Source organism: Selaginella moellendorffii, unplaced genomic scaffold (genome assembly GCF_000143415.4).
Source record: "Selaginella moellendorffii unplaced genomic scaffold, v1.0 SELMOscaffold_72, whole genome shotgun sequence".
NCBI lineage: Eukaryota > Viridiplantae > Streptophyta > Lycopodiopsida > Selaginellales > Selaginellaceae > Selaginella > Selaginella moellendorffii.
The window spans coordinates 432,588-567,041 of NW_003314333.1; the positions used below are offsets into that span (position 1 = coordinate 432,588).

The 134,454-nt window shown below is 47.3% G+C and overlaps 22 protein-coding genes and 1 non-coding gene across 28 annotated transcripts; 12 read left to right on the forward strand and 11 right to left on the reverse strand.

Annotated features, from left to right (window-relative positions):
• Positions 1–51,392: 51,392 nt before the first annotated feature.
• On the reverse strand, positions 51,393–53,646 carry LOC9639910. Its single transcript, XM_024660159.1, has 4 exons — positions 52,562–53,646; positions 52,275–52,515; positions 51,935–52,231; positions 51,393–51,878 (listed from the first exon to the last, which is right to left on the reverse strand). Exons 1-4 carry the CDS (start codon positions 53,621–53,623, stop codon positions 51,469–51,471), a joined length of 2,010 nt encoding a protein of 669 aa, XP_024515927.1. The 5' UTR covers positions 53,624–53,646; the 3' UTR covers positions 51,393–51,468.
• An 84-nt stretch (positions 53,647–53,730) lies between these two features.
• LOC112340902 (pentatricopeptide repeat-containing protein At4g02750-like) lies at positions 53,731–55,028 on the forward strand. The gene is made up of 2 exons (XM_024660079.1): positions 53,731–53,987; positions 54,095–55,028. The coding sequence occupies exons 1-2, from the start codon at positions 53,731–53,733 to the stop codon at positions 55,026–55,028; spliced, it is 1,191 nt and encodes a 396-aa protein (XP_024515847.1).
• A 145-nt stretch (positions 55,029–55,173) lies between these two features.
• On the forward strand, positions 55,174–55,246 carry TRNAA-CGC. The gene has a single exon. It is a non-coding gene; the product is annotated as a tRNA-Ala (tRNA).
• Positions 55,247–56,942: 1,696 nt separating this feature from the next.
• Positions 56,943–60,324, forward strand: LOC9639911. The gene is made up of 3 exons (XM_002986106.2): positions 56,943–58,962; positions 59,061–59,414; positions 59,530–60,324. Exons 1-3 carry the CDS (start codon positions 58,423–58,425, stop codon positions 60,259–60,261), a joined length of 1,626 nt encoding a protein of 541 aa, XP_002986152.2. The 5' UTR covers positions 56,943–58,422; the 3' UTR covers positions 60,262–60,324.
• Positions 60,325–60,446: 122 nt separating this feature from the next.
• LOC9639827 (pyrophosphate--fructose 6-phosphate 1-phosphotransferase subunit beta) lies at positions 60,447–63,075 on the forward strand. The gene is made up of 16 exons (XM_002986107.2): positions 60,447–60,656; positions 60,709–60,870; positions 60,935–61,056; positions 61,118–61,171; positions 61,239–61,345; positions 61,413–61,518; positions 61,563–61,626; positions 61,689–61,777; positions 61,828–61,959; positions 62,008–62,178; positions 62,242–62,357; positions 62,410–62,521; positions 62,577–62,661; positions 62,713–62,757; positions 62,817–62,885; positions 62,937–63,075. The coding sequence occupies exons 1-16, from the start codon at positions 60,485–60,487 to the stop codon at positions 63,011–63,013; spliced, it is 1,683 nt and encodes a 560-aa protein (XP_002986153.1). The 5' UTR covers positions 60,447–60,484; the 3' UTR covers positions 63,014–63,075.
• LOC9639828 (protein FATTY ACID EXPORT 5) lies at positions 63,003–63,677 on the reverse strand. Its single transcript, XM_002986192.2, has 3 exons — positions 63,375–63,677; positions 63,230–63,317; positions 63,003–63,174 (listed from the first exon to the last, which is right to left on the reverse strand). The coding sequence occupies exons 1-3, from the start codon at positions 63,571–63,573 to the stop codon at positions 63,096–63,098; spliced, it is 366 nt and encodes a 121-aa protein (XP_002986238.1). The 5' UTR covers positions 63,574–63,677; the 3' UTR covers positions 63,003–63,095.
• Positions 63,622–66,397, reverse strand: LOC9639912 (glucose-6-phosphate 1-dehydrogenase, chloroplastic). Its single transcript, XM_024660160.1, has 13 exons — positions 66,286–66,397; positions 66,081–66,214; positions 65,822–65,990; positions 65,565–65,761; positions 65,422–65,516; positions 65,255–65,369; positions 64,990–65,195; positions 64,817–64,925; positions 64,725–64,765; positions 64,549–64,669; positions 64,260–64,495; positions 64,003–64,203; positions 63,622–63,934 (listed from the first exon to the last, which is right to left on the reverse strand). The coding sequence occupies exons 1-13, from the start codon at positions 66,341–66,343 to the stop codon at positions 63,697–63,699; spliced, it is 1,920 nt and encodes a 639-aa protein (XP_024515928.1). The 5' UTR covers positions 66,344–66,397; the 3' UTR covers positions 63,622–63,696.
• A 647-nt stretch (positions 66,398–67,044) lies between these two features.
• On the reverse strand, positions 67,045–71,605 carry LOC9639913 (branched-chain-amino-acid aminotransferase). Of its 3 annotated transcripts, XM_024660164.1 has the most exons (12): positions 71,084–71,605; positions 70,789–70,977; positions 70,365–70,720; positions 69,915–70,286; positions 69,650–69,868; positions 69,555–69,603; positions 68,854–69,487; positions 68,537–68,794; positions 68,342–68,482; positions 68,130–68,273; positions 67,507–68,067; positions 67,045–67,461 (listed from the first exon to the last, which is right to left on the reverse strand). In XM_024660164.1, the coding sequence occupies exons 8-12, from the start codon at positions 68,624–68,626 to the stop codon at positions 67,171–67,173; spliced, it is 1,227 nt and encodes a 408-aa protein (XP_024515932.1). In that variant the 5' UTR covers positions 68,627–68,794; positions 68,854–69,487; positions 69,555–69,603; positions 69,650–69,868; positions 69,915–70,286; positions 70,365–70,720; positions 70,789–70,977; positions 71,084–71,605; the 3' UTR covers positions 67,045–67,170. The 3 variants fall into 3 exon arrangements, with proteins under 3 accessions (XP_024515932.1, XP_024515931.1, XP_024515933.1); XM_024660163.1 differs by having other exon boundaries at positions 69,555–69,868; XM_024660165.1 differs by lacking the exons at positions 69,555–69,603; positions 69,650–69,868; positions 69,915–70,286; ... (1 more) ...; positions 70,789–70,977; positions 71,084–71,605 and having other exon boundaries at positions 68,537–68,799; positions 68,854–68,869.
• A 4,452-nt stretch (positions 71,606–76,057) lies between these two features.
• LOC9639914 (glutamate-rich WD repeat-containing protein 1) lies at positions 76,058–78,003 on the reverse strand. Its single transcript, XM_024660080.1, has 11 exons — positions 77,828–78,003; positions 77,696–77,774; positions 77,464–77,628; positions 77,307–77,405; positions 77,093–77,252; positions 76,917–77,020; positions 76,730–76,866; positions 76,607–76,676; positions 76,449–76,558; positions 76,282–76,387; positions 76,058–76,230 (listed from the first exon to the last, which is right to left on the reverse strand). The coding sequence occupies exons 1-11, from the start codon at positions 78,001–78,003 to the stop codon at positions 76,126–76,128; spliced, it is 1,311 nt and encodes a 436-aa protein (XP_024515848.1). The 3' UTR covers positions 76,058–76,125.
• Positions 78,004–78,842: 839 nt separating this feature from the next.
• LOC9639915 (beta-carotene hydroxylase 2, chloroplastic) lies at positions 78,843–80,371 on the reverse strand. The gene is made up of 7 exons (XM_024660049.1): positions 79,931–80,371; positions 79,802–79,864; positions 79,662–79,733; positions 79,455–79,589; positions 79,260–79,385; positions 79,142–79,198; positions 78,843–79,082 (listed from the first exon to the last, which is right to left on the reverse strand). The coding sequence occupies exons 1-7, from the start codon at positions 80,312–80,314 to the stop codon at positions 79,011–79,013; spliced, it is 909 nt and encodes a 302-aa protein (XP_024515817.1). The 5' UTR covers positions 80,315–80,371; the 3' UTR covers positions 78,843–79,010.
• Positions 80,372–80,551: 180 nt separating this feature from the next.
• Positions 80,552–83,247, reverse strand: LOC9639916 (tonoplast dicarboxylate transporter). The gene is made up of 6 exons (XM_024660046.1): positions 81,883–83,247; positions 81,772–81,815; positions 81,592–81,684; positions 81,395–81,512; positions 80,952–81,344; positions 80,552–80,891 (listed from the first exon to the last, which is right to left on the reverse strand). Exons 1-6 carry the CDS (start codon positions 83,162–83,164, stop codon positions 80,839–80,841), a joined length of 1,983 nt encoding a protein of 660 aa, XP_024515814.1. The 5' UTR covers positions 83,165–83,247; the 3' UTR covers positions 80,552–80,838.
• LOC112340903 (pentatricopeptide repeat-containing protein At4g02750-like) lies at positions 83,244–85,391 on the forward strand. The gene has a single exon (XM_024660081.1). The coding sequence runs from the start codon at positions 83,244–83,246 to the stop codon at positions 85,389–85,391; it is 2,148 nt and encodes a 715-aa protein (XP_024515849.1).
• A 1,413-nt stretch (positions 85,392–86,804) lies between these two features.
• LOC9639829 (trafficking protein particle complex subunit 4) lies at positions 86,805–87,536 on the forward strand. The gene is made up of 3 exons (XM_002986109.2): positions 86,805–86,917; positions 86,984–87,152; positions 87,213–87,536. The coding sequence occupies exons 1-3, from the start codon at positions 86,828–86,830 to the stop codon at positions 87,401–87,403; spliced, it is 450 nt and encodes a 149-aa protein (XP_002986155.2). The 5' UTR covers positions 86,805–86,827; the 3' UTR covers positions 87,404–87,536.
• On the reverse strand, positions 87,145–89,772 carry LOC112340885 (kinesin-like protein KIF16B). 2 transcript variants are annotated; one of them, XM_024660047.1, is made up of 11 exons: positions 89,448–89,772; positions 89,314–89,376; positions 89,005–89,258; positions 88,846–88,923; positions 88,707–88,778; positions 88,156–88,647; positions 88,027–88,096; positions 87,889–87,971; positions 87,710–87,838; positions 87,486–87,644; positions 87,145–87,429 (listed from the first exon to the last, which is right to left on the reverse strand). In XM_024660047.1, exons 3-11 carry the CDS (start codon positions 89,005–89,007, stop codon positions 87,412–87,414), a joined length of 1,104 nt encoding a protein of 367 aa, XP_024515815.1. In that variant the 5' UTR covers positions 89,008–89,258; positions 89,314–89,376; positions 89,448–89,772; the 3' UTR covers positions 87,145–87,411. The 2 variants fall into 2 exon arrangements, with proteins under 2 accessions (XP_024515815.1, XP_024515816.1); XM_024660048.1 differs by lacking the exons at positions 87,145–87,429; positions 89,005–89,258; positions 89,314–89,376; positions 89,448–89,772 and having other exon boundaries at positions 87,454–87,644; positions 88,857–88,916.
• A 124-nt stretch (positions 89,773–89,896) lies between these two features.
• LOC112340924 (exocyst complex component EXO70A1-like) lies at positions 89,897–92,007 on the reverse strand. Its single transcript, XM_024660138.1, has one exon. The coding sequence runs from the start codon at positions 91,943–91,945 to the stop codon at positions 89,915–89,917; it is 2,031 nt and encodes a 676-aa protein (XP_024515906.1). The 5' UTR covers positions 91,946–92,007; the 3' UTR covers positions 89,897–89,914.
• A 1,597-nt stretch (positions 92,008–93,604) lies between these two features.
• On the forward strand, positions 93,605–94,145 carry LOC9639918. Of its 3 annotated transcripts, XM_002986110.2 has the most exons (3): positions 93,605–93,701; positions 93,754–93,864; positions 93,919–94,145. In XM_002986110.2, the coding sequence occupies exons 1-3, from the start codon at positions 93,611–93,613 to the stop codon at positions 94,071–94,073; spliced, it is 357 nt and encodes a 118-aa protein (XP_002986156.2). In that variant the 5' UTR covers positions 93,605–93,610; the 3' UTR covers positions 94,074–94,145. The 3 variants fall into 3 exon arrangements, with proteins under 3 accessions (XP_002986156.2, XP_024515908.1, XP_024515909.1); XM_024660140.1 differs by having other exon boundaries at positions 93,754–94,145; XM_024660141.1 differs by having other exon boundaries at positions 93,757–94,145.
• Positions 94,109–95,866, forward strand: LOC112340904 (pentatricopeptide repeat-containing protein At4g02750-like). Its single transcript, XM_024660082.1, has one exon. The coding sequence runs from the start codon at positions 94,109–94,111 to the stop codon at positions 95,864–95,866; it is 1,758 nt and encodes a 585-aa protein (XP_024515850.1).
• Positions 95,867–96,044: 178 nt separating this feature from the next.
• Positions 96,045–97,822, forward strand: LOC9639831 (3-oxoacyl-[acyl-carrier-protein] synthase III, chloroplastic). The gene is made up of 8 exons (XM_002986111.2): positions 96,045–96,239; positions 96,307–96,455; positions 96,555–96,691; positions 96,753–96,855; positions 96,939–97,057; positions 97,123–97,187; positions 97,249–97,477; positions 97,536–97,822. The coding sequence occupies exons 1-8, from the start codon at positions 96,064–96,066 to the stop codon at positions 97,755–97,757; spliced, it is 1,200 nt and encodes a 399-aa protein (XP_002986157.1). The 5' UTR covers positions 96,045–96,063; the 3' UTR covers positions 97,758–97,822.
• Positions 97,823–97,835: 13 nt separating this feature from the next.
• On the forward strand, positions 97,836–99,353 carry LOC112340905 (pentatricopeptide repeat-containing protein At4g02750-like). The gene is made up of 2 exons (XM_024660083.1): positions 97,836–98,252; positions 98,421–99,353. The coding sequence occupies exons 1-2, from the start codon at positions 97,836–97,838 to the stop codon at positions 99,351–99,353; spliced, it is 1,350 nt and encodes a 449-aa protein (XP_024515851.1).
• A 111-nt stretch (positions 99,354–99,464) lies between these two features.
• LOC9639832 (serine/threonine-protein kinase ATG1a) lies at positions 99,465–100,106 on the forward strand. Its single transcript, XM_024660084.1, has 2 exons — positions 99,465–99,870; positions 100,015–100,106. The coding sequence occupies exons 1-2, from the start codon at positions 99,465–99,467 to the stop codon at positions 100,104–100,106; spliced, it is 498 nt and encodes a 165-aa protein (XP_024515852.1).
• Positions 100,107–100,128: 22 nt separating this feature from the next.
• LOC112340906 (pentatricopeptide repeat-containing protein At4g02750-like) lies at positions 100,129–102,975 on the reverse strand. The gene is made up of 2 exons (XM_024660085.1): positions 100,772–102,975; positions 100,129–100,249 (listed from the first exon to the last, which is right to left on the reverse strand). The coding sequence occupies exons 1-2, from the start codon at positions 102,973–102,975 to the stop codon at positions 100,129–100,131; spliced, it is 2,325 nt and encodes a 774-aa protein (XP_024515853.1).
• Positions 102,976–102,984: 9 nt separating this feature from the next.
• LOC9639919 (pentatricopeptide repeat-containing protein At3g06920) lies at positions 102,985–107,985 on the reverse strand. Its single transcript, XM_024660086.1, has 4 exons — positions 107,871–107,985; positions 105,609–107,807; positions 105,328–105,511; positions 102,985–105,162 (listed from the first exon to the last, which is right to left on the reverse strand). Exons 2-4 carry the CDS (start codon positions 107,766–107,768, stop codon positions 102,998–103,000), a joined length of 4,509 nt encoding a protein of 1,502 aa, XP_024515854.1. The 5' UTR covers positions 107,769–107,807; positions 107,871–107,985; the 3' UTR covers positions 102,985–102,997.
• A 46-nt stretch (positions 107,986–108,031) lies between these two features.
• Positions 108,032–110,152, forward strand: LOC9639920 (pentatricopeptide repeat-containing protein At1g32415, mitochondrial). The gene has a single exon (XM_024660087.1). It carries the CDS (start codon positions 108,032–108,034, stop codon positions 110,150–110,152), a length of 2,121 nt encoding a protein of 706 aa, XP_024515855.1.
• The last annotated feature ends 24,302 nt before the right edge of the window (positions 110,153–134,454 follow it).

The window sequence follows — 134,454 nt, forward strand, 5'->3', positions numbered from 1 at the left end:
TTGCAGTATGGAAACTAGGGAGAAGAAACCGTATGTTCTGGGGGACCTTGCAAAACGGCTTGGAGCGATGGTGATAGAGAACCGGCCAGTCCAGAAGGTGGCTGTAGAAATCAACCAAATGGCAGATGGAACGGTATATCAGAAGCCATTTGATCAGATAGACACCAGTCACCATTTATGGCATGTATATTGTCTAGCTAAGCACTATCCGCATCTCCATAATCTGGTCAACCGGATGGGTTCTTCGACCACTGAACATGAGCGTGGACGTATTAGAGAAGAGATGGCATTACTATTGGGTTTAAATTCTGATAGTGTGGAGAGTGATGAAATTCCAAGATTATTGTATAGGTGTTGGAGGCAAAAAATAACAATCTAAGATGGCATGTATTTATTTCAAAATGTAACTTATTATGGCATGGGGTTCCATGCCATTGTATTAATATTAAAAGACAATTCTTTGAGAGGATTTGCATTATACTAGAAGTGTTACAGCATGTTATTGGAAGTCTACGAAGTTGTATTATTAATAAGGGGAAAGTAAAGATTAAATGGGGACTTGGGCTCCACCTAGACTCGGAGCAACTAAGCCAATATTAAAAGGATGGAAAGAAATTGGACGACAATGACAAGGAGAAGAGAGAGGTGAAGCAGTGGCAGGGGGAGGAGAAGTGATTGAGTAGACATTTCCTTGTTTAAAATAAAATGGCATGTGCCTCAATGCAGTTGAATTTTGTTATATTTATATACTATATAAAGGTTTGGAAACCTTATTTTACAAGTGGGATAATGACAATTCCCACTTTAAGGAAATAGAGCTTTCTACCAAAGTTGCTCGTGTAATGAGTAACTTTGAGTTAGGGATTGGATCACATACCTCAGTTTGGACTTTACCCGACTTGATGGCCATATTGGCTTTGGCCTTCTTTGGGTAGGGACATTCCCTCGAAAAGTGTCCCGCTTCACCGCAGTTGTAGCATACGTTATTTCCCATGCTGCTATACAACTTGACCTTTTTATCCATGGGTTTGTCTCTTTTTGCTTGATTCCCCCACCTACTCACTCGCTAGCCACCGGATTTGCCTTTTCGGAACCCCAAGGACTCATTCTTAGAGAAACTCTTCTTGAATTTCCCTCTGCTAAACGTTCCCCTTAGTTTGGCCCCTTTGCTAAAAGTGAATCCCAACCCCGTCGTGTTCCCTTTTCACAGGTTATCGTTGAAATGCACCTTGATGGCCGCATCCAACGCTTCCTTGTAGTTAGTCGGGTTCCACCGCATCACTTCACTGCGAGCCTAGGTTTGCAAACCTGATATGAAGGCATGGAACGCATCCATATCCCCCATGTCCGTGACAAGTATCCTCTTTGCCATAAACCCATTCACATACTCCTGAATGGTTCCGGTCTACTTCAGCCTACTTAGCTCGTCCCTTAGATTCAGAGTAGCATTCAGAGGAACGTAAGTTGCACGGATCCTCGCCTTCATCATTTCCCAAGTGGCCACCGGTCCTTCGTTGGCCTCTGTCATTCTCCACCAAGACTTGGCATTATCTGCCAAGTATGGTTTTGCACATGGGACCTTCTCCGAGCTCGGTAATCGCAATGCTCGGAAGTAGTCCTCCATATCATAAAACCAATCTTCCACCACCTTATAGTCGTTCACTCCCTTGAAGACCAGTGGGGGCTTTGGTTTGTACTTGGGAACTGCCTGAGGGACTGATTCCACTTCGGTCTGTTCGACCTTGTCTAGTTTTGCCTCAGTCCCTGCCGAAGGGTCCGCACCTTCTGCGCTGCCAGCATCCATTGTCTTTGGCTTTTTCTTCCGCTTCTCATCACGCTTTAGCTTGTGTACTAGAGTCTCCAGCAGGGCATTGGTCTGTGCCAATTGTCCTTCTAGAACGTCCAATCGAGCCTTGGACGACCGAACCTCACCACCAGACTCCTGTTTGGAAGTTGCCTCACTGGAGTCCTCCTCATGCAAGGATTCCTCATCCATAGCCTCCTGTTCGACCGAAGGCTCCAGCTCTGGAGGAGGTTCCGTCTCTGCCTGGGTTCGCTTACGTCCTACCCTTGCCATCTCCCAGCAATCCGCCTCTATCCTTTGCTAGAACTGAGGAAGAGGCTCCGATACCAAATTGTAAGCCACAAATTTTTCCTTTCCAATTTGCTAGCTTACCTCGTCTATCCGACCAACTCTGCCTTGGCTTGTGCTAAGTTCCCTCGCCAAGGTTCCCGCTTATGGTACTAGCTCCTACTTGGTCCTACTTGGTTTCAACTACTCACTGCACGAGCAACGGAGGGTTAGCCATCCATCTACGGATTCCCAAATCTCTCCCAATCCCCCTCCCCGGGTTAGACTGGACTTAAGGTTTTGCTACACTCCCCGCAGGCACAAGCAGCCAAGCACACCAAGCCTCCAAATTCCTAACACCCCTTGGTACCACGAGACTTGATCATGGGACCCTCTAAATCCCAAGTCTTGGGTGCAGCACTTGCTTCGGGATGTCAGGGCAAAACACGCGTGGCCTAACGCCCTGGTATGGGTACTTTTACCCCCCCATTTCCTTCCGGAAGGGAAGGCCCAAGCCCCTAGGAAGGGGGGGGCCCAATGACCCCCAAGGTTTTCAAGGGGGGCCCCCCTCCCCATGACCCGGGAGCCCCCCATTGGTTTTCCTTTTGGGGAGGGGGAGCTGTTTTTGAGCCTTTCCCGGGGGGGCCCCTCGGGCCCCCTTAAAGCCCATGTTCATTTCCCCCCAAGGCCCTTGGGCCCCGTTTTAAACCTAAAGTCATTTTGGAACCCCCCCTGGAGAGTTCCTTAAAGACGGGTTCCGGGCCCCCACTATCCCTAATATATTTTGGGAACCCCCTGCAGCCCCCCCCCCCCCCTGGGAGACGCATGCTTTGGGCTTTCACCCCTTGACCCGTATTAGTATTTGGACTTAGTCTCTGGCTCGATCTCGGACCTGATTTCGGATCTGACTTCGGATTCGGTCTCGGACTCGATCTCGGACTCGATCTCAGACCCGATCTCGGACCCGACCTCGGACTCGACTTCGGACTCGGTCTCGGACCCGATTTCGGATCTCGGACTCCGTCTCGAACTTGGTCTCGAACTCGGACTCGAACTCGGTCCCCGAGTCGGTCTCAGACTCAATTCTGGACTCTATCTCGAACTCGGTCCTAGAGTCGGTCTTGGACTCGATCTTCGACTTGGTCCCATCCGATGAACTCTTTGTCATTTTGGTCATGCTTTTGGGGTTCCTTTAGCCTACGACACCTCGACGAGTTGGTTCCTTACAGCTGTATGTTTTGGTGTAGTCTAGCCCATGAACTTCAGAGAAACCATGAGCTACAAAATGTGCTTTATAACATTCCACTGTGCCATTAGCTCTGTACTTGCATTTAAATTGCCACTTGGCTGCAATGAGTTTATGACCTGGAGGAAGAAGGATCAATATCCAGGTCTAATTCTTCTATAGTGAATCATACTCCTCTTTCATTGCTAGACTGTTGAGCACCAAAAGTTATTTCATCTGGCTGGACACCATTGAGTAGCATCCAACAAAAACACTCAAGAGCAGAGATGAAGGAGAAGAACTTGCCTGGCCGATTTTGAGGAAGAGATTTACATCAAAGGAGGTTGTGGTGAGAATCTATCAGGTTCAAACACAACATGTATGCCCCAGTAGAAATTACCATGATGAGTAGTGCAAGTTGGAGTTGTAGCTATGCTTCTTGAGCTTTGGTAGAAAGCTTGATTTTTTGTCTAGAGTATGTTGCAGTCCACTAGTTTTTACTAGAGGAGATGGAGTGGTCATCACCACGTGTGATGGAAGAAGAACCTCATCACCATCCATAATGTTCTCCACAAGAGTATAGATGGTCTGATCTTCGGGCTAATGAGCAGCAAAAGGGCCAAAAGGAGCAAGAGATGAAGAAGCACCATCAAAGTTGTTACCAGGATTGGGAAGTGTTACTCCTCCTGGAGGTATAGTGGCTTCTCTTGGATTGATAGGGACTCCTCCTTGATTACTAAGGTGGTGGATCTTTCACTTATCCTAGACAACATTCCTAAGCCCTTGGCACTGCTCATTTCTCTAGCTCAAGGAGGAGTGTCTACTTTATTTATGGCGATAGAGACGAGTCTCATTAAAGACTACATCACGACTTATCATGAGCTTTTAGTAATCAAAGTTGTAAAGGCTGTAGGCCTTCATCTAATCATGGTACCCCAAGAAGAAACATTTCTTGCTGTTAGGATTGAGTTTCTTTTGATGCACATCATGAATGTGGGCATATGCCATACACCCAAAAATGCATATTTGACCTAATTTTGTTAGGGCGTGCCATTGAGTAAGAGAGGGAATATTCTGATCCTCAGAATATTCCTTATCTTCCTTGTATAAAACCCTTGCTCTTGTGGGGCAAGGGGGGGGGGGGGGGGGAAGGCATTTTTTGGAAAACATTCAAGCATTTCTCGTGTTTGAGCGAGCGTTGGGGGAGGCGCCCCTCCTTCCCCCAACAAATGGTGAACCTGGCATGATGCATAGCACTCTCTGGGCATCATTTCTCTCTTTTTCTTTTGGGCTGCAAACTTTGGGAAGGAATTCCTTGTCCGTCTTGTGGTGGTTTTGTTTAATCTTGGGCGTGTTGGATAGGTCTGAAGCTCTTCTTTCCAACAAGGTATGGCACTCATCAAGTTGTGCAATATTTGAAGAGATAAAACGTTTCTTGGCTCGGTTTAAGGAACAATTTGAGGTTTTCACTTTCTCGCCTGGATCCTCGGCCCAATTTCTCAAGGTAGTGCATTTGGGCTTGTAGATCTAGCCTAGATCTATGAGTAGTGGTGATTCTTGGCACTAGATTTAGGCAAATTGGCTACATGCAAAAGGATTTTCTTCTCTAGCTAGATTAGGTCATCTTTGTAGCAGGAATTCGTACTCCTCTAGGCTTTGTTTTAGACGCCATTTGTTTCTAGAGGTGCTCCTGGTCTTAGGCTTTCCAGAAATACTAACGACGCCTCAATATCAAATTACATCAGTGACATGCACACGTTTTTCCACAATATTAGCATTTTGGGCTACCTCTTTGTGGATTTCAGGGAATATTGAGGTAGCTTCTTCCCAAATTCTTGTGATAAAGGGTAGACGGAGCTAAGTCCTTTCCAATGAGCCCACCAACAGTCAAAATGGGGAAGGATCGAGACTAAAGGACTCATCTTTCTCTTTTGGGCTAAACTTTGTTGGAGGTTCTTTGGGAATGAAGCAATCTTCAAGGAACAGGTAGGCGTAGGGACAGGAACAAGGGTAGCAAGAACAAGGGTTGGTGTAGGAACAAGGATAGGAGTTGGTGTTGAAGTAGGCGCAAAAGTAGGAGTGAGAGCAGGTGGTTACTGGTTACAGGTCCCTAGTTACCGGTTGCCAGTTACCAGCTACTCCAGTGGCTACTTCAGTGGCTACCCTACGGGTCAATGGCTACGTGTGTTTAAGGCCTACATCTCGTTCCATTTCGACCCTTATTTCTCTTCGTCATAGGCATGATGGGCAACATTGAGCAACTTGAGCACTATCCTACAGTCTTCTTGCTCCTATCAACCCTGTTGCCTTGACTGGGCATTTGCAGTGTTTGGGGTATTTGATGCCGGTACAAACTAGACTTACTGGAAGCTTACTGGAAGTAGTGTTGGGATTGCAGAGTAGTCCAAGATGAGCAACAGGGGATCACGGCATTCACAGCAGGTCTACATGGGAACTTGCAACGGAAACTTCTTAAGAAGATATTCAGGTCTTGTTGTGAGGCATTTTTGTTTGCCACGAAGTTGGAAAGAGAGCTTCTTGTCGACCTAAGGATTGCTAGAGTTGATTTTGACCAAGCCATCACCTCGTTAGACTCACCTTGTGCAGCTGTTTGCCTGTCCACAATAAAGCCCGTCGCTATTGAGCATACACCTCCAGCTATTGAGAACATTGCCAATGAGATGAGGCAGCTGAAGGAGATCATTCTTCAGCAACAATCACACCATGACAAATTGCTCCAGAAGCTAGTGGAGTCTAGGAAAGAGGCCGCTACTGCTCGGAAATGTAGATTTAGGTCCCATTGGTGCACTCACTGCGAGACGAACACACACAACACACAGCGCTGCTTCAAGCTTCACCCAGAGCTTCGGCCTCCACCTTCCCAACATGTCCAACAACATCCCTTTGCTGATAATTCCACATCATCTCGGGGTCCAAAGACATACCAGGAGTAGTTGGAGCGACAAGCAATTGAGACAGCCCCTTTGTCAAGCAAAGGCAAGGCACCCGCTTCATTGGTCAACATGATTTTGGTAGCCGAGGAACTCTATAGGCAATAGCAGCAAACCATAGCCACTCAAGCCCAAGTGAAGAAGAAGGTAGCTGCTCAGCCTACCACAGATCCCCCAGCGCCGGTTGAGAGCGAATCTCCGTTAGCATCAGGCCTAGTGACACAGAGGGTGGCTTGTAAGCTCCCTTTCAAGTTACTACTCTCTTCTCCTTCTGAGCCCTCACCAACAGCTAGTCCTATTCTGGAGCCGGTGCTTCAACAGCTGGTCGACACTCCTGTCACCTTTTCGCTCTGAGACATGTTGTGTCTTGTCCCGGGATTCAGCCAGTGTTTAGAGGAGTTTGCATGGTCAAGAACACCAGAGAGCACTCTCAAGAGGATTCCTCAAGAGGTGCACATTGTCAACATGACAAGATATGGTGGAGATCCTGGTCCATTCTTTGTCACGGTGCAAATTGGTACTTCCTCTTGTAGGATGGATGCTTTGGTTGACTCCAGTTCTGGATGAAACATTATCTCTCTCAAAGCTGCCCTTTCAACACAGCTACAGATCACTGAGAGCTCCTCCATCGTGCTCAAGACCTTCACTAACCACATTGTTCCTCGAACGGGCATTTGCTGTGGTGTCAAGGTCTCAGTGTAGGGTGTTATTTCTGAGATAGAATTCCTCGTGGTTGACTACCAACGTCTTGGAACATCCTCTTTGAAGGACCCTATCATCCTTGGCCACTCATGGCAAGTCATAGCCCATTGCACCATTGACAGCACACAGGGCAAGATAGAAATTAGCGATGGAACCCATAGCACCACCTTTCTCAACAACCACGGTAGAGCTCTTTCTCAGCAAGCCTAGCAGGCTCAGACTAAGATGGCCTCCACACCACACTTCCCTCCCGAGCTCACAAAGGTTTTTCCTAAGTTGGTGGTGGAGTCGACCATCTAGATGACGGATGCTTTCTCCTGCAATGCGATTGACATGGTTGGAGGTGAGTCAGATAGCCTGAGACATCTCTCAACTTCACTCTCTTTATTTGAGAGTAAGGCCGAGCCTCTAGCCACACCCTCTTTATTTGATGGCAGGGTTTATAGAGTACGGGCTCCCATATCCAGCTTTTCGGAGTGTTTCTTGATAGAGGAAGGGCTCCTTGATTCGTTTCTTGCATGGGACCAACTCCCTCTTATGGAGCTTGATGACACGGTCACTCCAGACCAGGTCCATCTTTCGCAAGACACAGCCGAACTCAATCCTCCTCAGCAACTATCTGAGGTGTCACACAGCCAGCATCTTCCTACAAAAATCACGGTAGCTGATGACTTCGAGCGTATTTTGTCATGCCATTTGTTGGAGATGGAAGAAGACATCCAGACACACAACTAGCAGAAAGAATCAAACCAATCTGACATGCTACATGCGAGTTATAGCTCTTTGAGTTCAAAATTTCCTACCGTGGAGCCCCCGGTACTCCAACCACCAGAACGACAACTCCCTTTCAAAATTTACATCACAATGGGTACAGAGGCTTTTGGAGTATGCCTTTGCAAATGTTCACAGCCTGGCAAGCCACCACATGCAACATATTATGCCTCACATTCGTTCAAGGAGACCGAGAAGAATTTACGTGGATGCGGAAAAAGAGGCAATGGCTGTTGTTTACACCTTGGAGCGATTTTGTCACTTTCTTGCTGGAGCCTGTATCCATTTCCACGTCTATTTTAAAGTGCTAACCTTTCTTTTACAGCGACCGGTTCACAATCCTTGTACTTTATCTTGGATTGTGACCATCCAAGAGTTCCAACCAACTTTTCATATGCGGTGGAAGCGTGTGATGGATCCGAGCGAGTTCCTAGTTGCTGAAGTTACTTCCTTTGTGGTCCCAGCAGCATTACAAGACATTGCAGTGTACCTGGATTCAAGTCAGTTCCCAGCAGATTCCTCACCAGTACAACAAAAGGCATTGCAGATCCGAGCATGGGGGTTTTGCCTTCTCGACGGACACCTTTACAGGAGGACTTCTCAGGAAGTTCTGTTGCAGTGTGTGGGTGAACACGAAGTCCCTGAGCTCCTTCGCGCTTTCCACTCTTGTGCGGGGCATTTCTCGGGACGGGTCATAGCACAGCTCCTCTTGCACCATGGCTACTTTTGGCCTCGAATTCACCAAGACAGCTTGGCGTATGCAAAGGCATGTGAGCAGTGCCAACGGTTCAACCCCTGTAGCCATGTTCCATGTTTTCCTTTCCAGCTCATCACTTCTCCAGGTCCCTTTTTCCAGTGGGGACTTGACTTCGTCGGCCCGATCAACCCACCGAGCTCAGAAGGGCAGCGATACATCATCGTGGAGATGGACTATTTCACAAAATGGGTTGAGGTCACCCCTCTATGACAAGCAGATCAATAGTCTACAGGAAAGTTTATCTACGAGTACATCATTTGCCAATTCGGAGTTCCCGTTGTTTTGATTTCTGATCAAGGTAGCATTGGACAAGTGATGTAGCATCTTCTCTAGCAGCTGCAGGTCAAGCACGTGAAGAGTAGGAGCTATTATCCTGAGTGCAATGGCCAGGCAGAGTCCAGCAACAAGATATTGAAGACAGTCATCTCAAAGCTTGTGGAGGATCACTTGAGGCGTTGGCACGAGCACTTGGTTACATCATTCTGGGCCTTTCGGACGTCCTTCAAGACATCCATTTCCACAACCCCATTCTGCCTTGTCTATGGGACAAAGGTTGTGCTTCCAGTGGAGATCTAGGTGCTATCACTCTCACTTTCACTTCGATACGTAGCAGCGATGTAGCTTAGCGATGAGGACAAGCTTCATGCACGTGACTTGGAGGTTCTTGCCTTGGAAGAACAGCGACGATCCATGACTGAACATCTCCTTCGAGGCAAGTAGAAGATCAAGTCAGTCATTGATCACTAGTGGTCTGCCGAACCATTCAAGGATGGCGATCTTGTTCTACTCAAGGAGTTCACACCATCTTCGAAGTTTTGCCCTTGCTGGACTGGTCCTTACTTTGTCCAGTGACACATCGGAGGTGGAGCATATGTGCTAGTTGATGCTAATGATGTGAGTTCCCACACGCTCACAACCACTCTCATCTCAAATGCTTCATCCGGTGAGGCGTTCCTCTTCTCTTCTTTTTCTTTTTCTTTTTCTTCCTTTCTTTCACTTTACTTTCATGGCTACTTTTCTTACTTTTAGGGGGTGTTTCTCCATTGGGGGTTGGGTAATTTTTGAGCTGAGCTCAAGTCAAGAAAGTCAATGAAAGTCAAAGGAAGTCAATACAATCCCCTAACTAGCGAAAGTTTAATGGCAATACCTTAGTTCGTCCCGAACCAAGAATTTTTAACATAAAATCTAGGTGTTTAAGGTATTCCATAAGCTCATGTAGATTATTGGTTCGACATGAACTAATCTTTTAGTCTACAAAAAAAGAAAATAATATATTAAACAATATAATTTATATTAAAATCAGAATATATTCAATCTTCTTCTGCTTCCATATCCAGAAAAGTAGAAATGGGTATAGTGGAATGCTCCTTCACTATAGGCTCGTGTTGTATGTAATGTTGTGCCATACGTTCAGCATAAATAGGTAAGTGGAATTGACTTCGGTCCATATGATCATCCATATCATCAAGATCAAGCGTGTGGACTGAAACACTGTGTGTGATAAGTGTAGACCTAATAAAATAGAAACATTTGAGAATAAATATTATAGATTATTTCAAGCACTAACATCACCTGTCGCAAAATCTCCTAAGAATGTCCTCAAAGGCACCCTCCTTCTCAAGTGCAAAAATCGCTCGACCTGTCTCTTTTGCTGCCTGCACCATTGATCCAAATCCTGCTGTAGCATCAAGCACAATCCCCTTTAGCGGACAGAATAACTCCAACAAGATTTGCATGGCCATGACCGAATGATGTCGATAACCAGGGAACGTTGGGTGAAGAACGTCCGAGTCAATCACATTTGGGATGATGTCTGTAGAGCTGTCATATCCTGGTAAAGCAAGAGCAACACGCTCGTCAGCTCATATGGCATTATGCTAGTTCCCAATGTGGCATAAAACATGGTAGTTCCAGGAATAAATCTGGAAAAAAAAATAGAATAGAGTTAATTTATAAATAAAGAAGTCACACACCTTTCGCGTCTGCCTGCTAGTGCCTTTTGTGTCCACCGCCATACTCAAAAGAAGGCAGCCAGATGAAAACTCAACAAATCCATCATTGTTGTCAGCCAAGTGTGCGAGAAGGCCTTCCCACATTAGAGAGCGAGGAAGGATCATGACAACCACACCCTCGTATGTCATGAAGCTACTCGCAACCTTTAAGGCTTGGGAAATGTGTTGCGCCTGCAACACATTCCATGACGGAGTATCCCCCTGCAGTGGTGGCATCCCATCGGGAAGATCAAAAAAGATGAAATCGATCTTCCCATAAGGTGTGAGCTGACCCAAACCATGGATCCACCGATCAAGCATGTAGAGCTCCCGACTAGTAGCATCTAAAAGCTGTGTGTAATCCCCAATGAGAACAGCAACTTCCCCAACACTGGCCGTTGGGGATAGAGGGCAAACCTGAAAATCAACTATTAGAACTTGAAGATAAAATTCATGCTTACTAACCTGTTTATGCATCACTGCAGAAGAGAGCTCTTCTAGGTCGTCATCTGTAGCCGTAGGGAGGGATGGGAAGAATGTCTTAGTCTGCCGAAAAGACTGATGGCTGCTCTCTGCAACATCTATAAAAAAAAAAGTGAAGTCAAGAATGAATAAAAGAATATTCCAAATCAAAGTCCTTACTCTCATGAAAGGCTTCATGACAGCCCCTTCGGGGGTTGCGAGGAGTAGGTACTGGAATCTCTTGTGCTGGAATTTCCTGTACAATTTCCTCTGGTTCAACGGTATTTGAATTTGGCATCTCATAAATGGTTTCCTGAGTGCTGACTCCTAGGTTTAGTTGTTGAACTTCAACAACATCGTTATCACAGTCAGAAAGAGCCTCTGGAAAATAAGAATATAACTCAAGGTTAATATTTCCTAGCTAAGTGCTGAGTTTCAAGTGAACCTGGATGACATTCAAGGTAGAGATCTAGCTCGAAGTCCGATGTTGGCATCTGCTCCACGAGTTCAAGGTACCACGGGCATAGCTCCCTCTCATGTGTACAAGGACAGTAGAACTCTGGCTCATACATCCCAAGCTTCCTGCTTCTAGTCAGGAGTTTCTGCAAAACACCGGTTGTGTATAACGGTGGGCCGGGGCAATATTTTAAATATCTACAAAGTAAAACAAAAATATAAATACCAATATATAAATGAGAATTGAAAAAATACCTGTAAACCATGTGCCTCACAAGAAATGGTTGTCCTGGTTGGTTCTTGAACTCAGCCGAACTCGTCCCACCACGTGGAAGCCAACCATTCCCTAGCTCCGCAAGACAAGCACAAATATATTCTTCGAGAGTGATACCTGTGTAGGTGCTGGAAAGAAACTTCTCATCCCAGACTTGTAGCATCTCCTCACCAGTGGCAATACTCTGAGAAATGTATGCCTTCTCCTTCATCACCTTCTCCATCCTTATCTTGCAGCGTTTTTCGTTGTTTTGCAGCCAAGTGTTGAGAAGTTCCAAGCAGACACTTTGTTCAGCAAAGGACATTTTACACTTCGAGATGTTGTAAATGAGTTCCTCCGGTGCTTTACCAGTTCCTACACACACAATGAGTTATGAAATATTTCACAAATTTTATAAGAACTTACGAACGCGAGAACAAATCTTGGCAATGCTATCAAGCCATTCCTGCCTGCGTCGTATGTCTACAATCAAGAGCAACTTTTTCACCTTTGTTCTCTTCGTATTCAAAATTCGCTGCTCAATCGCATGCCACTCCATCTCCTTCTGCTGCTCGTCTCCTCGGGCATTTTTAAAGAATGACGCTCTTTCTCCTTTGATTATGGGCTGCAAGAAACATTATGTAAGTCGATACATACTTCAATACTAATTTACCTTCACCCAGACAGAAACTAGAAAATCAAGTGGCAGTTGGTACCAAGTCTGCAATTCTTGGCCTTTCCTAGCTGCTAGCTTCACTCGAATTGCTTCAAATACCTCACGATTGTACAACGTTTGGACCTCCTCTAGTGAGAGCATGCCAATAAACTGAAGGTGCTCAATGTCATGTACCAATATATGAGCTTGAAACGCAAATTGGTTTAGCCTGCAAAAACACGATATTAGCTAAGTTTACAAAAAAAAAATTCTTACATATTGATCTTATGGCATGCCATGTTGAGCTTCACAGTGTGCTCTCGAGTCATTGGTTCGACAAGTGTGACTGAAACACTAATGTGTCGTTCTTCGTCATCTCAAAACTTCTCTTGAATGCACTTCCAAAATGCTAGCCACCTATGGTTTCCATCGATCACCCAAAAGAGCTTTCCAATGAACCCTGCTGTCTCCACATGTTGTCCTAAGAATCCATCAAACTCACGAGACTTTCGCAGCCATATAGGATCCCATTTTTCCTCAAGTTCAGTAGTCACTGACTCTGTCTGGCCGGTTCCAGGGAAAGTTGGTGAAACGATGAAGGTACCAGCTGTGCTCCCAAACCCGACCTCGGCAAAGGAGCTGTAGATAGCCATGTTGAGGTCATAAGCTGAGTGCACCCAATGGCTTTGAACCAATCGGCACAAAGGAACTAGAAATCGATGAGGGCCATTCCACGCCATTTCCTGTAACACTTTACTGACTGTCCATTCTTGAGCTTGGATAATCGTGTCCCGAACACGATCATTCAAGATGGTGTCAGAATCATGCATGCATAATCCCTCACCACCACTAGCTCCCCCTGCACCACCAGCCTGAGGAGCAGTAGGAGCAGCTACCATACCCCCAGTAGCCTCTGTAGTAGATCCACCTACAACGCTACCAATAACGTCCTCAGCTGGTTCATCGACCTGGCCGCGAACAGCCTCAGCAACCAAAGGCACAGCACCCCCACCACCGCTAACATCAGATGCAAGTACCCCACCACCAGTACCTACAGCCTCAGGAGCACCAATACCAACAGCCTCAATAACACCAACATCGATTTGAGTGTTCATCTCAACATCCACATCATTGTTATGCTCATCGTTGCCTCCAGCATGACTAGCCAAAACTTCATTAGATACTTGAGATGAATTTCCACTCAATCGGCCAAGCCCACAGTGATCAAGGCGGCTGCCTTTTCCTGGAGATCGAGACCATTGAGGCTGGCCTTGGCGCTTCCTCTAAAATAAAAAGCAAAACTATTATAACATCTAACTTGTAATGTAAAGAAAACCTGTGGCATTTTAAGTTCAAGTCCCTTGTTGGAAGTTTTAGGCAGTCAAGCTTGATTTATATCTGCTCTCACAAGAAAAGTTTATAAGTAAAAGATGTGAAAAATAAATTGTAAACTACAAGAAATGCAAAGGAAAAAAACATAAGTCACTGGGAGAGGTTGGTTCGCGCGAGAACTGACCTCACCCTATCTCTCGAGAAAAAGGAAAAACACAACAAGAATACGGGAGAGGTCGGTTCGCGCAAGAACCGACATCTTCCACCCTCTACTTTTCACATGAAATGCCCCATTAAGTCAATGAAATAAAAAAAAAACGTTGAAGATGTTGGTTCGCACAAGAACCAACATTTCAATCTCTCTCTGTTTTCTGAAATATAGAAATCTCACTACTAGAAACATGAAAAAAATCAAGAAAGCTCGCTTCTAGAAAAAATGAAGGTGGGGAGACATCGGTTCACGCGCGAACCAATCTTTCCCACCCCTTCAACAAGGAAAAAAAATAAAAAAACGAGGTAGAGATGGGCAAAAAGCTAAACAGAAAATGAAATAGAATGCTAGGAGATGTCGGTTCGCACAAGAACCAACATCTCTATCCCTCAAGAGAAAACAAAAGTTGAGAAAATAGAAACTTCTAATGGAAGAAAGAAAGTGAGGAGACGTCGGTTCGCGCGCGAACCGACCTTCTCAAGGAAGCATACCTTGTTTGAGGAGCGTCTTGAAGCACATTGCTTGATTGAAGCACCTTTCTCTCGCCCTTCCCTGCTCAAGCGCGCCTTTCTTTCGCCCTTTGCTGCTCAAACCCTAGGCGTAAAACCCTAAAAATCAACGGACGCGATCAACAGTCACGATCAATGGCCATGATTTTCATTCTCTTTGATGGTGATCAATGGACACAATCATTCAATGCTTTAGATATTAAGATATGTATAATTGATTGTGAGAGGAATAATAATGTTGAAATGAATGTGGTTATGAGTGAGAAGCGCCAATCAATCACAAAAGTTGTAGCATTGATTTTTTGTTCTCCCTCTTATCTCCATGCTCTCTTCCCTTCAAGAGAGTTTCATTCTTTTGTGACGAGTGAGAGAGACTCAAGCTCGAAAAGGTTGGTTCGTGCGCGGTTTGTGATTTCGGGTTTGAGTGTCGCTCACTTGTCATAAAAGAATGAAACTCTCTTGAAGGGAAGAGAGCATGGAGATGAGAGGGAGAACAAATAATCAATGCTACAACTTTTGTGATTGACTGGCACTTCTCACTCATAACCACATTCATTTCAACAATATTATTCCTCTCACAATTAATTATACAATTAATATGGGTGGCTCTTTAAGATTCTCATATCTCTCTAGATTCTAAAAGGTTGTATATTTTGTTAAAATAATTAACTTGTCCTATGCAAGGACATAGCTAATTAATGCTCACAATACAGAATAATATCTTTGTTCTTTCTTGTCAGTTTCTCCCCAAATTTTTTTCTAAGTGCTCGAGCAAGGAGAAGATATGAGAGAATTCTATTTGAAGTTTGATCAAGAGCCTCCAATTGTTTTCTCTAAGAGTGTTATAAGAGAGAGCTTCCTCTACAGAAGATTCAAGTTGAAGCCAGGATCAATTAGTTTGGAGAATGTATGTCGTGATAAGGGTAATCAGATAGAAAAATCCATTCTTCTCAACAGTAGTGTGGGAGAGAATGGGATTCAATGGGATCTTGATAGATGTACAGGTCAAGAGATTCTAATTACAAGATCTCCGAAGCGAAGAGAGGAGGGCACATCAGTTTCACAGCCAACTGTGCAAGGAGTGAAGGATGAAGTTGTTATTCTCTCCAGTGACAAAAATGAAGAAAATGAGCTTCCCGACATAGCTTCCCAGACAAGTAGGTGTGTTCCTTCTGGACCAGTTTTTGAAGTGGTGGATAAGGCATTTCGGCAATCTCGATCATTACGGTTGGAATTGAAGGAGTTCCAATACATGAGAGGTGAGGAGCTTCCTTCTTCCTATAATGGGAATATATTCTTCGAGTTTCCACCAGCAAGTTCGTCAAGTAGGAAAAGGGGTATGGAGATGCGTCTTGATCCACATAATTGGTGCAGAGTAAAGACGACCTACTTCTCTCATTTCGATGGATCTGTATCCATAGTCCATTGTGGTGGATGTAAGTGACTAAATTTTTCCATTCTACTTTAGTCACTTAACCATACCTCCGACCACTTGGAGGAGTCTCATTCACAACCTCCATAAGTCCCATTCAGGACTTGGGGCTTGCTAGCCCCGAGAATGGCATCCATGCCACTCAACCTTTGCACTTGGTCCAAGTGCTCCACGTGTCCGATCCCATGACCGACACCCAAAGGTACCACTGACATCTCGGCCCGTTACGCTAAGGCCATGCCCATTCACCTTTGCTGCGCAAATGGTCCAATACCACTTGCATCGCCATCCCGTCTCTCCAAGACTGGGCCATCTGTCTACGAGGGGTCACCCTGGATCCACTCCTTAGCATCCTTAGGATGCCCACAGACTTGGGGAATCGCCTTCCCCAAAGTCCCTTTGTCAGTTCCTACCAAGTCCCTTTCTGCCCCTGGCCGTGTTTGCCAACACTGCCACTGGATCGAGGCCCACAGGCCCGACCACTAAGTCCCACGGTCCTCTAGGACTTCCTCACCACACGACTGTGTCCTTGGTCACTACCCCAGAGGACTACTCCTCTTCCTTTCCACAGTCTGGGCCTTTGGGACGACATTTCGGAACACCGTGGCCTTACGCGAGCCACCTGGGTACTCTCCCCACCTATCGCCTTTAGGTGCTCTAGCCATGGGCTTAGAGCGAGGTTCCGTTGAGCCACGCCTGGTATCCAAGTAGGTAGTGCCACCCACACTTGGACTGGGAGCATCGGCCAGTCGATCTCCCGGGGGAACTAGAGCCGGCTCTTGAACACTTCACCAAGCTACCCCGCTTGTCGGTCCGTATTCACTCTAGTCTTGGACTTCCCAGTGGTCAGTTCATCACCCAACATTGGGTCTGGCCTTCCTGGGCCAAACTGGCCTTTCCTGGCCAAACTGGCTCCACTGCAGTCCTCCCCCCACTATACTTTTGGGGCTCACCAAACCCCCCAGGGTCTGGGAGACGAACGCTTTGGGCTTTCACCCTCTCAGGCTCCGGACTCGGACTCGGACTCGGACTCGGACTCGGACTCGGACTCGGATTCGGACTCGGACTCGGGCTCGGGCTCGGTCTCGGCCTCGGCCTCGGTCTCGGTCTCGGTCCCGATCTCGGTCTCGGTCTCGGTCCCGGTCTCGGTCCCGGTCTCGGTCTCGACTTCGGACTCCATCTCGGACTCCATCTCGGACTCCATCTCGGCGTCCATCTCGGACTCCATCTCGGGTCCATCTCGGGTCCATCTCGGCGTCCATCTCGGACTCCATCTCGGACTCCATCTCGGACTCCACTTCGGACTCCATCTCGGACTCCATCTCGGACTCCATCTCGGACTCCACTTCGGACTCCAACTCGGGTCCATCTCGGGTCCACCTCGGACTCCACTTCGGACTCCAACTCGGGTCCATCTCGGACTCCACTTTGGACTCCAACTCGGGTCCATCTCGGGTCCACCTCGGACTCCATCTCGGACACTCCCACGTGTCATGCGTTGGTCCTTTTGGGTCCCTTTTTGGAGCCTCGCCTTTTGCTCGCTTCGTGCTCGTTCCTCGAGCACTTCGTTGGGAGTTCCACTCCCGCTCTTGACTTTTCAAGTCGGAGCTTTTGGTCCAAACGTGTTACGCTCGTTTGGCTCTCGCTTCGGCCACTACCATGTGGCGCCCTTCCGGCTCCACTTTGGGGCCTAGGGATTTTGTGTCTCACAACTCCACCACCCATAGACGAAGTTCGATGTCCTCATCGAACGGTAAACCATTTTGTAAAGTAACACTCGTATGTGTTACCATTTCCATCCTTGGCACCTAGACAATATTTGTCAATGGTTTGACATTGAAGGCTCACCATGCCTTTTGCATATGCCTCAATGGTTTGACACCAAAGGCTCACCATGCCTTGCCTATCCTCTAAGGAGGGTAGTCTCCCCAACTTAGAGACTGATTGGACCACAAGGAGTGGTTCTCTCCTTTTATTGGTTTAGTTCTCGCTAAACCTCTTAGAGACCCTCCTCTAAGTCAATCCCACTACTCCTTCTCGAGTAGTCTCAATTTCCATCGATATAACCTTTGCACTTTGGAACTTTGAATCTTGACTTCTTGGAGTCAATTTCCTAGGTGTCTCCGACACCTTGCCTTGCACCTTTTGTGCAACTCCACTTCCCATCCTAGGAAGTTCTCTACTCGAGGGCACCATCATCCTCTCTTCTATTTCGTGCCAAAGTTCCAGTTATCATACTTTGTGCTAGGGCTGTTCATCGCCCTATCATTTGGCTACCTTACCGCTCCCTCCCTTGGAACTTCCACTTTTGCCAAATCGGAGCAATTCGGAATCCCTCCTTGGAAACACACTTCCTTTCCCGCAACTTGTTAGCGTCCAACACATTAGTGTTCCTCGCCTAACTTTGTCACTTGGATTCCTTCCAAGGGATTCCACGGCCCTATCTTGGCCATTCATCTTTTGCTCCTATCCGTTGATTGTTGCACCAAGCAACATCGAATCTCTACCTCCCTCCTTGAGGTATTGTTTCGGTTCCATAGCAAAGACTCTTCTTTGCCAAGTCCGGAGGATGTTCACCCCTAGTACGTCTCTTTAGCATCTTCTGCTATGGGCTCTATCCACGGCCCAACTTCGCGACCCTCCCATGGGTCTTTTATAGAGACTACTTTCCTCGGACTCACTATGCCATCGCACGGACATAGTTTATTTCCCTTAGGTGCTCTTCCCACTTGGTTATCACGACCAAGCCACACCACCTTAAACAGTTCAATTTCAACATTTTGAACCAGGAACTTCATTCCTTAGCCAACCAAGGACCTTGTCCTTTTCTGGCCATAAGATCACCTAGTGATCTCACCTTGGCACCTTAATTCAGAGTTGCCAAGAGGTACTTGGTTTTCTAGACCTCCAAGTTGTTGACTATAACCCCGGGGGCATCCCCCACACTTGGCGGTGCACCCAAGCTAGCCCTTACGGCCAAGGGTTCATAGCAACTGAGATTAGGTGTCCCCATCTCACTCACCACGACCTTGGTGCCACTTGCACCAAAGTGTTCAAGTTAGATATGCTGAGCTTTCACACTAAGCAATCTAACCGTGCATCACGACTCCGAGGCATCCCTCGCTTGGCGGTGTGCCCAAACCAGTCTCCCCACTGAGAGTCCATGACCACCGAAATATGAGTGTCCTCATATTCCAAACCATCACCACGCCCTAGTGATTTGGGACTCGAACCCAAGCACTAGAGGGTCGGGACTCGAACCCAACCTCCGTATATGCATCTACGGACGGCATCACACTAGATGCCTGGCGTGACTCCCCACGCCGGTGCACCAACCTATTTTTAAAGCGCGCTACAGATCACAGCTTAGGAACCTAGTTCCTCCACACTGCCAAGTCCTCTCACTTGACATGTCTGTGATCATGCATGGACTCCTCCATGCTCGGCCCCATGGCCCACCCTTTTTGAAGTTATCACCTTCAACTAGGGTCTTTGTTCCCCCGACGTGCCAATCTCACTTGGCAAGTCCTCCGACCATTGTAACATGGTTCCTGCATAAGCGTGAAAGTCCTTGACCATCAACTTTCGTTCAAAGCCCTCTCTTTGAACACTCGGGAACTACTTCCCTAACCTTGATAACCTTGCCTCATGGCAAGCTTCAAGACCACGCTTCTGCTGCGCCACTCTAATTTCGCGCGTTCCATGAACCATTTACACTTGGCCTTTCTAGGTACTACGCTACCTAGAATCGTCTTTGGGAACCTTGAAGGAACTCTGTCCCTCAGCTTGCTAAGGCCTCCCCTTTCGCAAGCTTTATAGTTGCCATATAGTCTAACATGGACAATTCCATATTTTAGACTCTCCATGGCATCACGGTTGCTAGCAACAACATCCTCGAGCACCCTCTTGATTCTCCACTCCCAACTTTCATAACCACTATTGGATATGCCCTTTGATTTCTATGGTTCAATTCCATCCCAATACTACTTGCTTTTGGCTTCACACCTTTCCTTCGGTCATTCTCCTCCAGACCAGGGGGATAGCTTTGCACTTTCTGTCATGCTTTAGCAAGTATTCTTAGGGATGGACCTACCCAATAGCCTAGGGAGTGGTTCCTCAATCCGGGTATGCTCACCTTATAATCCCACACACTGGGATTACATCGTTGCTTATGAGCCTTTACATGCCCATCACTAGCCTTGCCAAAATTCCATTTTTGGCTTTGTCCAATTCGGGTAGACAGTCCTCTCCTGTCTCCGCAACCTTGGACATTTGGATAGCACCTTCTATCCATCATTCACTAGGGACTTAGTCCCTTGGGCTTTATCCATTGCCCTCGCGACATCAAACACCACCTTCTGGTGTTCTAGAGTGTCTGGGTGTCCCAATGATGGCTTTCTTGACAATGAGTATTTCCTTTTATGACATTGACTTACTATATCGCAACACAAGCAACTTATCCCCCGTAAGGGTATATCCAACTTCCTTATGCTATTAAGAAGTCTTGGGTAGCTACCTTCTACCCGTTTAACCAGTTATTTTGCACCTCTTGCTTAGTTGCCTCATAGTTGTCAAGTCCTACAACTCATTGCTTGGTGCTTTCACACCTCCATCATTATCTGGGTCACCACACTCCAACTGCATGCTCTGCAGCTTAGGCTATGCTATTCCCATTTCCATTGGGATTCCTTTGGCAAGGGGTTCTCATGAACCCACCAACATAGCCTCAAAGTATCACACCTTGGCACATTCGGTGTCTCCACACCATCGGCTCCACGAGCCTACCTCTATGACATTTCCCCTTCGTGTCTAAGTCTTTGCCAAGACCAACACCGCTCTTTCTCATGCCAACCATCCGTTAGCACTGCACCATAGAGGTCACACACAACTTTATGTCAGAGTTGTTTTCTTCTGGGAACACCTTTCCCATAACTTTAGCATGGCCTATTTTGCCATTGATGAGATACCCTCTGTTCTCATCCTTGGATCCTATGATCCCCCCCCCATCCTTTGTGGGGTACAACACACCTCAGTCCAAATGCTTCCATTAGTCCTTTTAGGACCATCCGTTGACTCTACTTGAGTCATCCAGCAATTTTGGACTTGGTTAATCCACAGACCCGTAAGGTCCTACTTGTGAGGCACTAGCTCACTGGAATACACTTCTTGCATTCCTGTCCTACTCAAAAGGACTATTTTCACAAGTGTTACTCCGACACTTGATTTTGTTCTCTGGGGGCAACCTTTGCCCCTTAGGACTACTTGTCCATGTGATGAGAATACCAACTCATCCACTCAATACACCCCCAACTCCTTGGGTTGTTCCAGCATTTATTAGAGGTAGCCCCGGCTACCATTTCAAGGACTTGAGTCCTCTTCCGTATTTGACCTTCCACGGTCATTACCTTTGGTCTCACATTCATGAGCACCAACCTCAACTATATGAGGATAATCTTGTGACTCCTTTATTGTTTTGGAGTCTCTATCTTTCCCGTGATCCCAACTTTAGTTGTTTACCACAACAACCTTAGCCAATTTGCTGAGACAAATGCTCATCCGGATCACATCCTCAACTCAATGAGGAAAACATTGCATTGTTCCCAAGATCCCAAAGTCGTTCCATTATTGGCACTTTTCTATCCACCACCTCGTCTACAAGTTCACACATGAACTGTAATGGAGAGCCATGTCTTCCCGACTTGCTACTCCTCAAGGATAGACCCACTCCTTGGACCTTCCGATGCCAACACTAGTGGTGATATATTTGAGCACCAATAAAAGTCGGACTAAGGAACAGCTCCGATACCAAATTGTAAGTGACTAAATTTTTCCATTCTACTTTAGTCACTTAACCATACCTCCGACCACTTGGAGGAGTCTCATTCACAACCTCCATAAGTCCCATTCAGGACTTGGGGCTTGCTAGCCCCGAGAATGGCATCCATGCCACTCAACCTTTGCACTTGGTCCAAGTGCTCCACATGTCCGATCCCATGACCGACACCCAAAGGTACCACTGACATCTCGGCCCGTTACGCTAAGGCCATGCCCATTCACCTTTGCTGCGCAAATGGTCCAATACCACTTGCATCGCCATCCCGTCTCTCCAAGACTGGGCCATCTGTCTACGAGGGGTCACCCTGGATCCACTCCTTAGCATCCTTAGGATGCCCACAGACTTGGGGAATCGCCTTCCCCAAAGTCCCTTTGTCAGTTCCTACCAAGTCCCTTTCTGCCCCTGGCCGTGTTTGCCAACACTGCCACTGGATCGAGGCCCACAGGCCCGACCACTAAGTCCCACGGTCCTCTAGGACTTCCTCACCACACGACTGTGTCCTTGGTCACTACCCCAGAGGACTACTCCTCTTCCTTTCCACAGTCTGGGCCTTTGGGACGACATTTCGGAACACCGTGGCCTTACGCGAGCCACCTGGGTACTCTCCCCACCTATCGCCTTTAGGTGCTCTAGCCATGGGCTTAGAGCGAGGTTCCGTTGAGCCACGCCTGGTATCCAAGTAGGTAGTGCCACCCACACTTGGACTGGGAGCATCGGCCAGTCGATCTCCCGGGGGAACTAGAGCCGGCTCTTGAACACTTCACCAAGCTACCCCGCTTGTCGGTCCGTATTCACTCTAGTCTTGGACTTCCCAGTGGTCAGTTCATCACCCAACATTGGGTCTGGCCTTCCTGGGCCAAACTGGCCTTTCCTGGCCAAACTGGCTCCACTGCAGTCCTCCCCCCACTATACTTTTGGGGCTCACCAAACCCCCCAGGGTCTGGGAGACGAACGCTTTGGGCTTTCACCCTCTCAGGCTCCGGACTCGGACTCGGACTCGGACTCGGACTCGGACTCGGACTCGGATTCGGACTCGGACTCGGGCTCGGGCTCGGTCTCGGCCTCGGCCTCGGTCTCGGTCTCGGTCCCGATCTCGGTCTCGGTCTCGGTCCCGGTCTCGGTCCCGGTCTCGGTCTCGACTTCGGACTCCATCTCGGACTCCATCTCGGACTCCATCTCGGACTCCATCTCGGACTCCATCTCGGGTCCATCTCGGGTCCATCTCGGACTCCATCTCGGACTCCATCTCGGGTCCATCTCGGACTCCATCTCAGACTCCATTTCGGGTCCATCTCGGGTCCACCTCGGACTCCATCTCGGACTCCATCTCGGACTCCATCTCGGGTCCATCTCGGACTCCACTTCGGACTCCAACTCGGGTCCATCTCGGGTCCACCTCGGACTCCATCTCGGACTCCATCTCGGACTCCACTTCGGACTCCAACTCGGGTCCATCTCGGGTCCACCTCGGACTCCACTTCGGACTCCAACTCGGGTCCATCTCGGACTCCACTTTGGACTCCAACTCGGGTCCATCTCGGGTCCACCTCGGACTCCATCTCGGACACTCCCACGTGTCATGCGTTGGTCCTTTTGGGTCCCTTTTTGGAGCCTCGCCTTTTGCTCGCTTCGTGCTCGTTCCTCGAGCACTTCGTTGGGAGTTCCACTCCCGCTCTTGACTTTTCAAGTCGGAGCTTTTGGTCCAAACGTGTTACGCTCGTTTGGCTCTCGCTTCGGCCACTACCATGTGGCGCCCTTCCGGCTCCACTTTGGGGCCTAGGGATTTTGTGTCTCACAGTGGACAGCTTCAGTGTGTCGCTGAGAAATGCATTTCTGATCATGGCAAGAATATGTGTTTCTTTGAAGGCTCAGCGATCAATCCCCCTAGGCATGATGAAGCTGCTACAGGATTTAGATGTCGCAAATGCGGGGCAACACCTGTGTGTCAAGCATGTTGCGATGCGAAATTGTATTATTTTCTTCCATGGGATGGATGTTTAGGCAGAGCAGCAGTGCATGTTGGATACCATCAACACGCAATCAAGGAAGGAATCCGCCGTGATTCTTTTCGCAATTTGAAGACTGCTGTTACTACAGAGGCTGGGAAGAAAAGTGCAACAACTCCAAAGTGTGTTCAACAGTCTGTACTAAAGGACTATGTGGTGGACATGTTGCTATAATCTGATAGCAAAAAAGAGTTCATGAAGAATAGCTTGAAAGACCTACTTTAAAATATAGAACCCATAACAAATTTAAACAGGTATAAAATTAACACTTAACTCTACTTTATCACTAATAACACTCTTTTTTTTTGTAAAATAAAGAACTGGATGCGAGAAGGCGAGATGGAAAGCTTTAATCTAGATTGGATGGGATTTTGGAGCTAAAGAGAAAATGTCCCTATGAGTTTATTCATAGAAGCTTGTTCGTTGGCCAAGTGACTTCGAACAATCAATGCCCTTTCATCTTTAAGATGTCCACCTTTGGTCTTGCTTTTAGTGTGGACCTTGTACAACGAATGGATATGGATGGAGATGGGGATTTGGTTAATTCCTGGATCCATTTTGACCATATGGAACGAGTTTTAGGCTGGTCAATAATGGGAGCTCATGTTTATGATCACAAGTAAGTGGCTTTTCATTTTTTAAGGATCCATACCGATTTACATTATAACCATTCCTTTTATAGGTTGCAGTGCAATTTGACTATAGCTATAGCCAAATTCAATGTTCAAGATTTTCAAGCACAAACCATCTTTTGGACATGTATGTCCGAGGTTGTTGAACAGCGAACCGGGAAGAAACCCAACTTCCGTGGTTTCATGGCAGATGCAGCTGGTGCTAACTGGTTGGCTGTACGACAAGTATTTGGAGGTGATAAAAGTCAGCCATTACAAGGTAGAGAGAAGAGTTGTGAGTTTCATTGGGCAAAGAGCGTCAATGAACATTGCTGATGCATCAAGTCTGCCTTCCATCACAAGTTCAAGCAGCTTTGTCGGGAATGGATGGATGCACCAACTAAAGAGGAGCACAAAGCAAAGGCAAATGAAATGCGCATATAGTGGCGTGAAGGAGACAAAGTGCCAATTGAAAACCTTCCACAAATGGAATGCTGGCTTGCATGGTGGGAATTTCGAATGTTTCAGTAGGGTCATTATACTCTCCATGTAAGCTTTCTCTCATTTTCTTTCTTGTCACATTCAAATGTTGCATTTTTTGTAGGATCAACCACTTGATGATATTGCACTTACACCAACAATTAATCTCTCTGAGAGCAAACATTGGAGTTGGAGAGCTTCTGAAGCAGGGAAAGGAAAAGTGTCCCTCTATGAAGCTACACTCTCCGACCTCACTAGATCTCTTGAGCAGTCATCAAAAGCTTTGGCTGCACAGGAAGCAAGGTTTGCTGGTACAGGTCCGAACTTAGACAGGCTTCAAGAGCAGGTTGGTAGAAAGACAACACCAGCAGCAGGGTCAATGTCTAAGATGGTGGAGGAAGTTGTTGCTATGAAATCAAGTTATGAACCACTTGGGGACATGAGAACAGCCCGTATGAAGCGTCGACAGACATTTGATGGGTCAAACATCACTCCTTCTAGCTCTCACCGTCCAGAGTTTGACTACCATTCTGTTCCACGACACCGGAAAAGAACTAAGGAACATGGGGTGAAGGAGGTGCCAGTTGTTACACAAGTAAGTCTAGTGCCAGAGGTTGAAAAGGTTATTTCTCGTGAGCCAGTTTCTCGTATCAACTGGGCAATTCGAAGAGTCAGTGCCAAGAGCAATGCACGTTGCTCTGGAATGATTGGGAGTCGAGGTCAGTGTCTCGCTTTTGTGCGCTCAGGTTCAAGTTCTTCAGCAGTGCCATGTTTCTGGGGCTGTCGAGATCTAGGAGTGAAGGGCCGCCAATCAAGCTGGATTTACTGTTGTGGGACTGATGTTACTCATACAAGCCGGATCCACAGCTCAATTATTTTGAAGCTAGATTTTGTGCCAGAGGAGTGGCCCCAATATCAACACTAGACCGGCATACACGACCAGCTAGGAATGGGAAGGCTGTACAATACAGGTCTTCCATTTCAAAAGGTGCACAAGAGAAGATCAAGCTGGCAAAAGAGCTAAAGTGCACAATCACAAAGACAAACTACATCAGTGCTATGGCTAAGGAGTTTATTATTGTGACTGAGTCATCAAAGGGTACGAACTACACTGTTAAAATCTGTAAAAATCCATCTTGTACCTGTCCAGATTTTACACAATGGGAGAACAGGAGAAAGGTATATTTAGCCTGCAAGCACATCTATTACATTTTTATGCAGGAACTAAACCAAGATCCTAAGATCGACCATCACATCCACCAGGCAAGCCTTACAGTTGCGGAGCTTGAGAAGTGTTTTTAGATTGCTTTTAGTGTTCGGATCTATATATATATTTGTATTTTATTGGTCAAATTTACTTGGAAATATAGATTAAATCAAAATTTGAAAAATGGAAAGATGTTGGTTCGGGATGAACCAATGTTTTTCTTGTGTTTGAGAAGCCATGAGCTCAAAACCTACCCAGGCTCCTCCATTGGACCATGGCCCATGCCTTGGATTTCGTGCTCAGGTTGCATTGCCGTTTGTATGGAGGTTCCTCGCTTGGCCCAGTTTATGTTCCAGGTTCTTTGGCCCTTCCCTTACCATTACTACACCCCACACATTCCCCTCACTCATTCCATATCATCTACACTCACAGTTCCATCACCAATCACTTCTAGCAGCATTGCCCACACTTATCTCTAGATGCCCATCTTGCATCTTTCATTCTTTCACCATCATTCACATCTCTGCTTAAGGTCACATTTACACCATACTACAAACACACATACATGCACCAGCAGCAAAAGACACCACCTCATTTGGACGTGCCATTTCCAAGATATCCTTACAACCATTTGCCAACGACGCACTAGCTTTTCTGGAGCAACTTTCTTCCAACTGGGTGAACCTGTTCACTCAAGGCACCTAGGTGGATCTATAGGCGAGGCCACATAAGCCGAAGCCACTTTCTTTTGCTCTAGCACTCAGTGGACACATGCCACCTCTCTTTACTGCAACCCAGCGACTATGCCGTCCTTTTCAGCTATTGTCTTCTTCAGTTCGACACATCAGACCATTGGCCTAACACTTTGAGAGATGGCCACCTTCTCGGCGCTCCACTATATCACTCTACCTTATCGGTGCTAGAGCAGGCGCAGGAGTAGGAGCGAGAGCAGGTGGTTACCAATTACAAGTTATAGGTCCCCAGTTACTAGTTACCAATTACCGGTTACCAATTACCGGCTACTCTGAGAGGTTAGCGCTTACTCTACGGGCCAACGGTTATCAATGGCCACCTTTTTAGAGTGCCACCACCATCTCGGTGCTCCACCATATCACTCTATCTTTCATCATTTCCACACTTACCATCCTTGGGCAATGCATCCCCTCTTCTATCCCTCTTTCTTTCTCAATTTCGGCCAATCCTTGGAGCATACCAGAAATCATCAAGAGGCTGCATTTGCATATTACACTTTCCTGAGCCAAAATCCAGGCACGGGTTAAGTTCTTTGGATACTCACTCTTCTTTTCCCCTATTTTTCTCCTTTCTTTTCACACTTTTTCTGCACTTTTTCTTCAACTTCAGGGTCCAGTTTGACTATAGGGTTTCCCACCGGGTTTTCCTCCCTGTCACACCACATGAGACCACACGAGCCTTACAATTTTTCAGAGGCATTTGCCATAGATCCGACCGTTATTTTACTCCAAGATTTTACAGTTTGGTGTGCATTGACCTTTCCATCGACACTGAAAAGGGACATCACAATCAGATGCGGGATCACAAAAAGCTAACTTCACTAACTCTGGTTTCACCAAGATCTACGTAAGGAGTTATGAAATGAAAGGACCCTCTCTATTGAAATGTGTTTATGGTCCTAGGGGCATTGTGACATATCAAAGGATTTTGCATCAAGTTCTGTATTTGCATGTTTATCAAGCTACTGAATTGCTAAACCCTAAACCCTAAACATGTGGCAAATGAAGAAAGATGCCCTTTCTGGGCAAATGCTGTAAGAGGCAGATGCCGAGCAGATGTATCTCAGGCTAGCGAAGGGGACAAACGAAAGCTAGCTATAAACATGACGGGATGCAAATAGATTACTAGGCTGGTCCTGCAAAAATCAAAAACCATAATTGAAAACATTGAAAATGCAAAAAGAAAGGTTTATAATATTTTTGAATTTTAAGCAACCAAAGGAATGTAAGTAGGGCATGTGTTTGTAAGTTTAAAAATGCCTCAACCACTTAAATTCCCAAGTAAATAAAGCTGTTTCTATTTTTGGTACAGGTAAACTTTATAGCGTGTGGGCTCATGCAATTTTGAACCCAAAAATGCACCAAAAAATGCTCGACTAGCATTATTCTTTGAATGGCGTGTGGCCTTATATTGCCATAAATGGACGTACACACACAGCATAATTATTCCTTTACACGGCGAATAATCTTGGCGCGGATCGCTAACATGGCATGGCAAAGTTCGAATCACTGACATGGCACAGCTGGATCGAGGCAAGGACATGATGTGACAAAGTTCAACGTCCGACAGCAAAGTCTAGAAGCTACTCAGTTTGAAATTTTTCAGAGGAATCATAAGATCTGGTTTGTCAGAGGATTTGATGTGACGTTCAAGCGTGTGTTATTTTTGAATTCTCGAACTCATTCCTAGGTCTATCATTTTTGTGTGCCGTGTTCTTGGTTCCACTGAGCGCAGTGAGCGCTGCTTGTGTAAGCGGCGTTGTGAGCTGTGGTTTATGCGTCTACGAGCGGTTGCGGCATTGCAAGCGCCATTGCGAGCGGCAGTTTATGCGAGTGGCAGTTTGTGCGAGCGGCGCTACAAGCAGTTGCGGTGGTGCGAGCGACGCTACAGTACCACTAATGGTATGAGGGCTCATGCCATCTTGGGGCTTGCAAGTTCATCACTAGCATATTGCCAATAGTTTCTTTACCTGCCTGTAGCTGTGTGTTTATCAAGATGGCATGAGGCCTCATGCCATCTTTGGTCCCTACTAGCCTATTGCCATATTCCTTTTGCCTTGCTGCAACTATATATATTTTTGTGTGGGTGACTAGTCACGCACACAAAAATATATACAGTTGCAGCAAGGCAAAAGGAATATAGCAATAGGCTAGTAGGGGCCAAAGATAGCGTGAGGCCTCATGCCATTAGTAGTCATGGGAAAGGAAAGTACACCTTCCTAAAGCGCAGCCAAAGGGATCTGAGCAACGAACCGAAAAGGCAGAAAATGGCGATGGAGGTTCGAATGGTCTCGACAATTGCTTGTTGCAAGAGGAGGTGCTGTCAACATGCTGATTGGGATGCTATTGAAGAGGAGAGAGCAAGATACAAGACATTGTCCTGGAAGGTAGCTCGCAATTTTGTGTATGAGGCATTACGGTCATCTGTTGATGCTTCAGAACATCAGGTGGGGGGCATGGTCTTCCAGAGGGGTTTGGTCTGCATGAAGGCATGGAGAATCATTTATAGAGTCCCTCGAACCACATTCTACAGAATCAAAACTGAGTTCGAGGAACAAAGGGTTCAATAGGCAGTCCATGGGAACGACGGTACTCACAAAACCAGGGGTCATGTTGTATATGGAGAGGCAATCTTCAAGAGGTTTGTCGAGACATGTAGCGAGCAGCAACCACATAAAACCCGCCTCTTGGAAGATGGAACACGAGACACCCAACGAGTTCTCCCTTCCATGTATACCAAGGGGGCCATATTGGAAGATGTGAATCGGGAACTCCAGAGTAATGGCTACAGGAAGCTGAGCCAATCTAGATTTAGTAGATTGTGGAGCAACAGGTTCAGGGATGTGAGTATAGGAAAGTACTCTAGCTTTTCAAAGTGTGACGAGTGCACTGCTATCAAAATGGCTTTGTCGAAGAATTCTTGCATCGCTCAAGAGCGAGAGATGTTGGTTAGAAGGCAGCTCGACCACAACATCGAGCAGAGAAGCTGCAGGACTACATATTATCATAACAGGATTCTCTCCATGGAGAGACCTGACTCTTACCTCTGCATCATCTACGACAAAATGGACCAGAAAAAGACGTGCTTACCTCGACTCAATCCTACCCCCAAGGCAATCTCTTCATCCATGCAGCTGCCTATGTCTCTGTTTGGCATAATCGCTCATGGGCATGGTGCCCAGAACTATGGGAACTTCTTTGTACCTCTATGGGGTGGCGGGGGTGCAAACATGATGATTGCGTCCCTAGCAAAACACTTAAGGTCTCTGCAAAGTGTGCAGACTGAGCTGAACGGCCAACCCTTGCATAAGGCCCTTGTCGATCGAACCCCATACAGGGTTCAGCTGGAGGAGGAGCAAAGGCTTGCAGTATCGCGTGGGGCCCCATGCCATCCCAGTGAATATGTTGGCCGTCAGATTGTAGGGTTATCACGTGAGGCCTCATGCCATTCCGACGAGGCTGATCGCCCGGTGAATGCACAGCCTCATCCAAACGAAGCAGAATCTCAAAGAAGTTCTTGTGGCCGATGTGGCCTTCCACCCCATCTTCTGCTCCAAACAGACAATGCTGGCAGTGAGAACAAAAACATGTACGTCTTCGCGTACTTGGCGATGCTTGTTGCCAAAGGCATATTTGAAATGGTTACACTTGGCTTTCTCATGGTTGGGCACACTCATGAAGACATCGATGCCATGTTCAGTCACCTGGCAGAGTCCCTCCGGCGATCCAATGTCCTCACCCTCCCACAACTCTACGATGAATTCCAAAATTGTATCAAAGGCACTGTTGAAGCTACACTTGTGACAGAGGTTCCAGACTTTAAGGGGTTTGTAAGAGGCTACATCAGGGACGGATCCGAAACGCTGATTGGCCACTCCAAGCCTCTTCAGTTTCATTTCAGCATGCGTGACGGTGCTCCAGTGATGAGGTACAAGATGAGAGAATGGGACACAGTGTGGCTGCCAGTGGACGGCATTGAACTCTTCAAGAGAGATCCCATAACTGGGGAACCTATGATTCCTCAGGGTTCCCCACGGCCGATGCACCCGGATGGACTCAAAGACCAAGAAAGTATAGTGGCCGGGATTAGACAGCATATTGCCTTCTGGAAGAGGGGGTTGGTGTTTGGTGGAGAATCCTATTTTCAGAGGTGCAAGCCTTTGCTCAAATACTGGGAGAAGATTATATCTACTATCCAAAATGGGCCGGTTGTATATGAAGAATTGGAAGAGTCCTTTTGGCCAAAACCCAGAGCACCAGATAGTAGTGGAACAATGTCCTCTGGAAATGCAGTGACAGATAACGATGTTGAGGATCACTATTGTGGGCCGAGGAACAAGAAGCCGGATTCAGCATTCAATCCAGTACAGGTCTGCAAAGGAATGGTCGTGCTTGTCAGACCCAGTAATAAAAAACAAATGATATGGGTGGGGCACTACATCACTGATGTAGAGGAGGACGCGGAAACTAACTCCTTCAATGTAACTGTGGAGTGGTTCAAGCCAAGTTCCGGATATATGAAGGATTGCCTAGAAAAGAGATGGGTGCTGAATCCAAGGGATCCCAGCATGAGCATATCGGTGGATAATGTTGTGCATGGTTGGATGTGGAAGTAGAGTGCCACCATCACCTTGCCAGACCATGCAAGAGATGCAGCAAGAGCATTCATAACCCGGGTTCAAGGTGAGATTCATTAATATTCCTTTACTAAGTTTCTAATGTATTTTATTTCAAAGTGAACAATCCGAATCTGAATCAGAGGAGGCGTGATGGCATGTGGCCTTACGCCATTCCTAGGTGAGATGATACAAATAACAAGTATAAATTTTTAGTTGTTCTAGCAAATCTTACTTAAAGTTCAAGGTGAACAAGCCGAATATGAATTCATTGGATTGTTATAACAAATTGCGAGGTGATGGCATGAGGCGATACGCCATTTGAGAGTGGTAGCCATTCCTATATGAGGTGAGTGAAATATTTACTAGAAATACCTCATTCAATTGTGCACTTCTAAGTCTTGGTCCACTCAGTACTGTTTGCATGTTTCTATTTTAATTCTTTCTCTAAAATGTTATTTAACATGTGGCTTCATGCCATTGCTCTCCACAATCATGCATTGAATTTTTCTATCCTTGCATAATACTTCTCCATATATATAGCATGTGCGCACATGTGATATGGTTTATTAGGCTTGATATAGTGTGTGAGGTAAAACAAAGATGATTTGACATATGCATTTACCAATCACACGTGCATAAATCTAATAATATGGCATGTGGCCCATATTAATGGCACATAAACACATATTGTGGGCTTACATGCTTTATGTACCATCATTCCCTTGCAGCGTGTGTGTTGGTTTCCTTTTATAACACAACAAAATCCATATTTTAGGGTGAAGAGCGTTCTCATGGCAAGCACAAAATCTGTAAGTGAGGCAGAAAAGGAGACGGAGAAGGAGATAGGTGAAGATGTAGAATATATAAGTCTTCCAAAATCCCCATACTATACTCCAGGTGATCATTTTTCTGAACAAATGGCAACATTAATAACTATCGAGAACACCCCAGTAACGTCAGAGACAACAATCCAAAGCAAAACAACTGACCCGGAGAAGGATGATAGTACCGCTGAGAGTACCAAAAAGGAGGTGTCCACTAGCGCTTAGGCTTATAATGGCGTGTGCCCTCATGCCATTTACTTGATCACCAAATACCTTTTTCCCTTTGCACTAGTATATCTTAATACCGGTCTAAGAAATAGAATGGCATGTGCCCTCAGGCCTTTTACTAAATCACCTTTGAAAGAAATGCAAGCCTCTATATCGTAAAAAAAAGGTACTAGAGAAATTCCTTAATAATATGAATGTTATTTAGTTTCATGAAAATACACTAAGGGTCAAATGAGTTAAATGACTTCTCCAGACTAGCAATGCCTCTTGCTACACCTTCACAATTAGATTTGTTAGAAAAAGATAACATTGAATAATATCTAAATGTTCTCACCATTAAGTTATATGTCTGGTTAATAGGAATGACGTTCATCTTGGAAAGCTCACCACACGCTCAATGAACAAACAAATAGTGTGTGTGCGCATGCCATCGCTCTTCTTTAGCTTCAGATTCGGCTTGTTCACCTTGACAATGAGATTTATTATACAACCAGATGGACTCAATCTGGACACAAAGTCACCGCGCTAGTCACCATGCCTTAGATATGTCTAGCCCCTGGACAAAAAACATATAATTTCATGTCATTTTCAAATACTTGAAAATTTGTACCTAGTCCTATTTTACTGAATAAATCCCACTTTAACGAAATAGAGCTTTAGAGAGTCATTTGCGACATCTACTAGCCCTCCAAGGGAAGCTCAGAAGTAGCTTTGTTAAGATCCTTATTGACACGGGTGCTTCGGATAATTTTGTGGCTGCAGACATAGTCCGGCAAGCCGAACTAACGGTGCAGCGGCTAGGCGAACCAAAGACTATAGAGTTTGTTCAAGGTAGCCAAAGCACCAATGAGGGGTACGGACCATACTTGAGCTCACGAGTTGAAGAGTTGAGCTCACGAGTTGAGCTCAATTTTTAATTGTAATTTAGTACAAACATTATAAATTTTAAAATTTTAAGGTTATGGTGAACCTAATAATTTAATAACTCTCTATATATTATATAGATAAAAATGTTCTAAAGAACACTTTTTGTTCTAATAATTTAAATATTTACTACATGCAATGATAGGGACATTTGTTAGAACATAAAATAAAATGTTTGCAAAAGGAGTATTCTTGTCACTTCTTTAAATTTGTACTCTATACTTTCTGGCTAGTAAATGTTAGGTTTGTTAGAATTAAAAAATTATTAAATTTGAAATAAGATTCTATGTAAAGCCATATAACCGTTTGAAAGGAAAAAAAATAACCGTTAATGTAAGCTTATTACATATAAAAGAAAGACTTGGTTCTTTGTAGAATACATTCTTGAGGGGTTTGTCGTAGCATACTATCTAGAATTTATAAATCTTCATTCACACTCTCATTCGAAAAAAGGGAAATACACCCACAAATGTTTATGGGTTCTAGTGCTGGTAATTTTAACTCTCACAATCTTTCTTTCCAGGGTTCAAGGGCTAGGGGATGCAATAACTATTCCACTGCACAGCATAACCAAATCACACAAGAGAATGAAAGAGAGGATAATGAGGATAGTGATCATGAGTTGGAGATAAATGCAATGATAAAGGGTGCAACAAATTGGGTGAAAAAGAATGCCCTCTTACTTGTTTTAGAAAAGTGCAATTCTGCCACTTTCAAGAAGTGCCTTGTATGTTTTCTAGCGTCTGGTGGAAACAATGGCAATGATCAGTATGATGGTATATATGCTCTTGCGACACATTGCAACATCATGCACCCGAAAGACTACCATGAAATCTTTTTTGAGATGGTAAAGACAGAAATGGAGACACACGAGTACTATGGGCAGTATTGCGAGAAGAACACTCGGAAGCATATAAAATGAAAAGTGAAATGAAAAAGCACATTTTTATTAATTATATAAAGTATAATAAGTTTTATTGATAGAGAATAAACATCGATACTGTTGAAGAAATCTAATTAGCTCCAAAAGTTTTCTACAACTCAGCAATAGTAAGGCTTGCTTGGTGTATATGAATATCCACTTTAGGATCCTGGTGCAAGATGTTGATGAAGATGTAGTACATATGCTTGCAAGGAGCATATGCCTTCTCATGTTCCTCGCACTTCGTAAAGTCTGGACATGTGCAAGAAGGAAAGTCGTGAATGGCAATTGTGTACTCTCCACCTTCTGTTTTGACTGTGTACTCCTTTGCAAGCGCAGTGATGTACTTCGTGGAGAGAATCTCACACTCAAGTGTTTGAGCCAAGTTTATTTTACCTTGCTTCTGCTTGGAGACGGTACCAATAAATTTAACTACCTTACCTTTTCGTGCTGGCCTCCTGTGCATCTCTGTAGGAATAGTCCTGCTCCTGTCACTCATGTTTCCAACTCTCCTCTTAAGATTAAAACCAGATTTCTCAAGGTTTTCAATCTCATCCGAGGTGAGCACGACCCCATTAGCAACCGGCCATTCTTTAGGTACTGCATCAGGTTTAGTCACTATAGTGTCTTCAAGCCGCTTCGTATAGTTGGCATCGGTGTTGCAACAATATAGCCAGCACCATCTTGAAAATCTTGCTTGCTTTCGTTCCCCATAGAAACATGGGGCTGGAACAGAAGCAAAATTTTCACCACGAATCCAGGCCCAACACTTGCCCCTCAGAAGCATCCCCACACACCTTACATTTGATTTTGCTGGCATGCGTCGGATTGCCCATTGCTTCAGCTCCACGCTACGGTAAGCAATTTCAACCTGTTGCGATGCACTCTCTTCATCAGCCACTTGAGGTGGCTCGGTCCGAGAGCAGTGTCTTGGAGCAGAATGGTACTCAACATCAAGCCTGTGAGAGCTTTTTGCTCCAAGGTTCGTACCAACATCTTCCCCAGCAAAGGAAAAACGACGCTTTGAGCGGACAGTCTTCATATCACCAATAGAAGCTCAGGGAGTGTACTCTATAGATGTGCCACGGACCACTTCCTTAACTGCAGTTGCCACTGTTCGGGCGGGTGGAGTTAATTTTCTCTTCATCCTATCATGTAACATCTCAACAGAAGGCCCTGTTCCCATGTATCTTCCTTCCTTGAATGCCAGTGCTTTTGAAGATTGCTCTATAGCACGTATCAAATCTGATAGACAGGCTTCGTATAGACTCATTTTCCCTTTCCCTGCAGAGGAACGCCAACTCCAATGCTTGCTTTCGGAGAGATTCACGGTTGAGGTGTATGCGAGGTCCTCAAGTGGTTGATCCTAATGGAAAAGGCAATATTAAAAGGTAATAAAAGGAGAAAAAAAAATATAAACCAACCTAAAAAGAGTGATGTCCCCATTGGAACATCCTAACTTCCCACCATCCTAACCATGACTCAAGTTGTGGTAGGCAACTTATGTCTGAATGGCCATCTTCACGCCACCACATTCAGATCTTGTTTGCTTTTGCCTCATGCTCTTCTTCAGAAGGTGCAACTTGCCATTGTTTGCACAACTCCTTAAATATTGATTGAAACTATGGCTTGATAAGGTGGCAGTGCTGGTTTAGGCTTTGAGCCCAATGGAACTCACAAGTCCTCTCACAACCTTCCAATGGTTGACCATTCCCAAAAACTACTCGGATACCATTCCAGTTTGCACCAGCCCCATCTGCCATGAAACCACGAAAGTTTGCAGGCTTACCAGTCCACTTTAGGACAATATCAGAGAGGGACTTCCAAAATATTTCTTATGCTGTCTGGTCTTGTACTTTAAACTTTGCTGTCGCAATTGTTAAGTTACAACGTAGCCTATGAAAGCATAAATATTATAACAATTTCAATATAATGAGAATAAAAATTACCTTGGATCATACACATGAGCTCCCATGGTTGTCCAACCGGATACACGCTCCATATGGTCAAAATGTACCCATGCATTTGCAAGGTCACTGGACCCAAACATGTCCATTTGGGAGACAAGATCTACGCCAGAGGTAGGGCCCATGGTAGACATTTTGAAGACGAAGGGGCGCTCTTGCTCATTCACAACTTAGTCTGGAAACAAACTTCCATGGATGAACTTGTATGGACAGGTCCGTTTCAATTCAAGGATGGAGTCAATTTTTGATTGCAACTTCCCCTCTCGAGATTCACACATCCAAGATTTTATCCTAAACAATATAATGTAAGAAAAAATTATTATTATAATGTATGAAAAATAACGGATGTACCTCCTTAGGCTAGTAACAAGTTGTACTCCTTGTAGTAAGTCCCGCAAGCTAGCCTCGTTTAGTTGAGTCTTTTGGCAACCTGGATTGAGTAAGGTATTTGCGATAAAATCCTTGAGGACGGTCTTCTGAACATGCTTCGGAGTTGCAGATGAGTTTCTCATAGTCTCTTCCTGTATAGCATATTTGAAACAGTTGAGAGAACTCCTTTGTATCCCTTCCTGCATTGGATACATACGTGTGCCAACATGCACTGCAGCTCTTCCAGCCACTCCATCTCGTGGAAGAAAGTAGTACATCTTGGCCTCGTAAATAGCATGACATAGAGGAGCATTTTTGCAGAATCGACATTTGAATCCAACAGCAATGGTGTCACAGGCTGGAGGATTGACTGCAGACCCTTCGAAAAATAGAGTTTCTAGAGCGGTCTCGATTGCATGCTTCATCCACACAATCTAAATGCCCGCTACAATGAACTATAGACACTGTGCCTTCAAAATGTTGGAGATGTGTGGTCTTGATCTTGCACCAATTGTGGACATCCTGCTTGGTTTCCATCCCCTTCCATTTGGAACCTGTGCTGCTGACAAAAGGTGGTAGCTCGAAAAAAATGTTGCCATTGTAGGAGGATGGAAGCTCACTCATAAGCCTATACAAAAACAAGTGCACGTCAATTGAGAGGTGTGAAAACTGGAAAGCATTGCTAACGGCTTTGAATATTGCTGAAGTTGGAGTTGGAGTTGGAGCTGGAGCTGGTGAATTTGGCGCCGACACTAGCATGATATCTCCACTTGAACTAGAAGAGGACAAAAGGATAACGACTAACTCTTGCTTCACATTCACTTTCGCTAGAGCGCATTTTGGCATTTTGACTGGAGATCTGAACACTCGAATCTCCTTCAACTTGGAATTTTGTAAATCCCATTGTTGTCCACCCTCGCCCACACTAGAAAGAAAAAACTCCGAGTATGCAACTATACCAGTGTCGTTGCGGATCACAGCCTCTAAAGAAATAGAGCCAAGACGAAGATCAAAACGCCGACATAAAAAACTTTCAGAAACAATACTCTGAGAGAATGAAAGAGGTGGGTGATCTCGAAAATGAAGAAGAAACCTCTCCATCCTTCTCAATAGGTTTTGGAGTTCTCTCTCTTTATGCTACTTGTAAAAATCTATAGTGAAACATAATTGAAATTTAAATAGAGTAATAAGAAGACAATGTACAAAATGAATTTAAATTCTATAGCAAATTTAACATGTGTAAGTGTGACAGTATTAATATTACTGTCATCTATTATGATGTCTAATGCATGTATACACATAGATCCAAGGAAAGATTTTCAGCACGTGAAGTTTGATAGTTAATAATGATACCAATAATGACATTCTGCTATAACGTGTCAAACCAAGAGATCCAATCTAACTATCAGCACGTGTGATATGTCAAGTTGTCAAATTTTAAGTGGTAGATGATAATAAATCTTGTCAAATCTTATTCTTCAATGACAGATTTGATTTGTAGTACAACTCAAGTTTTATCCATAATTGTGAACACTACTCAATGACATTTAAAGCACGTGCCTATTGTTTAGGATCTAATACAACGCAAAATAAATTTCTGGATGAGGATTCATCCATTCATAGATGGATATAGTACAACATATTTTAATGTGCCTTATTTATACTCTTTGAAGTTCTTGTAACGATTCCAAAATATGTACAAAATATTGATGAGAATGCATCCTTTCTAGATAATTTGTAAAATATAATATCATATCTCTAATAACAGAAATGTTGATAGGTGCTAGTTATACCATCATTAAAATATACAAAATAAAGAAGCATAATTTACATATAATAATAATGATAAGATAAAATAAGATCAAAGATATTGTGATGGTTGAGATTTAGGTTATTCGGAATGAACGGCCAGGATTAGAGATTGGTTAGGGTTAGGGCAGCCGTCAGGATTAGGGTTAGGGTAGCCGCCAAGATTAGGTTACTGTTCACATTGTGAGTGGAGCGCGCAAGAGATCGAGAGATTGAGCGCGAAGGAGATCGAGAGATTGAGCGTGAAGGAGATCGAGCGATTGAGCGAGCGAGAGATCGAGAGATTGCATGAGCGGGAGAGATTGAGCGCGTGAGCGGGAGAGTTTGAGCGTGCGAGCGGGAGAGATTGAGCACGCGAGCGGGAGAGATTGAGCACGTGAGCGGGAGAGATTGAGCACGCGAGCAGGAGAGTTCCAGAGAGATTGAGTGCGTGAGCAGGAGAGATTGAGTGCACGAGCGGGAGAGATTGAGCGCACAAGAAATCTAGCACAATCAAGAAATCGAGGGAGGAAAGATGCCACCAAGGGTAAGTTTTGATTTGATTGCTTCCACTTCCATTTTTTGAGTCCATTTCTTCCATTCCATTGCTTCCCTTTTTTTTTCGTGATTGCTTCTTTGCTGCCCGAGGTCGAGCATGGGCCGGCCACCTCAGGCAGTTTTGCTTGCCGAGGTTATTCAAATAACCTCGGCCCCTCGGCGAGCAAAACTGCCCGAGGTCGAGCTCGGGCCGGCCACCTCGGGCACTTTGGCTGCCCAAGGGGCCGAGGTTATTCAAATAACCTCGGCCCCTCCGGCCCCTAAAGTGCCCGAGGTCGAGCTCGGGCCAGCCACCTCAGGCACTTCGGTGGCCACCTGTTATTTGAATAACCTCGGCCCCCTAGGCAACCAAAGTGCCCGAGGTGGAGTCTAGGCCCACTTGATTTATTTTTTCTCTTTGACTGTTTGAATTTCTCATTATCTTTATTTAGTTTGACTAACAAAAATTTATGCGGGCTATGCGGAACGCAACGGACTCATATTACAAGCAAATTGTAAGCTCCTGAGTTTGGACTTCCCGGGAGGTCACCCAGCCCAGTACTATTCAAACCCAAAGACGCTTAACTCCAACTATCCTAAGACCCTTAACCGATTGGAAAAGGGACTGCACTCTTTTTTATGGGCCCTTTCCCTCTATATTTGAACCCCATGGACCGTCTCTCAAGTCGTTCTCTTTGGTTGCTTACACAAACGAGGGTGTATGTTCCAGAAGGGGAACTAAGGAAGGTGGCCTTAGAAGAGTGTCATGACGGACCTCTTGTGGGACACGGCGGAGTGCCCAAGACGATGGGCTTACTCAAGAGGATGTACCATTGGCCAGATATGGTTAAGGACGTCCAAGACTATGTAAAGACATGTCCAACATGTCAGCAGGTAAAAGCCGTGACTAAGGCTAGTGGGGGCTTGTTGCAAAGCATCCCAATTCCAGATCGTCCGTGGAAATGTCTTACGATGGACTTCATCACGGGACTCCCCCCAAGCGAGGGGTTTGATGCGATATTTGTGGTGGTGGACCGATTTTCAAAAATGGCACATTTCATACCCACCACAACGGAGGTGGATGCGGAAGGTGTGGCGAAGCTATTCTTCGAACAAGTGGTTTGAGTGCGGGGAAGACCGGAAGAGATCATCTCAGATCAAGATAAGATCTTTACCAGTAGGTTCTGGAGGACTCTCCTGGAACAGTATCACACCAAGTTGAAATTCAGCACAGCCTATCACCCACAGACAGGTATGGGGTATTAAGTCAAGTTGTTGGCACTAACACTTCTTGACAAACGGACAAACGGAAAGGGTGAATAGGCAGCTAGAGGATTATTTGCGATGCTATGTCTCGGGAGACCAGACCGATTGGGTAAGTCATTTGGGACTTGTGGAAATGTGTTATAACAACTCCCCACATTCGAGTATCGGGGTGAGTCCATGGGAAGTCATCAATGGGCGAGCTATTGAAGGTCCTGTGGAACTCGGCGTGGCCGAGTATCATGGAGAGTTGCCCGCAGTGGAGGCATTCACGGCGAAAAGACTCAGCATTTGGAATCTAGTGAGGGATTCCTTGGAATGGGCTCAACAAAGGCAAACCAAATACGCAAACCAGAAGCGTCGGGATGTAGAGTTCCAAGCTGGGGAGAAGGTGTGGCTGAACACCAAGAACCTCAGACTACCAAGTGGGATCAGCCGAAAGTTGACCCAAAGGTAAAGATGCATGTATTCCTGTAAATGAATTGATCTTGAGTTCCTTAAGCAGGTTCGCGGGGCCTTACGAGATTGAGGCACGAATCGGTAAAGTGGCTTACCGACTCTGACTTCCTCGAGAGATGGGGAAGATGCACCCAGTGTTCCACAGTGAACTTACTCAAGCCGTACTTTGAGGATCCGCTTCGCAAGGACCAAGTGAGACCTTTACCTGAGGTTATCCAAGGGGAAGAGGAATACGAAGTTGAGGCCATCCTCAATGCGCACAAGAACAAGCGACAAGGACGCGAGGTGAGAGAGTTCCATGTGAAGTGGAAAGGATTTCCACACTGCGAAGCAACATGGGAACCGGAGGAGAACCTAGCGAACGCGCGAGATCTAGTGGAGGAATTTCTGCAAGGCAGAACTCTATGTACTTATACTTATACAAAGTTCAATTAAAAATATCAATTTGCAAAGTTGAGCAAGTGGCATATGTTGGGATCCGAAGGCGCGCTGAAGGTAAGCTAATTAGCATGGGTTGGATAGGTCGACCAGGCGGAGGGCACTACGCCCGACTCCCCGCGGGGATGTCGAATCCGTAGACGTATTCTAGGGAAGTTGGGTTCGAGTCCCAACCCCCTAGTAAAGCAAGGCTGGGTTCAAGTCCCAACCCCATACTAGGGCGTGGTGAGGTGAGGGGTATAGGGACACCTATATTCCATTGTCATGGGCTCTTGGCCAGGGAGGCTAACTTAGGCACACTGCTAAGTGGGGGGATGCCCCCGGAGACATGGTCAACAAGTCGTAGGATAAAACGAGACGTTCGATGTGGGCATCGAACTTCTTCTATGGGTGGTGGAGTTGTAAGGAACCAACTCGCCGAGGTGTCGTAGGCTAAAGGAACCAAGCATGACCAAAATGACAAAGAGTTCATCGGATGGGACCAAGTCGAAGATTGAGTCCAAGACCGACTCTAGGACCGAGTTCGAGATAGAGTCCAGAATCGAGTCCGAGTTCGAGACCAAGTTTGAGACGGAGTCCGAGATCCGAAATCGGGTCTGAGACCGAGTCCGAGGTTGAGTCCGAGGTCGGGTCCGAGATCGGGTCCGAGATCGAGTCCGAGATCGAGTCCGAGACCGAATCCGAAGTCGGATCCGAAATCGGGTCCAAGATCAAGCCAAAGACTAAGTCCAAATACTAATACGGGTCAAGGGGTGAAAGCCCAAAGCATGCGTCTCCCGGGGGGGGGTTGCAGGGGGTTCCAAAAGTATAGTAGGGATAGTGAGGTCCAGGAACCAGTCTTGAAGGAACTCTCCAGTGGTGCTTCCAAACTGACTTGAGGTTGAGACTGGGGCCGAAGGGCCTTGGGTGGGAGTGAGCATGGGCTTGAGTGGTGCTGGAGGGGCCACCCAGGGAAGTGCTCAAGAGCAGCTCCCACTCCCGAAAGGGAAACCGACTGTGGTGCTCCGGGCTCATGTGGAGTGGTGCCCCACTTGAGTACCTTGTGGCTCATTGGTCCTCTCCCTTCCTAGGGGCTTGGGCCTTCCCTTCGGGATGGAAGTGGGGGGGTAGAGGTACCCATACCGGGCCATTAGGCTACGGTGTTTTGCCCCGACGTCCCGAAGCAAGTGTTGCACCCAAGACTTGGGAGTTAGAGGGTCCCATGATCAAGTCTTGTGGTACCAAGGGGTGTTAGGAATCTGGAGGCTTGGTGTGCTTGGCTGCTTGTGCCTGCGGGGAGTGTAGCAGAACCTTAAGTCCAGTCTAACCCGGGGAGGGGGATTGGGAGAGATTTGGGAATCTATAGATGGATGGCTAACCCTCCATTGCTCGTGCAGTGAGTAGCTGAAACCAAGTAGGACCAAGTAGGAGCTGGTACCATAGGCGGGAGCCTTGGCGAGGGAACTTAGCACAAGCCAAGGCAGAGTTGGTCAGATAGACAAGGTAAACTAGCAAATTGGAAAGGAAAAATTTGTGGCTTACAACAACCTAGTGGTAAAACTCACTACCATTTTTTTGCTCTTAACCCTAGCTATAAAGTTTAATCTAGAGCTTCATCAACTTGATGTGAGATCTATGTCTCTCAATGGTGACCTCCACAAAGAGGTCTACATCGCTCAACCTACCGACTTTGTGTGTGCTGGCCAAGTGATATAGCATTAAACAATTGCCTCATATGTGGTACAACAAAATTGATTCTTATCTAATTTTTCTTGGCTTTATGTGCAGCACAATAGACACAAATCTCTACATATACAAGCAAGACCATGGATTTTTCTTCTTATGTCTCTATGTAGATGATACCATACTCACCTCCAATGAGTTTTATCTTCTCAATTAGATCTCTCTTTTCATGGTTTGAGATGATTGATCTTGGCAAGCTATACTATTGCTTGGGCATCTGAGTTCACAAAGATAGGAAAAATGGGATTCTAGAACTCTCTCAGGCCAAATACATCACAAAATATCCTCAAGAGGTACCCCCTTGCCTCACACTAACTCTATTACTACACCTATGGAAGTTGGCATCAAGCTTTCCAAAGCAACTCTAGATGATCCAGCTCTTGAGGAAGAGAATTAAAGACCCTATGGACCCATTATTGGGAATTTAATCTACCTAGCGGTTTTAAGCTGACCTGATCAGGTTGTGTGGCAAAGTATCCAAGATTAGCTTATTGGGCAGCAACTAAATGGATCATGTGATATGTTTCTAGAACTTGAGACTTATCTGTATAATATTTGAAAGGCAAGAACTCAATGTTAGTTATAAATTTTCTTTGCCAATTTACGTTGTTTATCTGACCACTTTTGCCTTGGCTTTCATTAATTTCCCTTGCCAAGGTTTTTTCTTATCATACCAACTCTAGCTTGGTCTTACTTAGATTCAATTAATTATTACATAAGTAATAAAGTGTTAGTCAACTTTTCACAAGTTCCTAAACTCTCTCCTAATCCCCCTCCCCGGATTAGATTGGATTTAAAATTCACTTACACTCCCCACAAGCACAAACAACCAAGCATATAAAGCCTTTAGGTTTTCAACATCCCATGTACAAAAGACTTAAACATAGAATCTTTTAAATCCCAAGCCTTGGGTGTATCTCTTAGTCCAAGACATTAGAGGAAAATACAATAGCTTAATAGCCGGTATAGGTACTTCAATTCCCCACCTTTACATATAAGCTCTTGAATTTAAACTTCCCAACCCAGTACTATTCAAACTTAAGGACACTTAACCCTAAATACCCCAAGACCCTTAACCAATTGAAAGAGGGGGTGCACTTTTGTTCATGAGCCCTTTCCCTCTATATTTGAACTCTATAGATCGTCTCTCAAATTGTTTTCTTTTGTTGCTTATAATCCACCATGCTTTCCTACAAGTTCACGCCCTCGTGAACAGAAGCTGAGAGCCACAGCTCTCTCGAGAGCCCCGCTCTCTTGACACCCTACCTCTCGTCCACCATGCTTTCCTACAAGTTCACACTCTCGTGAACGGAAGCTAAGAGCCACAGCTCTCTCGAGAGCCTCATTATCGAGGGCATGAACAGAAGCTGAGAGCCACAGCTCTCTCGAGAGCCCTGCTCTCTTGACACCCTACCCCTCGTCCACCACGCTTTCCTACAAGTTCACACCCTCGTGAACAGAAGCTAAGAGCCACAGCTCTCCCAAGAGCCCCGTTCTCTTGACACCCTACCCCTCAGGTCGAGCCTAGTGGGAGCAAATTGGACCAGCCAGATGTTAATCAACATGTAGTGTAATTCCCCTAGCCAACCAACAGAGTCAGACCTGAGACCCCTTTGATACGAAATGTAAACTCTTGAATTTGGACTTCTCGAGAGGTCACCTAGCCTAGTACTGTTTAAACTCAAGGACACTTAACCCCAAATATCCTAAGAGCTTTAACCGATTGGAAAAGGAGGTGCACTTTTGTTCATAGGCCGTTTCCCTTTATATTTAAACCTCATAGATTGTCTTTTTAAGTCATTCTTTTTTATTGCTTATAGGGAAGTCCTAAGCCCTTAGAAAAGGGCAAGGACTAATGAGCCTCATAGCACTCAAGTATGGTATAAGTTCACTTGAGTTGAGAGTACTGTAATTGGTTTTCCTTTCAAAGTGGGAGTTACTCTTGAGTACTTCCTTGAGGAGCCTTTCTGGCAATCCTCAAGTATGTAAGAATTCCTTTAAAATTGAATCCTTAGCCTCACTATCCCTACTATCTTTTAGAATTCCCCATCTGACCAAATCTTGGCTTTTGAACTTGATCTTGGACTTAGTCTGGGACTCAATTTCATTTGATGAAATCTTTATCATTTCAATTATGGTTTTAGGGATCCTTCAGTTTACAACATCTCAGAGAGTTGATTCCTTACAACTCTACCACCCATAGAAAAATTTCAATACCCACATTGAACATATGTATTCAATTCTATAACTTGTTGACCATGGCATTAAGGGCATCCCCCCCATTTAGTGGTGTGCCTAAGTCAGCCTCCCCAACTAAGAGCTCATTATAATGAGATATAGATATCTTTATACCCCTCTCCTCACCTTGCCCTAGACTTGAACCTAACCCTATTTTATTAGAGAGTTAAAACTTGAACCCAACCTTTATAAAATATATCTATAGATTAACATCCTCTTGAGGAGTTGGGTGTAGCTCTCTATGTCTGATTGACTTAATTAAACCCATGCTAATTAACTTACCTTTAGCACACCTTTGGAACTCAATATAGATCCATCTCCACTCCCACCCAAGGCCACTAACCTACAATCCCAACCTCAAATCAATTTTGAAGCACCATTAAAGAGTTCCTTTGAGATTGATTCCTAGACTTCACTATCCCTACTATACTTTACTTTTGGAACCCCCACCCTATGACTACACCTTAACATCTTTAGGATGCTTGAAGACATAGGGAACACCCTTCCTCAATGCACCTTCTTTAGTTTCTACTAAGTCCCTATCCACAGCTATGCTTATTAACATTGCTACTGTGTCAAGGCTCAAAGGCCCAACTGTTAAGTCCCACTGACCTCTAGGACTTCCTCACCATGTGACTGTATCTTTAGTCACTACACAAGAGGACTACTCCTCTTGCTTTCCTCAGTTCAGGACTTTGGGATGACATTTCAAAACATTATGGTCCTATATGAGCCTTATGGGTACTCTCCCCACCTTCTGCCTTTGGGTGCTCTAGCCATTTGGCTAGAGCAAGGTTTTGATGAGCCATGCTAATTATCCAAATAGGTAGTGCCACCTACACTTGGATTAGGAGAGTTGACCATTCGATCTCTCAAGGGAGCTAGAGCCGGCTATTAAACACTTCACTAAATTACCTCACTTATCTATTCATATTCTCTAGCCTTGGACTCCTCAGTGGTTATATCATCACCCACCACATAGGTATAGCCTTTTTTTCTTACATTGGCCTTTCTTGGCTAAATTGGCTCTACTAGAGTCTTTCCCCTACTATACTTTTGGAGCTCACCAAACCCCTTAGGGTCTAATGCTTTATTTCGTTAAAGTGGGACTTATTCAGTAAAGTGGGACATTAATTAGCATGTGTCCACATGCCATTTCCTAGTACTTAATTAATATTTATTAATATTTCTATCAGTTTTTTAATTTATTTTTTTATATTTCACAATATTATAACACAAAATCATATGAAAAGTTTTTAATTTATAAATTATAAAGTTAAAACTTCAATTTTTTATTGTTGTTATAAAAATGGCATGTGGCCACACACCATAAGTGGGATAATGAAAAGTCCCACTTTAACGAAATAAAGCATTCTAGAAGACGATCATTTTGGGCTTTCACCTTTGGACTTGGATTTAGACTCAGACTTGGACTCAGACTTAGTCTCGGTCTCGATCTCGGACTCGGTCTCAGACTTGGTCTCAATCTCGGTCTTAGTCTCTTTCTTGGCCTCAACCATAGACTCCATCTTGGGTCCATCTCAAACTTCATCTCGGGTCCATCTCGAACTCCATCCCTAGTCCCTCTCAAACTCCATCTCAGGTCCATCTTGGGTCCATATCAAACTCCATCTCGGACTTCATATCAGATTCGTTCTCAAACTCCATCTCGGACTCCATCTTGGACTCATTTCTGACATGTCAAGACACTATTAATCCTTCTTGTGTCCCTTTTTAGAAACTCATTCACCGATTGTTTCATGCTCATTGCTTGAGCATTTTGTTCGAAGTTCCACTCCCACTCTCGACTTTCCAAGTCAAAGCCTTTAGTCCAAATATGTTATACTTATTAGACTTCCACTTTGACCACTACCATGTGGCCCTTTTTCTACTCCACTTTGGGGCTTAGGGATTTATATCTTATAAATTCCTTATGTAGTAGTGGAAGCAAAGGCTTTTATTGGTTAGTTGGGCCTTATATACAGGCATCCAAGTCCATTCCATGGTGCGGTTTGTTTCCCCACTTGTTTCTCTTGACTTTTAGCAGCTTAGTTTGTTGCATTTCTTGGTGCATTGTCGTTGAGAGGTTCAATTTTTGCACAATTTAGCTAGTGGTTTTAGAGATCTCTTCATCACAAATTGTGGCTAATATTCTTCTTGACTAAGCATTGGTAAGGCACTCATCATTTTCCTCCATTATCACACTTTTTCGCACTTTCCACTATTGGGCAATTGTAAGCAACCAAAGGGAACGACTCGAGAGATGATCCATAGGGGTTCAAATATAGAGGGAAAGGGCCCATGAATAAGAGTGCACCCCCTTTTCTAATTGGTTAAGGGTCTTGGGATATTTGGGGTTAAGCGTCCTTGGGTTTGAATAGTACTAGGCTGGGTGACCTCTCATGAAGTCCAAACTCAGAAGCTTACATTTGGTATCAGAGGAGTCTTGGGTCCGACTCTGTTGGTTGGCTAAGGGAATCGCACCACATGTTGATTGACACCTGGCTGGTCCAGTTTGCTCCCGCTGGGCTCGACCCGAGGGGTAGGGTGTCAAGAGAGCAGGGCTCTCGGGAGAGCTGTGGCTCTCAGCTTCCGTTCACGAGGGCGTGAACTTGCAGGGAAGTGTGGTGGACACCTGGCTGGTCCAGTTTGCTCCCGCTGGGCTCGACCCGAGGGGTAGGGTGTCAAGAGAGCGGGGCTCTCGGGAGAGCTGTGGCTCTCAGCTTCCGTTCACGAGGGCGTGAACTTGCAGGGAAGTGTGGTGGATTGTAAGCAACCAAAGAGAACGACTCGAGAGATGATCCATAGGGGTTCAAATATAAAGGGAAAGGGCCCATGAATCCCTTTTCCAATTGGTTAAGGGTCTTAAGATATTTGGGGTTAAGCGTCCTTGGGTTTGAATAGTACTGGGTTGGGTGACCTCCCGGGAAGTCCAAACTTAGGAGCTTACAGCAATACACTTCTATTCCATAGCAAAACTTTAGAGAAACTTGGGGTATTTTTTGGAGCTTTGAGAACTTTGAAGGTTGTGATCTACATTTGAGTCTTAACTTGAGCTTTAGTTTTTTATCTTTTTCTTCCTTCTTCTCTTTTCTTTAAGTTTTCTCACTTTTTTTTAGCTTTTCCTTTCACTTTCTTCTTCTTTTTCATGTTGGACCAAGGGTCTAGTTTGACTATAAAGTTTCCCATTGGGTTTTCCCTCTATCTTTAAATTTCACACCTGCTAGTTCACTCTCTTTCTATAGTTACCTCTATTGAGCATTTGCTTTCTCTTGCCAATTTTATAGCTATAGCTCATGGGTTCTCTTCTTGATCCACCTATGGTTGCCTGATCTTAGAGCATAAATATTCTCTAAATATTCCCTTTAGGGAATATTTTAAGTGTGAGAGAGGATATTCTATGTGGAGGGCATATATCTTTCTTCTTTGTGAATGATGAGGGCATGATGTATTGAGTTTTTTGACTATAGAAGAGTTGTCTGTGTTTTGAGCGTGTTTGAGAGCAAAATGATATGTAAAACATGCACCACTAGAAGTACTCTTCTTGTGTTATAGTTCCTTCAGACTTGGTGCACTCACTCACACTCCATCTCATTTCCTTGAACCTACCTTGGAGTTGGATCAATCATCATCCTTGCATTGATCAATTGGAAGAATGTCTTTATAGTTTGCACATCGCTATCGCAAGTGAGATTGTGAGATCCCTAGTCTGTTTGCCACCAACCTTGGATCTCTAGAGAGAAGGCCAATTTTTAAAATTTAAACCCCAAGTTGAAGTGTGGATTATGCAAATGCCTTGGGGAGAACACCATGGATTGCAAACTTCAAACCACCCCACTTCCATTGGCCTCTTGTTAAATCTCATTATTTAAGCTCATGTGGCAAAAGAGATAAGAAAACATGACATGGCAAGGAAAGACAGCATGATTGAAGTCTCACATATGTTAGCTGTGCTCACTAGCCTAGAGTATTAGCCACTTTCAAGAAGCAAAATTTTCTAAGTGTAAAATGCTCACTTGGCTTTTGCCCTTGGGGCTCATACAGCCCCTAGGCTGGCTCTAGCAAACTTGAGTAAATACTCATTTAAAAAGGCTAAAAGTTGTAACAAGCAATTGTGGATATAAGAATTTTAGAGAAAAATACCTATAATCATAGTCAAAGATATTGATTAGACTATTGAAATCATATTATCACATTCAGGATGTAGCTACATAGAATTTTAGTACTGAAATTGAAATTAACAAGAAGTGAGGTAAATCAATTTTTTGGACATCAAATAATAAGAAACAAAACAAAATATCATGATGTATAATTTGCAATGCCTTGGGGCCACTGCATATCCCACCTAAGCCTGTGTAACTAGATTTTATAGATAGTTCAAATGTTAACTAAATGCCTTTGTAGATATTAGGTTAAAACATGAACATACTTAAATATCCATTCATATAGTATGGGTATCATATGATTAGTATGTCAGCATATTTATTTTCATGCTTTGATTTGAATTTTGGGGACATTATGTTTTTTACTTAATCACATTACAAGTGCATTAGGGTTGGGTTTTGCAAGAATTAACTTGGCAAATTAAGGAGGTTGTGATGTGGAATGGCTATGATGATGACAAGCTAAATTTTCCATACCATGATTGCATATAAGCTAGTTTTCCTTCTTGAATCTCTTGTCTTTATACTTTCAACCTTAGGGCTGTTAAGTTTTATATAAATTGTGAAGAATTATAGTATATATCCTTTACCCTATAGTGATTTATTATAAGATAATCATGGAATGGAATTAGCCACGTGTTTAAGGGCAATAGAGTAAACCCAAATTTTAAGGCCTTGAACCATTGAACATAGCTAAACAACTAAGTATTCAACCAAGGAATGAAGGAACTAGAGTATGAAACAACTTCTGAGTGTTCAGCCCAAAGAGTGGAGGGATAAGAGCATAAAATAGTCTTAGAGCATTAAACATCCCAATATCAAAACTAACATGCAAAATAAAGTCAAATAAATTTTAGCACAATTTCAGCATATTGATGGCTTAACATAAGGATATAGGTACTTCATCAATTAGCATGGTATGGAATTTAAGCTTAGACCTAAGTTAGACACAAAACAAAGATAGACACATAAAAAAAATGCCTCAAATTGGTTAGCCATATTCACTATCTCTATTATATATTTAGAACCTCCCACAGAAATAAGAAACACTTAAATTTTTATTTAGTTGTTGATAGATCTTAATATTGATGTATTTTTTTTATAATTTAGGAAAAAAATGGTGGATAGAGGATCAGGTGGATGCATCTGATATAACAACATCACTACAGCAATATATCATAAATATTACATTACCTTTTTTATAAATAGAAAGATCTACTGAAAGCTAAAGTGTTATATAACACTTTATTTACAAAAAAGGCCACTTTATTATGCTTGTACCACCAAATGTTTGTAATATCCTGAATTTGCCATATGGCCTATGTGGAAATGTAAGAATGCAAAAGTGGCTTAGGTAGAGGCTAGACAAATCCAAGGCTACTAAATTCACCTGTTAGCTAGAAAGATCAAGATACTCATTCTAGCTCTAAAATTCTCCCCTACCCTTTTAATCCTGATACTATAAATAAAAAGATTTACAACATCATAATAAACTAATTCCCATACACATACTTCTTACAACATCATACTTTTGGTGAGTTTCAAGAGAACACTCAAAAAATTTAACAAAAACACTTTAAAATTCAAAGCTACTTTATTGCCACTATCTAATGATAGAGATGCTTACACATACGCTCAGGGCCATGCCATTGGTAGGCTATGTGATTTTTCACTTATTCTACCAATGTTGTTAAACATTATTAAACACTTTAAATGCTTCAACAAAGACCCGTCTGCAGTGGCCCGAGTGAGGTAGCTCACTGATGGGATCGCTACTGCTCTAGCCTTGGTTTTGAAACTTCTGTTAGAGAGACTTTGAAAGTTTGGTATGATACCTATTGACAGGGTTTGCCTTGCAGTTTTTTTTATCTCTGCAGAAACGATTTTTTCACCTTCGTGGTCTCATTTTATTGCACGTTCTGTAGTTTCTTTTGGCTATGGCTGCTGGAGCTCCAAGAGATGAGGTCAAGCCCCCCTGGCGTTGCAACTTTGGATCCAAACAGCTTCTGCTCCATTATGGGAGCAACAAAAATCATTCATGGATCGTTTCAAGAAAGCGCTTGTCCTTGCTGCTCAATTTCGCAGTTCCTGGCTTTCGCAGTCACACTAGTCTCTCGAAGATTTCAAAACACTCTCGCCCGGAAGAACTCTAATCACGTCCACCGACAGCAATCAGCCACGAGTCTTCCTGGCTGTAACAAGTGCTTTGCGGCACAGGGGGCAAACATCTACCAGGGTCATGATCATAGTACTAACGAGAATTTGATCGTCACCTAGCTCGCAAATGAGCTCTCTTTTATTTTTATGGCTCCACAACTCGTTAATGCCACGAACTTTCTAGTCCATATCCATGTCTTCAAGATCTTGACGCTTGGCTTTGAGATCAGTAAGCATCTGCAGGTTGGTAGAATTAGCAGGAAGCTTGTAGATCTTGCACAGGGCCACGAGTCGACTTCGGTAGCCCTTTGTATCCTCGAGCATGCAAATCTCGTCGAGCTCTTGTAACGCATCAAGGAACTTACCCTCGTACACCAGCTTGCGCTTACCCAACTGAATCTTCTCTTCCGTAAGATGTACTTCCGGACCATCGTCCTCATCTTGAGCTGGCCCGACACAGCCCAAGGCATCCTCCCAAGTTTCCGGCCGGTCCAAATCCACAGGAACAACACCCGCCAACTTCCTGGGGTTGAGCTGCGTAACATAAGGACTACCTTGCACTGGAACGGCCACCTTGCACTGCAGAACACCTACAAAACGAAAGAAAAAACTAGATTCTTTCAGACTCTAGCAGCACAAAGCTCACCTTCCACGGCTTTCTGAGAAACCTTTCCAGACACTCGGTATGGCTGAAACTGGAAGCCCGAGAAAGTGTCCGGCGGCACGAAAAACAAGAGGATGGTGTCGTCCTTCTCAGTATAGCCGGGGTCGTATTCCTGCCTCCAACGTCTCAGGGCCTGCATTGCCTGTACCAGAAGCTTGACTGCCGGTTTGTGATCACGAGAAACCGTGGCCTGGCCCAAAGTGCGTGGCAACAGAACGAAGCCAAAGACTGCATTGTTCTTTTTCAGTGGTCTCCACAGGTACTTGGCAGCATCCATACCTGAAAACACAACAAATAACTATTCCGAGAACGAAGAGCTCACCAGCCGCAAGTAACGCATCTTCGAGATCTCCTTCATAGTAACGCAGTAAGAGACCGCCAGGGGATACAGATTCTACCCCGGGAGCACCCTGGCAGCGTCCACAGCGAAACTTTGGGGTATATATAACGTCCACCCGTACGCACTTGGTATGATACCAGCTTAGACAAACCCCGCATTGGATCCTCTGAGCTTTCCCGCGCTCGTTCTTCTGGTGGCAAGCTCCACAGCAGGCGGAATCAATCTGCAAGCACAACTAAGTGACAAGCCTGAGAATTAACAAGCTTTACCATCGGCAAGGCCATAAGGTTGTGCTGCAAAGCCTGGCCAATTGCATACTGCTCGAAGACGAAACCCCGCAAGCTTGCGTATTCCTTGAACGGCTGAGTGGCCTCGAGAAAGCTTCTGATCTTATCCACGTTCCTAGTACACAGGTACTGCGCATACATGTTGGCCACCTTATCCGAGCAGAATGTGTAGTAGAAGCGTCTGAAGGATCCGGGCTTCAACGCGAAGTGAAATAGCCTCCACGACACGTTCTGCGTGGTTGCGGAGTTTTGCAGGATGGCTTCCACATTCTTGAGCTTCGTGTTGGCAAGGCACTTGCAAACGTCGGAAGAAAAATCCTCCTCGGTGAGGTTTTCAGCTTCGCGATCCCACAGAAACCGAGGAACGCCTCCAAACCATTCGTATGCTAAGTCGGCAGCATCTACTCTTCGGTATATGAGCTCCGCTTTCACCGACAGCTTCCCATCCGGCCGAGGCATCAAATCGGCTCTCCTTTTCCAGCTTTGCACAAGAGCGTCGAACTCTTGCTTGTCCCAAACCGGGAGGTATCTAGTGTAAGTCATGCGCAGCTTCCTCGCGGTCTTTGTGTTGCCCTCTTCTGGAGAGGCCGCAACCACAGCTCGAACTCCAAGCGTCCTGCCAGGTGCGATCTTCTGATCGATCAGGTGGTAGTCGACCTCGGTCGACTCGATTTGTTCAAGAGGGTAGTCTTTCTTGTCGATGACCCTGAGAGAGGAGCCATTGAAGTCCCAAATGTAGGTCTCCGATTCGTACAGGATGCGCGAGCCCCGCTTGTCGATGCCCGTCCTGATGATGATGTACCACAAGAAGGCCGATTTGCCAACACCGGAGTTGCCATTCAAGTGGCACAGGGAGCAGTCCTCGATCGCCAGAGTTGCGACGATATCCTTGTAGAGGGCATCGAACACCTTCCGCACATAGAGCGTCTCAATACTCCTGTGCAAAGAATACCTGTAAACTCCTGCTTCCGGTAGCTCCAGAAAATTCCCGGCCGCGTAAGACTCACGCCCTCCAAGGAGCGCCCGCGCCCACCATTCCTCCATCGCCAGAGGGCTTAAACCCTAAACCACACATTTTGTCAAAAAGGAAGTTAGATTAACAAATATCCTAACTGAAGGGTTATGGAAGGTTTTTTTTTGTGTGGAATGCAATGTGTCAAGAAGATGCTGGGAATGGGTACCTTGAGGAGGCAAAGATGGTGTTGGAGAAGACTCCTCAGACGGACTTTGTGACTTGGACAATGCTTATTACTGTTTATGCACAGAATGGCGAGATAGGAGAGGCAAAGTTGGTGTTTGATGCAATGCCGGAGCGCAACGAGGTGTCATGGAACGCAATGGTGAACGCAAATGCCCAGAACGGACGTATCGATGCCACTAAGCCGCTCGTAGAGAAAATGGTCTCATTGTATGGAACACAATTCAAGGCCCCGATGCGGAGAATTGTTTCCTTGGAATGCCCGAGAAGGATGTCATATCTTGGACTCTCATGGTTCCTAGATACGCAAAGAGCAGGTATATGGCAAAAGCGCCGCCAGCATATGACGGGAGCAACAACTTGGCGATGGCGAAAGAAACCTTTGATGCTATGGCGGAGAGAAACCATGTATCGTGGAACGCGTTGCTCCAAGGCTATCGAGCGGCCGGGCATGGCACCGAATTGAGGATGACGTCTGAGAAGATGCCCCTCAAAACAACGTCGAGTGTCACGGTGGTGATGGAGTTCGAGTCGAAAATGGGAGAGATGGTGGAGGCTAAGCAAGTGTTTGACGATAATGGGATTGGTGGATCAAGCGTGGTTTCGTGGACAATCGTGGTGGTGGCTTACGCTCACCAGGACATGGTTGCCTCGAACACCATGGTCCACCTCTATGCCGAGCACGGGCATTACATGCTCGAGGCCAAAACCACCTTCGATCTCATCCCCCGGCGTGATGTAGTTTCGTGGAACACCCTGCTCATCGGATATGCGAACAATGGCGATCTCGCCGCAGCTCTCAAAGTTTTCCACACCATGCCAATGAGAGACACGGTTTCCTGGAACGCCACGGTGACCATCTACGCATCCAGTGGATTCACGGAAGAAGCTCGCGAGATCTTCGAGCAAACTCCCGGCAGCAACAACACCATAACCTGGGACGTGATGCTCGAGGCCTACACCGCGCGGGGCCTGGGAGAAGAAGCTCTGGAGCTCTTCCGTCCCGACGAGGTGGCGTTCGTCAGCATCTTAAACTCGTGTAGCCACCTCGGGCTCCTGGCGGAAGCTCGGCTCCAATTCCAGTCCATGAGCCAAGATCACAGCCTGGCTCCTGCGAGGGAGCTGCGTGGTGGACATTCTGGGCCGGGCTGGCCGGATGGGCGACGCGGAAGAGCTTTTAAAAGCCATGCCTTTCGTCCCGGACGAGGTGGTGTGGGCCTCCTTCCTCAACTCGTGCAGGATCCACAGTGATTTGGAGCGCGGGGGCCGAGCTGCCAAGCTCAGCTCCAATGACCCCAGCCACAATCTTCTCTTGGCAACCACCATATCCTGATCTGAGCACCACCACCATTTCGAGTGTGTTGAGAGAGCTCCTCGAAGCTTGGAAGGCGAGCAAGGGGATGTAGCTCAGATGGTAGAGCGATCGCTTCGCATGCGATAGGTAAGGGGATCGATGCCCCTCATCTCCACCCAGAGTTTCTGTCACTGCATACTTTTTTCTTTTTCGTCTTCAGCGTAGCATAGCATCTGCCAAACAAACGAGCCACAGTTCATGAGTAGTCCAAAGAAAAAGAAAAAGAAGACAATGGTTCTTCCATGTTGAAGTACTCAATGTTTGCTGCCAGAGACAGAGAGAGAGAGAGAGAGAGAGAGAGAGATGTCGCCCTGGCGTCGATCATCTTACTGGAGCGAATTGGCCGAGGACGACACCCGATCCATCTTCACGCTCCGGCCCACACCAGAAACCCATGAGAACCTCACTTGGCCTCTCCACAAGGCAATCCAGAGAAGAAGAATGATGTAGCTTCCACAGACCCAGTGAATGAGGAGAATGATCTCTGCTCGTCACCGCAACAGGAGGAGAATTGGAAATGCAGCAAAGCCAATCCAATCCTTCTTACCTCAGCACAGATTTCCCAGCCCTAAGCTCTCCCTGCTGCCGAACGAATCCCGCGACCGAGTGCCTCCGAAAGCCGGCGCCTACCCACGGGCACTTGATCCTGCAAGGCGGCGGCTGCCAGGAAACCGCAATCGCAATCGCCATAGTCATCGCTCAAGGACGAAGAACCCTAAAGCGCGCCAAATGCCGCCAAGAACCCTAAAACAGGGGAACCACTCCATTGCGCATTGATGAACGAAGCAGCGCATGAATTTGGCGCTGCCGCAGTCGATGACGATGGATGCGATGATGAGAGAGCGAATACGAATTGTTTATCGCGCAGCAGCCAGCTCTCTGGAGTCCAATTGAATGGAACAGAGCTTTCAGAGCCATCATCCACACATATATAAAAGCTTCCTCTGCCGCTGCCAATCTCTGCTTAACTGTTTTCCAATTTGTCACCATCACGACCATCAAGCTGCTGCCGCTACCACTGTGTGGAGTGGATTGCATTGCTGCCATTGCCAGCGGCATTACCTATATGGGCTAGATCAGCTCGCAAGCGATTGGAAATTGGATTGGAGCGGACCAATAGCAGTAGCAATTGACAATTTCGCTCAATTCAATCGCGCTTTCCACATCAATCTAAGTTTTGATTAGGGTTCTTCGTTGTCACCAACAAACAAGTTTCACGGTCAAAGATTTGAGAGGCATCCGTACGCCCCGGGGTGTGACAGGGATGGGCAACGAACCCTGTCCGTCCATCGAGCTGGCCCTGGAAGGAATCGAACACGCGATCGGGCAAAATAATGTTGTTTGGAAAGAGATGTTTGATTTCTTTCTGGTGTCATGGTTCATACACACCTGGCGCACTCACTCACACTCCATCTCGTTTCCTTGAAGCTACCTTGGAGTTGGATCGATCATCGTCCTCGCATTGATCAAATTGGAAGAATGCTCGATTGATCCTTGTAGTTCGCGCATCGCTACCGCGAGTGGAATTACACGAGATCGCGAGATCCCTTGTTCGTTTGTCACCAACTTGGATCTCTGGGGAGAATGCCATGGATTGCGATCTCCAAACCACCCCACTTCCTTTGTTCCTTTTGTTTCTTCGAGTGGAAGAGAAGAGACGATGATCGCGTGCGTACGGAGGGCGAGCCGTTAATGCCGGTTTGTGGCCATGGTGGCTCAACACTCGCCCAGGAGAGTTTGTCCGCCACGTGTCGCGCATGTGACGGCCAGTACACAACGCACGTGGCCGCTTTCTTACCGCCGGCTTTTTTACCAAAGGTTTTTAATTTCCCCTTGTTAACGCTCCTCGTACATTTCTTACCGTAGAGCTCTTTCTTTTTTCCCCTGCCAGTGTGAACGCAAGCAAGCGTAAACCTTCTTCTTCCTTCTTCCTTCTTTCTCTGGCTATGGCGGATCGCCTTCTCTCTCTTCTCCAACAAGTACTCTTTTCTCCTCGCGATTCGCGACGAAGAATTTAAAACAGAGCCGAGGGTTTTGTCACCGCATTGTTGTCGTTTGATCCAGCGGATCGACTTCCCCGAAGCGCTAAAAAGAGAGAGCGCACCGAGAGATCGATCGAGCTGGTTCTTCTACTACTCAGAGGAGAAAAGCTTTGGATTCTTGTGAGCGAGCGAGCGAGCCGAGGTCCCAGAGTTCTTGGTTTGTCGCATGATGGTCAGCATCCGAGGAGTTTATGGCAGGTCCCAATCCAAGGCTTGACTGCGAACACTAAATGCTTGCATCCAGGTTGATGATCCTTACGCTCTTGCTGTTCATCCATCGCTTTCTGGTTTGCCCCTCCTTCTCTCCTCCATCTCGATCCTAGCAGCCGCAGGCAGCAGCAGCAGCAGCAGCAAAAGCTAGCAGCAGAGAGCCCTGGAGCTCTTTTTCTTTCTTCCCTGCCACCACTGCTTCTTCTCTCTGTGGATCATCCAGAGGTATAAATGCTCGCTGTTCTTGCTTTCTCCGCGAGCAGCAGCGGGGTACTTGTCTCGGACTCTCTCAATTCTCGCATTGCTCGGGCGGACGATGAGACTGTCACTAAATCGTAATACCGGTCACTAGGAAGAGCTCTCCTCTCCATATCTCCATTTCTTCCTCTGCCGTATCTCGTTCGTTTCGCTGGTGCTGGTGATCGTCCAAGCTGTGGTGGTGTCTCTCTCACTCTCATCAATCACTCCTCCATCCATCCGGGCAGCTCCCAAACAAACCACATTTGTGTGCGTGATTGGTACACTCCACTCTCTCCTCTGTGCAGCGCGAGCGCGCTTTTGACTGGCCGGGGCGGGCCGCGATCCATCTCAGCTCTCCGCGTGTCTGCTCCGGGCTGCCAAAAACACCAAAGTTCCTTTCTTGCTGGCTCGATAGCAACCACTCCACGCCTCTCCTCTCATCGCCAAGATCACTGAGCTTTTGCATCGATCCAGTTTTCCATCATCCATCTATCCATCCATCCATAGCGCCGCGAGGACACGAGTCCACGACTCTCTTTCTCTGATCATCCCTGTCACACCTTGTTGTCACGTCCCAGGAGAGAGTAGCCATTCTCACTCGCTCGCATTCTCTGCTACTGCTGCCTGCGTGTGCGCGCGTTGTCCAAGAGATCTATCATCCTCTCTCCCATCCAATCCATCGATCGCTCCCTCTTATCCTCTCCTCCCTGCCCTCCCTGCCACAAACGAACGAAGATGGTGATTTGACACTAGCCCAAGATCGGGCCTTGGATCGTCAACACATCCTCGAGCGAGCTCCATGGCCGAGCAGCAGCAATCCAGCCACAAGCACAGGTCGTGGCAGCGCGGAATCTCCCCGGGCAGAGGGCTGCGGCGACTGGAGAGCAAGCTCAAGGATTTGTTCCTCCTCCGCCCGGGGAGCTCGTCCAGGAAGCAGCAGCAGCAGCAGCAGCGCTCGGGATCGCCGGATTTCATCCTCCAGCAGGCAGCGGCGCTGTCGTCGCAGCAAATCCACATGGTTCGCAGCGGCAGCTTGATCAGACCTCACGAGACGCTGGCGCCGGTCCGCGAGGGCCCGGATGCCGATGCCGATGGAGGCGGCGGCAACGGATCCCTTGGCGGCGGTGGCAGCGGCGGCGGCGGCGGCGCCACCAAGCGGCAGGGATCCTTCCGGAGCTGGATGATGGAGCAGATCGAGAAGACGACGCTGCCACTGCTGGGCTACAAGCACTCGGACGTGCGGCTGCTGCTGGGCGTGCTGGGAGCTCCACTCGCGCCCATCGCCGCTAGCAGCGCCCATTGCCTCTACGCTCGCGTCTCGCCCAGGGATGGCCCCATTGTAAGTGCGTGGTGTTCTTGGCCGAGTGTTCTTGGGTGTTCTTGGGTGGTTTCTTCCTTGGATCGAGACTGACGTGCGTGGCTTCTTCGATCTGGCAGGAGTCGACGTCCGCGCAGTACATCCTCCACCAGTACATGGCAGCATCCGGGGGCTCCAAATTCCTGGCCTCGATCCACAACTCGTACGCGGCGGGCAAGATCCGGATGTCTCTGTCGGAATTCGAGACCGTGAATCGCGTGGTGCGCACCAAGAACCCATTCCGCCCCGCCGAGGCGGGCTGCTTCGTGCTGTGGCAGATGAAGCCCGACATGTGGTACGTGGAGCTGGTGCTGGGCGGAGGATCCAGCAAAGTCCATGCCGGATGCGATGGCAAGCTCGTCTGGAGGCAAAACCCCTGGATGGGTCCTCACGCCGCCAAGGGACCCGTTCGCCCACTTCGTCGCGTCCTCCAGGTATGGATGGTATCATCGCGCGCTCGCATTCTCTCTTCCGCGATTGCTCGATCACGAATCCAAAAGATTGGAATCGGAATGTCAAGATCTCATGGCGCTTTTGTCTTTGCAACAGGGATTGGATCCGTTGACGACTGCCACCATCTTTTCTGGCGCGGTTTGCGTGGGCGAGAAGCGGCTGGGTGGCGAGGATTGCTTCGTGCTCAAGCTCGCCGCCGACCCATACACGCTGGGCGCCCGCAGCGACGGCCCCGCCGAGATCATCCGCCACGTACTCTTCGGCTACTTCAGCCAGAGGACCGGACTGCTCGTCCGGATCGAGGACTCGCACCTCACCCGCATCCAGGCGTCGGCGGGCGAGGTCGTCTACTGGGAGACGAGCATCGAGTCGACGCTGGAGGACTACCGCAGCGTCGACGGCCTGGTGATCGCCCACTCGGGGCATTCGTGCGTGACGCTGTTTAGATTCGGGGAGGTGGCCATGGGTCACACCAGGACGAGGATGGAGGAGGACTGGACGATCGAGGAGGTGGCGCTCAACGTCCCGGGGCTCTCGGAGGATTGCTTCATCCCTCCGGCGGACATCCGGAAGAAGAACAGCGCTAGCGGCGCCGCTGGGCTGGTCAATCACAGCGGGCGGAAAGGATTGAGGAGTGGGATCACTGCCGCCACTGCCGCCGCTGCCACCGAGACTAATTTGTCCTCGGCAGTGGCAGTGGAGCGCGACAGCCTCGGAGACACCAAGAACAGCAGCCATCCGCAAGAACAGCAACAATACACGGCGCGGGTCAAAGCGACCGCGCGCGAGGCCCAATCCAACAATGCCATGTGGAGGGTCGAGGGCTGACCATTGACTTATCCTATTTCTGTTTTGTAAAAAAAGTAACTAAATATTAACTTGATTAGGGCACCGTGGACTAAACTACCCGTCAACATGCAAACGGATTGTCCTGGGAATGTTCTTATCCGATGAGATATTTACCGGTATATCCTTCTGGCATCTTACAAATATTTTTTCGCCTGAGAGGGGTAGGGCTCGGCTATTGAGAGAGGAGCGGCACTGCGCAGCGATGACGATCGCGTTGATGAATGGAGGAGCCAAGCGATCCTGCAGTCGCGAGGTCTCTGTCTACAGCCCGGTCCAGAGCTCCAGGCTCGACTACAAGCCGCCAATGCCATCGGTGCTCGAGGGGCATTTCAAGGTCGAGCATGGCTCGTCCACCTCCGCTGTTGGAGACGCTGGTATGTGAGCTAGATCTGGTAGCTTTTTGCTTAGAATTTCTCTTCGTCTTAGGCGCCATCGCTCAGCTGTTTCCAAAGCTTTTTGGGCAGCCATCAGTGCACATTGTCCCTTGTGCTGCCGCGGCCTTCAAGGAGGAGGTGAAATTGAGAATTGGGGTCGTTCTTTCTGGTGGTCAGGCTCCTGGTGGCCATAATGTGATTGCTGGACTTTTCGGTAAGAACTTGGAGCTGTGACAAGTTAGTTCCATGACAAGTCTTTTTTTTTTTTCCTTGTGTAGATTACCTGCAAAAGCATGCACCGGGAAGCTTGTTGCTTGGCTTTCGTGGAGGACCTGCTGGGATCATGAGGTGCAAGTACGTCGAGATCACCTCGGAGTTTTTGTATCCGTATCGGAACCAGGTATGTTTTGGATGGGAAATCTTTTCTTTCTGGGCTCTTACATCCGTGGTCGAGGTGTCAGGGAGGCTTCGATATCATCTGCAGCGGTCGAGACAAGATTGAGACACCTGAGCAGGTTTCTTGCGTTTTTCCAATAGCAGTAATGGCTCTCAGCTCAATCAATGTATTTTTGCCTTTTGCAGTTCAAGCAAGCGGAAGACACGGCTGTGAAGCTCGACTTGGACGGCATTGTAGTTATTGGTGGGGACGACTCCAACACGAATGCCTGCCTTCTTGCGGAGTATTTCAGGTTATAGTATTCTCTTTTATCTAGAAAAAAAAGTGTTTTTGATGTTCGATCGCTTTCTGTCATCCAGAGCAAGGAACCTGAAAACTCATGTTATCGGATGCCCAAAGACTATTGATGGTGATCTTAAGAGCAAGGAAGTGCCGATTAGTTTCGGATTCGACACAGCCTGCAAGGTATCCCTCAATCTTTCTGCTGCTCCTCTCAGCCTCTGCGGTAGATATATGCAGAAATGATTGGGAACATCATGGTAGACGCACGTTCTACGGGAAAATATTACCACTGTAAGAAGTTTGTTGCCTTTAGCTTCTTTTAAAGTCCGTGACGAGGACTTTCTCTCGAGCAGTTGTCCGCCTTATGGGACGTGCAGCCTCACACATAACTTTAGAGTGTGCTCTGCAGACGCACCCAAATGTCGCTCTTATCGGTGAAGAGGTGCGTCTACTTTCAACACATACGGATGTCTTATCCTTTGCCTTTTTCAGGTATCCGTGAAGAAGCAGACTTTGCGGCAAGTGACGAACTCTATCACTGATACAATATGTAAGAGGGCTGAGAATGGTCAGCACTATGGCGTGATACTTATCCCCGAGGGGCTGATTGATTTTATTCCAGAGGTATATTTTATTTCCTTGTTGTCGTGCTGACTGAGACTCGTGCAACAGATTCAGCACTTGATCTCGGAGTTGAACGAGATTTTGGCCAGCGGTACAGTGGATGAAGAGGGACATTGGAGGCACAAATTGTCTCCCCAGTGCCATGCTCTGTTCGACTCATTGCCACATAGCATCCAAGAGGAACTGCTCTTGGAGCGTGATCCCCATGGAAACGTTCAGGTTTGTATATTCAAATTGTTACCATCGTTTCGCTTGTGATTCTTAGCAAAAGATTTATTCCAGGTTGCCAAAATCGAAACCGAGAAAATGTTGATCTCCATGGTGGAAACTGAGTTATTGCGGAGGAAACAAGAAGGATCATACACTGGAAACTTCAAGGGGCAGTCTCACTTCCTCGGGTAATGTTTTTTCCCAGCACAGTTGTTGCTACTATGCTAACAGGCTGTATAGATATGAAGGCCGGTGTGGTCTACCGACAAATTTTGATTCAACTTACTGCTATGCGTTGGGCTATGCCGCAGGAGCGCTCCTTCATGCTGGACAGACAGGATTGATTGCCTCGGTCTGTAGTGAAGTACCATCCAGCTATAGTGTGTTACTAATGCTCTAGTTTCCAGGTGGGGAATTTGTCAACCTCTTCAAAAGACTGGACCGTGGGAGGGACGGCATTGACATCATTGATGGATGTTGAGAGACGGAGAGGTAAAACTGATACTTCAAGTCCGCTGCGTCTCACATGTTTCCCTCGTGCAGGCAAGAACAAGCCCGTGATAAAGAAAGCCATGGTGGAACTTGATGGTGAGTACAAACAGTTGACTTGTTGCATTGACAATCGTTGCTGCTACTCCTCCTCGCAGGTGCACCTTTCAAGAAATTTGCCTCCGTGCGAGATAAATGGGCTGTGGAAGATGATTATCGAAGTCCAGGTAACTTTCTTTGAATCGCTGCCAGGAATCAAGCTAAACATCGACGAACAGGTCCGATCCAATTCTCTGGTCCAACCGCGGAAGAGACTAACTACACGCTGAAGCTGGAGCTGGGCGTAAGCTGCTAAAAAAATCATATTTTTTTTTCACTGACTTGGTAAATAACAATGTGCTGTGGTATTGGAAATAATTCTGAGACCATGAATTCTCTCAGCTTGTGTTTTGCTTCTTTGGGATGTGGTTGCCTCCACTAGCAAGCTTGTACGCGTAGAACAAGCTCATGATAGCACTGGGAAAACAAAAACTTCTCTCGTGAGCTCCACCTCTAAAAATTTGATTTTTACCTGATCGCGGCGACCATTCCAGCAGGCATCACTTTACCAGTGTCGAGAAATCTCTCCCCCATCACCCACGACACGGACAACGCGATCACTGCAAATCCAAATCGTGAGTGAAACCAAACGAGCTCGCGAGCTATCGATCTGTCACCTGTCTGGAGGATTTGCGAGACCAGCGAATTGCTACCCTTGTGGTAAGCCGAGAGGCTGATCTTACCGGCGACAAGGAGCAAGATCCCAGCTCCAACGCCGCCATAGAGCGATGCCAAGCTCCCCCGCCGGAGAAAACCCACAAGTCCGCCACACAAGAGCACGATCCCATACGGGTACGTGAAGCAAAAGTCGTGCATCCTTCGTCTCTCTCCTCTCGATCACGGACGACCAAAAAAAACTTCGAGTACAAATGCGATCCCAAGTTTTTATTTGCCGGAATATGCTCCTTTACAGTGGAACATTCCGTCCCACAGTTTAGCTTAATCGTCTGCCCATTTAACCCCGTGCTTAGCGCCCAAGTAGTAAGCACCGACTGGGCCTCTTCCGCCAAACGTGTAGAGCTCGGGGGCCACTTTGTGTGTTTTGATCTCTTCCAGCAGCGGCGAGATGATCTCCCAGGTCTGTGCGAGCTCGTCGCTCCGTATGAACAAGTGGCTGTCGCCGTCGATCACGTCCAAGATCAATCGCTCGTACGAGTCTGGGATCTCCGTGTTGTATCTGGTGTTGTGAGCAAAAACTTAGCTTCCTCCGTTCTAGTTAACATTTGAAGAAACGAGTGAGCTTACTTGTCCCTGTAGAGAAGATTGAGCTCCGAGGAGTCCAGCTGCAATCCCAGGCCTGGAACTTTGTTGTTGATCTTGAGATTGATGGCCTCGTCCGGATGAACTCTGAGCACCAGCTCGTTGGTGGCCAGGTCGATGTTGAAACCAAACTTATCGCGGTACAAGTTCCCAGGGACGCCTCGGAATTGAATACGAATCTCTTGCCTGTGGAAGTAAAGTCAGAAAAACAAGTGGAGTGTGGAGTAAAACTCTCAGCTCACTTGTGCTTGATGAGGCCGTGACCGGCTTTGATGAGGAACGGAACACCATCCCAGCGCCCGTTGTCGATGTACAAAACTGACGCTATAAATGTGGGAGTGAGGCTGTCGGCTGGAACGTCTTGCTCGCTCAAGTATCCCGGAACTCTGGAGCTGCCACCCTTTGACACGCTTTCCTTGTACTGACCAAGAACAACGTCGTCCAGAGCTGGCTTGCGCATTGACCGCAGCACTTTCACCTGATCAATCAACTCGATTCATGATCCATTCAATTCATGAAAGACCTGCTTGCCTTTTCGTTGCGAATATCTTCTCCTTCCAGGCTAACCGGGGGCTCCATTGCAAGGAGACCAATCGTCTGGAACAAATGGCTCTGGACAATGTCACGTATTATTCCCTGCTCGTCAAAATACCTGGAACCGGCAAAATAAAGCTCAAATTAAAGCTTGACAAAAGAAAACTGGTTACCTTCCTCTGCCTTCCACTCCCCAGTCCTCGGCAAACAATATCTAAATGAAAGGCACACGCAGTCGAGTCTTGGAAATAGCACTCGGGCTTACTTGAATGTTTCGTATGTATGTGCGGTTCCACAGAGGCTCGAAGATTAGATTTGAAAACCGCAAGACTGTCAAGTTTTCAATGAGATCTCTGCCAAGTAGATGATCGATTCTGTAAAAAGAGCAACAAAGCATGTTTTGTTTACTCTCTTTGATTGAAACAATCGGTATCGTACCTGTATATCTGGTCTTCGGTGAACTTTGAAAGCAATCCCTCGGTCATCTTCTTCGAGGTGTGCACGTCGTTGCCAAATGGCTTCTCGATTATGATCCTCGTGTGGCCTCTCTTGCTTTGAGCATTGGTGCCAACACACTGCGCAACTTCAACGACTACCTCGTGAGGAACCGACAGGTAGAAAATCCGATTTGCGCAACAACTTCCCTACAAAACTTGTCAGTTTCTTTTCTCTACTATGCCAAAGCAAAAGCTAGAAATCATACCTCTAGTTTCTTCAAGCGCTTGTCCAGAATTACCATACCATCGCATGTATCGTATCCGCCGTGCTCATAGTATACATTTTTTAGGAAGCTCTCCATCTTTTCTTCACATCCTTCTCTGCATGCCAAGTTCTCTTTGAGATCCAAATATGCCAAACGAGTATTAGAACCTGTGATCCAGCCTGCACGTTAAGTTCCCCATGATGAGCCTCCGGAGGTCTTCATCTTGGAGCTCACTTCTGGAGTAGCCAAAGATCGCGATTTTCTGCACATCAAAAAATTTTAAAAGCTTGGGAAAGAAGATAAACACTACCTCTGGAAGATAACCGGTGTAGTAAAGTGCAAACAAGGCTGGAAAGATTTTGTTCTTGGCGAGATCACCCGTGGCACCTAAAACGATGATTGACAAGCTCGTCGTAGCTGCAGACACGGAACTCTCTCCTTCTTTTTGATCTTTGAATAGTTCAGCTCCAGAGGAAGAGGCAACCGGTTGTTCTGTGAGGGTTTGATCTGCAAAAGTCGTAACAAAACTTTAGAAGGTTTCCAGGCAACGAACAGGCGCTTTTTCACCTTGATCCTTCGGAGGAGCTGAGACGTCGATATCGGTGCTTGAGCAGCGAATGCCATGATCAGTAGCGAGAATCTTTAATGTACACATGAACCATAACTTCAGGCAGTCAAAAAGATTGGTAGCATGCTTAAAGACTGAGCCACAAAGAATGAAGCTGCTCCTCACGCTCTACTAGCCAGCCAGCAATCCAGCAGCCAAATCGAAAAGCAAAATCCTATGCATCGTTTAACGAAAAAGTATGACATCGTCGTCGCATACCTTCGCCCTTCTCGAGATCATAGCAGTGGATCGCAATTGGGTTGACAATCCAGCCCTGTGATGCTCAGCTCCCGCAAAAGAAACCATCTTGGGTGCTTTGATCGCCGGCATTCCAATCGCGGCTGCCGCCATAGCTGCGCCTCAATCAGTCACCAAGCGACAAAACAAGAAAAAAATAGTATTGGAAGGGTTAAACTTTAAGTACCTTCTCTATGAGAGGAGATGGCTGCGCGAACTTGGGAAGAGCTCCTCGTTCCTCTCATGGGGCGACCAAGGATCAACCGAGCTCACCACCTCTTTGATGCTAAACTCCGGCCTCACGCCTCGCATCGCTTCCAGACCAAGCCGGTAAATCTCCTCCGAGTTGCTCGACTCGTGGAGATACTCGTCTCCATTCCACTGAAGTGACTCTAGCGCTTGCACCAAGGTCTTGGAGCTCGAGGAGGATTCGATCGACTTGAGGAGGAGACCGAGCGCGCGGACGAGATTGTTGGCGATCCTGGCCTTGAAAACGTTGCCACCTTTGCAAAGCTTTCCCTCCTCGTCATACAGCCGCCTCTTGTGATAGATCTTCACCAGGTTCCTCTCCTCTCCCATGGCCGAGTTCCTGCCAGTGTCGTCGATCAAAATGGCCCTCTCCAGATCCAGTCCTTCCCTCAGGCCATGGAGCGATTTTTTCTTCCCTGGCCTGACGCTGAATACCTCGATTTCCTGCGAAATCTTGTAGCCCAGACGATCCTCGAGGCCGGCGGAGAGCGCTTGCAAGAGATTGGCGTTGCGCAGCGCCTTTCCACAGCTGTAGAAGCCGATCCTCACGCCAGGAATCCTGTCGAGAGCTGCCAGAAACTCGAGCGCGCCGTGAGCGAAGCAGAAGGAGCCGACCAGGCATGGGAACTTGATGTCGCCGCCAGTGGAGACGAGCGTGTTGTTGAGATCCACAAGAACATCGATCAAGCCAGCCATATTTCGGGGAAGAACCCTAAATCTTTTCCTCTTTAGAGCCGTTAGATTAATGAATATCCAAGTATATTCTTGGATATACTAGAGCTTTGAAAGTCTTTCGAGCAAAACTTTGATAGAGGTGAGAACTTTAGCCGATGATCACGCGAGACCATTCGCTGTGCGTGTGACCATAGTGGATATCCATCAGTGCTCGCACGAGGAAACCACAGAGGTTGAAGCCTGGGCGATCGACGTGCTCCTTCTCCAGCTCCAAACTTCCCGGAGCCGCCGCTATCGCATCGTTTGCGGCCTTGGAATCAAACGGGACTTCGATCATCACTCCGCTTTCCTTGAGAAGCCCGGACACTGGCTGGATCAAGCACGCTGTTCCTGTTCCAAATGCTTCCACCAGCCTGCCTTGTCCAGCGGCCGCCTCGATCTGAAAGCCAGTGTCAATCGAAGATCAAGGAGACCAACTTTTCACCTCGGAGAATCGAAGAGATCTTTCGGAGACTTCCAGTCCTTGTATCTTGGTCGCGAGCTTGAGCACGCTGTCTCTCGTCACGCCAGGAAGAATGGTGCCGTCCAAAGCCGGTGTCACAAGCTCCATTGTGTCCTGTCCAGAGCGAAGCAGGAAGAAGATATTCATGGTTCCAGCTTCTCCCACGAATCCTCCATACTTGTCGTCCATGACAAACAGCGGCTGCGAGCATCCCAGCTTTGCTGCCTCGAGCAGCGGGACAATGGTTGGGGCGTAGTTTGACCCCAGCTTCCGGTCCCCAGCTCCTCCCGGGAACGCTCTCGTGTTTTGCGTGTCGACCCGGAGCTTGATCGGGGCCAGCCGCGACGTCGACGAGGCGGAGAAGAAGGATGATCCAGCCGGAGACAAAACCACGAAGAGCAATGCCTCCCGTGACTGCTGGACTCCCAGCGATGGCTGGGTGGCGATCACCGTGGGACGGATGTAAACGGAGAATCCTTCGACGTCGGAAATCCAGTCCCGCTCCACGCGAAGGAGCTCCTCGATGCATCTCAGTAAAGCCTCCTACAAAGTTTGGTGTCATGAAAAGAACTTCCACGAAAGGAAAGAATCCATGGAGTTGTTACCTTGTCGAAGCTGGGAAGAGCGAGGCGAGCGACTGATCTGGCGAGGCGATTCATATGCATGTCGGGGCGGAAGAGGCGAATGCGTCCCTCTTTGTCTTTGTAAGCTTTCATGCCCTCGAAGCACTCGGTGGCGTAGTGTAGAACCTGGATTCATGCAACGAGCAGTGTGATTCCAATACGGAAAAGTCATGGAAAGAAAGAATATCACAAACCTGAGCGCAAGGGTGGAGCGAGAGTGGCTCAAGCGGGACGATCTTGGGAGGCATCCAGCCCAGCTCCTCCTTCCACACGATCTGGAGCATATGATCTGTGGTGTGAGCTCCAAACTTGAGCACGGTGCCATCGGGCTTTTCCTGCATTGATGGAACGAATCAGCCAGACCGCGAGAAACCAACAGCGCCACCCACCTTGAGCTGCGCCGCCTTGTGGACGATGAGATGTTGGAAGACAATGTCGGACGGTGGAAAAGCGGGCTGATGCTCCTCCAGGCTCCCCATGGCGCTCGACCTCGCCGCTGCTCAATCGGGCTTTTTCTTATCACCACTGGAATATTCGAGAAGCAGCGTTTTCTCATTGTCTGCGCCACTCAGAGTCGACGATGTCATGGTGGTCGGCTTTAAACAGCGCAAGGAACTCGTTTGTCAAAGTCGAGCCAGGCCTCCATACTTTGCTTTGGATAGCACCAAACAGTTCAGAGCCAAAAAAGGAGATCAAAAGAACTTACACTTGTTCGGTCTTCGACACTGTCGCAGCGGCCTTGAACGTACATATAAATCTGCGACTTTTCTGTGGTTTGTTTCTTCTCCTGCTTGAGCCGAAGAAGCTTGTGCAGCTGCGTGAGCTGCCGGAGAAGCACGAGCTTGAGCCGACTGAGTCCGAGCTGGAGCTAAGGGACCTGGAGTTGGCTCCAGCTCGAAAGATTTCTATTCTCCTGCTACTTCAGCAGCTCCTCCATCAATCATCCTGCGCCTCTTCTGGCACTTCTGTTTCTCCATTTCAGGAGAAGGCCAAGCTCCTCGTTGCAGGCTACTGCTTGTGTCTCTAGAACCATCCGGTTCCCTTAATAATGTCCCCAACTGTACTTCGTCATCGTCGCCGCGGAAAAACACCGTCCTTACTTAGTTCTAAGAAAAAACTATGCAACTTTAACTTACTAGCCCTTTTATCAACGGTGTCGTGCTCGTCTACGCTCTCATATAAGGAATCATCAGCGTCAACCTCAGCATAAGCCCTTGGCCCTGTTGTTTCATCATCAAATTCGGCACCAGTCTGCTTAGCCACGGATTTGTCAATGGACTGCTGCCGTTTCCTCCACAGACGAGAGTTCTGGTAGATATTCACGAGCTTTTGGATGCGCCCTGGATTCAACGTAGCACGTTTTGTTAGTATCCAGCAGGAAATTTCAATTCAATTCAATCAACTCACTTGTTTCGTTTGAGAGTCAAAACGTTTCCATATGCCTTGATGTTACGCTCTGCAGCACAATTAGAAGAAGCAAGGCCAAGACGTTGCATGCAAACCTCCAAAGAAAAGGTACGTGCAAATCCATTTCTTGGCAGCTTGCCCACGCCTTCCAGGGATCGGCTACTGCTGCTGGATCTTCGAACAAACGCGCAGCCAGTCCGGAGCTTGTAGGATCAAAAGGTCCGGTTTGCATTCGCGAGCAAACCGCATGAAGTCTTCGTTGTCTGGATAAAACCGCTTGACTGCTGGCCTCTAGTCGATGTCTTATTAAATATCTGTAACGTGGGTTCAGACACCAAACCGCACCAAACAGATCACAACCTTTGAGGTAACCCGATGTCCAAGCACAGCCATCACAAGTTCCTTCTCCGCTGCTGGCAAAGAAGGTGTTGGAATGTTTTGTCGGCTATGTATTTCCAAGCTTGCCAGACCAATCCCATAGTTGGTGTGCATCTGTCAAAAAACTTGATGGCTCGTACCACTGGCTCCATCAACAAAAGAATCTTGTCCACCTGCTGCCAAAACTGAACCGCAACCTGCTTGTTCTTATGAAAGAGGTCCTGAACTTGCTGAGCATCACTGCCCTTGGCTGCTGCTTGAGCCACGCTTTTAAAGTCCCCACTAAGGAAGATTACTCTCAAAGAGTCGCGAACTTCTCGCAGCCGTTCCAGCATGTAGTATTACGAGCCAAGCCTGAAGTTAAAATCATCAACAAGAAAACAAAGTTAGCGTTACAAAGCTGAAACTAGAAAGTGAACCTTGAATACAAACTTCGTTGATATGCTCCCTGCCGCCTGAACAAGTGGAGGAGATGTGTTGGATCTTCGCTTACATGAACAATGCCATCCCTTTTCCAATGCAATCCTTGATGAAGTCCAGAGCGCCTGACAATCCGAGTACGAGGTTCAGTGCCTGGCACTGACAGGGAACACTCCAAATTCCCAGCGTCTCAAGCATCTGTCCGGCTAGCCGCATGTTGGAAGCATTATCCATCACCACGGCAATAACACCCCCGCTTCCGCTTCACTCTTTCAAGTTGACGCATTTCTGCCTCTGATGTATCAAAAAGACCGAGTTGGCTCTCCCGAGATGTTCCAGTCCCTAAGCAATCTTGTTTCTGCCCCGAGCTTCAGTTAGGAAGAAGAGACACGGTGTTAGATACAAAACTCTCTAGAGCGTCGTCCATGCCTTACACCTTACGAGTCTGTGCTTTCAAAGGAAGCATAGAAGATTTCTTCATTCTTCGTTGCATCAGCGATGATTATATTCCCAATGTGCGTATTCTTTCAGAGTCGAATATCGCAGATAGCGGGCGAGGAGTGACTTGTTCTCAATCTTCGATTTTATCCACGAAATCTGCGTAAACTTCATCCAGCAAGTCCTTCTGCAAAGCAGCCATGGTTGGGAGAGGTTAGCAATAGGCCAGCTGCGCATTTTCACTGAGCGCAACACGGAACAGTATAGCATCGCTGTAAACTCCCAATGCAAACCTTTTGTGCTCCACCTTGAGTTCTCCGGGTGTCCAACTCCGACCTCCTGTGCCTTGGCCACCTAGACTTCGACGCCCTTGGCCTTGTGTTAGCATCGGCTTGCCAAAATCGGGACGACTTAGGATGACAAGCTAAGCTTGGCCCAGCTGAAGAGCCTGAACTTCGCAAATCCCCAAGAATGTGGGTTATCCGTTGCCAGCCATCCAGTGGTATGTTCTTCCCACTAGATCCGCCTGTTGGATGCCGGTGTGTTTGGGCATCCCACACTCGCGGCATCTTGTCCACCCTCTGAAGACTCATCCTTCATGGTGAAGTTTACGCGCCTGATCTTGAACGATCGATCGGTCCAACTCCCTTCTGACAGCAAACACTCCTGCTAGGAGATCCTGACTAGCTGCTCGCATCACCTCATCCACGAAGAACCCTCCTATGGCGAGGATCTTCTCGGCGGCAAGGTGAGATCGCCCGGGAATCACCAGCAGCATCACGGCGCCGCCAAACCCTTAGGGCGCTGAGAAGCCAGTGCGCTGGGGGCGATGCTAGCTACGAACCAACCCTAGCCCCAGAGCGGGAGAAATCAAAATGACCATGGTGACGTGGCACAGATCACACCACGCTGGCAGTGAGGTGGCGGTGTCCTTTTTCTATATATATTGCTGGATTGGCGATAAGGGTTGGGAGGATGACAAAGAAATTATTCAGTTCCGGGGACTCTCTTCCAGATGATGTCTGGCTGACGGTGCTGAGCAAGTTCCACTGGATAGAAGATTTATCAAGAATTTCACTTGTGTCAAAAACATGGAATCGTCTTTCCAAACAAGTGCCCAAGGTTAAGATAGACATACCAGAGCAGTATATGGACGATAATTACGAAACGTTTCTTATGAACGCTTTGGCAGGTCGATCTGGACTTGAGGAGGTGAAAATGATCCTTGAGTATGAGGTATGCAAAGAAGAGCTACTGCAAAAGCTCCTAGTTCCCTATGCTTCCACCTTGAAGAGGTTGTCATTGACTCAAGTTAGTTTACATACAGGCTCTTGCCTCATATCAAACTTCCCAAGGCTGACATGCTTGGAGTTACACGATTCCTTAACTATAGATGAGCCCCCAGCAAACACAATCTTCAGCAGCCTCCACACGCTTGTTCTTGCTTACTCTGACAAGGTTTACCATTCACAGGAAGGCATAAATGATGTATTGATTGGCATATTGAAGGCTTGCCCAAATCTTAGGAAGCTCAAGCTCTCTAATTGCAACGGGAGTCAGTCAGTGCCTACAACGGGGAACCATCCTATTATTCTGTCTAGTCAGAGTTTGGAAGATTTTACGAAAGATGGTTCTTTGGCTCTAACTTTATCACTAGGTGCTCTTCCTAATCTAGCCAAGCTAGAATTATGGAGCTGCCAGCTGATATGGGATAATGGCTTATTCAACAACTTGAGAGAGTGTCTACTGTTTAATATGCACAACAAAACAACAAGAGAACAGCTAACAAAGAAGTGCCCTCACCTTGCAGAATTTAAATGGATTGAATATAAATATGATGACTATGATGACTATTTCTCTGACTACGATGATGATTATTTTCTTCCTCCAACAACAGCAACACCACCAACTTTGTGAGTACCTCACTACCACCACAAACCTGCATGATGAGCTGTTTACCATCCTTGAACCTGCACATCCCCAACTCCACACCAATAGTGGATAGGATGGTCTAATGCCCTTTGTGGGTCCTCATGACTTGAAATAGTTGTTATTATTATTATTCTCAGCCAACCTTGCTTGGTGGAGAAGCTGGTTTGTTGCTAGTTGGTGGTGGGTTTAGGTGTATAGTTATGATGCCATATATTATTATTAACATAGTGGGATTATTGGATTATTTTTCAATTTAGATCATCAAATTAGGATTTTTGGGCTAATTGAATATATATAGTTTTGTATTCCATTCACTTGTGCAACTTTAATTATCCCTGATGAGTGTTAAATTTTATGTTTTCTTAATTTAAATCTAACTTTTACATTGTCTAAATCTTTCTTGTTTTTATAGCTTTTCCATTTCTTTTTTATTGCTTTTCTTTTTATTTATTTTTTTCATCTCATCTCCATGTTAGAGTATTATACTCCTCAACACCTTCCTCCTCCTCCTTTGACTCTAGAGTAATAATTGGTGTAGTTGCTTAATATTATTTAGTTGTAGGTAATAATCAAACTCAATTGATAGCAATGTAACACTTCTTGCTCTTGATGTGCATTTGACTGTGTTTCTTCCATATGAATCTTAAGAATAATATGTATTATTGATTCAATTACTTTATAATAATTATCACCTCTCATTCTTGGGAAGATGCCCAATATCTAAATAAGTTTCCCATATGTCTTCAAATGATAGTGTTGCAATTGTATAATGCTTGTCCCACTTATAATTGTATGTACTTCAACATTACTTATATAATCTTAAGTTAATATTGTTATTGTTTGTATTCAAGGATAAAGATGAGAAGCTATGATATTCACTACTAGGTGTGTAATGAAGTTGGATGACATTGTCAATATTTCCTAAATTGGATGGAGCTGTTGGCTTCAATAATGTAATATTGATGCTGCTATGGTGAAATGTCTTGACATTATGATTTTTTAAGGAAATGAGGAGTTGCATAAATAGTGCATGAATAAGTCAATAAGCATTCCATTTTATTTTTAAGAGTATTATCAAGTGGTTCACTTGACACTAATTTATCCAATATTCACTTTCTTAAGCTTGTTTTTATAATAATAGGTAGCAAAACCATTTTTCAATCTTTATGGGAATGGCTACAAATATGGGTGATCTCAAAAATTGAATTTCAGTTGTGCTAAATTGTCAAGGCAACAGTGGCATAGGGATGAATCTAGAGATCTCATCTATCATAATGGTGACTTCAAGTATCAAAAGATATTTATCAACTAACCTTTATGAACACTGTTTCTTTATTGTATTGTTGATTCTCTTTATTCCTCCACCTAAACTAATTTAGTTTGCACTTACCAAATAAGCATAAAGACAGAATTTCTAAATGCTATTAGTTAAACATACTTGGTTCAGTTATAACATTTGGTAGTATTGATATGGAGCTTGGTATTACATAATAGCTTATTATGTATACCACTTTTGCTAATATACCTTATGTATTGATTCCATTTCAATCCCATGTATTTTATATGGTAAGTGTTTAGATGTATATTTATGAAATATAAAAAGTGTCTTAAACACCATAATGTTATTCCTATATCTTAATTTATGGTCTAATGCCATTCCATATTTACTAATTTTTCAAACTTATCCTAGAGATTTAACTCTTGGGAATGGGGTGAAAGCCCAAAGTATGCTTTTATATAATTAAATTGTATTAAATATTGTTTGACACCATTTCGCATATAAGAGCTAAATATAGGGAGTTGATGCTCATAGGGGATTGTACTAAACCCTTATTTTGTAGTACAATAGACTTGGAGTTTAACTCTCAATTCAGTTATGTTACATTTGGTATTAGAGAATTGTTTTAGTTTCTATGTAGCTTAAGATATTGAGATTAAGAGTTCATAAAAGGAAGTTTCTAAATTAAAGAAAGAGAACAATAAAAGGAAGAAATATATTAATAGTTTGTTAAATGCTTTTGTACAATTAAAAGAGATCTTGATTATAATTTATATTCCCAAGATTAGGGGTGGGGCCTTGTATTGACAGGCACCTCTCCCAAATCTTAATAAACCCTTTGAAGTGCGTTGGGATGTCTTTAGCTATTTATAGGTGCTGTATTGTAACAAGATTGTGACAATGCAATTAATATTATTCTAAGGTGATGCAGTTGTCTTGTTATATTTTACTCCAAAAAATTGGATGAAACATAACAAAGATAGTTTACACATAATATTTGTTATAATGTCAATATTAAAACATTAATAGCCTCATTGGCTATTTGTGGAAAGTGTTTAAATCTATTATATCTATAAAATTTAAAAATTATCAACACAATGGTATTGCCAAACTTATAATTTAACACCATTCCATATTAAGTAAATTATTGTAAAGATTAGAGGGGGGATGTATAATAGAGGTACAGGATAAGTTGGGTATGGAGAGAGAGTGGTGGCAGACAAAAGTGTGCAAAGGCCATCAGTTTTTGCAAGCACAAAAGACAGCCATTGCTCTTCCAGGCAGCTGGGAAAAATTAAAAACTCCTGGGTTTTACACACCAGTCCACCCAAAGCCTTAACGAGCTAAGCTTTTCGTTACTCCACTAGAAAAGTCCGACATTGTCAATCAATCCAATAAGTTCTGTTGACTTTTATTGACCACCATAGACTGTCTCGTCAACTCTAATCTCGAACCACCCTAGACACACGGCCAGCCCAATCGATGGTGTCATGGGCGGATGGCTCCGTTTGAGTGGACCAACCCCTGGCCCCCAATACCCGACACTCGTCCAGGTTTGGAGATGCTTGGCGCTTCTTGCCATTGCGCTTTCAGGCGAGTGCGGAAAAGTTTAATGTTCGGGGGGCACTGCGCCACGAATTTCCTCACCTTGTTCTGTACTGCTGGAGTCGGCATTCTCGCAAGAAGCCATGGAATCTCACACTATTCGAAAGCAGATTTTGAGTCTGTTGGTTTTTTTTTTCAAATGGAAATCAAATTTGCTTGTAAAAAAGTGTGGAACAATACAAAATAATGTTTCGCGCGTTTTGACACACACACACTCTCTCTCTCACACACAAGGGAACTAGCTACACACACGCAAGTATATCCCAGAGAGAAGCGTGCCACAATGCTTTGTGAGCCCATCGAGCCCAAATTCCATGTCAACCAATCGAGCTTCCATAAGATCATTCCAAGCGAAGCTGGTGAAGAACGATCGATCGGTCTGACTGCACTAGCTGCGCATCACCTCATCCACGAAGAACCCTCTGGGAACCCATTACAATCGCATATTGAGGATCTCTAATATTCTCGCAGGACTTTGAGCGTTGGATTCTTTATAAACCAGAGCATCGAGATAATAAACTAAAGATTGGAAGGCTTGAAAACGTTGAAATCGCTGAAGGATGTCGAGACAATCGTTCCTAGGAGCTGGGGATGCCAGTGAAGTTCCTTCAAGTCCCTTTGGCCCTGGCACAGGAAAGAGATTCACTTCAGCTACATCAGAATAAAAAACACTACCTGGTGAACGAACAACAAGCTTTCTGGCAAGCCTTTCGGAGCAGCCACTGATTGCTTCACTTGTGCTTCTTCTTCTGGATCGGCTTCCACAGAAAAATCCCACACACTGCTCATAACAAGGATAGAATATGAGCTAAACTGAAAAAAAGAGAGACGCGGCGACATACCTTAACTGGTTGTCAGCCGAGGTTGCCGCCAGCATTGAACTGTCATGAGGAGACCATTCGATGGAAGTTATTGGGGCGGAATGGTAGTTTGTCATCGATATGGGACCGTCCTACAAAAACTTAGATATCAGGAATACTATTGAAGCACAGAAGCATACCTTCAAATGCTTCAAATTCCATAAGTAGATGATACCGTCGTCACCGCCAGAGGCAAGCACCGAATCTGATCTGCCAAGACAAGGAAATGTTGGAACAGTTGTGACTTATTAGGAAGTACAAACCTCCAAGATATCACGTTAACGTCCGCGTCGTGGATCTTCCACATCGCTGTGCAAGTACAAGTTGGCACATCCCACAGCCTGAGTGTTCCATCAGAAGAGCAAGATGCAAGCCGAAAGGGATCCAACGTCGGACACCACTGATAGACAGACATAAACATTTAGACACGAAATGAAGGTGAAAGCTTGCCTGCAAATCTTCGACGCTGGACGAATGTCCAACAAGAGTTCGACCTCCAACGATCCATTCGCGTCGATTTGGTTGCCAGACATGGATCACTCCGTTGTTATCGCCTGGAGACAAACAAGAACGCTTTTTGAGCAAGACATGAAATCTCTCTCTCGAGTTCATGTAATCAATCAGACCAGATGCAAGCCATCCTTGGTGCGCTAGACTCCAGTCGAGAGCAAATCCTTCCACCTCGTGACCAGAAAAGACTTGGAGGGGTGCCTGGTGTGTAACGCGAGAAGAGCTTCCGGCGTTGACGGAAGAGAGTTCTTGCAAGAGGCTTTTGACGTCCCAAATCTGGACCAGCTACCTGAGAGCACCGTAAAACCATGGCAGACTTGACTTTCAGACCTGGACGACGCCGGTCTCCGACCATGTTGCGATGATGTTTGGTTCTTGTGGCATGGCACGAATACGATTGATGCATCCATGGTGAGCTATCATCCGGACCTGGTCGATCGAGAAAACAAACGTCTTAGAAAAAAGATGTAGCTTAAGTGCTGCCAACCTCAAGCTTGGGAGTTTTGTCTCGCATTTCTTCGTCGTCACTCTCGTCGCTGCTGCTGCTGCTAGAGTCGCCATCGTCACTAGCAGCCAACTCCACGCCTCTTTTCTTCCCGCTGATGTTGGTCAGCTTAGCAACGATGAGCCGATTATCTGCAGGATTTGCAGCCTAGAAACCGCGAGGAAAAGTGTTTAAACGTTTGAGATTCCAAGGCTTGTTGAGAATGGAGACTCACCTGCGTTCCAGCAGTACAGAACAAGGTGAGAGGAAACTCGTGTCGCAGCGCCCCCAGTTCGTCTCGCAGAATATCAAAGCTTTCCACACTCGATCAGACGGGAACTTGAAAGACAATGCCCCCTACACTTACCTCAGACACGGCCAGCCCAATCGGAACGCATGGATGGTGTCATAGGCGGATGGCTCGTACTGGAGTTCCTCGCCTTCGTCGAGTGGATCAACCCCCGGCCGCCATACCCGACGCTCGTCCAGCTCTGGATGGCGCTGCTGGCAGCTCGCTTTTTTCTTCCTCCCTGGCCGCGCCATTGGGGTTAGGGTTTAAGATATTCGTTTGAAATTGAGTTGCTAGTCAATGGTAGTCAACAATATTTGACTTTTGACATGATTGACTTTATTTGACTTTTCTGAGCTGATGTTAGAACAATATTTGACGTCTGACATGATTGACATTATTTGACTATCATTGACCTTTTTGAGCACTACTCCTTCTACACGACCAGCCCAAACAAGCAATGCTCTCGCCGTGATCTCCCAATTTGCGTAAACCCTTTGCTACTGTAGATGCTCGTCGTGACTGACAAAGAGCTCGACGGCTTTTGTGAACGCTTTGGGTGGACTGGCGGTTGATCTTTCCTCCCAGCTGCCTGGAAGAGCAATGGCCCCGTGTTGGAACCAGTTGCTTCTGCGCACGTTTGTCCGCCGCCACTCTCTTCTGGTGGTCTGCGTGGAAAGCTACACTGGGCCACATTCCTCAAGGTTCTTTTGGCTTTCCAAAAGATCTCGAGTCGCTAAAGAAGTGAATGAATCGAAGTGAAGTGAATGACATGCTAATACATAAAACATCATCAACCAAGACACTCAACCTGCTCAGGTGAAGACACTCCTACACAAATTACAGGTGTGGGCCTTCATGACCTTTATAAATAACCTGTAATGTAATGTTCTCGTGTTCTTCGAGTTCACGACTTTGCTCATGGCTTGATGGTGAAATACTGTCCTCTTGTTTGCTTGCGAGGCTTCTAGAGCTCCAAATTTCTTGTATAATAGGATACAAACCACGTATACGTGGTCCACTTTGGAGAGATTCTAGATCTGTGGCCTATCGTTCAGATTCTCTCTACTGGGCGCTAGAACATACTCGCAAGTGTCAGACGGACAAAACTGATAACATTCCACTTTTAGTGCCAAAAAAAAAAAATCTCTGCTTTGCAGCAAAAGCGGCAGCAGCTGACGATTGGGTTACGAGATCTCTCCCCAGTAGGCCCAAAACCAAGAAATAAAAAAGAAGAAAAATAACGGTGCTGCGGAGAGCTCTACGTCTGTGCTTTCTTGTGTATATTCATCACTCTCTCCAGTTCTTCCGAGCCTCCCACTTCTTCGAGCTCCTGCAAATCAGGAACCAAATTAATCATACAACCGTTCTTTTTCTCTTTTCGTTGCATACCTTTGGGCCCAAGAAAAGCCCGTATGGAACACCTTGAAACAAATCGGCGTGATGGAGCTACAAGAAGAAAGTCTCGAGTCGATCAGTCAGAAGAAAGAAAGAAAAACTGAGTTTTTACTTTGTGTGCTGCTGCTACTTTCTGGAAGTAAGGAACGTTTGCGATGGGTCCAACCGGGAATCGACGATGAACCAAGCCGTCATGCACGAACATATAAGCCATTCCAAACACTGTGATCCCCAAGCCCTGCGCAAAGATTCATCCATTCATCGCTCAAGATCGATCGGAGTAAACGAGATGAGAGGGGCAACTCACCGCTCCAAAGCACAAGCCCGGGAAGAGACCTTTGTTGAAGAAACCATACGCCAGGAGCGCGATCGCTGGCACCGCATTCACGATGGCGAAAACGTCGTTGAGCTCGAATGGACCTTCGCGCGGCCGATGGTGTGACTGGATAGGAGCACGAATTTTCAAAGCTTAGAGAGAACTTGGAAGAAACTTGCAAAGGTTCCAGATCTTTACCTCGTGCATATCCCAGAGAGAAGCGTGCCACAATGCTTTGTGAGCCCATCGAGCCCAGAACTCCATGCCAACCTGACCAATCGAGCTTCCATAAGATCATCCAAGACGAGAGAGAAAGAAGAAGAAGAAGAGGAACTCACCGCTGCTCCAAACGCCAAGGAGAAAGTTCCAAACATCTCTAGCACTGGCACCTCGCCACTTCCCTGCAAAATGCCACCTCGAGGCATCAGACCGAGCAAGAGGAGAGACAAAGTTCGCGAGCTTCACACCTGCATTTGCCACACGAATCTATAGTACACTGACGCAGCTGCCAGCGTCGTGATTCCCACCGTGGAGGCCACCGCCGCAAACAAGTAGGTACTCCTCTCCGCCTTGATCCTAGAGCTGGAAGAACTAGCCACTCCTCTCAAAGAACTCCTCGGCTCCTTCACAATCTCCGACTTGGGCAGCGCCAATTGCTCGCCGGCATTGCCGCCCTGCTCGCGCCCCGCGGCAGCGAGCACGAATCTGCGAGCCCTGGCAGCGCGACTGGAGCTGGCGCCACAATTGGACGAAGACATCATCACCGAGTGTAGCGATGGTAGCAGCGATCGCTCTAGGCCGCCCAGGATCCGGAGCTTGTAGGGGACCGTGAGCATCGAATACGCGCCCATGGAGAAGCTTGCCTCCAGCGCCCACTGGAGTGCCTCATTTCAAGCCTCACATGGCACCACATGTGGAGAGATAATGGCATATTCGCAGGGATCTCTCGGTGGGAATATCCCTCCGCATCGTGGCCGTTAAACGCTGTTTTGGGCTAAGTGTTTTGCCGCAGTGGACCAATGGTGCGCCGCCCGAGTGAAGCAAGCCTGCGTGTCCATGACACTCTTTCTTTTATAATTTCCACGGGGAGAAAGCTAAAGTCTCCTGGCATTAACGACTTTGCAAAGACGACGCTCAATCAAACAAACAAACCACGATGATCGTGATCTTATCTTTCCTTGTCTGGAATATCTCTTGCGCTTTTTCTAAACTTGTTGACAATCCGGTCTAAAAGTGAGCTTCCACTCCACATCGATCGGCCAAAGAAAGAGCGCCAAAGAGCGCCACCACCACTTCGCGGCAGCTTTCTCGATTCTCTTGCTTGACACGCCACTAGATCTCACAGGACCGACACGCAGCCGGGGAATCGTGTCGCTTAAGTTGCAAGCACGCTCACGAATGGTGCGTTGAGGTGGAACACGTAACTTCCTGCCACAGTTCCGCGAATAAACTCGTTAGAAGTGATCGAGGATCGTCACTGTGACTTACCGAGCGTGGGCATCAGCGCGAAGAGCAGCAGTATGCCGACCAACTTGAGAAGGAATCCCGTGAGAACCATGTCCGGCATTCGTACGTGCCCGGTCGAGAACGCCACGGCCATCGGCGGCGTGGAGACTGGCAGCATGAACGCAAAGGATGCGGCGATGGTGCCCGTGATCATGAGCAGCAGCGGGTGGATGTTGTTGGAGGTGGCGGCGTTGGCGAGCAGCGGGAGGAAGATGGTGGCGGTGGCGTTGTTGGACGTAAACTCGGTGGTGGCGCTCACGAACACCGCCACCACTGGAGCGAGTAGCAAGTACGGAGCGTCGTCTAGGAAGTTCAAGTGTTGTGTCACCCACGCGGACAGTCCGCTCGCTTTGAATCCAGCAGCCAGTGCAAATCCTGGTGGAAAGTTTGTGGTTTTCTCGATCCATTCAAGAACAAGAGAGTACCTCCACCGAAGAGAAGAACGATGTCCCATGGAAGCTTTTTACAGTGAGACCAATCGAGCAGCCTCTCTCCAGGCACTAGCCTGTTTGGAATGACAAAGAGGAACACTGCCATCACCACCTGGAAGAAAACGATTGAGAGAAAAGCTATGGCATGTTTGCCACTGGAGAGAAAGATTCTTCCATTTGGAGCCACTTACACTGACAGTCCCATCGTCCACATAGCCATGGAAGAATCGCCCCCAGCCAAAGGATGTTCCCAGGGATCGTGTCAACCATAGCACAGCGAGCACCTAGAAAGAAAAAAAAAATAAAAGAATCAAATCGCTTGGAGCAATCCAAAGCTCGAGGATGTTTCTTTTGGTTTCTTTTAAACTTACAACGAAGAGAGTAAGCACAGTGGTCTCCGCGAAGCTGATTGATCCTGGAGTAAGAACAAATCGATTAGAAAATCCATTTTTTCTGGATAGAACAGTGAGAAAAAATCGTACCGAGAGACTTGAGCTCCTCCTCGATGCTGGAGCGATTGAGCCTGGAAGAGATGGTGGGAGTGGCCGAGCGAGGGCAGTAGCAAACGCACAGCATGATCCAGCAGAACAAAACCATGGCCACGCCCAGCGGGAACGCGAACATGAACCACTGGAGGTAGCTCACAGCGGCAGCGCTGGGGAAGCAGCTGTTCCAGATCCCCAAGAACACCAGATTCGTGCCCGTGCCCGTGAGCGTCGTCAATCCGCCAATGCTCACCGAGAATCCAATCCCCAGCACGATCGCCCGCGCGTACTGCCGCGCGTGGAATGCCACCGCGCCATTGGTACCGCTCCCCTGTTCTAGGGTTCTTCCATCTAGGGTTGTGAGCGCCTTGGAGGAGATGCGTCGCAGGAGCTCGCGGATCTCCTGCCGGCTCTCCGGATCGTCGCCAGCAGATGCCACCGCCTGCGCCGCCTGTGGATCCACATCCACGACATGGATGGATTCGAGCGAGGGAGTGTCCGGCTCGAGCAAGCGCTTGATCACTCCCGCGGACATGGGCACCATCATGATCGCGGTGGCGCTGTTGGAGATCCACATACTGATGAATGCCGGGCCGACGCAGAATCCCAGCAGCAGCATTCGCGGCGCCATGGATCGCCCGCCAAAGAGGAGGAGCGTCTTGAGCGCCAAGCGCTTGTGCGCCTGGTAGCGCTCCACGCCCAGCGCCAGGATGAAGGAGCCGATGAAGAGCGTGATGGTGTCGTTCATGTAGGCTCGCGCGATCTCGTCGGCCTGGATGATCTGGAAGAGCGGCAGGAGGACCAGCGGGAGCATGGACGTGATCCCGACTGGAATCGCCTCGGTGATCCACCAGATGCACACCCACGCCAGGATCGCCAGCATGGGCGCGATCTTGCTCTCCCCGGCGCTGACATTGGATGATTCTTCGTGGGCGCCATCGATCCGCACGAATGCCAGGATGAGCAGCGCGCACAGAGGCCCCAGCGCGATCGCGATGTCCTTTCTGTGCCCGTGGAGAAAGCCCACGATTGATCTTCTCGTCTTGCTCTTCCCAGGATCGAGATCATCGTCCAGCTCTCGCCGTGGAGGATCATGGATGAGGAGCGCCACTGTAGCAGCAGTACCGTCTAGATTCGCCATGCGCGGCTGGGGAGAGCTTGTCCTCCAATATGAGGCAGTGGTGGAATCGCGGTTATCGGCCAAAAGATCGAGAGATTGGACACGCAAGCTCCAAGCGTCTTGAATGACCCCATGGACGTGGAGCTCCAATCGCGACATATCTCCAGCTCCACGGCATGGCCCCAGTTCTTCGTCCCCTGCGCTTGCGATTGCGATTGCTCATCCACCCATCCCGCCCATGGACACGGTACGCGAGTGCGTACGGCACATCGAAGCTTGCCAAACGCTGGCGCAAGCCAAGGCTGTGCATGGACGAATTCGCGAGAAGAAGCTGGACATCAATGGCTATGTGGCCAACCATCTGGTCCAGATGTACGGCAGGATTGGGCGCGTGGAGGAGGCCAGGGGTGTGTTTGATGCCATTTACCCCAAGGGGGCATATTCCTGGAACTTGATGCTCGTGGCATATGCCCAGAACGGGCATCTGGAGGATGCCAAGGGGTTGTTTAGTGTTATGCCTGATCCGGATCTTCTGTCTTGGAATGTTATTCTCAATGCGTACTCGAGACGAGGGAGAGTCAAGCATTGCCAAGGTGTGTTCGACGCCATGCCGAGGAAGGATTTGGTTTCCTGGAACACTTTGCTTACTGCATATGCCCAGAATGGGCACCTTTCAGAAGCGAAAGCCGTGTATGCGAGGATGCCGGAGATGGGTCTCATGTCGTGCAACATTATGCTTGCGGCACATACGCAGAGCAAGTCTTTGGACGAGGCGAAAGATCTTTTCAACCAGATGCCGGAGAAGAATCTCGTAACGTTGAACTCGATGCTAACTGCATATGCCCAAAATGGGTATCTTGATGAAGCGAGGCAAGTGTTCCTTGACATGCCCAGCCGCGATCTCGTGTCCTGGAATGCCATGCTCGCTGCATTTGCCGCAAACGATAAGCTCGAAGAAGCTAAACGATGTTACGACGCAATGCCAGAGCGGAATCTCATATCCGCAAACACAATACTGATTGCGAACTCCAAACAGGGCATTGTCGAAGACGCGCAAGAGGTCTTTGACACGATGCCCGCCAAGGATCTTGCTTCGTGGACTGCACTGCTGTGCGTGTTTGCTCACGGAGAGTTTTTCGATGAAGCGAGGAGTGTGTTCGATCGAATGCCCGAGAGGGACTTGGTGGCATGGACAGTGATGCTCGAGGCGTATGCCCGGAGCGGGCATATCCACGACGCTATCACCGCGTTCGAGCGCTTGCCGGAGCTCGATCTCGTGTCCCTCACAACAATGCTGGACGCGTACGGCCAGAGTGGAAACGTGGTGGATGCCGTGCGCCTCTTTCGTACGTCGCCGTACCAAGATCTCGTCTCGTGGAACGCATTGCTATCAGCCTACGTAAGGAACGGGCATCTCAAAGAATCTAGAGAGCTCTTTGAAAGGATGCCTTTGAGAAACTTGGTGTCCTGGAACGCCTTGTTAGTGGTTTTTGCCGAGACGGGGCATTTTGAAGATGCTAGGAGAGTGTTTGAGGAGATGCCGGACAAGGACGTGGTATCTTGGAATGCCATGCTCTCTGCGTATTCTCAAGGTGGCTCCTTCGATCGGGCGAAAGCCACCTTTGAGTTGATGCCGAAGAGAGACCAGATCTCGTGGAATGCCATGCTTTCGATATATGCCCAAAACGGGTACCTCGAAGAGGCCGCGAGCATCTTCACTGGGATGCCCGAGTGGAACTCGGTGTCGTGGAACGCACTGCTTGCCGCTTATGCTCAAAATGGGCATCTAAAACAGGCAAAGTTCTTGTTCTACGAGATGCCCGTCCAGAACCAAGTCTCATGGAACGCAATGCTCTCCGCGTACTCCCGAAACGGGCACATCAGCGACGCAAAGCGCCTGTTCGATGCTACTCCGGAGCTCAACCTCATCTCCTACAACGCAGTACTCACCATGTACGCTCACACCGTAGAGCCTGGAATCGCTCTGGAGCTGTTTGGGGCGATGATCCTCGATGGCATCAAACCCGACGAGGTCTCCTTCACCGCCGTCCTCTTGGGCTGCAACCACGCTGGAGTTTTCAAGTCGGGTTGGTCATACTTTTGCTCTCTGGTGGCCGACTACGGCCTGAGGCCAGCAAAACAGCATTTTGGATGCATGATCGATCTGCTGGGCCGCTCCGGTCGCGTGCACGATGCCGAAGATCTCCTCGCAAACATGCCATTCATCCCGGATGTTATCGAGTGGAGAAGCCTGCTCAGAGGCATGAAAAGCCATAGCGGTCGAGCTAGAGCAGCGGCGGACTCCGTTTTGGCGCTCAAGCCGCAAACTTCCGGATCTTTCGTTTTGATGGCCAATGTGTATGAAAGCAATGCGATGGCTCCATGATGTGTATATATATAGACGAGCTTGAATTGGTTGCCTAGGCCAAAAAGCTGCGAGCATGGCGTTGGCGCATCGTTCCTGGTCGAAGGTGGCGGCGGGAAAGCTCAAGCGTCCGCCACTGGAGCTGTACCATCGCAAGGAGGAGCTCAAGAGGCTGGACTCCGCGCTACGTCCTTGCCGCGATGGCGAGCCGGCTGCGCTGCTCCTCCTCTTGGGTCCCAAAGAGTCGGGTAAGACGACGCTGGTTCAAGAGTATCGCAAGCGCCAGGAGCTGGGAGAGTTCGAGGGCATGTCGCTGTACGTGGACATGCATCGCAGGGTCAACTCGGCGGAGCGCTTCGCCAGGACGATGTGGGAGAGCTTGGGATCGTCTCTCAAGCTCACCTCTTGGGGGGCGACGGTGGAACAGCGTGAGTTTACGTGGCACCCGGTCCTCGAGATCCCCAGCTTGGAACGCTGGAAAGCCAAAGGTGACGAGTGCTCCCTGGGCCAGGTGATGCAGGGACTGGAGGTGTTTTGCGAGAAGTGGAAGAACTTGAAAGGTGGCGGACGCCCGACAATCTTCGTGGACGAGGCCAACTTGCTCGCGCAGTGGAACGAGTGCCACTATACGCGCGGCGATAACGATGTGGTTGAAGTGCTGCGGGGTTTCGTGAGGATGAGCTTGGAGGGGTGGGCGAATGTGGTGCTCGTCTCCTCGGACGATCTCTTCAAGCGCTGGCTCGGCCGGCAGGAGCCCATGTCTGGGAGGCATCTCGAGGTGGCCAACCTCACCCCTCTCTCGGCGAAGGACGCCAGGGAGTTCCTGTTTGGGATGCTGGACGAGAAGATCAAGGGAGAGACGAAGAGGATGTGGAGCGACATCTATGCTCACTATGGCGGCGAGACGCTCAAGCTTCTCAAGCTCCAGCGCGCGCTCAACTCGGCAGGACCCAGGGGGATCCGTGAGACGTGGAACCGGTTGAAGGAGAGCGAACTGGCGGACGCGAGGGAGGCCATCGCGAATCCCCCGAAGGACTGGAAGACCGTTGTCAAGGAGCTCGGGAAAGCTAGAGATGGCATCGTCTCGTACAGTGACTTGGTGGGCAAGGTTGGCGTGACTTCCTTGGATGCGATCATATCTAGTGGCCTCGTCCACTATAGAACTTGCGGGCAGTGGGGGCACGCTGATCTTGGCTCCAGTGACCGCGAGTGGCCCATCGTTATGCCCAAGAACAAGGCAATGCATCTGGTAATGAAAGAAATGGACGCCAACGAGGAGGAGGAGGAGGAAGCGAGTGGCGATTCTAGCATTGATGGGTCTTCTTCTTCTTCGAGCGATTCTTTTAGTTGCTTGAGTGATGCTAGCGATTGCGATTCCTCTTAATTGTTGTTAATTCTTGTTAGTTCTTCTTTTCCTTGAGAAAAAAAAAAAAAAAAGATTTTAGTGTAGGAAAAAGATGGATCCTCCTCTCTTTTTTTCTAGGGCAATGGCTAGCATCTACAATCTCTTCATCATCAACAAGTCTGGAGGACTCATCTACTACAAGGTGGGAAGAACAAATGGTGTGAGTGAGAGCGATGGAGTAATTCTCTTCTCCTTGCGTGTGATCTAGGACTATGGATCCACAGCCAAGCTCGACACCAACGACAGCTTGAGGCTAGCGAGTCTCTGGCATTCGATGCACGCCATCTCCAAGCAGCTCTCCCCAACTCCTGGATGCACGGGAATCGAGCTCCTCCAAGCCACCGCCTTCGACTTACATTGTTTCCAATCTCTCACAGGTACTTGTATGCGATGGAAAACCTCTTTTTTTTCATTCTCGAGATGGATTTCTTGGCCAGAGACCAAGTTCTTCGTTGTAGCGGAATCAGGAGCCATCGGGATCGAGGCTCTCTTGAAAACCATCTACGAGCTCTACACCGACTACGTCCTCAAGAATCCCTTCTACGAGGTGGAGATGCCGATCAGGTGTGAGCTCTTCGATCTTCATCTCGCGCGGCTCATCTTGCGAGACAAGTCTGTGCTCGTCTGACTCTTGTCTTAGGCTGTCACCTCGTTCTACCAAAACCAATCTTTTAGAAGGAAAAGAGAGAGATCTAATCTTGTTCTTGTACCTTTTCTGTCAATGACGATACAAGCGAATTCAAGGTGCGAATTTCCTCGTTCATCTTGTAGATGATTCGCTTCCTGGGATCGTTCCCGACGGTGAGGACGCTCTGTATCCTGTTTGCTTTTGAGGCATAGCGAAGCGTGCTCACACTCTCTTGAAAGTCCTGGAACAAAGAAAGAAAGAATGAAAAAAGAGTGATTTTCATTCATCCAATCCAGATAGTTTTACCTGCTCGGCCGGGGAGATGTTTGCGACCAGGAAGGTCTTGCTGTTTCCACCCAGAGAGTCTCTTAGCAACCAAGTGAGTGCCGAGTTTCTATACGATACGAAACTCCTCCTCGACAGGTTGAGGATGACCTGCTTGAAAAAGCAAGCTCGTGAGAGATACAAGCATTCCTCTTTCTTACTTCGTTGAGTAGCGAGAGAGAACGATTGATGCGCCTTGACTCCTCCCGTCTCTCAATTGGTATGCATTGCAATTTCTCGCTGCCTGAATGGAACAAAAGGATCAGACAGAGTTATCGCTGATAACTCAGTGGACAAACCTGCTAGATCGACGAGGTTGATGTAGCACACAGAATGACCGGGCATTCCCTCCACGCTCTCGGGGTTTCTCTGCACGTAGGAAACTCATTAGACACAAGGGAGCAACAGCCAGGAGATGAACTTCTCACCCTGATGATCTTGATTGTAAAGAGCGTGTGACTGCGGCTAGAGTTTTTGTAGAGCTGCGTATCACCTGTGATGCGGTTCAAGGAGCCAATCCTGAGACACTTCTCCATGTCTGACCACGTTGTAACTTCTTTCCACAAGAGCCCCTCTACATACGGTCCCGTGACGGGGTGCTCCCTCACTCGAAGAAACACCGTCCTTGCTCCATACGGGGAGGGAGCATTGAAAGAGAAGGACGAGAACTGATACGGTGCTCCCGGCGGCCTTTGCATAGCCATCCTTCTGTATGTTTCCATCCCTCCACCACCACAGCCCCCGCTCTCTGTTGTGTCCGTCTCTGATATCTCAGAGTCACTCGTGGACAAGTCATCGGCTCTTTCATAGTACCTCAGAGGAGCCGCACGAAGGCACATAGAGTCCACCAAGGTCGGTGGCTTAACTGTCGAGGCTAGAAGGTCCCGGACTTTTTCTTGATAAATCTCGAGATAGCTCACCTGTAAAACGTGTTCTATGTGATTGTCTGCCTTCGAAAATCATGGAAAGTGAAGAGTACCTCGATCGAACAAAAGCCATTCTTCAATTCCCAGCTTAGTTTGCTCATCAGAGCGCTGGCAAGTCTCGGGACCTGGCAGACGAAAACTGAGCTTGTTCATCCTTGATGAAAACTAAAACAATCTGGAAAGCAGACTTACCAGTCCTCTACCTTCAGGAGTCCCGTCGCCAGTCATGCTGTACGTTTTCCCGGATCCCATTTGTCCGTAGGCCAGAATCTGCATCAACGCAGAACCACGGGTTAGTCGCCACCATTCCGCAGCAGCACAGCAGTCAGCTAAAGCAGAAGAATTCCTTTCCATTAGACTTGAAGAGGTCTCGGCAATACTGTTGAGTTGAAGCCTTCGAGCGCGTTGTCGATGGTTGGAACCCCGCAAACTTCAAACATCTTCTTCTGCGACTCATCTTTCTTGTCCTTTACATGAACTTGGAGGAAACTATCGTCCTGCACGTAGTCCACCTTAAACTGGAGATGTCCATTCTCTTGGCATTTCGGCCACTGAGGATGGACGTGTTCTTTCACAATCACCCTGTTCCCCAGAACGCACAGCACCTGTCATACCTCATCAGCTTCCGGAAAACTAAGAAGGAAAGCTACAAACTCTTACTTGTTTCAGCGGGCAAATCTTCTCGTGTTCGTGGAATGGTCGCATTCTCACGCAAACTTTCACCTGGATGGACACACAAAGCTTGAGAAACAAATGGAAGCAGAGAAAGAAAAAATGACAAAGATCATACATACTTTCTCTTTGAGGTTGCCATCGCCGGAGCTGTTACTACTTCTAGCTGCTTGCGAGCCGCCAGAGGAGCCAGGAGTAGTACTCCCCGAATTCGAAGAGTTTGGAGTGCCTGTTCTAGGTGGCGGCGACGCCATTGAGCTCCAAACCCCAGCGGCGCCCTCGGTTGCCGCCGCCGGATGACCCGTCTCAAATCTCACAGTCCCAGGCACATTCTTCTTAAACTCGAAGATCTGAGGCGCCGAGAGCAGTGAATCCAGCTGGGTGATCGCAAGATTACCGTCATCCAGCGGCGCAGCCTCCACTTCCAGCTCCAGCGCCGCGCTCCTCCAAGAAACGGTTAAACGGCCGTGAATAACCACCAACCCTAAACCTACGCGCCTGGTTTCTAGGGTTAGGGCTCCTTTAAAATTTAAATTTGAACGTGATGTGAGTTTCTTCTTCTTCGAGCGAAGGAATGAACGAAAGAATGCTAGCATTGCATGGAATCGAACAATCGAGTCAGTGTTTGCTCCACCTCGGCGGCGCTAAATCTCACACTGGAGGCCTCAATGAGAGCGCCATAGCTCTGGAGATAGCTCCGATAGGCCGGGACGATGTTGTGGACGACGGCGGCCTTGGTCGCGTCTCGCAGCTCCTGGTCGGGGATCCCCACGCCCCGGTGCTTGACGCATGTCTCCTCCAGCGCGGCAGTGAAGCCATCCAGTCGCTGCTTCACCAGCTGCCGTGCCGCCTCCGCCCCCGACACGAGGAACAATCCCTGTCGGGAGAGCTGGCCCAGAACTTTGCCCCATCCTTCCTTCTGGTAGGCCAACGCGTGCTCCTGGACCTTGGATCGCCGGTCCTTGAGCCACGAATCCGTGAGCGCTAGCTGCCGGATCGTGTCGCCGCCACCGCCGCCACTCTTTGGCGGCTGGATCTTGAGCTTCTTGACGCGAGTGAAGACGTAGTAGGCGTTGTTCATGAGGAAGATGCGCTGGTGGACGAGATCCTTGTACCACTTCCGGCTCTTGGCCGCCAGCGCGTCCTCCAAGCTCGCGATCATCTCCACGATTGCCTGCTCCAGGATGAGCCGCCGCTGCTGCTGGAATTCCCTGGGCTTGGCCGAGTTGATCAGCGGATTCGAGTCTTTCCAGCTCTGCTCGATCTGGAGGACCTGCTCCATGGTCTGGACGTAGCAGTCGGAGGTGACGGCCTTGACGTAGTTGACAACGTAGCTGCTAAGCTTGTCTACGCCCGCGTCTTGGGGAGCGCGGAGATCCACCATGTAGTGCTGACTTTGGTGTGATCGGATTAGCTGGTTCTTGAATCCCCAGAAGAGCTTGGACGCCGAATCCACCGCCAACTTGTGGAGCTCCCTCGCCCGGATCCTCACCTGGGTGGAGTACTCCCCTTTGCCGGCGAAGAGCTGCTGCGAGATTGTCACTCCAAGTTGCTGTAGCGTCGAGTACATGTCAAGCAGCTGGAAAATCTTGTCCGGCCTCTGGAAAGTTTGATGTTGCTGCTGCCGGTCCCATCGCACGAAACTCTCGCCAAACTCGAGCAGCGTGTGCATTCCGGATGGTCCTGCGATCCTTGCGAAGCACTCGTTCACCTCCCACGGCTCTAGCACGTCTCCGAAAACCTTGGAGCACAAGTCAATCTCGGCAGTGTAGACGATGGTGATGGCGGTCTCCAGGTGACCGTTCCACTCGAGGATCAAATCCTCCGACTGTAGCTGTTGCTCGTTGTCATGTTGTGGAGATTTCTTCCCGTAGCTGCGGATGATCCAGTCCACCAGTGACGAGCTCTGCCGAAGTTTCTTCACACGTTCTTGCTGGTAGACCCTTACACACCTCTCCAAGCCTCCCGCTACCAACACCACCATCTTCTTCAAGATCATCTGGAGCTTGTCCAGCGTTTGATGATCGCCCTCCAATGCCACCACCGCCAAAGCCTGCTCGCCCTTCCTCCTCCTCCTGGACGAATTCCTCCCCATCCTAGGACTCTTGCCCCCCTCGCTAGCGGAGCTGCAAGGATTGTAGTCGCAAACGCTAGAGCTTTCCCTTACCAGCCTTTGAAACTCCCCTTCCAGCTTGTCCGCCGCGATCTCCACCAGCCGCTGCTCGTCCTCGCCGCGGCAACCAGCAGCATTGCCCTGCAATTCCTCCAGCGCCGCCACCGCCGAGAGGTAGCCGGCAATGTCGAGCTGGGGATCCCCGCCCTCGATAGCCCTCTCCAGCCAGCGCAATCGCTCCAATCTCTCGAGCGCCAGCCGCGCGGCCGCTACCGCGGCATCGATGTGGCGATCTGCCCTGCTAGCCTGCTCTGACCTCTCTTGCAGCGGCGCGATCCTGGCGCGCAATGCGGGCAGCTTGCTCTCCATCCGCCCCAGCTGCGATTGGAGCGCCTCGAGGCCCGAGGCGAGATCTACAGCCTCGGCCATGGAGCGCGACAGCAGCTGGCTCCAGGAGATCAGCTGCTCCCGGTGACGATCTACATTCCTCCCCAACCAATCATCCATTCCGCGAGTGCTAGAACAAGAACACGCATACCACGCCACGCTCGCTTGGTCCTCGACCTAAATTCAACAACCACCTCTCGTCTAGTCGCGCAGTCAACTCTCCCCAGTAAAGGCGTAGTAGATAATGCGATTTACCATTTTAGTAAAACTTGCTAAAAGAATTTTGTAAAATCAGATAGCAATATGCTACTACTCGCGGATCTCGGGGCATATTCGTTCGTCGTCAAGAACAGGGGACCCCTTCTCTCCGGGAGGGAATTCGAGCGAGAGGTCCGATCCTTTCCCTCTGGGGTGGAAATCGAGCGTGAGGTCTGTTCGCGGGGGATTTCGCACGTAGACATTGAGCGATCGATCGTCCAGCCGAATAATTCCGGACGTGTAGCCATATTGGATGCAGAGGACCCAGATATCCTGGATGGCTTCCATGAAATCGTAGAATGTGTGCGCGGTGACGCGAGGGACGCCCAGCATCACCACCACCGTCCCAAATCTGCCCTGGTACACATTTGGGGCATTTGGATGATCGAAGAGGAGGGCTTCCCAGGCGTAGGAGGCGGCGTAGCACATCTCGGACCGGCCTAGGCGATGGCCTTGCTCGTGGCGAAAGCACTGCAAGTGGGCGACTGAGGAGTATGCTGTGGCGGCGTGATGGTAGCGGTGCGTGAGCACCCCGGCGATCAGAGTGACAACGAACAAGAGCTTTGACATGATCGTGTTGGGCACTTGATTTTCATCCAGGCTCTTAAACAACTGGGCGTGCGTTTGTCAACAAAGAAGCGGGAGAATCGATGGTGGCCGTGAAAAGACAAATTGCCCAGTGTTTTCTTTGCAAGGAGCACATATGCCCGAAAAGGGCATAGATTTCGTCCATGGCATTTACCATGTTTTTGCCAAGACTGTCATGTTGATATCGTACTCAATCTGGACTTATCGATCAGGATCGAATGCTGCATATGCCCAAATCGGGTATTATTATGAAGTCGTAGGGAGATGGCCGAGCCGGATCCTGTTTCGAAGAATATCATTTTCTTGGCTTAGACGCAAAGCGGGTAAATAGACAAGCAATGATCGCCTATACAAGAGTCTCCTCAGGACGATGGCCGCAAATACCCAAACTGGTCATATTGATGAGGTTCCAGATAATGCCCTAGAACTATTCAGTCTCAGACACTGCTCTTTTTTCATCTGTTACACAGCCTAAGAATATTATTAAAGAGAAGGAAGTGTTTTATTTAATTCCCAAGAAGAACTTTGTTCTTTCTACAGCAATTCTTCAGCATACGCCAAAAATGGGCATCTTGAAAAAACTCTTTGATCGCACGACCCTGTCTCATGGAACGCTAGGCATGCACGGAAGAATTGTAGATTCCGAGAGGTTGTTTGGCAGTAACAGGAATGGAGTGATGAGATGTAGTGCAATATTGTTGATCAGAATCACTCAGTGTCTAAGGTGAACCTTGGCTATTTTATCTCTGTCTCAACGCTTCTTCTTTGTGCCATAGCCTCCTGAAGAAACAAACTTTTAGTTTCTACCTCAAAAGTCTCTTTGCTCCAACCCAAAATCTAGAGCTCAGAGAACACCTCTTACCTTCCCAGATGCGCGAGAAAGAAATAATGAATATGCTACGCGAATATTTTCGGAAGCTAGGGATACAATTCTACTCCATGGCTTCATGGAATGCGGGCAGCAGTGCGCTCAAATCATGCTCGGCCCCGCTGCCTCGAGCGAGAATTCCCCCGGGCGTGAGAATGCCAGGTGAGAGAAGATTCTTGCTTGGTTTGATTGATCGTGTCCTTGTCCTTGCAAGCAGTCATGGTGGCGGCTATGGCGACGAAGACTTGTCGCAATTGTAAGCAGCAATTCGATCCTCTTGCCAACAGCCCAGGAGCTTGCCGATTCCACACAGCACACTACGGTGGTAAGTTCTTCCTCGAGCTAGTTCTCTCTCTCTTTATAATCTTCGCCGATCAAGGTGAGACCAAGAGGAAATTCGAGAGCGTGTACAAGGGAGGCACCATGAACACATCGGGCGCTGGTGAGATCTCTCACTACTGGCACTGCTGCGGCAGCCCAGACCCCTTCGATGCTGGCTGCCAATCCTCTCCTCATCTCTCGTATGACGATTGATCGATCGCGATCTCCATCGGTCTAGACTCGCATGAATGGAACCGGCACTTGTCCTGGATCGCCAGGAATGCATCCGTCAGCTCAATTCGTGCAGGACTCTGGCCTCGGTGCGGCAAATCCATGCTCAGATTCTCGAATCCCAGATCGCCACCGATGATACCTTCGTCTTCAACAAGCTCATCGAGGTCTACGGCAAGTGTGGGGGTATCAAGCATGCCGAGGAGGTGTTCCAAAGCATGGATTATTCGCGCGATTCCATCTCCTGGGATTTCATGCTCACTGCCTACTCGAGGAACGGGAACCTGGAAGAGTCGAAGCAACTCTTTGATAGGATGCCTCGTAAAGGACTCATTGCCTGGACTGTTATGCTGAGATCGTATGCTCAATCTGGGCTTATCGATCAGGCAAGAGAGATGCTGGATCGAATGCCAGAGCATGACACCACATCCTTAAACACGATGATTTCTGCATATGCCCAAAACGGGTATTTTGATGAAGCCGAGCTTTTGTTTAGTGAGATGCCTGTACCGGATCTTGTTTCGTGGAACACCATTCTCTCCGCTTACACACAAAGCGGCAGAATAGACCACGCAAAGATAGTGTTTTTCAAGATTCCACTCAGGACGCTGGTTTCCTGGAACACTTTCTTGTCTGCAAATACCCAAGCTGGTAATATCAATGAAGTGTTGCTTGTGTTCCAGATTATGCCCGAGCACAATTCAGTCTCCTACACTGCTCTCTTGTCATCTCTTGCGCAAACCGGGCATCTGAGTGAAGCAAAGAGAGTCTTTGATTCAATGCCCGAGCAGAGCCTCGTTTCTTTTACAGCAATGCTTTCGGCATACGCCCAAAATGGGCATCTTGAGGGTGCGAGGGAGCTCTTTGATCGCATGCCGGAGCACGACTCCGTCTCGTGGAACGCTATGCTCTCTGCATATGCACAAAACGGAAGGATGGGAGACTCCGAGAGGCTGTTTGGCAGTATGGCTCACAAGGATATAGTGATGTGGAATGCAATGTTGTGTGCGTATGCTCAAAACGGGTATACTGATAAAACTCAAGAAATCTTCAACCAGATGCATCACCATAGCTTGGTCTCGTTGAATGCAATGCTTGTCGCCTATGCTTCTGCTGGAAGAGTCAGTGATGCACTAGCGCTGTTCGAACAGATGCCGGAGCGGAACGTCGGATCTTGGAATGCCATGCTTGCTGCATTTGGATGTGGACGAATAGAGGAAGCCAAGCATCAGTTTGACACAATGCCGGTGAGGAGCATGGGGTCGTGGACGTCGATGCTGGCTGCCTATGCCCAAAACGGGCATATCATGGAAGCCAAGAGGATGTTTGACGAGATGCCTCAACACGATCTAGCCGCCTGGAATTCACTCCTCCTCGCCGCTGCTCAAGACGACGATCGAGAGCTCCTCAATCGTGTTTTCTTGGCGATGCCCCAGCGCGATACCAGATCCTGGGACATCTTCCTGGCAGCCCATTCTAGACCGATCGATCACGCCAACACGGCCTTGAAGATCTTCGAAAGGATGCCCGAGAGAGGTAGAGTTTCATGGAGCACAGCGCTGACCGCGTGCGCCCACGCCAAGCTTGCGGCGGTCAACCTATTCAACGCCATGAAGACCGTGGAGCCTCCGTGCGAGAAAGATTTCCTGGTCGCATTGGTCAATGCCCAAGATCTAGACGCTGCCCGGCAAATTTTCGTGTCGATTGCTTTTGACTATGGGCAAGAACCGACCACGCAACACTATCTAGCCATGGGCAAGAGAAAGTTTGACTAAATAGGGTCATTCTTTTCGAATGGTTGACCAGAAAAAATGGGGTCAAAGAAAGGAAAAAAACAGACAAAGAAGGGGCAAAAAAAAAAAAGTCGTAGGCTCGGCGGTATTTGGGCTGGCTCGGTACCGAGGCTCGAGCCAATGGCTGGCCTTTGCCAGAGCGAGCTCATAGGGTTGTCCGCTAATTGCGCGGAAAGGAAATGGCATCTCCCTCCAGCTATGGGTGCTCGCTCTCCAGCAGCCGGGCGCTCTCTACTAGCACGCGGATCCTCGCGCTCAATCCACGCAGGCAAAATGTGAGTGCGAATGCGCAGGGTTTTAGATGCGTTCTAGTCACCACCGTCAAGGAGCCCAGCGAGCCCAGAGCTGCTAAAAGGTTTGCATGGATGTGGATCAATCGCTGCCTAGATTTCTCTTGATCGCGATCTCTGTTGCTCCTCCAGGCGTGTTGGAAGCGGCACGAAGCTAATCGGCTGTGGCTCGGCGGTGCCCAAGCAAGTGATCCACAACGATGACTTGTCTAAGTTCCTGGACACCTCCAACGAGTGGATCCTCCCTCGGACTGGGATCGAACAGCGCCGCGTCCTCTCAGGCAAGAGTTTTGCTCTTTAGTTTCTTGTTTGAGCTTAGAAAGCTCGAGCTTTAGAGCTCGAGAGAGAGGGCTAGAGCTAAATCGCTCGAGCACGCGCAGGTGAGGAGACTCTCAAGGGCCTGGCTGTGGATGCATGCAAGAGGGCTCTGGAAATGGCGAAAGTAGAGCCTGAAGATCTCGATCTCATCTTGTTTTGCACATCCTCTGCGGAAGATACGTTCGGTGGTGCTCCCGAGGTATCGATCAAACGCCCGGCTTTCCATCTTTTTCATTGATTCTCTCGTTTCCTCCCGCAAGATCCAGCGCGAGCTCAGCTGCTCCAACGCGCTCGCCTTCGACTTAACTGCGGCATGTAGCGGCTTCGTCGTGGGCCTCGTTACTGCTACACGATATATCAAAGGTGGTCAATCGATCGAGAGAAGCAAAAGCGCTCCTTTATCTTTTCTCTTTCCATCTCACAAAAACTCGAGCTCTTTCTTGCAGGAGGTGGATACAAGACGGCTCTCGTGGTTGGCGCGGATGCACTGTCGAGATATGTCGACTGGAGCGATCGATCGACGTGTATTCTTTTCGGCGACGGTGCTGGAGCTGTGGTTTTACAGGTACTGTGACGAGAAAAGACGAACTTTTCGTGTTTGTTTGTGGATGAGCTTGCGATGATTTCCAGGCGTGCAGCGAGGACGAGGACAGTTTGCTTGGCTTTGATATGCACACCGATGGAAGCGGACAAAAGTAAGATCCTGATTTGATTCATTGCTTTGCAGGACCCTGGATTTACTCTTTTTTTTCCCAGACACCTCCACGCAAGGATCGAGCCAGCGGAGGACGCAAAGATCCTCCACAATGGAAATGGATCCACAACCATCAGCACTCCTGCGAGACCACCATCGTATCAATGCGTCCAGATGAACGGGAGAGAGGTGTTTCGATTTGCTGTACGCTCGGTTCCTCAAGTTGTGGAGGCCGCGTTGCAAGAGGCCGGTCTCGAGAATCACCACATCGATTGGCTTCTACTCCACCAGGTTCGTCGTGATTCTAAGTTCTTCTTGGAGCGGCTCTCTCTTTTTTTTGTTCTTCCAGGCAAACCAAAGAATCATAGACGCAGTGTCCGAGAGATTGGCGATATCGCAGGAAAGAGTGTTATCCAACTTGGTAAACTATGGCAACACGAGTGCCGCGTCCATTCCTCTGGCGCTGGACGAGGCGGTCCGGAGTGGCAAAGTGAAGCGCGGCGACGTGATCGCCTCCGCGGGTTTTGGAGCTGGTCTTACGTGGGCGAGCGCCATTTTCAAGTGGGGATAGATGATAGCTAGATAATCGCGTAGCTATTCTTTATTTCTCTGGAAATAATACTATTCTTTTTGGAATGCGTCCATCTCCATGGCGGCGGCGAGGAGCGCGGAGGTGTTGAGCGTGGACGAATGCATCCATCTTCTCAAGGTTTGCAGGAGCAAGGTGGAAGCGGAGAAAATGGATGCGTTGATCCAGCAGGAGAGTTTCCTTCCGGATCACAGGGTCTACCTTTCGAATCTCCTCATCCAGGCGTACGGGCGGTGTGGGAGCGTGGAAAACGCCCGCCGGATCTTCGATTCCATCTCGCCCAGGAGCGTTTTCACTTGGAACTTGATGCTCGCTGCATATGCCCACAATGGGCATATGTCCGACTGTAGAGCCTTCTTTCAAAAGATGCCCACTTACGACGTAGTATCGTACAACACTATGCTGGCTGCTCACTCACAATATGGGGATCTGGAAATGGCCAAAGCACTGTTTGTGGCGATGCCCGTTCGAGACACAGTCTCCTGGAACGCTATGCTTTCTGCATATGCCCAAAACGGGCATGTGTTGGACGCGAAGAAAGTATTCGACGGGACTCCCGAGTGGAGTTTTGTCTCCTGGAATGCCATGCTGTCTGCATACACACAATCCGGGGATATAAGAAAAGCTCGAATGCTGTTTGCAAAGATCCCGTTTTGCGACCACACGTCGTATAACATACTTCTTTCTGCGTGTGCCAAGTGCGGGCATTTGCGGGAGGCGAAGGATCTGTTCGATCAAATGCCGTGCAAGGATCTTGTGTCGTGTACGGCTCTGGTTTCGGCTTACGCCCAGCACGGCTATCTCGAGGACGCGAAAGTAATATTCGATTGGATGCCTGATCGAAACCTTGTCTCTTGGAAGTCAATGCTCGTGGCCTACACCACAAATGGGCATTTGGAAGATGCGAGGGCGTTGTTTGAGGAGATGCCAGATCGTGACACTTGCTCTTGGAACGTGATGCTAGCGGCGAGCTCCCAGAGCTGCAATCTCATCGAGGTGATTGACTTGTTTTATCTGATTCCTGATCGTAATGTGATATCTTGGAGTGTGATGCTGGCGGTGACTGGAGTGCGTGGTGCAAAGAAGTGGTTTGATCGAATGCCAGAGCATGATACAGTGGCATGGAATGTGATCTTATCTCTCGTGTCCTTCCAGAAGACTGGATCTAGTTATGCGCTGCAGCTCTTGAGCGAGATGATGGTCACGGGGTTTAGACCCAACGACGCTTCTTTTGTGTGCGCACTCGTGTCCTCAAGCCATGCTGGTAACACGCGGTCCGGAATCCATTACTGCAAATCGATCTCCTTTGATCATGGATTGCATCTGTCCAAGCAGCAATTTGGATGCATGGTTGATCTTCTTGGAAGGGCGGGATTTGCTAGAGAGGCTGAGGATCTGATCAGGAACATGCCATACAGCGCAGATGCCATTGATTGGAAATCCTTGCTGAGTGCGTGTAAGAGTCACAAGGAATTGGAACTTGGGCTTGGGCTACAGATTGGACAGAGTATCCGCTGTGACCCCGCAGCACTTCTATTGCTCGAGAACCTGTCCAAAATGCCAACCACAAATACGTAAAGATTTAATTGCTTACATCATTTATAAATCACCACAAATGAATGCAAAGGTGGGCATATAGCTTTTGCAATGAGGAGAACAAAGTTACTATCGTGTACTTAAAGAGAGAGAATGCAAACACGAGAACGTAGTGAGAGCTCGTATGGTTTTCTCTGCAACATCAAGAGCTTGTATCTCAAAAGGGACGAGCAAGTGCATTTCTCTCCAATCAAAGAAATCATGCGGCAACTCTTGGTGGGCTTGGCAAGCTTGCCCGAACGCGATCTTGTGGACCAGGATGTTCAGCCAGCGTGTATCAGGCACAGCAACTTTTTGGTGAAACTGGGGGATTTCCAAAGCGCAAGGGGGCTTTCAACTCCACCGAAGCCAGAAGTTACTGGATCATTGGGATACAGGGCTCTGGAAGTTATTTCCGGGGAGGCCGAAAAGATGGTGTGGGGCGCTGGAGTTGTATTTGCACTGATGCTTTTGGGAGAAAACCCTTTTGACTTGAGCTGGGATAAGTGGAGAGCGATTGGTATACGCTGATTGATTTGAGGAGAGATTTACCGTGCAACAAGCTTTGAGTTCAGTGTATTTTACAGTACAATCACAAGACATCGAGGATGTTATCAAAGAAGGAAAGGTGAACGATTCTAGTTACGTGCACCCCTATACTCAGTTAGCATTCGGTTTCATGATATGCTTGTGCCGGAGTATGAGGTGGCAATGTACAGTCCGGTTAATGATGCAACAACGAGTCATGAAGAATGAAAAAATCTCATGCAAACTTCGTCTACGAACAAGCCTGCGAGTTTCGGTCCATATTATCGGACAGTCTGATCAGCCAGGGATCATCTTCCTCTTCCCCCCCGTCTTCCTTCTCGTGGACGTGTTCGTCTTGCAGTCCCCAAGGTCTGGAGAAGGCCAGCACCCAGTCAGGAAACTCCAGTGACAGGATTCGTTCCTTCTCGATTTGAAAACTCTGCTCTCAATTCTCTTACCTTGTTCACGGAAGGAGAAGTTGACACAAAGAAGAGGAATGGCTCATTGATCATTAGAACATCCTTGCTATACTGGCTGCCACTTTTGCGCTTCTTGATGCGAGCTTCATCCTCTCTAACAAGACACTTGAATTAGCTCCTCCATTGACATACCCATACACGACAAGTCCATTGACATGTCTAATGCATCTTTAGACAGTGTTGGTATATTAAAAAAAATAAAAATAAATAAAAGATTGAAAGAAAAGTAATTTTTTCTTCCTCGTTATTACGTTCATGAATTTTTTCTTGAACATCGTTTTGTTCTCTAACTGTACATTAACAGCATGAGAAATTAGACAGATAAAAGTTGAGATGTTTGATACGGAGTCTTTCCTTTTCTTTTGAAGAGAGAGCAGGATTTATTTTTAATTTGACTTGTCGTATTGAGCATACATGTTTGAGAGCAAAAGGTACGAGGCTTGAGCTGGGTTGAGCTCAGCAACTTGCAAGGCTCTCTCTAAGTCACCGCAAATTTTGTAAGCACTGAGCAGGCAATTCCAGGTAGCAGCACTGGGCTTGCACGGCATGCCCAGCATCAAATCCTCAGCTTCATTCACGAGCCCAAGCCTCCCGAGAAGATCAATCACACACGAGAAATGGTCCACTCCCGGTTCTAGTCCATAGTCCCTGGAGATAGAAACGAACTCGTCCACAGCAGCATCGAGTAGCCCCGCATGGCAGCACATTGTAAGGAGGCTGAGGAACGTCACAGCGTCGGGCTCCACACCTTCCAAGCCCATCACTCTCCACAGGCCAAAGGCTTGCTCCTCCTGCTTGTGAAAGACATAGACGCCCAGCATCGCACTCCACAGGACGACGTTCCTCTGATCCATTCTCTCGAACACTCTCCTCGCGTCTTGGGGACTTCCACACTTGCCGAACATGTCTACGATGGCACAGCCCAGCCTCACGTCCGCCTCCACCTCGATCTGCTGCTCGATCACCAACGAGTAGATGCTTGCACCGATAGCCAGCGAGTTCATCAAGGAGCAAGCGTGGAGCAAGACCACGAAAGTTGCAGCGTCGGGCTGTATGCCATCCATGTCCATCACTGGAAGTAAATCGAGAGAGAGCTTCGCATAGCCGGCCTGAGAGTAGGCCGAGACCATGGCGTTCCAGGCGACCACGTCCTTGGCTGGCATCTCATGAAAGATAGCTTCGGCAATCTCAAGCTGACCATCTTGAGCGTGAGCTGCTAGAAGGATTGTTCCACTCACAACGTCCTTTACTGCCATCTTTGCGTAGAGCTCCCTGGCATTTTGGAGGCAGCCATTCTCGACAAATGCCGTGACCAGTGCCGAAGCTAGCAGTGCGTCCGTAGGAAACTTATCAAACACGGACTTTGCATCGTTGATCCGTCCCAGTCTGCCGTAGTTTCGAACCAGAGCGAGAGCAAAACCAACGTCCACTTCCGAGTATCTCCAAAGGAAATTCTCGTGGACGCTCTTGACGTCCATCGCAGTCGAGCAAACATTAAGAGCAACCCCGAGAGTGCTACAGCTCGGCCTTGCGCCATCCAGATTCATCACCTGGTAATACTTCCACGCATCTCGCGGCCGCTGAGCGTGGTTAAAAGCCGTGATCATCGTGCTCCAGGAGATAGCATTCTTCTGAGGCATGTCACGGAAGAAGCTTTCCGCTTCGCTGAGACGTCTGTTCTGGCAGTAAGTTCCGAGCATGGCGTTCCAGCACATAATCTCCTTCTCCTTTTCCTTCTCCGGAACCGCATCAAACGTCCTCTTGGCTTGGTCAACTCGGCCTCCCTCGCCATAAGCCGTGATCATCACAATCCACGAAATTGTGCTTCGCTCGGGCATACTTTCGAACCGCTCGATAGCTCTTTCCATACGTCCGGATTGAGCATACGCTGCGACGACGATGTTCCACGATGCAACGCTCCACTCGGGCATTTTGTGAAAGAGCTCCGCTGCGTAGTCGCTACACCCGCACTGGCTATACATGAAGAGTAGCGCGTTCCTCGCCAACAGGCCTGTGACACCCGGCCTCTCATCTATATGAGACGCAACCTTCTCGCCATCTTCCAGGGACTGTAGCTTCGCACAGGCATCTAAGGAGCTGACGAAAGTAGCACTCGTGGGCTCAAGGCCATCCAGGCACAGTTGCCTGTACTGCTGGAGAGCGTCCCCGTAGTGCCCGTTCTGGACGTAACCGGAGATCATGGCGTTCCAGGAAACTGTGTCTCTCTCCGGCATCTCGTCGAAAAAGAGCTTGGCTTCAGTCACGTACTCGTTCTGTGCGTATCCAGTAAGCATGCTATTCCACAGCACGACGTTGTGACTCGGGCTCTTGTCAAAAGTCTTCCTTGCGAGACTTATATGCCCGTTCTGGGCATACGCCACCATCATGATATTCCAGGTGAAAACACTACGCTGCCTCGTCCGGTCGAATGCCTGGCATGATTCCTCCAATCTTCCACAGCTTCCATACATTCGCACCAACAGGCCCCCGATAAGCGACTCCTTCTCGCATCCAAGCCTGGCAAGCTCGCAGTGTAGCTGCTTTCCATGAGCAAGGGCCTTCTCGTTTCCGTGCCGACGGAGAAGATTTGCAAGCCTGCCGAGTTCACCATCTCTCATGCTCTGCTGATACTCATCTCAGTCAGCTCGCGCTCACCGAAGCCTCGAGCTTGGAGCTGAGCTCGTGGTTGAGCTTAAACCCGGTGTCCACCATCGACTTCGAAACCTCTGCTAGCAGATCCTTGTAGCTCTTTTTGTCGACAAGGTGGCCGACCAGGGTGGTGTACGTTGCGTTGTCGGGCTCGCAACCACACTGTCTCATCACCTCAAACAAGTCGACTGCGTCTTCTGTCCGAGAAGCATCGCAAAACCCCTTGAGCAGTGTGTTGTACGTGACAGTGTCGGGAACCAGTCCAGCTCTCAGCATTGTCTCCAGCAATTCACCAGCTTGGCGAAGCCTTCCACGCTTGGACAGCCAGTCGATGAAGATGCTGAAAGTCACCACGTCCGGATACGAGCCTTTGCTGAGCAGGAGCTGGAGGATCTCCAAGGCCTTGTCCAGGTTTCCAGTCTTGCAGAAGCCATCGATGAGCGTCCCGTAAGTTATCGCGCCTGGATCGAATCCATTCTTGAGCATGAGCTCCAGGACGTTGTTTGCTTCGTCCATGAAGCGCCACTTGCAGAGGCTGGAGATGACGATGCTGTAGGTGACATCGTCCGGAGCTAGACCGTCACTGAGCATCTGGAGAAACAGCTTGTAGGCCCGATCCACACGCTTGGATTTGCACAAACCATCGATGACCGTGTTGTAAGTGATAATATCGGGTGAGCATCCCTGCTTCCTCGTCATCTCTCGGAGGAGGTATTCAGCCTGGTCGAACCTCCTGCTCTTGCAAAGCCCGTGAACCAGCGAGTTGTAAGTCACTAAGTTTGGCGTGCAGCCGCTCTCCTGAATCAAGTTGAAGAGCTCGTAAGCTATGTCGACCCTGTATGTCTTGCACATAGCATCGATGATGGTGTTGAATGTGACGATGTCTGGCACGCAGTTGTTGCTAAGCATCTGTTCGAGGAGGAGAACGCCTTCGTGTACCTTGGTTGCCTTGCAAAGCCCTGCTATGACTGTGTTGTAGCTCACCACGTTTGGAACACAGCCCTTCTGGATCATCGAGCTTAGAAGTTGACAGGCTCTCTCTACTTCGTCCTTCTTGCAAAACATGTCCAGTAGAGAGTTGTAAGTGAAGAGATTTGGCACGTATCCCTTCTCCACCATCACCTCCACCAGGCCGATGGCATCCTCAGCCTTGCCACACTTGCAAAATGCGTCGAGAAGAACCGTGTAAGTGACAACGTTTGGCTGGCAGCCGCCGTCCACCATCTCTTCCAAGAGGTGATACGCCTCGTCAATCCTTCCTAGCTTGCAGTGACCGTCGATTATCGTGTTGTAAGTGACGATGTTGGGAGAGCAGCCACTTCTAGTCATTCTCTGCAAGAGAGCCGTCGCTTCGTCGAGCTTCCCGGCCTTGCAGAGCCCGTGAAGCAGCGAGCTGTAAGTAACAACGTTTGGAGAGCATCCTTTCGAAACCATGGCTTCCACAAGCCGGCAAGCATCGTCCACTTTCCCAGACTTCACGAGCGAGTCCACGATTGTGCTGTAAGTGAACACGTCAGGCGGGCAGCTCCCCGATTCTTCCATCTCTTTGAACAGCTGCAACGCACTGTCAAGCTTTCTGCCACTGCACAGCCCCTTGATCACGACGTTGTGGAGGATAACGTTTTGTGGAACGCCATGCCTGGGCATCTCTTTGAGGAGCGCGTAAGCAGTCCCGATATCTCCAGCTCTGCAAAGCCCGTGGATCAAAATGGTAAAAGTGAACATGTTGGGCGAGCAGCAGAGCTTGTTCCTGTACACCTGTAGCGCATCCTTGGGTCGCTTGAGCCTCAAGAGCGCTTGCAGCAAGCAGTTGCACGTATAGGTGTCGTGGTTGTATCCTTCTTGAGAAGTAGCCCAGTCGAAGAATCCCAAGGCAGCATCGCCATTCCGAACGCCCTGTAAAACCTTCCCGACTACTGTTGTCGTGAGCTTCCCTGTGAATCTCTCCAGTGCCGTCTCTGCGTACTCCCAAGCACACCTGCTGTTGAGTATCCTTACAATCTTGTGATGAAAACCACCTTGCGTCGCTACTGCTGTTACTCTGTACTGGTGAGGCCTAGGAGAAAATTGGCCCTGCTGGTCTTTGGAATCTAGAACTCGAGTTTGGCTCGTCAAGGCGGCCATAGGAACCGCCATAGCCATCATCAACACATCACCTGGGACAAAGTCATGGTTATTCAGAAAAGTTAAAAGTCTGAAAAACAAATGCTAATTACCTCTTATAACAAGTCACTTGCCTATCGGTGCAGTCTGGCTCCGTTAGCGTTCCACTGTCCCTTGAATAAATAACCAGTATCTTTTCCAATAAGAATGTCATCAACCTTGCCGAAATTTGAAGTCATTTTCCCCTATAGTCTTCCACTTGGGACCTCGATCGCACAGATCGACACAAAGTCCGAACTTTTGGAGAGACCTCGCCCATTTTACGATTAACCAGCAGGCCTGTTCTTCGATCTCTTTAAACATCTTCAGTTTCCTGTCAAACCTTCTGGCACGTATCCTGATCTAAAACTCCTGTTTGCAATGTCAGCAACACATGACCTGCAGAAAGCCATGGCTATCAGATAAAAATCTATACGTAAACGAAAGTTTGGCTGTTTACCTCTTCTGTCGCCTCCATTTCTTTCAGAAGTTGCTCCACTAGCTCCAGATTGTTGGTCTTCTGCAGAGCTCTTAGAAGCGTGCCGTAAGTCATCCTATCCGGTAGACAACCTTTGTCCTTCATCTCCCTGAGAACTCGCCAGGCTTCCTCCAAACGAGATGCATTGCAGAGGCCGTTGATAAGACAAGTGTAAGTGATAGAATCCGGTGTACAGCTTTGCTTCCTCATGATCTCCAGCATCTCAGCTGCTTGCTCGACTTTGTTGATTTTGCAGAGGCCGTCGATGAGCGTGTTGTAAGTCACCAGATTGGGAGCACAGCCGCATCCCAGCATCTCCTGGAAAACGTCAAAAGCTTTGTCAACTGTTCCGGCCTTGCACAAACCATTGATGAGAGCACTGTACGTGACCACGTCCGGAACACACTTCGCCTCTTTCATCCGCTCCAGCATTTTAAAGGCCGAGTCGAGGTTATTGTCCTTGCAAAAGCTGTGAATGACGATGCTGTAAGTCACCACGTCTGGCATCACGCCTGCTGCTCTCATCCTGTCGAACAGAAGAAAGGCATCGTTAATCCGCCTGGACTTGCAGAGACCATCCACGACACTATTGTAGGTCACCACGTCGGGGTAGCACCGGTTCTTCACCATAACGTCCAGCCAGCTTTCAGCCTCTGGCAGCCTCTTAGCCTTGCACAGTGCGTCGATCAAGATGCTGTAGGCCACCACGTCTGGAGCACAGTCCATGCCGATGCTCATACGCAAAAGCTCCTGTGCCGAGTCGATCGCTGCTGCCTTGCAAAGCGTGTCGATGAGAGTGCTGAGACAGGCAACATCCGGCCTACATCCACGTCGAATCATCTGCTCCAAAAGGTCGTGTGCCTCGCGTAGCTTTCCAGCCTTGCAGAACCCGGAAATGATCGTGCTGTAGTTGATCGCATCGGGAGGACACCCGGTTTGGATCATCATCTGCAAGACTTGGTGAGCTCGTTCCATGTCGTTCCTCCGGCAGAAGACGTGCATTATGTTGTTGTAAGTGATGGCATTCGGCCTGTATCCTCTCTCCGTCATCTTCCGGACGAGCTCCACGGCACCATCCAAGTCTCCAACTCGGCAGAAACCGTCCACCAGCGTCCCGTAAGTTATCACGTTTGGCTGGCATCCTCTTTGGATCATCTTGTCCATCACCCGGCAAGCCTCATCAACTTGATCCAACTTGCACAAACCATTGATCACTGTGGTGTAGCTCACGACGTCCGGAGGACATCCCCTCATCACCATTTGCTCCAGCAGCCAGAGAGCATTCTCCACACGGTTGGCCTTGCAGAAACCATGCAGCACGGTGTTGTAGCTGAAAACGTTTGGAGCGAAGCCATTGTCCACCATCTCTTCCAGGAGCCGGATAGCATCGTCTAGCCTGTCCGACTTGCTGAGCCCGTTGATCATCGTGTTGTAAGTCACCGAGTCCGGCGGGCACGTCTTGCTCATCTCCCGAAAGTGGAGCACCGCGTCCGAGCACTGGCCGGCATCGCACAGACCCCTGAGGATGCTCTTGTGTACTCCAGCGTGGGCCTTGAGACCCTTTCGATTCATCTCGTCGAAGAGCTCGTAAGCTGGCAAGATCTTCCCTGCTCGTATGAAACCACTGATCAAAGTGCTGTAAGTGACCGTGTCGCCGCCCCACTGCCCCTCGATTCTACTCCGAAACAAATCGTGAGCTTGGCTATACTGGTGAGCCTTGACGAGAACGTTGAGCAGGCAATTGCAGCAAAAGATCTCGTGCTGGTAGCCATCTCTCGTCTCGGCCCACTCGAAGAACACCAATGCGGCCCCTGGATCGATCAGTCTCTGGAGTACCTTGCCGACAATCTCTGGAGATAATTGTCCCCTATACTCGTCCAGAGCCACTCGCAATGCCTGCTCGTCACTGGCACCCTGGACAATCCTCTCTAGAACAGAGATTGGACTGTCACTGCCCACCCATCTGTCCACTCTTCGCAGCGAATTCTTCTTGTAGAGCGCGAAGTGTTCCCGGATTGTGAGCCTATCTTGGTGCGGCCGGAATGTCCGAGGAGCGCTCACCGAGTCGCGTACCGTGAGCAATGCCGTGGTCGCCACCAAGCTCGATCGCTCCAGATTGGCGGCAGCCATCGCCATGGACATGATCCTCTTCTTTTCTTAAAGCGCGCCAGCGTCTCATCCCTTCACACATCCGGATAAGCGGTGCTTTGCTGCTAATCTCGCAGTAAAAATCTCTTGCGGTACCTGGCAGGGCGAATGCTGGTTCGATTCGCACGAAATGCGAAGGCGCCGATCGCAATCCTCGCGTCGCGATGGATTCCATCGAGAGGACGATCCGCGCTTCCGCTCCTCCTGATCACCGCCATCGCCAAGAACCCTGAAACCCTAACAATCGCTGGGCATGGATGATTTTGGGGAAATGCCCAGATGCTATCGTCGATCTCGTCCGGGCTTGTGCCCGATCCAGGCATCTGGGAGAGGCCAGGCGGCTCCACGCCCAGATTCTAGACAGCCCCAATCGCGGCAACAAGCTGGTGCTGGATCAGCTGGTGATAATGTATGGCAAATGCGGCAGTGTGGAAGACGCCCGCGAGGTGTTCGAGAGCATCGATGCGCCGGATGGCTACTCGCGCAATCTTCTCATGGTTGCTCACGCGCACAACGGGCAGATCCACGGAGCCAAACTCACGTTCGACAGCATGGGGATGAGGAGTGTGGTGTCATGGAACGTCATTGTTCTTGCATTTGCCCAGGTTCGGCATCTAGAGGAAGCACGGATAATCTTCGACTTTATGCCTGCCAGGACGATCGTCTCGTGGAACACCATGATCGCTGCCTACAGTCAGGCTGGGTCAGTGACGGAATCGAAACTTCTTTTTGATGCTATGCCTGGTCGCAGCGAAATCTCTTGGAACAGCATGATCACTGCATTTGCCCAAAAGGGGCATTTTGAGATTGTGACCGCTTGCTTCTACAAGCTACCCAAGCGAACGATCGTGTCGTGGAACTCCCTACTTTCAGCGTTTTCTCAGAGAGGTCACACGCAGAAAGCCATCGAAATCTTTCGAGCTATGCCCGAGAAGGACACGATCTCCTACAACGCAATGCTGATCACTTATGCTCAAGCCGGGTTTGTGGAGGAGGCCAAAAGGAACTTCGACGAGATCCAGGAGAGGAGCATAGTCTCTTGGACAGCGATGCTCCAAGCGAGTGTCATCAGCAGCGATCTGGATGGGGCCAGGATCATCTTCACGCGAATGCCGCAGCACGATTACGTCTCCTGGACAGCGATCCTCTCGGCGTGCGCATCGAGCGGCCGGATCCAGCAAGCCAAGGACATCTTTGAGGAGATGCCCGATCGCGATCGTCACGAGGGCGCGCAGAGCGCGATCATTGGAGCGTATGCCCAATGCGGGTATCTCGAGAGCGCGAAGAGAGTGTTTGATAAAATGACCTCGCGGACGAGCCTCTCGTGGACCGGACTCCTCTCAGGCTATGCTCAAGGTGGCCATGCTGTGAAAGAAGCAAAAGATCTCTTCGATAGAATGCCCGATCACAACGTTCTCGCTTGCACGATGATGGTCTCGGCGTACGCACAGGACGGAGACGTGGTGGAAGCGAGAAAGATGTTTGATTCCATGGCAGAGAGAAACGAGGTCTCTTGGAACGCTCTTCTTGCCGCATATGCTCAAAGAGGAGATGTGGAGGAAGTGAAGCAACTATTCGATCGGATGCCCGAGAAAGACGTTGTCGCGTGGACTGGTTTGATCCAAAGCTATGGTGAGGCCGGAAATCTCCTGGGAGCGCGGCGCGTGTTTGATCGCATGCCCGAGCAGGACGTAGTTTCGTGGACCGCCATTCTCTACGCGTATGCGCTCCACGGGCATCTAAGCGAATCGAAGAAGCTGTTCTTGGCGATGCCCGAGCGAGACGCGCTGTCTTGGATCTCCATGCTGGGTGGATACGCCGCCAATGGCGACGTGGAGACGGCCAAGAGTTTCTTCGCGAGAATGCCGCAGCAGGACGAGATCTCATGCACGGCGATCATGGCAGCGTTTGCGCACAATGGCTACTGCTCCCAGGTGGTGGAGGTGTTCTGGCGGATGATCGTGGAAGGCGTCAGCCCGGACGAGGTCGCCTTCGTCACGGTTCTCACGGCTTGCAGCCACGCCGGGCTGCTGGAGACGAGCTGGGAGCTCTTCGTGTCCATGCGGGAGGATCATGGATTGAGGCCTCTGAGCCAGCACTACCTCTGCATGATCGATGTTCTTGGGCGATCGGGATTGCTGTCCAGCGCGGAAGAACTCATCGCCACCATGCCGTTCGTCCCCGACGAGGTGGCGTGGGGGATGCTGCTGGCGGCATGCAAGGTCCACAAGGACGTGAGCCGTGCCGCGCGGATAGCCCGGGATGCTGTGGCGGCAGACCCCGAGGATTGCTCCTCGTACGTCTCGCTGGGCAACACTCTGGGCGTCACTGTGGAAGAGAAAGACGGAGATTTGCGCCGACTAGGTTTCATGACGTGAATATTCTCGAACGAAGTGAAGAGGAGAAGCATATTCTTATCAAGATCTACGTGGACATCATCAATGAATGAATGTTTCCAGTCACCAGGCTTTGGATGAGAGTGTGACAGAAGTGGCAAGGAAGCTTGGAGCAAGAGACTAGTGCAAGTTTCATGCGGGGCAGGTTTATCTTGAGATTTCCATCAATAGGCTTGCTGTTTGTCCATTGTTCAGATAAAAATATGAATTGTTTGGATTTTGGATCTCAATCCAAATGCATTTGTAGAGGACTTGGTTGAGCATGAAGATATCCCAAGTCCAAGGACAGTGCGGTCTATGCCTCACTGGTTTTTAAAAGTATATTCTTAAAGGTATTAAGAGGTATATTTGGTGAACAATGAATGCAAAGGTTTGCCATCATTCACATAAAGTGAACTCCCCAGAAGAGGCTACTATGGCAATGATAAATCTCCAACATGGCCCATGGGACAAGAAGCACATATTTTTGTTGTCATTTCATATGTCACACATGAAGATTTTATTAGAATAAGCAATTGAAATAACAGATTTCATAGTGATGTTTTAAACCACCTTAAACATTTTCTATTTTAATTAACAAATAAGATTATATTAACATACAAATCCTCCTTCAACTCTTTAAAAAACTTACTCTTATTATAAAGCTGGTTGTTCACAACATACATGTCTATAATGTTGGATTCCCAGCAAGTTTTTTTTTACGAATACAAACCATTTATATTTATTTAGTTAGGCATAATTTATGATTATTTGTCTCTGTATCCCATGTAGGAATATTTGGAGATTTTAAAGAATATATTACTAAATTACAATCATCTTGAACTTTAAGTATAGAATCATTAATACAATCGGACTTTAAATTTTGTAAACAATATTTATTAATTATAAACCATTCTATCTTGCTATTTGATACCAAAATTAGATTTCCATTGTTTTGTATCTGAAGTCGACAGAATAAAACCCTGTTTCTCCCTGATTTAGAATCCCAAATTTTATTTACTCCTGAAAATAAAACTAGGTTGCAATCACTTTGTAGATATAATATGTTTTTCTGGTTTGGAGAAATTAAAAATTTTGTAGAAAATAAAGTATTAAAAGGTTTTCTACTTATTAAACTGCTAACAAATATATCACATGTGGAGAATGAGTTTATATTATAGTTCCTATTATAGAATTGCTCAGGTTCAGACTGACCATCTAAACTATAATAAATTGTGTATGTTCTTGCTTTAAAAATAGCCCATTCTGCAGCTTTTGCAATTAACATACTTTTACTTCCTTGTAAAACACTATTAAAACCTTTATATACATTTTCTGGCTTAGCTGTACTAGCTGCACCACATGATCTTATTATTTTAATAACTGCCATTCCTCTTGAAAGGAGAACATAATCAATATTATACCATTCTGGAGGGTATCTTTCTAAATCTGTATCTGTTATTGTATTTATTAAATTTTTAAACCCTATCCAAATCAAATCCATATCAAAAGAACTAATTTCATTTTCTTTTCCAAAATCAGCATCAATATAACTATAACTAAAATTTTGAATATAAATAAATAATAAAACTGATAGGATCAAGTAATATAAAGCCATAAAAATTATATAACAAAAAATATAGTAAATAAAATTTTAGTATAAGGTTATATACTTGTTGCCATTATACAAAAGGTAGCCATATGTCAAATAGAACATAAATTACTTTTAAAAAATTTTAGTTTTAAAATAGGCTTCATTTATTAAAAAATTCATTAAAATACTATAATAAAAATTTATGTTTTGTCACATATCTATTTCTCTATATTTAGTAAGTACTATATTCATCATTACTAGCTATGAATAGAATTGAACCTTTACTTATAGGATTTAAACTCTTATTGTAGTGCACGTGGTTTTGGCCCTTTATCCTATGGTGATTTACCATAGGATAACACCACAAAGCGCAACCTAAACCCTTTTTGTGCCACGTGACAAATGCCACATGTCACATGCCACGTGTCCAAAGGAACGTGGTGTGGAACCCGAGGTTCAGGGCCTTGGGCCACTGAACAAAGGAACGGTGCCAAACTTCCAAGCGTGGAGCCAAGGAGTGATGGAACCGAACCATGGAGTAACTCCCGAGCATAAAGCCCAAGGAGCGAAGGGACAGGAGCCCGGAGCGACTTGGAATAGTCCTAGAGCAACCAACATCCCATTGTCAGGACTAGCACGCAAAATAGGGCCAAACGGAGTCTAGCACTATTTTGGCATATTGGTGGCCTAACGCGAGGACATGGGTACTCCACCAGTTAGCATGGAATGAAACTTGGGCTTAAACTCAAGCCAGATGCAGAACAAGGACAAGCATGCAAGCGGGAACTAGACTATGCATCTAGTTAGTTGGCCATGCCCAACCTACCCACTATCCCTATTATCCATACATTTGGAACCCCCCCACAACCCCGCCCCCCCCCCCCTCCCCCCCCCTCTTGAGGAACACACGCTTTGAGCTTTCACCCCAAGCGTCCCTTAGTATCAGGAGTTAGTCTCTGGGACAAGCTCAAAACTTACTAAATATGGAATATCCCTAGATTGTGAATTTTGACATGGGACGAACACCATTGTGTTTAGGACAATCTCTACATTCCGTAGATATGCCAAATAAGCAAATCTGGACACTTTCCATAAATAGCATTTGGGACCGAAATGAGACCAACACAAAGGGCATGATAGCGAGGGTGTTTTGGCAGACACGGTAAGCTATCATCTAGTGATATTGAGGGACCAATCTCAATATCGCGGGGGTTCTTGATACTAGCAAATGCAAGCCAATGACAGGAGTTTCTCAAACCAGGCCGAGTATGCTCAGCAAGAAACACATAGGGTTCCTACCTTATGTTTATCTGATCTAAGTACATGGTCATTGACCAGTTTCTCAACTAGCTCAAGTGGGAAACTGATAACAGGTCCAGCAATACTAACCTTCTGCCATCGTGGCAATAAGAAAAGAATATCCGAAAGGACTAGCCGACAGGTAACTTTCAATACCCGAAGTCACATTTGCAACACTCTCCCCCCTAGGGAAGATTGACATCCTCGTCGATGCACACTCGAGTCTAGAATACCGCCAAGGAAACAACTCTAAAAAATGTTCATGGTATTCACACTATCTGAGAAATGCACCAACTTAAATGAGTTAGGAGGCAACCTCTTTGTCTAACGCGGATGCGCTACCAGCTCAGACACCTTCTGGCCGTCGCCGACAAGGAAATGACCAACAAAGTTAGCCACCCTTGCTGCTCTGGGAGTCACCCAGCTTACAAAAGTGTGATACGCCCCTGCCCACAGGAATATAGAGAAAGAAGCCAAAAGCCCCAACCCTCATGAGCAAAGAAACCAAACCCGTCGGTAAGGTTTAGATAGACTATTGTAAACAGGTAGTTAGAGTTGTTTATATGGTCACGCCCTTTCAACGGAATAAGGAACATTGACAGAGAGGCGGGTTATGTGACCAATCGATAGTAGCTACCCCATGATTAGAGATTTCAGCATGCACACGAAGTGCCGAAGCCAGTCTACCCATTACTGGCCCAAACTCAAAGATCAATAAATAGACAATATCAAAGTCATTAGACAATGATATCTTAGAGTCTTAAGTATTAATAATGCTTAAATTAGAACACAAAAGTATTCCAAGTAAGTTATCATCCGATAAATTAGTATTATAGTACAGAAACCACCAAGATCATCAATTTTGGAAACATAGGATTGAATATCCAACAAAATTCAATAGCTAGTGTATCATCAAAGAAACTCAATGATGAAATATAACTACCAAAGATTGTAGATAGTATGCCAAACAACTTACAAAAGATAACTCAAAGAACACAAAGTATCATCGACTGGCAAGCAAAATGCTCGCGAATGTATCACCCGAAGAAAATAACATCCCAATCTATCATAACTAACTCGAGCAACAATTAACAGAACAGAATGAATGTTGCAAGACCAACAAACACTCATTCCTACCAACTATTGCACTAGCCAATTTGAATAAATCCTGGTCAATAATACCAAGAAACTAGAGTTGCTCAAGCAAGTGTCAGCAACATCCTATTGATGTCTAAAACCCAAGAGACCAATCCAAAGCAAACCACAAAGAACATGTGGTATTCCAAAAAGCCATAAGCCATCAAAGAGAATAATTAATTATCATGAAAGAATATCAATCATCCCACCAATGAAGAGATGCATAATCATTGTCGAAGAAACAATTGTAAGCCACAAATTTTTCCTTTCCACTTTGCCAGCTTACCTCGCCTATCCGTCCAACACTGCCTTGGCTTTTGCTAAGTTCCCTCGCCAAGGTTCTTGCCTATGGTACCAGCTCCTACTTGGTTTCAGCTACTCACTGCACGAGCAACAGAGTGTTAGCCATCCTTCCATGGATTCCCAAATCGCTCCCAATCCCCCTCCCCGGGTTAGACTGGACTTAAGGTTCGGCTACACTCCCCGCAAGCACAAGCAGCCAAGCACACCAAGCTTCCAGGTTCCTAACCTCCCTTGGTACCACAAGACTTGATCATGGGACCCTCTAAATCCCAAGTCTTGAGTGCAACACTTGCTTCGGGACGCCGGGGCGAAACACCGTGGCCTAGCGGCCCGGTATGGGTACCTCTCGCCCCCCACTTCCATCCCGAAGGAAGGCCCAAGACCCTAGGAAGGGCGAGGACCAATGAGCCGCATGGTACTCAAGTGGGGCACCACTTCACATGAGCCGGGAGCACCGCAATCGGTTTCCCTTTCGGGAGTGGGAGCTGCTCTTGAGCACTTCCTTGGATGGCCCCTCCGGCACCAACCAAGTCCATGCTCACTCCCACCCAAGGCCCCTCGGTCCCAGTCCCAACCTCAAGTCGGTTTGGAAGCCCAACTGGAGAGTCCCTTCAAAACTGGTTCCTGGACCTCACTATCCCTACTATACTTTTGGAACCCCCTGCAGCCCCCCCCCCCCTGGGGAGACGCACGCTTTGGGCTTTCACCCCTTGACCCGTATTAGTATTTGGACTTAGTCTCTGGCTCGATCTCGGACCCGATTTCGGATCCGACTTCGGATTCGGGTTCAGACTCGATCACGGACTCGATCTCGGACCCGATCTCGGACCCGACCTCGGACTCGACCTCGGACTCGGTCTTGGACCCGATTTCGGATCTCGGACTCCGTCTCGAACTCGGTCTCGAACTCGGACTCGAACTCGGTCCCTGAGTCGGTCTCGGACTCGATTCCGGACTCTATCTCGAACTCGGTCCTAGAGTCGGTCTTGGACTCGATCCTCGACTTGGTCCAATCCGATGAACTCTTTGTCATTTCGGTCAAGCTTTTGGGGATCCTTTAGCCTACGACATCTCGGGGAGTCGGTTCCTTACAACAATCTACCATCCCGAAGAATGGCAAATCATTCTATACCAACAATAATCAAGCAAAACCTTTGATAAGGATAATCAACTATCTTACATGATAGTTAATCATCACCAATGAATGCCAGATGTAAATACTAACTTCAACATCGAAGTTATGAGCTAGAATGCTTTCCCCAACAACTCCTAGCAAATGGCATATTGAGCATGAAATTCAAAGAACCAAAAGCTCAAAGAAGCCTATAGCCAAGTCATGCCTAGCAATGATCACGAGTCTCACATGAACTAACTTCAATGCTAAAGAAGAAATCATGGTATAACCCACAATATCCTTCACAATACATCCAGAAACTAAACTTCATAATGCAAAGCTAATGAAGAGTAGATTTGCATCAATCCAAAAACCAAACATAATGAAGTTATGCTCAACAAGTGATCACTAAACAATCCTCCATGAATCCATTTATAGCAAGACGTAACTCACTTTATAACAAGCTCAAGAAGAATCTGTAAGCTCCTGAGTTTGGACTTCTCGGGAGGTCACCCAGCCCAGTACTATTCAAACCCAAGGACGCTTAACCCCAAATATCCCAAGACCCTTAACCGATTGGAAAAGGGGGTGCACTCTTATTCATGGGCCCTTTCCCTCTATATTTGAACCCCATGAACCGTCTCTCAAGTCGTTCTCTTTGGTTGCTTACAATCCACCACGCTTCCCTGCAAGTTCACGCCCTCGTGAACGGAAGCTGAGAGCCGCAGCTCTCCCGAGAGCCCTGCTCTCTTGACACCCTACCCCTCGGGTCGAGCCCAGCGGGAGCAAACTGGACCAGCCAGATGTCAATCAACATGTGGTGTGATTCCCCTAGCCAACCAACAGAGTCGGACCCGAGACCCTCTCTGATACCAAATGTAAGCTCCTGAGTTTGGACTTCTCGGGAGGTCACCCAGCCCAGTACTATTCAAACCCAAGGACGCTTAACCCCAAATATCCCAAGACCCTTAACCGATTGGAAAAGGGGGTGCACTCTTATTCATGGGCCCTTTCCCTCTATATTTGAACCCCATGAACCGTCTCTCAAGTCGTTCTCTTTGGTTGCTTACAATCCACTTGCCAAAGGAATCCCAATGGAAATGGGAATGGCATAGCCTAAGCTGCAGAGCATGCAGTTGGAGTGTGGTGACCCAGATAATGATGGAGGTGTGAAAGCACCAAGCAATGAGTTGTAGGACTTGACAACTATGAGGCAACTAAGCAAGAGGTGTAAAATAACTGGTTAAACAGGTAGAAGGTAGCTACCCAAGACTTCTTAATAGCATAAGGAAGTTGGACATACCCTTACGGGGGATAAGTTGCTTGTGTTGCGATATAGTAAGTCAATGTCATAAAAGGAAATACTCATTTTCAAGAAAGCCATCATTGGGACACCCGGACACTCTAGAACACCAGAAGGTGGTGTTTGATGTCGCGAGGGCAATGGATAAAGCCCAAGGGACTAAGTCCCTAGCGAATGATGGATAGAAGGTGCTATCCAAATGTCCAAGGTTGCAGAGACAGGAGAGGACTGTCTACCCGAGTTGGACAAAGCCAAAAATGGAATTTTGGCAAGGCTAGTGATGGGCATGTAAAGGCCCATAAGCAACAATGTAATCCCAGTGTGTGGGATTATAAGGTGAGCATACCCGGATTGAGGAACCACTCCCTAGGCTATGGGGTAGGTTCATCCCTAAGAATACTTGCTAAAGCGTGATAGAAAGTGCAAAGCTATCCTCCTGGTCTGGAGGAGAATGACCAAAGGAAAGGTGTGAAGCCAAAAAGCAAGAAGTAAGGGGATAGAACCGTACCATAGGAATCAAAGGGCATAACCAAGGTTGGTTATGCCAGCTGGGAGTGGAGAATCAAGTGGGGGCTCGAGGGTGTTGCCGCTAGCAACCGTGATGCCATGGAGAGTCTAAAATATGGAATTATCCATGTTAGACTATGTGGCATTTTGAAGGCTTGCAAAAAGGGAGGCCTTAGCAAGCTGACGGACAGAGTTCCTTCAAGGTTCCCAAAGACGATTCTAGGTAGCTTAGTACCTAGAAAGGCCAAGTGTAAATGGTTCATGGAACGCGCGAAATCAGAGTGGTGCAGCAGAAGCGTGGTCTTGAAGCTTGCCATGAGGCAAGGCTATCAAGGTTAGGGAAGTAGTTCCCGAGTGTTCAAAGAGAGGGCTTTGAACGAAAGTCGATGGTCAAGGACTTTCACGCTTATGCAGGAACCATGTTACAGTGGTCGGAGGACTTGCCAAGCGAGATTGGCACGTCGGGGGAACAAATACCCTAGTTGAAGGTGATAACTTCAAAAAGGGTGGGCCATGGGGCCGAGCATGGAGGAGTCCATGCATGATCACAAACATGTCAAGTGAGAGGACTTGGCAGTGTGGAGGAACTAGGTTCCTAAGCTGTGATCTATAGCGCGCTTTAAAAATAAGTTGGTGCACCGGCGTGGGGAGTCACGCCAGGCATCTTGTGTGATGCCGTCCGTAGATGCATATACGGAGGTTGGGTTCGAGTCCCGACCCTCTAGTGCTTGGGTTCGAGTCCCAAATCACTAGGGCGTGGTGATGGTTTGGAATATGAGGACACTCATATTTCGGTGGTCATGGACTCTCAGTGGGGAGACTGGTTTGGGCACACCGCCAAGCGAGGGATGCCTCGGAGTCGTGATGCACGGTTAGATTGCTTAGTGTGAAAGCTCGGCATATCTAACTTGAACGCTTTGGTGCAAGTGGCACCAAGGACGTGGTGAGTGAGATGGGGACACCTAATCTCAGTTGCTATGGACCCTTGGCCGGAAGGGCTGGCTTGGGCGCACCGCCAAGTGTGGGGGATGCCCCCGGGGTCGTAGTTAACAAGTTAAAGGTCTGGAAGACCTAGTACCTATTGGCAAACCTGTTAAGGTGCCGAGGTGAGATCACTAGGTGATCTTGTGGCTAAATAAGGACAAGGTCCTTGTTTGGGTTAAGGAATAAGGTTCCTAGTTCAAAGTGTTGATTTGAACTATTGATGATGGTGTGGCTTGGTCAAGGTGACCAAGTGGGAAAAGCACCTTAGGGAAATGAGCTATGACATCGCGATGGCATAGTGTGTCCAAGGAAAGTAGTCTCTAAAGAGACCCATGAGAGGGTCACAAAGTTGGGCCGAGGATAGAGCCCACAGCAGAAGATGCTAAAAGAGACTTACTAGGGGTGAACACCCTAGTCTTGGCAAAGCAGAGCCTTTGCTATGGAATCAAAAGAATACCTCAAGGAGGGAGGTAGAGATTCGATGTTGCTCGGTGCAACAATCAACGGATAGGAGCAAAAGATGAGTGGCCAAGATAGGGCCGTGGAATCCCTTGGAAGGAATCCAAGTAACAAAGTTAGGCGAGGAACACTAATGTGTTGGATGCTAACAAGTTGCGGGAAAGGAAGTGTGTTTCCAAGGGGGGATTCCGAATTGCTCCGATTTGGCGAAAGTGGAAGCTCCACGGGAGGGAGCGGTAAGGTAGCCAAATGATAGGGCCATGAACAGCCCTAGCACAAAGTATGATAATTGGAACTTTGGCACGAAATAGAAGAGAGGATGATGGTGCCCTCGAGTAGAGAACTTCCTAGGATGGGAAGTGGAGTTGCACAAAAGGTGCAAGGCAAGGTGTCGGAGACACCTAAGAAATTGACTCCAAGAAGTCAAAATTCAAAGTTCCAAAGTGCAAAGGTTATATCGATGGAAATTAAGACTACTCGAGAAGGAGTAGTGGGATTGACTTAGAGAAGGGTCTCTAAGAGGTTTAGCGAGAACTAAACCAATAAAAGGAGAGAACCATTACATGTGGTCCAATCAGTCTCTAAGTTGGAGAGACTACGCTCCTTAAAGGATGGACAAGGCATGGTGAGCCTTTGATGTCAAACCATAGACAAAGATTGGCTAGGTGCCAAGGATGGAAATGGTAACACGTGTGGGTGTCACTTTAGAAAAGGGTTTACCGTTCGATGAGGACATCGAACTTCGTCTATGGGTGGTGGAGTTGTGAGACACAAAATCCCTAGGCCCCAAAGTGGAGCTGGAAGGGCGCCACATGGTAGTGGCCGAAGCGAGAGCCAAACGAGCGTAACACGTTTGGACCAAAAGCTCCGACTTGAAAAGTCAAGAGCGGGAGTGGAACTCCCAACGAAGTGCTCGAGGAACGAGCACGAAGCGAGCAAAAGGCGAGACTCCAAAAAGGGACCCAAAAGGACCAACACATGACACGTGGGAGTGTCCGAGATGGACTCGACTTGGAGTCCAAAGTGGAGTCCGAGATGGACCCGAGTTGGAGTCCGAAGTGGAGTCCAAGATGGACCCGAGATGGAGTCCGAGATGGAGTCCGAGATGGAGTCCGAGGTGGACCCGAGATGGACCCGAAATGGAGTCCGAGATGGAGTCCGAGATGGAGTCCGAGATGGAGTCCGAGATGGACCCGAGATGGACCCGAGATGGAGTCCGAGATGGAGTCCGAGATGGAGTCCGAGATGGAGTCCGAAGTCGAGACCGAGACCGGGACCGAGACCGGGACCGAGACCGAGACCGAGACCGAGATCGGGACCGAGCCCGAGCCCGAGTCCGAGTCTGAATCCGAGTCCGAGTCCGAGTCCGAGTCCGAGTCCGAGTCCGAGTCCGAGTCCGGAGCCTGAGAGGGTGAAAGCCCAAAGCGTTCGTCTCCCAGACCCTGGGGGGTTTGGTGAGCCCCAAAAGTATAGTAAGGGGGAGGACTGCAGTGGAGCCAGTTTGGCCAGGAAAGGCCAGTTTGGCCCAGGAAGGCCGGACCCAGTGTTGGGTGATGAGCTGCCCACTGGGAAGTCCAAGACTAGAGTGAACACGGACCGACAAGCGGGGTAGCTTGGTGAAGTGTTCAAGAGCCGGCTCTAGTTCCCCCGGGAGATCGACTGGCCGATGCTCCCAGTCCAAGTGTGGGTGGCACTACCTACTTGGATACCAGGCGTGGCTCAATGGAACCTCGCTCTAAGCCCATGGCTAGAGCACCTAAAGGCGATAGGTGGGGAGAGTACCCAGGTGGCTCGCGTAAGGCCACGGTGTTCCGAAATGTTGTCCCAAAGGCCCAGACTGTGGAAAGGAAGAGGAGCAGTCCTCTGGGGTAGCGACCAAGGACACAGTCATATGGTGAGGAAGTCCCAGAGGACCGTGGGACTTAGTGGTCGGGCCTGTGGGCCTCGATCCAGTGGCAGTGTTGGCAAACACGGCCAGGGGCAGAAAGGGACTTGGTAGGAACTGTCAAAGGGACTTTGGGGAAGGCGATTCCCTAGGTCTGTGGGCATCCTAAGGATGCTAAAGAGTGGATCTAGGATGACCACTCGTGGACACATGGCCCAGTCTTGGAGAGACGAGGTGGTGATGCAAGTGGTGTTGGACCACTAGTGCAGCAAAGGTGAATGGGCCTGGCCTTAGCGTAACGGGCCGAGATGTCAGTGGTACCTTTGGGTGTCGGTCTTGGGACCGGACACGTGGAGCACTTGGACCAGGTGCAAGTGTTGAGTGGCAGGGATGCCATTCTTGGGGCTAGCAAGTCCCAAGTCCTGAATTGGACTGATGGAGGTTGTGAATAAGACTCCTCCAAGTGGTCAAAGGTGTGGTTAAGTGACTAAAGTAGAATGGAAAATTTAGTCGCTTACAGAATCATCAATGATCGATATATCCTAATGCAAATCCAACAAGGGACCAACATCTTCAATATCGATCACTAACTCTTCTTCTTGTAAAGTTAGCATAGTCCAGGGCTAAATCACTTTTCAAGGAAAAACTCAAAGCTCACCCCTACTAAATAATCTTGTTTAGAACACAACTAATTCAATTTGCCACTCAGTTCATTTGAACATTAATACAGTTGTTAACTAGCAAATACACGAATGCCAATAACACAAAGCCATAGCTAAATCATCAACACTATTTTTTCATTAAGACTAATGAAAGTTAATGTTAATCCTAAGGAGAAACATCTCATCTCACTTAAATCTTAACATCAATAATGTCAACGACAAAGCAATACTTCAATGCCATCAACACCATAACAAAGCTAGAAGAAAACAAGAGTGAATCACCACTCAAAACCCTTTAGCAACCAAGTTAACCAAAGTTAAAGATACTTTAGTCAGTATCTGAGACTAATCCTTCAGCAAAACTCAGTTACAGATAACACTTCCTCAAGGAGTGAATCACCACATCCAAGACTCAATGAAATCCAACACCACGAACTAAACACAACCAAATGATATTGATAGAAGTAGAGTCGACATGCCAACATGGAAAACCCATGTAAGTCTAACGACACGATCCTCCACAACACCATTCGGTAAAGTAAACCCATCACTGATAAATCTTCATCGAGTGAAGCAAGTGTCAACAGTCCTCAACTAAGTTTACAAGTAATCATTAGTTGCAAAGCAACCAACAATCACCCTTCAACTTGCCTTCACAAGACCTAACACTAAACTCATGTCATCAAGTCTCATCCAACATAAACATAATACCTCAAATATGAGATAAAGGTTTATGGACAAACATAACAAAATGACCACTTGAATCCAACTCAACCCCAATAAACTCACTAATGCATTTAGCCACTAACTCTAAGTATGCCTTGAAGAGGCTAGCTATGCATGATCAACACTTAGTCGAAATTAAAGTGATGACCATGAGATGGATCTATATCGGTACACAACCTCTTTATAGACAAAGCTATAGTATGGGTACCAACATCTCAACTTTAAATAACTAAGTTGGACATCACCATCCTCAGCCAAGGCACAGGGCTACCAAAACCAAGTCAAGATCAGTGAGAGCTCACTACTCTCATAGAGTATAATGAAATGCAAGGTGTAACTTGCCACCAAGCATAATACTACAGAAGAAAAGTACAAGGGTCACCTTTCTTAGAAAAGTGTAACGACCACTTTTCTACACCAACTCCAAACTCTATCCAACTCAATTGCTTTAGCCCCAAAAGTCAGCATCCTTTTCAAGTTGCATCATACAAACTATTTACTAAAGTTTAGGCTAACTGAAATCAACTCCAACCCTTTCACTAGTTTGTATTGGCTTACAAAAATAGAATGGTTTTTGGGCAAAGTGATTAACAGATTAGCCATTGGAAAAGTTTAAGAAAATTTGTGGAAAATTTCTATCCTAGAGAAAGAATGACTCTCAGTCTAGAAATACAAACTTCCAAAACTTAACCAACTTCCTCCTACTAACAACTTCACATAGGTTCACCTCAACACAAATTCTCATAACCCATAGCGTGCTTAAACTCCGAACATCTTTTTGCCCATATATCCGACATTCAACACTGATATCTGCAAAATGCAAAATGAACATCTAAAGCTTGATCATGAAGACTATATCTTCGGACATCTATATTGCACCAACACTTTTCTTCAACACTTTCAAGATCCAATGTGAAGCCAAAACACTAACAAGAAAAATGACATGAAAAATCAAGCTTTAAGGAAAATCCTCATCACTTGAAATAATAATACCACTTCCACTAACACAAGTGCTAGTGATGTTAATGCCTCAAACCTCACACCTTTTCCATCCAGCAATTTACTCCAAATGCTAACAGATCAACTAACAAGTTATAGCAAATGAATGCTATAACCTTTTTCAACACCTTATGAGAAAACCCTCAAGGAAACAAGGAATCAACTTAAGCTTAGCATAATGGACCACCATTGAGAATCCAGTCAAAGCTACTACAATGCTACTTCATGTAAGTAGACTAGCTTCACCATTAACCACTTTGGGGTTGATCATCGTTTATCCAAGCAACTTCGTAAACACATTGCTCATTATCATATGGATATGATATAAATATCACAATGACTTGATCATCAATTGAGCAACATCATGAGCAACACCCATATAATTACTTCAAAGGTTTATGTGATTATCAAGTGTCAACTCGATTCGACAAAATGCAATATAAATGCCACACTCCACCGATAGAGACTTACAACACCCAACACCACTAACTTTTTGTTCACAACACGGATAAGCTCATGCCACTCTCTTTCCGACCAAACTTAAAACTAATCCAACACCAAGATACTCAAGGAGCAATAACAAGATTCCTCGGAAAAGAATTGAGCATTGCAACCCAAATCTTCTAATAGCAAGTCTAAACAAAAATGGTATAACACTTCACCGCTATCCATCCCATGACTCACCACTTGTAAGATCACCATAACCAATGCATCAAGGTAGGGACTCTTGATTGCATATTGTGAACACAAGCAATGAATCACATTTCGTTGCAAATCATATCTCCAAAGAGAGAAAATGATTTACGTGTTTGATCCTCCATCCCTAATAACTCTCTTTTTGGTCTCATCTTTGACTAAACCTTAAGCTTGCTTTTGCACTTCCTTCAGTCCAATCCAAGAAAATTTTATGAGAGAGCATAGCAATGACTACCTGAACCAATAGACTAATCCCTACAATCTTGATTGATCCACTTGTAATCATGCCTAAGAAGGATCCACTAGTGTCGTGCTAAACAGCTACGGACTAGCCTATTTGCCACTCATAGCAAACCCAATGAAGGTTTATTTTCACCCATGGTACATGGAACAATTCACGGAACCATTGGACCAACTCATGGAACCACTACTAGGCTAACATTAATCCTGCTAACTCAAAGTGTAATCTTGAGTTGCAAATGTACCTCACTTACGAGCCCAAGCTCAAACTCGTGTAAAATGGTACACCTCAATCCTTCTTATGAGCCCAAGAGCAAGCTCATATAATATGATACAACAAGGTAACCAAATCCATACCCAAGGAACGATTGCGAAGCCTTTGCACCCAAACGTGTACCCACTTGGATCATCGTTTTCATCTCTACGTATGCAACGAGACTAGTTGCCCAATCTCATTGGATAGTACTCGCTAAGACTCATCCTCTGATACCAAATGTAGCGCACGTGGTTTTGACCCTTTATCCTATGGTGATTTACCATAGGATAACACCACGAAGCGGAACCTAAACCCTCTTTGTGCCACGTGATAGATGCCACGTGTCCAAAGGAACATGGTGCGGAACCCAAGGTTCAAGGCCTTGGGCCACTGAATGAAGGAACGGTGCCAAACTTCCAAGCGTGAAGCCAATGAGTGATGGAACCGAACCATGGAGCAACTCCTGAGCATAAAGCCCAAGGAGCAAAGGGACAGAAGCCCGGAGCAACTTGGAACAGTCCTAGAGTAACCAGCATCCCAATGCCAGGACCAATACGCAAAACAGAGCCAAACGGAGTTTGGCGCTATTTCGGCATACTAGTGGCCTAATGCGAGGACATGGGTACTCCACCAGCTAGCATGGAATGGAACTTAAGCTTAGACTCAAGCCGGACGCAAAACAAGGACAGGCACACAAGCGGGAGCTAGACTATGCCTCTAGTTGGTCGGCCATGCCTGACCTACCCACTATCCCTACTATACATTTGGAACCCCCCACAGCCCAAGCCTCCCTTAGTATCAGGAGTTAGTCTTTAGGACAAGCTCAAAACTTACTAAATATAGAATGTCCCTAAATTGCGAATTTGGATACGGGACGAACACCATTGTGTTCAGGACGATCTCTACATTCCGTAGATATGCCAAATGAGCAAATCTGGACACTTCCATAAATAGCATTTGAGACCGAAATGAGACCAACGCAAAGGGCATGATAGCGAGGGTGTTTTGGCAGACACGGTAAGCTATCATCTAGTGATATTGAGGGACCAATCTCAATATTGCAAGGGTTCTTAATACTAGCAAGTGCAAGCCAATGACAGGAGTTTCTCAAACCAGGCCGAGTATGCTCAGCAAGAAACATATAGGGTTCCTACCTTATGTTTATCCGATCTAAGTACACGGTCATTGACCAGTTTCTCAACTAGCTCAAGTGGGAAATTAATAACGGGTCCAGCAATACCGACCTCCTGTCATCGTGGCAGTAAGGAAAGAATATCCGAAAGGACTAGCCGATGGGTAACTTTCGAAACCCGAAGTCACATTCGCAACACTTATGCACAAAAATGAATTAACATGAATTGATACTTAGATTAAGTTTTTGGATTAACTTTCAAAGCCCCTATAAAATTATAAACTGTTCAATCTTTCTTCTCCAATATTTTATTAGTAATTTCATCATTTCCCCTTCTCTTGATTATGAGCTCCTGACAATTTGAATATTTTTATATTAGTGGGTTCTTTGGGTCCTCTTTTTTAGCTCTAGTTAGATTTTGATACTCTATGAAAGTTATATCAAACATTGGAGCAATCTAATATGGCATTTGAGTTGTAACTATAGCAAATTATTCAATACTAACAATAGTAATTTTGTTCAAAGTTAAAGATTGGTATGCTGGAAAAGATTGATGGCATGTGATCTTAGGGACTCAGTCTCGGACTCGGTCTCGGACTTCATCTTGGACTCAATCTCTGACCCAACCTCAAACTCAGTCTTGGGCTCAGTCTCGAACCTGATCTTGGATCTTGAACTCGGTCTCAGAGTCGATCTTGAACTCAATCTCGAACTTGGTTTCATCTGATGAACTCTTTATCATTCTGGTCATGGTTTCAGGGATTCTTTAGCCTACGACACCTTGGAGAGTTGGTTCCTTATAAGAACAAAAAAAGAGGCATCTTAGTGAAAAGAGATCTAATTACCTCATATAAGAAATCAATCAGTCATATTGCATGGTGATTCAATATCTAGCTTGATTAAGGAAGACATAGAAAGATTGAGTTCAGGATCGAACCCAAGACTGAGTTTAAATATTAATATAGGTTGTGATGTGAAAACAATCGTCCCACAAAGGGGGGAAGGTTTTTGCAAAGGGTTCCAAAAGTATAATAAGGATAGTGAGGTCCAAGAAATAATTTTGAAGAAACTCTCCAACAAATTATTTTATCCATATTTTTAACTGGATGTTAATAAACTATTAAACAATGCTTCTAAACTAACTTAATGTTGAAATTAGGGGCTTGCTGCCTTGTGTGGGAGTGAGCATGGACTCAAGTGCTACCATAGAGGCCACCCAAGTAAGCATTTAAGAGCAACTCCCACTCCTAAAAGGGAAACCAACTACAATACTTCTAGCTCATATGAAATAGTGCCCCACTAAGTATTTTATGACTCATTAGTCCTTACTCTTTCCTAGGGGTTTAGACTTTCCCTTTGGGATGGAATTGGGGGAGTAAGGGTACCCATACTAAGCTGTTAAGCCATGGTGTTTTCCCTTGGAGTCCTAAAGCAAGTGATGCATCCAAAGCTTAGGATTTAGAGAGTTTAATGATTAAGTTTAATTGTATAAAAGGATGTTAGAAACTTGGAGGCTTAGTGTGTTTGGATGCTTGTGTTTGCGGGGGTCTAGTCAAATCTTAAGTTCAATCTAACTCGAGGAACGGGATTAAGAGAGAATTTAAGAATCTATGGATGGATGGCTAACACTCCATTGCTCATCTAGTGAATTTTTGAAATCAAGTAGACCAAATAGGAGCTGGTACAATAAGTGAGAACTTTGGTGAGGGAATTTAACTAAAGCCAAGGAAGTGGTAGTTGGATAGACGAGGTAAGCTGGCAAATTAGAAAAAAGAAATTTATAGCTTACAATTTGGTATCGAAGCCTTTTCCTTAGTTTTAGTGAAGGATATAGGCAGATTGCTAGGAGATGGCTAATGCAAGGCGTAAGAGAACTAAGGCGGAGATAGAACCTCCTTTGGAGCTAGAGTCTTCGGTCGAACAAGAAGCTATAAATGAGGAATCCTTGCATAAGGAGGACTCTAATGAGAAAACTTCTAAATAGGAGTCCAGTGGTGAAGTTCAATCGTCAAAGGCTCAATTAAACATTTTAGAATGACAATTAGCATAAACCAATGCCCTTCTAGAGACCCTTACATGCAAGTTAAAGCATGATAAGAAGTGGAAAAAAAGGCAAAACACTACAGATGCTGGCAATGTAAAAAGCATGGACCCTTTGCCAAGAACTGAGGTGGAATCAAACAAAGTCAAACAAACCAAAGTGGAATCAGTCGTTCAAGCAATTCGTAAGTACAAACCAAAGCCCCCACCAATCTTCAAGGTACTAAATGACTATAAAGTGATGGAGGATTGGTTTTATAATATGGAGGATTACTTCTGAATATTGTGGTTACCGAGCTTGGAGAAGGTCCCATACTTGGCAGATAATGCTAAGTCTTGGTGAAGAATAATAGAGCCCAACGAAAAATCGATAGCCACTTGGGAAATGATAAAGGCAAGGATCCACATAACTTCAAGGATGAGCTAAAGCAAACAACAACCATTCAAAAGTATGTGAATGTGTTTATGGCGAAAAGGGTCCTTATCATAGACATAGGTGATATGAATGCATTCTATGCCTTTATACTAGGCTTACAGACTTAGGCTTAAGGCGAAGTGATGCGTTGAAACCCAATCAACTACAAGAAAGCACTGGATGTAGCTATTAAGGTGCATTTCAATAATAACTCGCAAAAAAGGAACACAATGGGGTTGGGATCCACATTTAGCAAAGGAGTTAAACAAGAAGAACATATGGCAAAGGGAAATTCAAAAAGATTTTCTCTAAGAATGAGTCTTTAAGGTTTCAGAAAGGTAGATTTAGTGGCCAGCGAGCAAGTATGTGAGGAGTCAAGCAAACTAAAGACAAATCTACTAATAAAAAGGCCAAGTCTAGTAGTAGTGTGGAAATAATATATGCTTCAATTGTGGTGAAGTGGAACATTTTTTGAGAGAATATCCCTACATAAAAAAGGTCAGAGGCAATATGGCCATTAAGTTGGGTGAAATTTAAATTGAGGTATGTGATTTAGTCTTTAGCTCAAAATTATTCATTACACAAGCAACTTTTGTTAGGGCGTGGCCACCAAGAGTGAGAGAGAGAGAGGGAATATTTTGGTCCTCAAAATATTCCCCATCTTCCTTGTATAAAACCCTTGCCTCACAAGGGCAAAGGGGGGCATTTTGTGGAGAGCAGTGAAGCATTTCTTGTGTTTGAGCGAGCGTTAGGGGAAGCGCCCCTCCTTCCCTCAACAAATGGTGAACCCGGTGTGACATGTAGCACTTTTTGAAGCGTCATTTCTCTCTTTTTCTTTTGGCCGTAGACTTTGGGAAGGAATTCCTTGTTCATCTTGTGGTCATTTTCTTTGATCTTGGGTGTGTTGGATAGGTCTGGAGCTCCTCTTTCTAGCAAGGTATGGCGCTCATCAAGCCGTGCAGTATTTGAAGGGATACAACATTTCTTGGCTCGCTTGGATGAACATTTTGGGGGTTTTCACTTTTTCGCCTGGATCCTCGGCCGAATTTCTCAAGGTAGTGCATTTGGGCTTGTAAATCTGGCCTAGATCTATGAGTAGTGGTAATTCTTGGCACTAGATTTGGGCGAATTGACGGCATGCAAAAGGATTTTCTTCTCTGGCTAGATTGGGTCATCTTTGTAGTAGGAATTCGTGCTCCTCCAGGCTTTGTTTTGGATGCCATTTGTTTCTAGAGGTGCTCCTAGTCCTATGCTTTCCAAAAATATCAACGGCACCTTAGTATCGATCTACACCAGTGACATGCACATGTTTTTCCACAATGTTGGCGTTCCAGGCTACCTCTTCATGGATTTCGGGGAATATTGAGGCGGCTTCTTCCCAAATTCTTATGATAGAAGGTAGATGGGGCTGAGCTCTTTCCAACGAGCCCACCAACAATCAAAATGGGGAAGGATCGAGTCCAGAGGACTCATTTTTCTCTTTTGGGCTAAACTTTGTTAGGAGTTCCTTGGGAGTGAAGCAATCTTCAAAGAACAGGTAACCGTAGGAACAGGAACAGGAGGAGCAAGAACAAGAGTCAGCGTAGGAACAGGCGCTTCGACAAGAGTTGGTGTTGGAATGAGCGCAGGGGTAGGAGCGAGAGCAAGGGTTACCGGTTATAGGTTACAGGTTACAGGTTACAGGTCCCTAGTTATTGGTTACGGGTTACTGGTTACCGGTCACTCCAACGGGTACTCCAGCAAGTACTCCAACAGCTGCTCTAGTGGCTGCTCCAGCGGCTACTCCAGCAGCTACTCCGACGGTTACCCTACGGGTCAATGGTTACGCGTGTTTAAGGCCTACGTCTCCTTCCATTTCGACCCTTATTTCTCTTCGTCACAAGCATTTTGGGCAACTTTGAGCAGCTTGGGCACTAGCCTACAGTCATCTTGCTCCTACCAACCCAGTTGCCTTGACCGGGCATTTGCAGTGTTCAGGGTATTTGATGCTAGTACAAACTAGACGTACTACAAATTGGCACCCTTTTACCATACCTCAAGGCCCTAAGGTAGGGAGTAAACTTTCCAACATTCAAAGGCAGCTTAGATACGACACTGCCCCTTCTCTGGCCGAGTCTTCTTCATCCTCGGCAGATTCCAGTGACTTAAATCTACGAGCTATGGCGCAGCCACCTTTAGCTCGACCCCAGTTCCATGTTTTGCAGAAGGAGAGTGATCTGCTGACCTTCTCGGGTGTTGGAACAGTAATTGATCACCAGCAGTTTGCTGAACCATTCGAGGATGGCGACCTCCTTCTACTCACGGAGTTCACGCCACCTTTGAAGTTCTCCCCTCGCTGGACCGGCCCCTACTTTGTCCAGCGACACATTGGAGGTGGAGCATATGTGCTAGTTGATGCTGATGGACGTGAGCTCCCACACACTCACAATCACTCTCATCTCAAACGTTTCATCCGGTGAGGCGTTCCTCTTCTCTTCTTTTTCTTTTTCTTTTTCTTCCTTTCTTTCACTTTACTGTCATGGCTACTTTTCTTACTTTCAGAGGGTTTTTCTCCATTGGACCATGGCTCATGCCTCGGATTTCGCACTCAGGATGCATTGCCGTTTGTATGGAGGTTCCTCGCTTGGCCCGGTCTATGTTCCAGGTTCTTTGGCCCTTCCCTTACCATTACTACACCCCACACATTCCCCTCACTCATTCCATATCATCTACACTCACAGTTCCATCACCAATCACTTCCAGCAGTGTTGCTTGCACTTATCTCTAGATGCCCGTCTTGCATCTTTCATTCTTTCACTATCATTCACATCTCCGCTTGAAGTCACGTTTACACCATACCATGGACACACATACGTGCACTAGCAGCAAAAGACACCACCTCATTTGGACGTGCCATTTCTGAGATGTCCTTACGACCATTTGCCGACGACGCACTAGCTTTTTTGGAGCGACTTTCTTCCAACCAGGTGAACTTGTTCACTCAAGGCACCTAGGTGGATCTTTAGGCGAGGCCACAGAAGCCGAAGCCACTTTCTTCTGCTCCAGCACTCAGTGGACACATGCCACCTCCCTTTATTGGCAACCCAGTGACTATGCCATCTTTTTCAACTACTGACTTCTTCAGTCTGACACATCAGACTGGCCACCTTCTCAGAGTGCCACCACCATCTCGGCGCTCCACCATATCACTCCACCATATCGGTGCTGGAGCTGGCGCCGGGGTAGGAGCGAGAGCAGGGGTCACCAGTTATAAGTTACAGGTCCCCAATTACTGGTTACTAGTTACTGGTTACTGGTTACTGGCTACTCCGAGTGGTCAGCGTTTACTCTACGGGCCAATGGTTATCAATGGCTACCACTTCAAAGGGCCACCACCATCTCAGCACTCCACCATATTACTCCATCTTTCATCATTTCCACACTTACCACCCTTGGGCAATGCATCCCCTCTTTTACCTCTCTTTCTTTCTCAATTTTGGCCAATCTTTGGAGCATACTGGAAGTCATCAAGAGGTTGTATTTGCATATTACACTTTCCTAAGCCGAAATCCAGGTACAGGTTAAGTTCTTTGGGTACTCACACTTTTTTTTCCTCTATTTTCCTCCTCTTTTCACACTTTTTCTTCAACTTTAGAGTCCAGTTTGACTATAGGGTTTCCCACCGGGTTTTCCTCTTTGTCTCCAAACTTCTCACCTACCTTTTTTCTCTCTTTTCCACTTTGTTTTCTAGAGTTTCTATTTCACGCAGCTACCAGCACTTGGCATCAGTAGCAGAGGTACACTCCACACTCTTCGGAGGGTTCTCGCGTGTCTGGAACTAGTGCAATCCACCGTGGTCGCATGTTAGGGTGTGGCCACCAAGAGTGAGAGAGAGAGAGGGAATATTCTGGTCCTCAAAATATTCCCCATCTTCCTTGTATAAAACCCTTGCCTCACAAGGGCAAGGGGGGGGGGGGGGGGCGCCCCTCCTTCCCCCAACACTTTGGTAGAGAATTATTCATAACATCTACTAGCCCTCCGAGGGAAGTTCAAAGGTAACTTTGTTAAAATCCTTATTGACATGAGTGTTTCAGATAATTTTGTGGTTGCAAACATAATCTGGCAAGTCAAATTAATGATGCAATGGTTGGGTGAACCAAAGACTATAAAGTTTATATAAACGACTAAATTTTCCATTCTACTTTAGTCATTTAACCATATTTTTTATCGAGTCTCGCTCACCACCTCCATAAGTTCTATTCTTGACTTGGGACATGCTAGCCCCATGAATGGCATCTATACCACTTAACCTTTGTATTTGGTCTAAGTGCTCCATGTGTCCGATCCCATGACTGACACCCTAAAGATACTACTGACATATCATCCTATTATGTTAAAGCCATGTCCATTTACCCTTGTCTCATTAGTACCCATGCCATAGTCCCATCTTTCAAAAACTAGGACATCTGTCCATAAGTGGTCATCCTAGAACCACTCCTTAACATTCCCCAACATCCCTTTTTTGGTCCAAACTAAATCCCTTTTAGTCCTCAATTGTATCAGCCAACATTGTCACTAGGTCAAGGGCCCAACCCCTACGTCCTATTGACCTCTGGGACTTCCTACCACATGATCACATCCTTGGTCACTACATAAGAGGATTGTTTCTCTTCCTTTCCATAGTCTGGGACTTTGGGATAACATTTCAAAACACTGTGGCCCTACACAAGCTTTGTGGGTACTCTCCCCACCTTTTGACTTTAGGTGCTCTAGCCATGTGGCTAGAGCGAGGTTCTGATGAGCCATGCCAAATATCCAAGTTGATAGTGCAATTCACACTTATATTGGGAGCATTAACCATTTGATCTCCTTGGGAAGCTAGAGTTGGCTCTTGAACACTTCACCAAGCTGCTCTGCTTGTCTGTCCATATTCACTCTAACTTTGGACTCCTCAGTGATTATATCATCACCCAACAAGTGGGTATAACCTTTCTTGGTTACACTAGCCTTTTCTGGCCAAACTGGCCCCATTTGAGTCCTCTCTCTACTATATTTTTTAGCTCACCAAACCCCCCATGGTCTGGGAGATGATCACTTTAGGTTTTCACCTTTAGACTCAGATTCAGACTCAAACTCAAACTCGGACTCGGTTTTAGTTTCAATCTTAGTTTAGGGTCCATTGGCTCCATTAGAGTCCTCCCCCTACTATACTTTTGGAGCTCACCAAACCCCCCAAGATCTGGGAGATGATCACTTTGGGTTTTTACCCTCAAACTCAAACTCAAACTCAGACTCAAACTCAGACTCGAACTCAGACTCGAACTCGAATTCAGACTCGGACTCGGATTTAGACTCGGACTCGAACTTGAACTCAGACTCGGACTTGGACTCGGTCTTGGACTCGGTCTCGGACTTGGTCTTGAACTTGGACTCGGTCTTGGACTCAGTCTTAGACTTGGTCTTGGACTCAGTCTTAGTCTCAGTCTTAGTCGCGGTCTTGGTTTTGGTCTTAGTCTTGGTCTCGGTTTGTTTCTCGGCCTTGACCTTAGAGTCCATCTCAAGTCCATCTTGGACTCAACCTTAGACTCCATCTTGAGTCCATCTCAAACTCTATTTTAGGTCCATGTTAGACTCCATCTTGGGTCCATTATGGACTCTACCTTGGGTCCATCTTGGACTCCATTTCGGGTCCATTTTGGACTCCATCTTAGGTCCATCTCGAACTCTATCTTGGGTCTATCTTGGGTCCTTCTTGGATCCATATCATACTCCATCTTGGACTCCTTCTTGACTTCGACAAGCAAGAGTCAAAGTAGGGATATAGAAAGTAAACATGGATTTCACCATGTTGGACATGGCAAGATTTGACACAATCTTTGGGATAAATTGATTCAATCAATTTGTGATAGCCCTGCATGAACAAGGTAAAAATGTGATGGTACTAGCCAATACCTGAGGAGAACAATCCAAGGTAGAGGCCTAAGATCTAAAGGTAGGGCAATGTAAGGCCAAAAACTCCTACTTGAACTTGCTGTCCATGAGAGGACAACTCACTAAAGGAATTAATGTAGCATTTTTGTGCTTACTCTTAGTAAGGAGTGATAAAAAGATGGGAATACAAAAAGTACCTTTAGTGATTTAGCAGGTATTAAATCAATTCAAGATACCATGCAAAAGGAAGTATTGGTTAGGTTACCCCTTGCGCAACTAATAAAACATAAGATTGAGTTGATTGAGGGTGCTAAGGCAGTGGTTCATCCCCTTATTGGTTGAATTAAAAGGAACTCGAGGAACTCAAGTACTAATTTGAGGAGTTGGTGGATAAAAGGTATATTAAGTTGAGCAAGTCATTGTATGTATCTATGCATATGTTCATAGACTATCAATTACTCAACAAGTATACAAAGAAGAACAAGTACCCTTTACTAAGGATTGAAGATCTGTTCAATAGGTTGGGAAAGGTGAATTATTTCTCAAAGATTGATGTAACGTCAGGATACTACTAGATTAGAGTAGTAGAGGAAGATGTCATAAAGATAATCTATTAGACAAAGTATAGAAGCTTTGAGTTTCTG

Bases quoted from the DNA above. Each gene is read 5' to 3' on its own strand.
- LOC9639910 (XM_024660159.1), bottom strand. From the start codon at position 53,623: ATGGAGGAATGGTGGGCGCGGGCGCTCCTTGGAGGGCGTGAGTCTTAC. The intron at 52,516-52,561 runs GTAAAGCTTGTT...TTGTGCTTGCAG, and splicing joins ACCTTATGGCCTTGCCGATG to ATTGATTCCGCCTGCTGTGG. The intron at 52,232-52,274 runs GTGAGCTCTTCG...TTGTGTTTTCAG, and splicing joins AGATGCGTTACTTGCGGCTG to GTATGGATGCTGCCAAGTAC.
- LOC112340902 (XM_024660079.1), top strand. From the start codon at position 53,731: ATGTGTCAAGAAGATGCTGGGAATGGGTACCTTGAGGAGGCAAAGATG. The intron at 53,988-54,094 runs GTATGGAACACA...CGCAAAGAGCAG, and splicing joins GTAGAGAAAATGGTCTCATT to GTATATGGCAAAAGCGCCGC.
- LOC9639911 (XM_002986106.2), top strand. From the start codon at position 58,423: ATGGCCGAGCAGCAGCAATCCAGCCACAAGCACAGGTCGTGGCAGCGC. The intron at 58,963-59,060 runs GTAAGTGCGTGG...TCGATCTGGCAG, and splicing joins CGCCCAGGGATGGCCCCATT to GAGTCGACGTCCGCGCAGTA. The intron at 59,415-59,529 runs GTATGGATGGTA...TCTTTGCAACAG, and splicing joins CACTTCGTCGCGTCCTCCAG to GGATTGGATCCGTTGACGAC.
- LOC9639827 (XM_002986107.2), top strand. From the start codon at position 60,485: ATGACGATCGCGTTGATGAATGGAGGAGCCAAGCGATCCTGCAGTCGC. The intron at 61,778-61,827 runs GTGCGTCTACTT...TGCCTTTTTCAG, and splicing joins TCGCTCTTATCGGTGAAGAG to GTATCCGTGAAGAAGCAGAC. The intron at 62,662-62,712 runs GTAAAACTGATA...TCCCTCGTGCAG, and splicing joins GGATGTTGAGAGACGGAGAG to GCAAGAACAAGCCCGTGATA.
- LOC9639828 (XM_002986192.2), bottom strand. From the start codon at position 63,573: ATGCACGACTTTTGCTTCACGTACCCGTATGGGATCGTGCTCTTGTGT. The intron at 63,318-63,374 runs GTGACAGATCGA...TTGGATTTGCAG, and splicing joins CTCGCAAATCCTCCAGACAG to TGATCGCGTTGTCCGTGTCG. The intron at 63,175-63,229 runs GTAAAAATCAAA...TTGTTTTCCCAG, and splicing joins GGAATGGTCGCCGCGATCAG to TGCTATCATGAGCTTGTTCT.
- LOC9639912 (XM_024660160.1), bottom strand. From the start codon at position 66,343: ATGAGAGGAACGAGGAGCTCTTCCCAAGTTCGCGCAGCCATCTCCTCT. The intron at 65,517-65,564 runs GTAGTGTTTATC...TTTGATGTGCAG, and splicing joins ACACCGGTTATCTTCCAGAG to AAAATCGCGATCTTTGGCTA. The intron at 64,204-64,259 runs GTGAGCTGAGAG...TTACTTCCACAG, and splicing joins CACGGCCTCATCAAGCACAA to GCAAGAGATTCGTATTCAAT.
- LOC9639913 (XM_024660164.1), bottom strand. From the start codon at position 68,626: ATGGGGAGCCTGGAGGAGCATCAGCCCGCTTTTCCACCGTCCGACATT. The intron at 68,274-68,341 runs GTTTGTGATATT...GCATGAATCCAG, and splicing joins CGCTCCACCCTTGCGCTCAG to GTTCTACACTACGCCACCGA. The intron at 68,068-68,129 runs GTAACAACTCCA...CAAACTTTGTAG, and splicing joins CTCTTCCCAGCTTCGACAAG to GAGGCTTTACTGAGATGCAT.
- LOC9639914 (XM_024660080.1), bottom strand. From the start codon at position 78,003: ATGGCGCGGCCAGGGAGGAAGAAAAAAGCGAGCTGCCAGCAGCGCCAT. The intron at 77,406-77,463 runs GTTGGCAGCACT...TCGATCGACCAG, and splicing joins ACAAAACTCCCAAGCTTGAG to GTCCGGATGATAGCTCACCA. The intron at 77,253-77,306 runs GTCTGAAAGTCA...TAGCTGGTCCAG, and splicing joins CGGAGACCGGCGTCGTCCAG to ATTTGGGACGTCAAAAGCCT.
- LOC9639915 (XM_024660049.1), bottom strand. From the start codon at position 80,314: ATGGGCGCGTATTCGATGCTCACGGTCCCCTACAAGCTCCGGATCCTG. The intron at 79,865-79,930 runs GTGTGAAGCTCG...GGCATTTTGCAG, and splicing joins GATTCGTGTGGCAAATGCAG to GGAAGTGGCGAGGTGCCAGT. The intron at 79,590-79,661 runs GTAAAGATCTGG...GCTCCTATCCAG, and splicing joins CTCTCTGGGATATGCACGAG to TCACACCATCGGCCGCGCGA.
- LOC9639916 (XM_024660046.1), bottom strand. From the start codon at position 83,164: ATGTCGCGATTGGAGCTCCACGTCCATGGGGTCATTCAAGACGCTTGG. The intron at 81,513-81,591 runs GTAAGTGGCTCC...GTTTTCTTCCAG, and splicing joins TGGACGATGGGACTGTCAGT to GTGGTGATGGCAGTGTTCCT. The intron at 81,345-81,394 runs GTACTCTCTTGT...ACTTTCCACCAG, and splicing joins CGTTCTTCTCTTCGGTGGAG to GATTTGCACTGGCTGCTGGA.
- LOC112340903 (XM_024660081.1), top strand. From the start codon at position 83,244: ATGGACACGGTACGCGAGTGCGTACGGCACATCGAAGCTTGCCAAACG.
- LOC9639829 (XM_002986109.2), top strand. From the start codon at position 86,828: ATGGATCCTCCTCTCTTTTTTTCTAGGGCAATGGCTAGCATCTACAAT. The intron at 86,918-86,983 runs GTGGGAAGAACA...CGTGTGATCTAG, and splicing joins GAGGACTCATCTACTACAAG to GACTATGGATCCACAGCCAA. The intron at 87,153-87,212 runs GTACTTGTATGC...TTTCTTGGCCAG, and splicing joins TTGTTTCCAATCTCTCACAG to AGACCAAGTTCTTCGTTGTA.
- LOC112340885 (XM_024660047.1), bottom strand. The intron at 88,648-88,706 runs GTACTCTTCACT...CACGTTTTACAG, and splicing joins ATGGCTTTTGTTCGATCGAG to GTGAGCTATCTCGAGATTTA. The intron at 88,097-88,155 runs GTGAGAAGTTCA...TCCTACGTGCAG, and splicing joins TTACAATCAAGATCATCAGG to AGAAACCCCGAGAGCGTGGA.
- LOC112340924 (XM_024660138.1), bottom strand. From the start codon at position 91,945: ATGGATGATTGGTTGGGGAGGAATGTAGATCGTCACCGGGAGCAGCTG.
- LOC9639918 (XM_024660140.1), top strand. From the start codon at position 93,611: ATGGCTTCATGGAATGCGGGCAGCAGTGCGCTCAAATCATGCTCGGCC. The intron at 93,702-93,753 runs GTGAGAGAAGAT...TGTCCTTGCAAG, and splicing joins CCCGGGCGTGAGAATGCCAG to CAGTCATGGTGGCGGCTATG.
- LOC112340904 (XM_024660082.1), top strand. From the start codon at position 94,109: ATGGAACCGGCACTTGTCCTGGATCGCCAGGAATGCATCCGTCAGCTC.
- LOC9639831 (XM_002986111.2), top strand. From the start codon at position 96,064: ATGGCATCTCCCTCCAGCTATGGGTGCTCGCTCTCCAGCAGCCGGGCG. The intron at 96,456-96,554 runs GCAAGAGTTTTG...GAGCACGCGCAG, and splicing joins ACAGCGCCGCGTCCTCTCAG to GTGAGGAGACTCTCAAGGGC. The intron at 96,692-96,752 runs GTATCGATCAAA...TCCTCCCGCAAG, and splicing joins CGTTCGGTGGTGCTCCCGAG to ATCCAGCGCGAGCTCAGCTG.
- LOC112340905 (XM_024660083.1), top strand. From the start codon at position 97,836: ATGGCGGCGGCGAGGAGCGCGGAGGTGTTGAGCGTGGACGAATGCATC. The intron at 98,253-98,420 runs GTCTCCTGGAAC...CTGTTTGCAAAG, and splicing joins CGATGCCCGTTCGAGACACA to ATCCCGTTTTGCGACCACAC.
- LOC9639832 (XM_024660084.1), top strand. From the start codon at position 99,465: ATGCAAACACGAGAACGTAGTGAGAGCTCGTATGGTTTTCTCTGCAAC. The intron at 99,871-100,014 runs GTATACGCTGAT...CCCTATACTCAG, and splicing joins GGATAAGTGGAGAGCGATTG to TTAGCATTCGGTTTCATGAT.
- LOC112340906 (XM_024660085.1), bottom strand. From the start codon at position 102,975: ATGAGAGATGGTGAACTCGGCAGGCTTGCAAATCTTCTCCGTCGGCAC. The intron at 100,250-100,771 runs GTATGCTCAATA...GGCCTTCTCCAG, and splicing joins TACCTTTTGCTCTCAAACAT to ACCTTGGGGACTGCAAGACG.
- LOC9639919 (XM_024660086.1), bottom strand. From the start codon at position 107,768: ATGTCCATGGCGATGGCTGCCGCCAATCTGGAGCGATCGAGCTTGGTG. The intron at 105,512-105,608 runs GTAAACAGCCAA...CAGGAGTTTTAG, and splicing joins AAATGGAGGCGACAGAAGAG to ATCAGGATACGTGCCAGAAG. The intron at 105,163-105,327 runs GTTGATGACATT...ACTTTGTCCCAG, and splicing joins TGACTTCAAATTTCGGCAAG to GTGATGTGTTGATGATGGCT.
- LOC9639920 (XM_024660087.1), top strand. From the start codon at position 108,032: ATGATTTTGGGGAAATGCCCAGATGCTATCGTCGATCTCGTCCGGGCT.